General features: G+C 38.1%; 3 protein-coding genes across 5 annotated transcripts; 1 reads left to right on the forward strand and 2 right to left on the reverse strand.

Annotated features, from left to right (window-relative positions):
• Positions 1-26,357: 26,357 nt before the first annotated feature.
• TNFSF13B (TNF superfamily member 13b) lies at positions 26,358-37,810 on the reverse strand (the record flags this gene model as incomplete). The annotated part of the gene is made up of 6 exons (XM_080349379.1): positions 26,358-26,470; positions 28,167-28,317; positions 28,415-28,527; positions 28,809-28,865; positions 37,295-37,400; positions 37,484-37,810. The coding sequence occupies 6 exons, from the start codon at positions 37,808-37,810 to the stop codon at positions 26,358-26,360; spliced, it is 867 nt and encodes a 288-aa protein (XP_080205505.1).
• An 8,093-nt stretch (positions 37,811-45,903) lies between these two features.
• ABHD13 (abhydrolase domain containing 13) lies at positions 45,904-57,705 on the reverse strand. 2 transcript variants are annotated; one of them, XM_080359073.1, is made up of 3 exons: positions 57,517-57,705; positions 55,779-55,814; positions 45,904-51,035 (listed from the first exon to the last, which is right to left on the reverse strand). In XM_080359073.1, exon 3 carries the CDS (start codon positions 50,998-51,000, stop codon positions 49,987-49,989), a length of 1,014 nt encoding a protein of 337 aa, XP_080215199.1. In that variant the 5' UTR covers positions 51,001-51,035; positions 55,779-55,814; positions 57,517-57,705; the 3' UTR covers positions 45,904-49,986. The 2 variants fall into 2 exon arrangements, with proteins under 2 accessions (XP_080215199.1, XP_080215198.1); XM_080359072.1 differs by lacking the exon at positions 55,779-55,814.
• A 171-nt stretch (positions 57,706-57,876) lies between these two features.
• LIG4 (DNA ligase 4) lies at positions 57,877-62,573 on the forward strand. 2 transcript variants are annotated; one of them, XM_080362893.1, is made up of 2 exons: positions 57,877-58,161; positions 58,727-62,573. In XM_080362893.1, the coding sequence occupies exon 2, from the start codon at positions 58,743-58,745 to the stop codon at positions 61,479-61,481; it is 2,739 nt and encodes a 912-aa protein (XP_080219019.1). In that variant the 5' UTR covers positions 57,877-58,161; positions 58,727-58,742; the 3' UTR covers positions 61,482-62,573. The 2 variants fall into 2 exon arrangements, with proteins under 2 accessions (XP_080219019.1, XP_080219020.1); XM_080362894.1 differs by having other exon boundaries at positions 58,810-62,573.
• Positions 62,574-144,179: the final 81,606 nt, after the last annotated feature.

The following is a 144,179-nucleotide window of genomic DNA, read 5'->3' on the forward strand; positions in this document are numbered from 1 at the left end:
AACTAGCATTATGTCTAGGTCAGTCTTGCTATGTCTCTGCTATTAGTCCTCCAATGAACTGCAAGGCTGTCTGGGTTTAGCTGTACTGCGATCTTAGTAACCCTTCCTAGTGAAGTTGAGGTGTTTTTAAACACAACATTGAAAAACCTGCCACAAAAATATCTTTATTTTAACAAGTTCAAAATAGCAATTTTTGGCTTGAACCTCAGTGTCCGTAGCCAATGGGAAATGTTATCTTATTTTGCATTTTGAGATAAACAAATATCTGAAACAAACAAACAAAACAACAGCAACCCCCGCCCCACACAATCCCTTTCCTTACAGCCTATTCAGCTAGATAGCTGTGTAGTTCTTCATAGTACCTCAGTCAGTGCTTCCCTGCTCAGCATACATGCCCCAGCAGCCTTGAAATTACAAGCAAAACTAAGTGAGAAACTTCCATGCTCCGCAACCAAGTCAAGTTTCTACAGACGGCAAAGCACATGTTGCCAACAAAGCTTTTTCTTTGTTGATACTACCACATCATCCATGTGCTATTTGTGTATGGAGTTTCCAATGAGTAAAAGCCAGGAAATGCCAATACTCATTCTGCTGTTGTCTCATTCTAAAGATGTAAACATGAGTTGAATGTTATAAAATCTTTAAAGACATAAGAAGGTCTACTTCAACTCATCAGCCACTCACACCCAGAAGTAAGAGTCTTCATAATGCTGCCTCTTACACTTCACTTCCCAACTCAAGGGCTTAAGAATAAGATATATAAATATAAATTGTAAGCTAGGCCATTTATAAAACCAGCATGCTTTAAGAACTTTAAGGAAGTCATTAGAAAGGCCTAAAAAGGAAAGTTTTTTTTCTTACTCATTGTTAGTCTATGAACAAACCCACACACATAGTTAACTACACAGGAAAAACAAAACAGCAAAATTGAGTTTAAAATCCCTGCATACCATGCAGGTGAATGTACTGTGATGGTGTAGTTCTACTAGGTTTGTAAGTTTTTTTTCTGTTTGAAAACTGTGGCATTTTACTAACATCTGGAACATCCTAGATTAAAACATTTCTATTTCAGTTTACAGTTTTACACAGAAATCAAGTATTTTCACATTTTCTAGAATAAATTGTTTAACACCGAAGACATCTTTAATATAAAATTTTCAGCAAAGTCTACATAAAGGAATAGAGAACCAAATAAAAGACATTTATGTGCAAAAATTTCAAACACTTGAACAATATTTCAGATACTAAAAGACATGCAAGTATTTTAAATCTTGATTGCTCATTTTTCAGTTAAAGGCATGATCTTCTCCTAATGATAATTTTTTTTTAAAGTATTATTTTATAAACTTATTTTGATAAAAAGAATACGCCTGAAAATATAGTGATGTGTGCATTCACTAAGTATGAACTATTATTTTTTGCCACAAACTCCTTTAGATTTTGTCATAACTATTGCTTGCCTACATCATGAGGAAAGATGCTTTTACACAGGAGGCACAATCCCCTACTCAAGCTGGCTGTGGCATGATGTGGTGGAAGCACACCATCTTCTGGTAGTAAAAGATCACTTTTCAAAAGTATGTGAAGAAAGACTTTGTGTCAAGATAGATCAACCAGGCTGAGGGAAACATTTTGAAAGCAGGGCACAAAACAGCTTCAGGATCCAATGATTTCCTTCCCATATTCATGAGAACACCTCTCCCAATATTTAGTACAGAGTGCTAAAGCTGAGCTAACCACAGCTGCATTTAACAGATGCAATCTGCTCTAGCTCACAGAGGTTAAATCAACAAAGATACTCTGACATTAGCAGAAGGGAAAACCTCTTCCACATGATGAGTTTCCCTGCCCATGAGAGGCAGAGCTGTCCTTCAAAACAGGGAGAGAAGGAAGGGATAACCTTAATCTCAACCAACTCTATCTCTTTTCTTCTGCCCTGTGTGCAAAGCTTTGCAAGTGGTTCTGCACGGTGTAGTGCTGTGCTGTTACAGAGATACTCCAGCTTGTTCAAAATGTTCTCCTTCTACGGAGAGCTGCTCAGCCATGTTAACATTTGGCTAATTTGCTCATTGAAGAAATAGAGGTACTGAGATGGTCCAAGCACCTTGTCAAAAGAGATCTCCTGCTTGTTCAGAGGTGGCTTGTGTGTCTATGCCCAGCAGGGCATTTCCAGGCACAGACCTGCCATTAAGATACACAACAGCCTTGCTGTACATACTCTTGGACCTACATGCTGAATGTTTTAAACAGTCACAGCTTCTACAGATATTACTGTAGTCTCAAATATACCGCCTCTAAAGAAATCAGAGTCAATTTAGGCACCTAATAGTGGGATGTCTGTGAGTGAACTGGTTTTGAATTAATCGAGTAAAACAAGGCAGTGAAAAAACAGGTATCACGTTGGTCTGGAAACTGCTGCAGCCCTGGAGATGGAGCAACAATGCATGTATTATACTGTGAATTTTTCATTAAAGGTTGGTTTTTATGTTTTGTTCTTGAATATGAATATTTTACATATTCCAGTTCAGAACAATGTGTTTGTTTGTTTGTTTGTTTGCCTGCATCTGCACTTTTAATGGTAGTGTACCCTTGTATTGCATAACTGATAGAGATCCATTTACAGATGGGGGAAAAGGGACTAACAAATCTCAGCAAAATTAATTTTACTCTATGTAAAAGCAAGCACTCAAGTTTTCAAAATTAAAATAAAAAATATATACATATATATATAATACTTGCGTGGAATGGCGTATTAAAATCAGTGTGTGTGTGCTCACATGTGTGTGTATGTGTGTGGGTGCAAATGTTTGTGTGGGTATATGTATAATGACTACAGAGCCACTCTCAGCCACAGCTACATCTTAGTCCATGTAGCAACATCTCCACTCAGAAAAGCTCTAGAACATTCTTACCTCCTTTGCATCACATCCTTCTTATTCAGCTACTCACCTGGATGTTTCCAAAGCTGGAGAAATGGAGGTTGGACTGCCAGTTGCTTGGTAAATGAACTGACAGAGCTGCCAATACTCAGCTGCAGGACTGGTACTTATCTGCCTTTGGTAATGCCATTACCCTTTCTGGACACTTCTAAACATCTGCAGAGTTTGTTTTTTCACCTGCCTCTGCAGGACGCTCTTGGAAAGTCTTTCAGCTGCACACCCTTAGCCTTACCTCTCCTTCTTAGGCATTCCCGGCTGTGCTGGGTCTCTGCAGGTCTTTGAGACAGCTACTGCTCTCTATGGCCACATTGCCAAACGTCTACGCCGTGCTCCTATAGGCAGATGTTGTTTTTGTTGGTCACAGGCTACACGTAGTGGCCTGCTGGCATTGCTTCATTCTGATCATGGATGGTCCCCTGTGTGCCACTTTTGAAGAGATGTACTTGGCACAGTCTATCCAGCTGCTTTCAGAACAAGATATCCACAACCATTCTCCTCTAGACCTGTGATCTGCAAGGCCGGGATGAGGGTACCTTCTACAGCAGTGTGATCATTCAGCTTACTGTGGATGAAGGCAGGGGATGGGAGATTTGTATAATAAAGGTAACAATTTTTTGTCTAGTGTATATTCTAATGCAGCCTTTTTATTGTGCATAGGATAACAGGGAAGAGAGAAAGAAAGCAAGAGCTATTGTACAGTTCTCAAGAGCTCACAATCAATGTGAGCAGGGTGATGAGTTTTGGGTAATCAATGTTCATTGTCCCAGGCTGACATTACTGCATACCAATAAAACCTATAAATTCATAGGGAATGGAGAAAGTGCAAAATGATAACTTGTTTGACATTTAAAAGAAAAAAAAAGAGCTGGTGAATCTTAAATGAGACTTGAGGAGAGGGGGAAAAATTACTAGGAGCACAGAATCACAGAACGTTAGGGATTGGAAGCGACCTCGAAAGATCATCTAGTCCAATCCTGTGCTGGAGCAGGAACACCTAGATGAGGTTACACAGGAAGGTATCCAGGCAGGTTTTGAATGTCTCTAGAGCAGGAGACTCCACAACCCCCCTGGGCAGCTTGTTCCAGTATCTGTCACCCTCACTGTGAAGAAGTTTCTTCTCATATTTAAGTGGAATCTCCTGTGCTCCAGTTTGTACCAATTCCCCCTTGTTCTATCGTTGTTTATCATCAAGAAGAGCCTGGCTCCATCCTCATGACACCCTTTACATATTTATAAACATTAATGAGACTGAGACTTTTATGTAATTCCAGCACAAACTTCTCAAATTATTTTGTGTTCCTGATCCTGTCGCCTCAAAGTCCCATATCTTTGCACCAATACATGCTCTTAAAGCCAGAGACAGCACTTACCCCAAATACCTTGAAGAACAAGTAAACGATGGAACAAAAGAAGAGTGTTTATAAGTGGGAACCACTAGGCCCAAGATTAAACTTTTAATTCCACAACATATCACCAGTAAATCTAGGAATTAAGTCAAGCCCTTTTAATCCCTTCAACCAGTCCCATATTCACCAGACTAGTGTTGCTTTCCTGAGGCTAGAATCTCAGGCATTTACAATTTTAGTCCTCTGTGTATCCAGAGGACACATAGGTGGTAATACATCAGAGAAAGTATTCCTGCAATTGATTTTCTATGACGTTAGGGCCAAGTGAAAAAGGTCCAAAATTATTAAGATCTCAGACTCCTTCAAAGGAAAAATGAAACATAAATGAAGCCATGAATTTCCAGTGATGGAAGCACCAGGTGATCAAGAGATCGAAGAGGCTGATATAAAGTTTAGAGTCATGGAACCTGTGCTAACTTCTGCTGTCTTCTTGTGTGCCCTTGAGAAAAGTCGTGTCTAAGACGTAAATGGAAATAGCCAGGCCAAACCAGCACTGTGGGTGTTGCATACCTGTAACAATAGCTTGTTCAATGATTTTCACCCTGGAGGAGTTGAACCAGGTCTCCTAATATAAAACAAGTTTGGTATTGATGAAGTAATCCTGGATTACATCAGGCAATATCTTGTTCTGCAAGAGTGAAACCTCATTGAAAGCACACACAGAGCTCTGCTAGGTGTCACTCCACAAGCATGTTTTGTGTCTGCATCTGAGTTTACAGAGTTGTCATGCTCTTTACTTTTCTCCTTCCTGACCACAACCTTGGGTTGCACTGTTTGCTCAAGTTCCCTCTACTTTCCAGTACGCTTTTTTTTTTTTTCCATTTTTTATTTGCATTAGATTATTGGAGCAGGAGTCTAAACAGTTAAGTTACTGCAGATATCTCCTCATATACAAGTCAGTGAGCTGTAAAATATTTACACTGTTTACAGCCGTACCTCACTTCTTTACACATTTCCAGTGGGCTGCTAAAAGGTAACATACTGTAATAAAGATCCAAGATTGCTCGTACTGATTTCATAACAGCTCTGAAAGTGCTCTGAACTCTTGCATTGACCTGATGGAGTAATATATATCTCAACTTTCTAAAGCCCTAGGGCTGAAGTGGACCAGGAAAGCTACATGTTTTACTCCAGAGTCTTTGCTTTATGCTTTCACTCTGATGATTGGGGAAAACGAAGTTAGGCAGGTCTTGTAGTTACTCCTGGAGCCATCAACAAGTCACTCTCCACTCTGCTGCCCACATCCTTCACAGCTGGGTCTTTCAGCCCTTTGTATTTTCCCACTTGCCTTGCTGAGGAAGTGCTCCAGGGCTCGAACAGCTGAGCACCAAGTTAAATGTATCTCCCTTCAGAGCAATGCAAATATCTTGTAGAAAAAGAGAAGAGTGTTGTGATTCTTCAAAGGGAAGCAAGAGGAGGTGACAGATGATGAATCAGTCCCAAGGCCACAGGAGGAATCAATGAGTTTGAAGATTCATCTCCAGAGTTGAATGAAAATAGCCAGACACTGTATTGAATAATTACAAGCCAAATTTCAGCTCTTTTCCTATTTTCATGTTGATCTGGAACAAATTCAGGAAATTCTCAGGTATATCTTAAGGGTTTTCTTCAAGTAATTTTTGAACAATATATAAATCACAGTGCTAATTAGTTTCACAAATTATTATGAGATTTCTATTGCCTGTCAGGATGTAGTGCTTGAATTCGCAGGTGTGGATAGAGGCGATCACTGTAAATGCCTAATTTTCAAGTTATTTATTTGAACGCAAATTTCATTAAAGAAAATTCACACCTTTGTTATGAATTTCATAGTTCGCTTTGGAAATCCAATAAGTTAGTCTTGATATTTACCCTAGCTAAACTTATTTGAGGGAATTATTTGTAAAATTTGAGCTCAGCAAGGCAGATTTGCTTAGTAATTCAAGCAAATATTTGCAGGATTATTTTGTCACTTTCTCTGGCTATTGGTGATGAGATAGAGGAATAACACTTTCTCTTAACGTATTCAGCTTTTCCCCAAAAAAAGAATCAGTGTCAGCTAGAGACCAATACCTCCACTTTCTCTTAGATGCCTGACACCAAAACATTCGTTCAGGAGTCCTCTAAGAAAAAATCCAAACTAGCCACCTTTCACCTTGTGCTCTCTGATAAATTTACAAATTTTAATTAGCATTATATTAAGTTATCACATAGTCCTTGTGCTAGAATATTAGTGAAATCTCACCAATGGACAAAGAGAGGCAACGTTTTAAATGATGTGACATAGCAAATCACATGTCAAGGCCGCTGATAGCACAGAGATTTTCGAGGTCCGAGAGCTCTGCTTTAACAGCCAGATCAACTTGTTTTCATTTTGTGAGAAAAAAAAATAAATTAGAAATTTATTGCCCTCTGAGCTCCTCCAGGGCTGCTACAGGAGATCTGCAGTGCTATGGTGAAGGGTCAGCAATACCCCTGAGACCTCTGTTTCTCCATCAGAGGTCACCTCCACCCTTTGGAATTTTATGGCAAATGACAAGGAGCCATCTCCCATGGGCATGGGATGGAGATCCCTTGTTCTCAGGTGTTTAAGAGTCTGACAAAGTGTTTTCAGTTCTAGCAGGGATCAACACATTTCTAGAATTAAAACAAACATCTTGGATAGCAAAAATGCTCTGAACAAGGAGTGTTTCTTCAACCCAATGCACAAGGAACCTTTCTTTAGTAAGCTATAAAATCACTTACTATAAATCAAATATTTTTTCACTGGCTTTGATTCTCAGCTCATACTCATAGATGTGTCTCTAGATCCTTTCCATATCACCATGGCAGGCAACTATGCTCACAGTCAATTGGATAATTCAAAGACATGATCTCTCTTTCAGACTGAGTTTCTTCTCCAGTGTGACATTCTTTGTGTCCAGTTCTCAGCATTGTAGGTTTGACTTTTGAGTGACCAACAATTTCTGTAAGAACAGATATTGGACCACTGTCACCTGTGACACCTGCTTTCAATAACCGAGACCTGTTGTCAAATATCATAGCTGGAACAACCAAAATATTGGGGTCAAACCTTCTTCACAGAGTTGATGGCTCCCCAGAGCAGCTCCTCGGCACTGTTTGCCTTTTCCCCTTTTATAGGCTGGTCACCACTGCTCAGGCAGTCATTTCAGGCATGTAGAGCTTGCCATTTCCAACACGTCTGCCCCCAGCTACCTCACAGTGGCCAGTGATATAATAATACATTTTTCCAGTAAGTGACCTTATGCGTGGTGCTTTCTTGGATATGACCAGTGTAGCTTCTCCTTAACTGAGGACTATCAATTTACGGAGTCTGATCCACAGGTCATGGGCCATGAGTGTGTCCCTGTAAAGAGACCAAGAGCATTTATTCCCTCAGAAAAAAAACAAAAACCAAAACAAAAACGAAACATGTACTGCAAAATACATGCATGACAATAATTACAAATATCTCCAAGACTGGTGAAGATTAGGACAATTTTACCTCCCTGTTAGTATTAACTGAATTATCAGTTTGTTTTTCTAAATAACAGATGCGTTGGAAGCAGATCTTTTTCAGCTGAATCTTTTCTGATCTCTTATAGGAAACTCCTAAAAATATTTATAAATAGGTAGAATGATGTTTGGCACCAATTATGGTATTCTAGTAAAATCACAAAAGTGAAATCATAATTTGTGCATCTTGCTGGTCTGAAAAACCCTGACAGCTTTAAACAACACTTATAGTACCTTTTAGTGCAAAGAAATTCCTTCCCCTAATGAATCTATATCCTAGGCTGCTGATGAGCTGACCTGCCAGCAAATAAATAGATATGCAGGTGTCTTCCTTTCATGCTTCAATTTTCCGTTCAGCACTTTGCTGAGAAGAACAAACTCTTTTTCTGGAAGTTGGTTCAGAAGGATTGAAAATATCCTAAATGTTCAATATTTATCTTCATTTCAGGGGAAACTCCATTTGTCTTTTTTTAAATTTTGCTTCAAGAGATGATTTCTCAAAGAAGGAAATTTCTATAGCTTTGAATCCAATCAGATCTGACAGTCCAAATCCATTTACAGAGAAAATTTCCTTTAACAAAAAAAAAATCACTGTATAACTTCAGTTTGAATTCTTGGCTGCCAGACTTTAATTTCTTCTCCTTGTGGCTCTAAATCCAGGGCAGCTACAAAGCAAGGGTGCTGTCTAGTGAATTTCATTACTTTTCCCTGCATGAAAATGGTTATGAATTAGAAGCAGATCCCAAACAAAGGTATATATTGAACAGAAATTTTAAATGTCAGCAAATGACCTCCTTGTATAGAGACATTTATACTGAAAAAAAGCTGTCTAAGGAATCAGCTCTGTGTATGTTATGTCCATTCTGCTTAGCTTCTAGACAAGTTTGTGTTAAATGCCACTCTATCTATTTGAGCATTTTTTATAATCCTCTGTATATCTGTGTACATATATACAAATGTGGCACACTTGTTTCCATGCATGCTTCTATATTAATATCAACAGGTGTCCTAACCATTTAAGAGGTTGTTATATGTATCACACTAGAAGCCTCATTTAATCCTGCATGGTCTGCATGTGGCTTACAGCAAAGCACTCTGTTTTGAACGTGATGTGGAGTATTAAAACAAGGGTATACTGACTGTGATTATTAGATGGCAGTGGAACCTAGAGGCAGGATGCTCATCTGTTCCCTCATATTGTTCTGTCATAAATCACTTTTGAAAGGACATGTGGGAATCAACATTGTTACTGTAGGGTTTGTAATAAGGGAGGTTACTGTTTGTGTTTAGCTGAAGTACTGTAAATTGAAGTAATAGAAGAGACAATATGAGACATCAAATATTTCTCATGCTTACCTGGTGGTATAGCTTGCACTGATATGACAAGATCTTATTCAGGAATGGAAAGATATCTCATTTTCTGAGTACCAGTCTGTGTTTGGCCTTTGACATTTGCCAGAGGCTGCCAGCTGTGAAGATAGGTGAAGGACGGGACTGAGACGAGCAATCTCATTCCATGTGAGCTGCTAACATCTTGACTAGATGGTATCCACTCTTTGTCACTTCTTAGTGGAGTGGAATATGAACTCAAAGCTGAAAAGCACATTGGAAATCCAGTAATAATGTAATTCCCACAACATACCAAATATAAATGAACTATGCCCCACAGACATTATATTGTAAAAATTCATAGAGAGTTAAAGATATTGTTTACAGGCCAGTCTTGCTTGTTTTATCTGTCAGTGCTGACCACATATTTTCACTTACTGGCTTAGGCATATCTTTTCGCTTCATTGACTATGTCACCTGCACAAAATTGATCCCCGCAGGCAAGCCAGGGCTTATCCCTTCTCCACAGCCATCCTCTCTCCAAATACTTCTGAAGACAAACATCTAACTCAGGGCAGATTCTGAGTGAATCAGACCAGACTGGAAAGTACCTAGAAAAGTGTGATGAGCTTTGGAAGGTCTGAGTTTACCTGGGGTAAAACCAGAGGGGAAAAGATCAGCTAGCTGTGGACCCATGTGAACCCCAAGGGCCTGACTAATGTGTAACACCTGTAGCAGCAGGTGTATGGGAATATATCAGAAGATTTGGCAAGGAGGTTAGTTAAATGTAAATACACTCAAGTGACTTGTACCTGCCTAGAGAAAAAGCACATAGATCACACTAATTGTTTTACAGACCTTGTGTGCTCGATGAGTGGAACCTCTGTGTTAGATAACATAGGCCTGTGAGAAACTCTAAGCACCTTGTCACTGTGTCTGAGATTCCTGCTTTGTTTGGAGAAAGAGCAGGAGGCTGTGCCTGCCTGAAGCCTTGAAATGCAGGTGAGCTCAGCGGGCTTGGTGATCTTCCAGCAGGGCTGAACTTATCAGCGCCTGCATCCCCATTGGTGTCACCACTGCCTGGGAGCTTAGGTGCTACTTTGGAGATCCCCTAGTAGAGAGGTAACTAAAATAAAAGTTGCTCTTTGCATATGCATTTGTGGCCTCTGGCTCTTCTTGCAACGTGCCTGCGTATGTACACACAGCAGGGATAAATATATTTCCACATCTAGAAAGTGTTACCAAAAAGAGAAACAAGTAGAAGCAGTAACTGAGATGCTTCTCTCCATGCCTTTCTACACCACATTATTTCGATATTTTTCCCTGTTCTTCCTTTGCATTTATGTGGGTCTTGTAATCCTCAACTGTTTTCTGGATGTAACCTCATTCTGAGCAGGCACAATACAGGGCAGCATTTGAGGCAATGTGATTATAATACACTAAATACAGGTGAAACTCCAGAAATAATAATGCTTCATTAGATAATTCATTTATGAAACCCATAGAGTCGTGGTTTTTTCTGTTTCACAGAAAAAGGGGACCTTTACAATGAATTTGTTAATTCCCACAAACTCATTCCACGTTGACTTTCTCATTTTCCTACAGGAACTGATTTTTCTGGCTAACACAACTATTAGAAAATCTCAGACATATGGCTCCAGGAAGACCTGTCTTATCCTTCATAAATCTGACAGGGACTTGAGGAAATGTCATTAATTTCTCTATAAAGTAACTTATATCTCTTAGTCAAGATATATCTGCCACCCTAATCTCTTGTTCATCTTTGTTTGCAATCCTCCTGATAAATGCTCATTTCCTTTTTGTCTTACAGTTTCCTTATTACCTTCTTTGGATGGGTAGGACAGACGTTGGGCTATTGCCTAAGAGAGAGGTCTGTGACAGTGCATCTGTCAATGAGATGACCAGTGTAGCTTTCCAAGTGGGTTTTAAGATGGAACTTTTGATTGCTGTGAAGCAATGCATTAAATACACTAAAAAAACCCCATGAAAATAAGAAAAAAACAGGAGACTGGCATGTGGTGGGGTTGCTCAGACTGGAGGAAAGGAGGCTGAGGGGAGACCTTATCGCTCTCTGCAACCACCTGAAAGGAGGTTGTAGCATGGAGGGGGTTGGTCTCGTCTCTCAAATAGCAGCTGATAGGACAAGAGGAAACAGCCTCAAGTTGCACCAGGGGACATTTTCGTTCAATATTAGGAAAAAATTGTTCACCAAAAGGGTTGTGAAGCAGTGGAACATGCTGCCAAGAGAAGTGGTTGAGTCATGAACCCTGAAGGTGTTTGAAAGACATGTAGATGTGGTGCTTAGGGACATGATTTAGTGGTGGACTTGGCAGTGTCAAGTTTACAGTTGGACTCAAAGATTTTAAGGGTCTTTCCAACCTAAATGATTCTATGATTCTATGTCTGAATGTGAATATGTGGATATCTATGCTAAACAGAGCAATAAAAATACAGTTACAGTGAAAAGGATTTCTGGAATTTACATGAAACTGATTTTACTGGAAAATATTCTTTCTCTGATGGTTTACTATCCAAAGACAAAGAGATCAGTTTTTGAAAGAAGTCAAGCCCATCACAAGTGCAACTTAGTTAAGAATTAGAGATTCCCAATGATAACCAAATGTCTCCACTATCAGATAAGAGTTATTTCTTATATATAGAATGCAAATATTCTCTCTTCATTTCTTCTCCTTAGTTTAGCTGCTAGCCAGTGGTAGCTTTACCAGTTCAAGCATTTGGACATCGAGAAGTCTGTGAATTTCCTTGAAATAATCATCTCCCTGAATTTTACTTTGACTGAATTAAGAAACTATATGAAATATTTTTAGTCTAATGTTGAAAGATAAAGCAAATCATACTGAAAGTATCTTACAACCTTACTAACTGCACCTAAAAGAAATTCAGCATCTCCACAAAACAGATAGACACAGGTAGGCACAGAGCAGTGGGGTTCACAGCAGCCAGCAGTAAAAGTTAATCTTGCCCATAGGCATTACCATAAAATTGGGAAGTATCAACCAGGACCTCACCATGTCTCTATATCATTGACTTAGCTGTTCAAATAAGACTGAGTTTCACCATCCCAGCCTCTGTCCGCACATCCACAGCTAAAGCCTTCCTTCAGCCCTGAGGGACTGTCTTGCTCCTTCCATGCAGAACAGGTATGATGAGAGAGGAGAGCTGAGGTACACATCTGATTCCCCTCCCAGGCATCAGAGCACTGAACTCCAGGTGCCCTACTTCTTCAGCAAGTGCACTAACCATCAAGCTATTGTATATAAGGTCAGGCCACCACTTCCTCCTCTTGTGGCCAGGTTTTGGAATGAAACTGTGTCATGCTCTGGGCTTTCATCAATATGGGTGACTAGTTTATGAATGTCAAACAGATTTAAGCTTGAGATAAGTATTGAACATGCCATTTAGCTGCTCTGGGGTATGTGCATTGGCAGAACGTTTTATATGAAAGAGCTTTACCCATGGGGATTTGAAAGCCTACAGACACAGCTACTGTTTAGGCTGCCTAAATATTTATGTGGAGTTAAGATAAATCATTGACTGTGACTGAAATTGCTTGCGTTTCATCTGAATCGTACTTTTGGTGGCTTTCTGTACCTTGGCCTCATGTTCAGTTTTCGTAATGCTTGTGGACCTCTGTACACAGGAGTTCATGAAAAGAGTTCAGTGCTTTTTGGGGTAACACAGCCAGTTCAGAGAGCATGCAGGTCATGCAGGTGCAGTTCCTAATGGCCTATGGAGGCACTGATCCTAGTCTGATCCCAGGGAAGTTCTTTGTAACTGGGCGAGGGAGTAGTTGAAGTTAGATTTGAGTCTGTGGTTTGAATAAATGCATGACAGCCCAACTAAGTGGGATGCAGCTGGAGTCTTTATTTGGCAGGTGAAAGGATTCTGTAGCAGGACTGAAGAAGAGGGTGTTACCTTCTATGGCAGATTCGACTAGGCAGTCACAGGGGCAGAACTCACCAGTGCCACTGCTGAGCATATCACCAAGCTATACTTGAGACCTGTACTTTTCTTGTTAAGAAGAAGAAAAGGCCCTGTTCATCTGCAAAGTCACAGTAAAGCAATACTGTAATTATCCTTGCATGTCTGACATGACTGGGATTTGTGAGTTTGTCCAGAAAAAATACATGAATAAAATGAACTAAAACCAAAACAACAAAACAAAACAAAACAAAACAAAACAAATCAAAACAAAACAAAACAAAAAGATAAAGAAAAGAAGCTATTGCACCAGTCAAACTAGTCCAGTATTTAAAATTATGGAGAGACTCAAACTAATTTTCATATGTAAACTACTGTACAAGTAGTTGAGAGTTCTTGCATGCTTCCCCTCTTTGTAAAATGGCCTGGGTAACAGCAGCTGATACAACAAGAGAGTAAATGTCAATCATGGGGAGGTGGGGGGACAGGGAGAAGTGAAACAACACCCAAATCTGTCCAGTTGTGTTAAAGAGGAAAACAGTCATCAGCCAAATCAAAAAGCAACCAGCAACCTCCAGAGATTTTTGACGCAGCAGCAGCCAGCTTGCAAAATGGTATATATAGAAGAACCATGAAAATTTGTATGGGAGGTGGGAAAGTTGGGGGTGGGGGGTGGCTGAGCTAGAGAGGGGTGGCAGGTCAACCCTCCCACTGGGGCGTAGGGGGCCTCACATCAGCTCTGTCACTGATGGGTGGGTCAGAGGTGCAGGGTGAAGCATGGGGAACTGCACAACACCAGGGCACCCACCTGCACCACCAAATGGGTGTGGGCAAGGGGGAGCCACTCCTGGGGTGTGGGGTGACCTTGTGGCCCCCATGGTTGGTGGGGACTGTCACTGAGAGGAGTATTAGAACTCCTTGGGATGAGTTGTAAATGGTATCTAGAAATTTGAAGGTAAGAGCTGACATTTTGTAAGTGTCTGCTACTGCGAGTTGTGTGCTGCATTGTTAATATTAATCCAGAAAGAAAAAAAAAAAGTTGTCTATTTTATTATAGGGTTTTAATAAACCACTAAATTGCTCTGATCTTGACTTTAAATAAAGTACCTGAGTTGAACAGCTTTTTCCCTGGAGCATCTGAGTATTTTTGTTGGGAAAACAACCCTTAGAGTTGTGGTATTTTTGGAAACTTGTTTTAGAGGAGTATTCTACTTCCAGTATAATTGATGTATATGCTTTAATTTCAGGAACTGTCTATAGAACTGAATATTATAGTGTCTCCTGTGATTTATTCCTCCTAGGATGGTCTGTTGCACCATAGTCAGAGACAACAGACATTCTGGATCACCTTTGGATGAGTAACTGTAGAATTCACAGTAAGATACAGTGGAAAGATTCAGTGTCTGGCTTTAATAAAACATTAACCTTCTAGAACTGTGTATATACAGAAGTTTATTAATCAGTTACCTTCGTGCAGCCTGAAACAAAGACACAGAGATGGAGGGAGGCTCTTGGCCTCTTGTTATATATGGCATGATATAGAATAGAAAATGCAATTAAGTTTAGTAATGTGCAGTAGATGCTATCTGATTTTTAAATATTGCTAGGCACAGAGTACAGATGTTAAGGCACACCATTCATATATTAAGCATCAAGCTTAGGCATGTGCATCAAGCACAGGAGAAATCCTCTCTCCATGGATTTTACAAGCCAAGTCACTTCATGCTCACCTGGCTGACAGAAGACTGCCCCAACAACAGAACAAAATAGCAACAACAAAAAAGAGAAAGCAATTTGCTATTTTGTGTTAGTGATGAGAGATGGTCTGAGCAGCACCAAACACAGCACCAGAGCCACAGCAGCTGACTGTGAGGTTCTTTCAGGCTGCCAAGATCCAGCCTTAGCATCTTCCATTTCCTGACCTGCAATTAAGTAGCCACTCAAAGTAGCTTAATGCAGAAGGTGCAAACACCCTGCAAAAGACCCATGAACAGAGTAAATGCACTTAGTTCAGTTCAAAGTCAATGCATGTATAGTCTTTCTCCATCCAAATTAACATCCAAATAACAGTCATTGTTGGGTGTATGCATTTAGGTGTGAATTTTAAGAGTCAGACATGAAAACAATCACATCACACAAGCAAAACCAGCTACTCAGACGAAAACCTTGAGTTAATCTTTTGTATTTCTGTTGACCTTCTCCTTAAACAGATCTTCTTTCAGCTCTTCCTAATATGTGTACCTGCACCTGATTCTAGCAGTTCTTCATTAATTTATTTGGCACAAGTGTAACAGTGTAGCACTTGGTAGGCTGTGGAAAATGATATTAATGTCTCAATACTTCAGATTTTATATAGAACCATATTTAATTCATTATTATATCAGCATCATTACAAAAGGCAGATAGTAAAGAAGTGCTCTTCACTGAGTTTACAAGTGGCTCTCCTATGTACTAATTCACAGGCATAAACGACTACTTCATTGGCATCAGTGCTCCAGGAGCTTTTTCTTTCTTTTTATCTTTTCCTTTTTCTTTTTACCCTTTTCTTTTTCTATTTTTTGACTTGCAGTGCCAGAAGCGATACAGTGAGTTTAAACGGGAAAGGATTTTTACTACCAGCTCGTTTCGTTCCCAGGTGACGGTGTCCAGGACACGCAGCCGTTCGGCGTCTGTGCGCTGCTGCCCTCTGGCGGGGACAGGCCGGCGGTACCATCAGGCTCCCTAAAAACCGGGAAGATGATGATGATTGTCTGCGGTTGTCCACCAAAAATGAACAACGAAGATAATACAAATTAGCTACTTTTCTTTAAAAACTCTTGGTTACTCTATTTATTTATTTATTTACTTTTGTTGTTGTTGTGACTGTGGTGGTGATGAATGTGAGACCAAGGCCAAAGAAAGCTATTAAAAAGGGATTTTGGATAGAACAAGTAAAGATAGAAAGGAAAGAAGTGATGGAAAAAGTAACAGACTATGTACTTCTCTTGTTTCCACTGTTTGCTGCTTCCACTGATGGTGGAAGAGATGTTTCTGGCAGCCTAACAGATAGGAAGATTGTCCTGGTTTTGTTAAAAACAAGTTTACCTTTTAGTAAATTTGCCTGATAGCTAAAGCCTTCATATTAGCTGCATTTTCTTGGAGAACCAGATACATGTTTTGGTAAACATAGCAATGGAATGTGGAGTTATTGATAAGCATGGATGGACATCTCACAAGAGGGGTAACAAGAAACAGGTGACCAAGAAACTGACCAACTGTGTATAAAATTCCATTCACGTGAATACTTCATATAAAAGTGGGAGATCACGAGGATCTCATCCCTTTTCCCTTTTCCTTATGGCCGACATTAGGACAGGACCTTGCTAGTTGTCCCTGCGAACTGAGGCCTAGTGACAGACTGAATCCAGCTCTGGGCTGGCTCTGCAGTTGTTGAGACTTTCAAGATTGGTTTTGTATATTTTGTGTTATTTTCTCTATTCTTATTAGTAGCATTAGTAAAACATTTTTAATATTTCCAACTCTCTTCTCTCTGCCCTTCTTTCCCTCCCGATCGCCTGTCCCGAGTGGGAAGGGTGGAGAGGGAGGGGCTGAAAGGGGAAGGGTGACAGAGGAGGTTAACAATACATCTGCCATGGTTTTATTGTCACCCCGCAATCAAAACCCTCGACAAAGATATACCATCGTTGTTTTACAGATGAAGAATGCTGGCCTCAACCTCATTTCTCATCAACCTGCTCAGCTTTTCTGCATCAGCTCTGCCTCACACTTCCAGTGTAATATCTCAAGAGAGCATCGACAGTATTCTTCTACAGGTTGAGCACTGGCATTTTGGCTGGTAATCGTAACTTGTCGTGGTTTAAAGCCAGATGGCAACCAGGCACCAGACAGCCTCTTGGTCACTCCCCCTGCCAAGCGGGGTGTGAAAGAGCATCAAAAGGGAAGGGAGAAACTTGTGGGTTGAGACAAGAGCAGTTTAATAAGACAGCAAATAAAGAGGAAAATGATAGTAATAGTAACAACAATAATAATATAATACTACTAATAGCAACAACATATATATGTATGCATATAAAAGAAGTGATGCACAAGGCAATTGCTCATGAACACTGGTCCTGTACAGCCCGTCCTTGAGGAGTAGAGATCTGGACAGCGGTTTGCACTCAGACAAGATCATGTCAAACAGCCAGTCCTGGAAAACAGAGCATCTCAGTCCCAAATAGCTGATCTCAGAAAGAGAGTGAAAAGGCCAAAAACTAATGAGCTGGAAAAGGTGATTCTAGCTATATACCAAGCATAGTTCTAATGGTAGGGGAAATCTCATTGGCCAGTCTGGATGCCAAACTAGATGCTGTCCTATCTGTGCCTCCACCCAGCTGCTATGTGTACCTGCACTGGAAAGCTGAGAAAGTCCTTGGTAACTGCCAAACCATCAATGAGTTCCCACATTCTTTTCATAACAACTCCAAAACAGCCTAGCTACTGGAAAGAAAACATTAACTCTGTCCCAGGGAAGTTCAATGTGTTATTATGAGAGACCTGGGTCTGTTCAGCCTGGAGAACAGAAGGCTGAGAGGGGATCTCATCAATATTTATGAATATCTCAAGGGTGGATGTCAAGAGGATGGGACCAGACTCCTTGCAGTGGTGCCCAACAATAGGATGAGGGGCCACGGGCACAAATTGAAACATAGGAGGTTCCATCTGAATATGAGAAGAAACTTCTTTACTTTGTGGGTGCCAGAGCACTGGAACAGGCTGCCCAGAGAGGCTGTGAAGTCTCCTTCTCTGGAGACATTCAAAACCCACCTGGACACATTCTTGTGTGATCTGCTCTAGGTGAACCTGCCTTAGTAGGTGGGTGGGATTACATGATCTCTAACCATTTTGTGAACCTGTGATCACACTAAATCCAAACCAAAAGACTGTGCTAGCTACTAAAAAGAAAATATTCTAACAACTATGAAGAAAATTATCTTGATCCAAACAAAACCAGCAGACAACTGATAATTGAACAGAGACGTAAGTATGACCCATCGTAAACTTGCTCTCAAAAAAATTGCCAGTTGTGATTAAGTGCTAGACTAGCACAGGGCTGAAAGGTGTCATGGAGCTACTGAGACATCAGGAGAAGACAAGCAGCAGCACAGCAGTGTTGCTGTTGCCTTGGTTTTATTCCCCCCTCCCACACAGCTACTTCTCAGCTACCTCTCCCACCTGCCACATCACCCGATGTGCTACTTCACCCCATTCACTCTCTTTGTTCTTAGTGTCCTCTTGTTTGAGCAGGAGGAGGTGGCGAATTCCTCTTTGAGGAAAAAAAAAAAATCAATAGTGATTATGGTGAAACAGAGTTGTACATCTTTTCAAATCTCTGTCATCCTTGTGACTTTCTCATTCAGAGGACAATAAAAGAAAATATGTAAAAAACCCTGAGCCATCAGTCTGCCACCAGATGCTGCTTATCTGCTGTCCTCTGGCAAAACTTTCCCCTTACTCTTCCTCCTTTAAAAGTGCAAGGTTTGCTCTTCAGTGGTATCAGGAGCTATGAAGCCGTTGCCCTCTATTTCCTTTAATGGGGAGGCAAATGATGTCTAAGCACAGGTAGAAGTGTTACCACCCTTTCCACAGCTACATGTAGCAGTTTCTATGAAGTCTGTGGGGAGTGGAACTTCTCTTCTACCAGGGGAAATAGAAACAGGCCCCTGGAGGTCCTTTGTCCCTAACCCCCACCAAGTCTTTCAGTGCAAAGTTAAATGCTCACAGTGAAGACAGGCCAAAATTTTCTTCGTAATCTCAGTCCTACTTCCTTGCACCTGTAACAGAAGTTACTTAATATAACCTCACATGGCCCTCCCCATTAAGATTCCTATCATACCGAGCATACACAGCGTCCAGCACAGATTCAATAAATTTTCCTCCTGCTTTTTCCAAAGCACAGTTCTTGGCTGACTGCACCCTCCTAAGTAAGTTTGCCTACAGATCAGAATTTATTTCTCCAAAGGCTTTTCCAGAATACTTGTTGCTGTAATATTTCTAAGCAGAATTATACAGCCCTCCATATTTCAAAGCACAGCTCCTGCTAATTTCAGTTGCAGCTGTGAGTTTCAGCACTTCTGCAAACGACACCACAAGGACATCAGTCAGTCAGCCAGAAAATGAGGAACATTCAATCAGTGACCACCTGTGAAAAATACAGTTTAAGGAACTATACAGTAAAGACTTGGGCAGCTTGGAAATTTTCAGACAAAATAGAGCTCTGCCAAAACCACCAATTTGTGGAGTCCAGTATGTGCTGTTTAAAATATTTCAGACTGAAGGACCTGTTAACAAACTGAAAGTGGTGTCTGGAGGGAACTCAGCTTAGAATTCTGAAAGGGCTGTTGGGTACTGAGCCAGGGAAACTGAAAATGGCAGTCTCCAAATACAAAGGAGCTCATCAAGATGAAAGATTGGTGGTTGAAAGATTTAGCATGAGCTGGCAGTGTGCAATTACAGCCCAGGCTAATTGTATCTTGGGCTACATCAAAAGGAACGTGGCCAGCAGGTCAAGGGAGGTGATTCTGCCCCTCTGCTCCACTCTGGTGAGACCCCACCTGGAGTCCTGTGTCCAGCTCTGGAGCCCTCAGTGCAGGAAAGACATGGGCCTGTTGGAGAGGGGCCGGAGGAGACCACATAAACGATCAGAGGGATGGAACAGCTCTGCTGTGAGGACAGGCTGAGGGAGTTGGGGTTGTTCAGCCTGGAGAAGAGAGGGCTCCGGGGAGACCTTATTGCAGCCTTTCTGTACTTAAAAAGGGCCTGTAAGATGGGGACAGACTTTTTAGCAGGGGCTGTTATGATAGGACAAAAGAGGGGAGATTTAGACAAGATGTAAGGAAGATTTTTTTACAATGAGGGTGGTGAAACACTGGCCCAGGTTGCCCAGAGGGGTGGTAGATGCCCCATCCCTGGAGACATTCCAGGCCAGGCTGGACGGGGTTCTGTGCAACCTGATCTAGTTGAAGATGTCCCTTCTTATTGCAGAGGGGTTGGACTAGATGAACTTTGAAGGTCCCTTCCAACCCAAACTATTATATCATTATATCACTCTTTCCTATGCCAAGAAGCTCTGGAAGGTGAGTACCCTGAGCTCAGTCTGGAAGGAGAACTCACCTGCATGTTGATATCAGGATCAGAGATAAGATCTGAAGAAGTTATGTCCGCCAAAAAAGTTTTGGGAGAAATGGTTTTATGTCAAAATTGAAACAACTCAGATTTAAAGAAAGAAAAAAAATATAAAAATATCGGGAAAGTAAACATAGCCTTTCAGCCAGCTCTCACAGACAGAAAAGCAATACAATTCTGATTTAAATAGGACATAATAATCTCTCTTCTTGCATGTTTTGCCTCAATACTACTTCCTTCCAATATTTCTGAAAATCAGTTTGAGTCCCAGCTGAAAACACTTTCCATCAATATCCCATTTTCCATAGGATGAACTAAGTGTCTCTCCCATCACTGAATGAAGGGGGCTAAAAAAGCAAAAGGAAACCTTCATGGGAGCAAATGAAAATGATTACTTGGTCGCATGGTTTGATTCAATTTACACTCTTGAGTTTTGGATTATGCAGTACCTGATAACTGCTAGCAGCTTGCTGTGCTTAACTGGAACCTGTGCATTATTTAAATGTTTGTTGATACTGTTGAAGCACAGACTGGGGAACCCATGTTTCCTTTGCATTCATGAAATGAGCACCCTTCCTTCCCCAGCAGAAGCCTTTCTGAACTGTTTCCAGCAGTCTCAGTCCTTTTGCTGCCCCCCACATATCCTGGTTTCTTACCATAGAATCAGCCAGGAGAAAGGGATCATTTAGGAGGTCTGTACTCCAGACAGCTCAATGCTGAATTCAGATCATATTGCTCAGGGCATTATGCATTGAGTTGTAAATCTGTAGGAACACATTTTTCACGGCCATCTGGGCAACCTACTTCACTGGTTGACTGTCCCCACGGTGTGGTTCTTCAATTCCTGCTTAGATTTTGGCTAAAACACAGCTCATGCTAAGGCTTGATGTATGCTGGGATCAGCACCATTAGGTCAAAGTGAAAGCAACACATAGGTAAGACATGGTGGTCAGAAAGGGCTAAAACTCATTATGCAGCCAGTATCGCCTGCAGCTTGCTGTTTCCTGCAGCCATCATCCTTCCGTATCTGCTGGCTGTAACTTTCTTCATAAACTGCTAATTCCCGGGAACGGTATAGAGCCAGCTTCCAAGATGAAAGGGTAGAAATATGTCCACTTAGCCCAAAAGTTTCAGAAACAGGTTCAACAGCAGCTAGACTGCTGAAGCTTTCACACTTCCCAGTATGATACAGGGGACACCTGCACCATGATGGAGAAGGAAGATTGATCAGTGCTCTCTCCATCATCTAGGTAACTCTTTTGCCCGTAGGTGCATGAATTACAAATTATGAACTGCAAGTTATGAATTAACTTCTGAGTTATAAACCTCATGACTTAAGTTACGAATTAGTGAATTCATGTTAGACATGTCTGGACAAAGGGGATTGAACCCTTGTTTCTCATGTTTGTTTTCTTTCCTAATGAGCTGATAAAATGAAGTTTAATTTAAAGAGTACGTTGACCTGTAAATTTGAGAGATCCAAATGGACCATGACACCATGTTAATATATTTTTTCCTTATGTCGAATATGAACTTCCCAGCTTGATTTGTGCCCATTTTCTCTTCCTACACTTCAAAGGGTATGATTCTGTTTTCTTGACAATCTCCTACCTGATATTGGAAGGCTGCTATTAGGACCCCTCACTGAGTCTCTTCACCAGGCTAGACAAAACCATTTCCCTCAGGCTTTCCTTGAAGGGAAGGTGTGTGCTCCATCCTTACCATCCCTTTGTATGACAAATGGACTCCCTCAAATTTCTCACTTTCCCTCTCATATTTGAGGTGTAGTGCATCCAAACATGGATGCTAGATCCCAAATATGCTCTGAAAGGTGTCAAGAAAAGGGGAGTAACCCCTTACGTTAAGCTACTGGTGACACTCCTGTTAATACAGAGCAGTGTGCTGTTCGCCTTTGTCTCTGACAGGGCTCACTACAGACTTGTGTTTAGCTTGATTTTCCCCAGGAACCCTTGGCTCTTTTCCCCAAGCTGCTGTCTTTGTCTAATCTCACTTATTCCCTAGGCTTTTCACAGCCAGTCCATTTCATGCCTTTGCATTTCTGCCCAACTCACAAACAAACAAATTCTAATAAGGGTCTCTCCAATGTCTGCAGTCCAGCTCCAAATCTGGTTTATTTTCCCCATCACCTCTAAGCTTTACACAACCTGCAAACTCCATGAGATCCCTTCTACATCAAACATTTACCTTCCCTCTTCCCTATGTTTGCATCAACTTCCTTCTCACTGCTCCTTGGACTGACCTTGGAAAACAAGCTTAGATCTTACTAATGGTGGTAGTCCATGGACTCAGACAAGAGACAGAACTGCTGGGAACATTCTCCTCTCCCTTCTGAAAGTTCCATAGAGATAGAATATGCTTAACATGAGGAAAAAGAAAATATTATTCAAAAACATACACTTTGTCAAAGTATGTGTGCACAGGAGAAAGAAGGGAAAGGGAAAGGGAAAGATAAAAGGAAAAGAAAAGGTAAAGGGAAGAGGAAAGGGAAAGAGAAAAAGAAAGGGAAAAGGAAAAGTAGCCCTGATTAAAACAGAGCAACCTCCACTTTATACACATTTCTTCGTTCAAAGTATACACTCTCTACTCCTTTCCAAATACAAAGTAGCCAAGTCATTAAAATAAAATCCAAACAATGCATTTTCCCTACCCTCATCTTTAGAAGAGTAGAACTTTGAGGGCTGCAGTTATCCAACACCATTCAAACTAAGACATAAACCAGAGATACAGACAATCTCAACTCCAGCAGTGTAAGCTTGGCAAAACTATGGGACAATGGAAATCAAGGTCTTACAACGGCAAATGCAATCTGAGAAACAGTCAGAGGCAGTAGAGCCATATAGTGAGTCTACTCTGTAGTCTATAAGGGTGTGTGACTGCACGTTGTATAACAGGCATATATTAATTCTTAAGATACAAATTACATGTTTCAAAGCAGCTATATATCTGCCAACTGCACATTATTAAAAAAGGAAAAAAATCATACAAGCTCACACTTTCTGTGAAAATGTACTGGAAATAAAATGTTCAACTCCCTTATGTTTGCTGTGATGCTGTTTAAGAAACACCACATGAAAAGGAACCAAAGTATTCACACAGTTTGATGCATTTGCAGAAACCTACCTTAAATGCTAGATGTTCTTGATAAGAATGTAAAATATGGTATGAACCAACTAGATAATACTTGTTATCTATCGCACTTATCTATCTACATAATGTCTATCAAATGCAGAAAGGCTCAGAAGCTCCCACTAACTGAGGCATAAGTATGATTGTGGTCTGGATGCACTTTGCTCCCTCACGTATCACCAGTTTGTTAGCAGAACCATTAGGAATGAGGTATTTTCCTTTTCTTCCTGCTTTGGTCAGAAAATGCTGATTTGTTAAAACTCAACTTTGTGCAGAAGCAGATTGAGTTCAAGCAGACAAGTTTTCTCATGAAGGCAGAAGAAAACTAACCCAATAACAACAAAATTCCCAGCTTTGTCAGTAGAAATACCTGAAGAGCCTGTTGACGTGCAGTCTCTGAACACACGTGGGAGTTGTCATAGTTCACATTTTTTGTGAAGAAACTTGAGGTTCAGTTTCATCCTAATACAGGAAGGGAATACTTCTGAAATCTTTTCACTGAGAAGAGGAAATATTTCCTCCAAGCCACACCATATCCCAAACACTTTCCGAAGTTCTGCACTGTCCACATTTGCCAGCAGCAGAAGGAAGAAATAGGGCAAGGAGAAGGGACAGCGATGACAAGTGATCTAGCTTCACAGAATTTTTGCTACGTGCTATGTGTTCGAAATATTACACTGTGTCTATTTATGTCAATGCTACACATTCTAAGGTGCCAAGTACCTTCAGAATTAGCTTAAGCTAAGCACACACGAGCCCACTGAAACCACTGGGGAAACCTATGTACCAAAAGTTAAATTTGCAAGTTAGGCCATCAAGTCTCTGGGAAAGTAACAGTAACAACACATTTTTCCATAACCAGACAACACTAAAATCAACAAGCTTCTAATTAGAGATTCTAGGCATCTCTTTAATATATGTCAGTAATAACAGACATCTCACTGCATGCTAATAACTGTTTTATCTACATGCAGCTTCTACATGTGTACTTTTGGCTAAACCTTTGATTCCTGTACAGGATTTAAAATGCCCTTTTGGTAAACTTACCACATCAAAGTTAAATAATAATAGAGTAATAATGATAATAATGATGATAATAATAATAATAATGAGAAGCAGCAGCAGTGGCAGCTTCAGATCCAGGACACATAAATAAATAAATTTGTACAAGGAGGACTTCCAGACAATTTGAAACTGTAGTTAAACCTCATAAACATCTCAGTGTGGTAATCCAACACACATATGCTTGTTGATGAAGTATCTTCTTGTGGCCCAGAGAAGCTGGATTAATTATTTAATTATTTTACCATAGTCCATAACTCCTAGCTTCAAATTTCTTTTATTTATTGTCTATCACCATGAGAACATAATCAAGTCAGCACGATTTATAAAAATAGACAAGGAGACTGCAATACACAAAATGTTGTTGCTTTACTAAATCAGCTTATATGACACAATTCTTAACTCCTAAAAATATTTTCAAATTAAATACAGTTCATTACTGCGGGTTTTCTTATTTTATCTATTCCAATAGCAGTTCGATACTTCTTTGAAGATCATTGGAATAAGTATTCAATGTTTGAATTACAATAGCTCCTCGAAGTCGCAGCCACATGCCTACCACACTATTTCTTTGACTACACAATACACATGGATTCTTGGAGTAAAAAAGACACAGATCTTATCTACTGAACTAAGCACACAGACAACATAAAAGAAAAAAGACATCTGTCTAGTCTTTCTACAGGTTTGATTTTTTTGTAAAACAGAGTTCAAAACTGCAGAAAAAGTCTATAGTTAACCTATGGGTTGAGCCCAGATGTCTGGAATACAAAGAGTTTGTTAGTTGTATGGCTGGTTCCAGGCTTACTGACTTTTTCTTTTTTACTACATTGCATAGAATAGAAAAAAGCAAGACAAATAAAAAAATATATGAAATATTTCCATTGGATACACTATTCAGAAGAAGATAAAATTCTATGCCCAAAAGTCAAAGGCTTATACATGTGTTTCCATATTTTCATATCTATACATACATACACAATATCTTTATTTGACTACAGAAATTATGAAACCAGAAAACCAATTCCACCCACTGTATTTTGTTGAATCTCACCATGTTTCTTTCTATCCCTGCCTTGCTTACACAGAAGCATACATGTTCCATGATGAATAGCAATACTTTGAAATCAAGCTGTTGATGCATCTTGTATATTCTTTTTCTATTGAAATTACTCCTAATTAGTAAATACTAATAGATTTTAGTAATTAATACACCTTTTGTTCACAGGGAAGAAGCAAGCCGGTGGCTACTATTCTGTTTATTTATGAAAAGTTTGTTTTCATTATCCCATGGATTTACATGTTTTTCTTTCCTCAAAATCTTGCTGTCAAAGAATAAAAACTGAAAAAAAAAGGCCGAAAACACCTGACATCTCCATTTTGTGATGGGGAATCTCCTGTTCGATGTTTCTTCTCCGTACTTTATACTTAAAATATATTATTGATTAAACAAAGCAAATCTAAGATGTGTTTTAGTTTTCCTTTTCAATTATGGATAATAATTTGATAGTCAATGGTCCTGTTTATGCTATACTTTAGAGGCAACTCCTTCTTCGATTTGCCTTATGGGCAAGGAATAATTTCAAAGCCAATAAACCATTACTTTACAGTTGTTATTTAGAGTCTCCCTTTGTCTAAAATAATTTTGCTTTCTGGTAATCACATGATGGTTATATCTCTGGTATGTTTCCTGTTTTGGGTTCCCTTATTAAACTGAAAAGAAGTTCTCAGAAGCTGGTAGTGGATGGGGAGAGAGAGGATTGGCAGCTTCATTACAATTCAATATTTTTTCTGACAAAAGCATAGGAAAAGAATAAAAAGACATTACACACAAAACCAGAAATGAATGGCTTCAGAGGAGTCTAACTGCACCAAAAAAAGTACCATCTCCATCCAAGGATATTTTGGCCCTTCTCCGTGGTATTGTAAGTTGAAGTTCATCCCCTTCTTCTAACTTTGCAATGCCTGGCAAAAGATTTGGAATAATTTTAAGTTAATATTTCAAGTACATTATTTTCATAAATTGTATGCAAAAAGTCATTACACATCATCTTATGAATATAAGTATGGCTTTTTCTTGTGACTTTTTTTGTCTTTATGCACAGTCTTACAACTTGCAGCCTACCCAAAGCTGACACTTAACCTCCTCTGTGGAGCTGGACCCACTTTCCCCTCTGCACTCAGCACATCACAGTTCACTCGAGCAAACACTGCAAAAAATCATAACAGCGGTGTACCCAAATTCCTCATGTTATGATGACGAGACAGTCAAGGTCAGCATATTGCTGGTCCTACACCACTGTGTTCCCATGTTTCTGGACGAGGTCTCATGAGCTTTACCAACCCAATAAAGCTACCAGACATCAGCTGATCCATTGCAACTGCAGAGCACAAAAGTGCTTCCTGCTAGCCGCGCATCAGCTGACATGACAACCGAAAGCACCTCGCCTTCAAGTTGCAGTCACTGAGCTGAGAGCACATCTAACATCTGCTGTGACACATGCTCAACAGCATGAGGCATTGCAGTGAGATTTGGGTTTCCAGGCGAAAGCAGGAAAGTGGGAATCTGGGAAGCAGGAACCATGAAGTGGCAGGATGGAGTAGAGATCCTTGTTAGGAAAGGGAGTAATATAAGAGTAAAATAAGAGGACAGACAAAACGGAAGGTTGTTACGATGCCAGAATGTGTGGCAGGGGTGGCAGAAAGTTAAAGAAAATGTTTGGACTGCCACAGCTGACAGAAGGAAGTAAATAATTTATTTTTATTTAGAAAAAATCTTAGCTTCCTTCCCCATCCCATTTGTTTAATGCCATTACTTGCCAACAGTCAACTCCATCACTCAGTGTCACCCACTTTTTGTAAGGCATTGATCACACAACCTGTGAGTCCTATTCACACAGATCTTACTGGAAAATAACAAAAGAGAAAACTCTCAAATCCACCATTAAGGGGGAAAGACACACAGATAAGAGCTACCGAATAAGGTTTAATAGGCCTTGACAATAATTCCTCAAATGCTGCTGCAGGAATACACATATATATTGAGCATTGAGGCTGCTAGAATAGCACTAAGTATTTCAATTGGTCTTTCTTGTGGTGCTTCTAATTTTTGCAGTTAGAAAGATCTACTTATAGGAATCAATGATTTTCATCTAACCAAAGAGTAAAACTGCAGTAGCCATAATAAAGAGCAGAGAATTAAGCTGTTAAGAAACACCTTTGGAAATCCCACAGTAAGGTATTCAAAAGCTGGGTTGCTAAAATTAATATGTGACCTTTTAAAGCAGAACATAGCTCCTAAATATTTTATTGGGTTAACTAAATGTAAAATTCAGTCCCTAAGTTCTTCAGTGAGGACAGTACGTGCTGCTTTCTTCTGCTTCAGGCATTTGACTGAAAGCAAAGTATCCATCCCTGTTATGTAGTCAGTGGAGAGAGAGGAATTGTTCAGATGACCTAAGCTAGATGAATGTCCTCCAACTGCCAATACCTTCTATAAAACCATGTTTTTTTAAAGTATTCTGTAATTTTGCAATTAATTAGATCCATTAATGTAGGCCATTTTCTTTACAACTGCCACAATACTTCATCACCCAACACTAGACATTCTATTTGATACAGTGTATTTGCAAACAAAGAAAAGAAAAACTTAGATGTTTACCAGCCGTGTAGCAAGAATTATTCGGATAAGACTGTGGCATATTTTGGATGCAACGAAACAATGTCACCAAGCTGAGATCATCACCAAACACGTGGGCCTTCTTCCTCTGTATTAGGTGTCCCATAGCAAATGTTGTATCGGTATATAAAACCTACCGAATGAAGAGGTGCAGACTTCAAAGATACTGTATTGGAGACATTAAAAATCCTTTAACACATCAGATGCTGAAGTAAATTGAGCATTCTCACCTGGCCATATATGAAGAAATAGCCTGTTTCTTTGATCACTATTTTATTTCCTTGTTCTTCCAGAGCCGTTCCACGTTTAAAGCTCAGAAGCCAAGGGACAATGCTTGAATCATCTAAAAGAAACAATATTCGTTGGGTAATCAGAAAAGTAACTTGCTTCATTTTCATCTGCCAAAGTTTAATAAAGCTGACTTTGAGTCAAGACTTCCAGTCTCACTAGCTGGATTTCCCCACTGAAAAGAGGATATTTGCAAGAACTGTCCAGCTGGTGGGTTTTGTTTGTTTGTTCTAAATACAATATCATAACTCAATTACTGCTTTGAAGTTAGATAAAATTGGATGGAAGAGCTAATACGTGGACATGTTAGCTATAAATTGTGGAACATATTCTTACCTTTCTGTTGGATATCACTTTTGCTGTCAGCAATCAGTTGCAAGCAGGCCTGCAGCACTGCAAGGTGAAAGAGTTTTGAAACCAAAGAAATAGGAATCAGCAATAGAATAAGCTTTTGAAACAACTTTAAAAAAAGAAGATATGAAAAAAAAAAATTCCTCTCAATCTCTTATTTGGAAATGTAATCTATTGATTTTAACACAGATCTTACTCAAATGTGTCCAAACAAAATTCATACCACAACATGTACTAGATAAATTTCAGAGATCATGCAGCTAAGCAGGATGCCCCAGATAACCACACCGGTAATGCTTGTTGTAATTTCTGGCCCTAATATAATTGAAAAATGTAGCAGTAAGTCAAATAAGCTAGGAATCATAAGATCAATTAGCTTTTTCATTTTCTAAGCAAAAGGTCAAAAAATACCCCAACCCTGCCAGGTATGACAGATTTCAGATTTTCTAGTGATGTTTACTGTATCATTTAAAGAAATTAGTTTCCAGGCATAGTTGCTGTGAAATATTAGTCATATATACTGGTTACACGGTACTTTCAAAATAAATTATCGAAATCCATATATATGCACTTTCAATATGTTTTCAGATACCCACACTCAATCAACCTATACCGAGATTAAGAAGGAAGTTACAGAGATGACTGTTAGCAAACTAATGCACACATAACAAATAGTTTAGTGTTTGTCAAAACCGATGGGTTACTCAAAACTGTAAAGACTGGCAACACTAATGAGAAACTAGGAGTTTGATCAGCAAAAAATATTGCGGTATGCTAAAATATAGGCTCACAAGTGAAACAAATACCTTAAAAAAAATCTGCTAAGCCTAAATGGCAGGGAACAGGATAAAAAGAAAAGAAAAGGAGAAAGAAAAAGAACAGTTGCATTTGCTGAGATAGAGTTTAATGGAAACATCTGGTTCTTATGCTACTTTGAAGGTCAGAAAACAGAGCAGTAACATCTACTGCACTTGAAAGAAATGAATTTACTAAGAGTCAGGAGAAGAAAATTCTGCCTTGGATTTCTGAATCTCCATTTTTGTTTATCTCTTTTCAGGTAAGAAGGTTGTATGCCAGATTTGACCACTCTCACTATAATGAGCAGTGCCTGGCTCCATGGGATCCTGTTTCTACACCTGCCAGTGGTATCCGCATGTGTAACCAAGTGCCCAGCAGCACAAACCTCTTGCTGCATGGCAGGTAGTGAGAGGATTTGAGTAGAAAGCAGCTGCTGTCAGTATCTAAGTCTCTTTTCCAAGGGTGTCTGCCTGAAAATGCCAGAAGGGGGCTGGATGCTCACCAGCACTTAGCGGTGCCAACTGGCAGCAGCCAGAGATTCAAGCACACGTCGGGGAACGCTTCAATATCACAGTGATCACACAGCCTGTGAGCCCTACTTACGTTAATGGGAATGCTATCCTGCAAGCTCCTGTCTCCTTCGCTGTTCTTGAGTTCTATTAACACCAATCAATAATGTGCCAAAATCTATAGATTCTCAAACCAAGAATTTAAAGGCACCTGAATTCCCTATCTTCTGATAAGAAATAGAAAAACCAAGCCATCACAAAATCAGTCATTCAGTGATTTTTCTCTCATGGAGAGACATTCAGTCATTTTCTCTCATGGACAGAGTTTTCTGAAAAAGAAGATTCCAAATAAAATAAAACTGTGATTTTCTGAAATCTCACAACAAAACACATCAGGCAATTTATTTCATAAGAGATTCTATTCATTCGGTCTCCTTTGGAGCTAAGTGCTTTCCTAGTGAATAGAATTTGCTGGTTCCCTAGTATTTTAGTAAGCTAAACCAATATTTTAATTCCTGCTTTTAAAAGAACTCACTGGTGTGACCACTGGATTTTCCACTATCCAAACAAGAGAGAATTTGTCATGATTCACACTAACCAGCTGCTATCCAGCTGCGTACCAACAAGCAGTGCCCACAAGCAGTGAGAGTTACAGCTACTTCAGCAACTCTTGTTTAACCTGCTCTGCAAACCTGATTGACATTCTTAAAACTATCTCGATTCACAGTTTGCAAGTCTGGATTTATACTTCAGTTGTTTGCAGCACTGGAATACTAGTCATCATTGCTGATAACTGCCACACAGTAATTGAACTCAACAAGTTCAGCACAGACCTTTTCCATCTCTTTAAAACACAAACCAACTCTCCGTTATTCTACAGATATCAAATCTACATATATTCTCTATAAAATCTCACTATTTGTTTTTTTTAGTGTATGCAGATAGAATTAAGGCTCCACAGAAGACAGCAAGCTTGTTCTTCACGGAAAATTATGGACACGGCAGTGTCATTCATGACAATAAAGAGAACAGAAATTAGCACTGTGGCCATTTTACTGAAAGCCACAAAGGACAAATAGTATCTAAAAAAGTATTTGAGGAATTGAACAGCATGCTTCAAAAAATGTCCAGAAGCCAAGACTGACACATAACTATTTCCAGCATATACAAGCACTTCACTTTGACCACAGTGGAACTACATTCATGCTGAAAATTAAATAATTCATTGAAACAAATTCAGACTAAACAACTCTACTATTGAGGAGAATATATGGATATACAGAGTATGTTTTCTGGATAAATTAATAGAGATTTTCAGTAAAAAGTTAATATTACTAAGAAATGTTAGGAATTCTATTCTAAGGACCCAAATCTTACCTGAAGTACAACATCAAGAATATATGCACTACAAAATGTGGGTTGAATAATTACTATCAGTACAGAGTAGAATAAATCAAAAGCTCTACCTGAATGCCCTTCAGCTCAGCGGAAATGAAACCTGAGCATCAGGTTTGTAGTCTAAAGTATTTTTGAATAATTCATGTATGCAGAATGCAGGATTCCTAAAGTATATCTTAAAAATATGTAAAAATATCTAGACTGAGTGTCACCATGAGGTCTAGTTGTACAAACCAGAAGGTATCTAGAACAAGAAAGCATTTCTCATCCTCTTCTGACTTTGTATAATGGCTTTAATTTGACAAGAGGCTTTTTTTTTTTTTTTTCTGATTTTAACCACTCTGCAGGGTGTGTGGGGGAGAAGAACATTTCAGAATCTCTCTTCTTCCATGAACAGAACAGCCAGTTCTGAAGAAATTAGTGACTCCAGATGCCTTTATAAACCACAGTGAGAACACGAAGGGATGTGTTCTCCACTGGTTGAGCAATGCAACCACAATTAAAAAAAAAATAGCACTAGCTTTTACAGCGGGATATGAATGCAGCCTTCTGCATATCTGTATGATTTAAGACCTGATACTGGTAAAATCGAATTTGCCCTCCCATGCAAGCTTTTGTATTATTTAACTTGCATAATAACTTCAATATTTTGCAATTTAACTGCCATCCAAATGAATTTTTAAGTTTGTTATCTGTGAACTCATGCACAATTTTTTAAGTTTCGGTATCTGAGGCCTGAGATATTTATCTCAATTTTTGCTGAAATAAAAAGAAGCAAAAAACCTGAACTTTAAAAAACAGATCTGCTTGTTTAGGTTCCTTCTTTGGTCTAGATCTGTTCTCTGTAGACTTCCTGAAACATACTTAAACACTATAGATAATTACGTTTATAAATGATATTCATGCTCTTGAACAATTTGCAGTTCTTCCCTTAACTTCTTCATTTCTCATCAGAAGAGATCTTATTTTACTTTTTGTTTGTGTATTTTTATAGACGGGTTATTTTGGTGCTTTTCAATTAAGAAATCTTTATATGGCATTAATAATGAATTAAATAAGTCCCTGCATTAAAGTGGCTTGGTCAAAGTTACAGATATGGCTCAGATCTAACAAACCTCTTCAAAGTATTGCTAGCATTATTTTGACCTTAACAGAATTATCAGTAACAAGGTACACTCAGAATAATAAGGAAATAATTTACTAAGATTTAAGAATACTTTATGTAGATTTCTATTATACAGTATAAAGCAGAATATTGTTTTTTAAAACTAGAGCCTATTTTGTGTATCTTCGATTGCAGAGAGTTCTGCATAACACACAACAGTGATTCATTCATTAAATAAGTGGAATTCCTCATGTAAAATTGGAAGTATTGCATCAAGTAATTTTCTATCCTTTCGCATAGAAAGGCCTACTTCCTTTTGAGCTGTCCTGTTGTCAGCAAAACCAAAAAAGAATAACATCTCTTTTCAAGAAGTAGGCCTTAAAAAAATACATAAGAGAACTCTTATATTTCCCCTCTTCAAATAATAAAATAAGAAGTACTTTGAACACTTGGTGAGGGAATTTTATATGTGGTATTTGTTTAGACTAGTAACAAAAGGTTAGGTTTCTTCATTCAAATGTTGCCACAGTCAAGTTCCACTTGTAAAAGTTCTTGCTATCCCTCTGTCACAGAGATCTAAAACTGCAACATCAAAAATGCTTCTAACCAACAAATAAATCAATTTGCCAGCAAGCCGAATACCAAGAACAATGGCAAAATTCTCACAGCCTATCATAGAATCATGGAATCATAGAATGCTAGGGATTGGAAGGGACCTCAAAAGATCATCTAGTCCAATCCCCTTGCCGGAGCAGGAACACCCAGATGAGGCTACAGAGGAACGTGTCCAGGGGGGTTTTGAATGTCTCCAGAGCAGGAGACTCCATACCCGCCCTGGGCAGCCTGTTCCAGTGTTCTGTCACCCTCACCATGAAGAAGTTTCTTCTCAAGTTTAAGTGGAAGCTCTTATGTTCCAGTTTAAACCCATTACCCCTTGTCCTACCATTGTTTGTCACCAAGAAGAGCCTGGCTCCATCCTTGTGACACTCACCCTTTGTATATTTATAAACTTTAATAAGGTCACCCCTCAGTCTCCTCTTCTCCAAACTAAAGAGACCCAGCTCCCTCAGTCTTTCCTCGTAAGGGAGGTGCTCCACTCCCTTAATCATCTTGGTTGCCCTATACATCATACTTGCATGACAATAGTTTTGTCCTATGGACACAACGGATATTGGGCTAGAAATTGGAAAGTGATACCAAAAAAAATTGCCTAGTCACAAGCCACGTTAACCTGTTTCACTGCTTTGTGGAATTACTTAGAATTTCTCTTCAGTTCCCTCCATACACACAATAAGGCTGGTTGAGATGGATAACCTCAGTACACCAAAGTAAATATAGTCCATGGGTGCTTCAATCCGATCACAGCAGGACATCGCCTGAATCTGAGTTTCTAGAAGGCCAGATGCTCACCTCCCTAGTCAGCCATGGGAATAAAAATCCCACAATAATGACCAGAATGAGGCACAGAGACCGTGCAAATGAAACATGACAGTTGTATGCTGAACTGGCTTAGGTAATGGATCCTCTTGTTCCTGGACTCAAGCACACATACATCTTCAAGAGAAACAAGCAAGGAAGGCAATCAATAATTCTAACCAGGGTGTAAACTTCAGGAGAGGTTTTTTGCTGTGTAGTAACTTTCCCCTACAGGCAAAATTTATAAAAAGAAAGACAAATAAGAAAAATCATATCTGTTCTTATATGTCCTGATATGATATTTACCATAAATGGTTAGATGATCAGTCTGCCTACATATTAATGATACATGCCTTTCAAAATCACCCATTAACTCCTACTCATTGTATCAAGAACTCTGGTTCTGACTGCTAACTGTACAGCTTTATTTGGAACAGATACTTGAAAGCCATCTCTTCAACCTACTTGAGCTGGAAATTTTCTCAAGACACAAAATGTACATGCGACTACTGATGACTAACAGTTTTAGCCATGAACACAGACAAACGTTTAGCCCCTAAAAGTATGAAATAATGATATTGTATTAGATCCATATTCCTCTAATTGTCATTTAAATTACAATTGCTATTTCTGGCCACTTTTATGCATGCAACATCAAGCAAATAGAAAAAAAAAAAAAAGGGAATTCCACATATTCAAGAAGATCTGTGCTGGGCCTAAAAGAAATCATGGAGCATCCATTTCTGGAAATTATTAACAGAAGTTTAAAAAGAAAACAGAAATGAACCATAGCTTTATTTATAAACAAAATAATGGTTTTATATTTTACTTCTATTCTCTGATGAGAAACAGTTGTATATCAGTGACATTTTCAAGTATTCACTTTCTAAGGAATTAGTCCTTGTTAAAGTGAAATTATAAGTGAGCAATTAATTGTGTGATTGGACTCTAATTTGAGACCTTGTTGAGGCAAATAGAAATAGGACAAGAACAAGACAACTCACTCAATATCGTAATTAATCTGCCATCACACCCAAATAAGTGCAGTGCATCTGCAGGGCAATTTGGAGGCTACTGGGATTCTGGTACCCAGAAATGTGTGAGAGAAGATAAAAATGCAGAGCTAGTGATTGTGTGAGCATGACCAAGTAACATAGGATTCAGCACCATGAACTACACCATGTTCTCTTATTTCACTCACTTTCCTAAAACAAAATTCTACCCTGATTAGTGGGTTCATGATAATCAGTGAAGTCTAATCTGAGGAAATGTAGCATCTTACTGAACTTTCACAAGTTTAATTTGTTGTAATTAAAGCAAGCAGAAAGGTAACCCTGTCTAACAGATGACCTTTTATATTAATGCAAAAATTGTAATTTACTTTTTTTTCTTTTTTTATATACAAAAATATGGTAGACGTGTTATAACACATTATTTTTAGTAAGTTATGTAGCTTTTCCATTTTAAATGAATGCTTTCTGTTATCCATCCTAAAAAATTTCAAAGCCAACTTTGAAAACTTAAAAAAACCTCGACTTTAAAAAATCTTTAAAAGCTTAGAGAAATGAGAAATTAGTATCTTAGTTAGAATTTTATGTGAGGAAAGATAAATAGTTATAATCAGAGGTGGCTACCCCATGAGAAGAATCTTACATCTGCCAGAAGCACAGCTGAGGAGCCTAAAATCCTCCTCTCCCCCATATACCCTCAAACAGCAATAAGAATAAACATGAAAGCCACTGTGAATGAAAGTGAATAACTTGCAGAGTATTGATGCTATAACATTAACAAGAAAAAACCCCAAACAACAAAAACCACACACACACACAAAAAGCCTCATTTTTAAAGATACTTGTGCTTTAGGTGTAGAAGATGACTAGTTTTTATTTGGGAGATGCTGGGGAGGGGAGAGCAGGGAAGCTCTGCGGCTCCCATGGTAGGACACAGGCTACAAGAAATATGATTTAAGCAATCTTCTCTTTAGATCTGTTTGTGAAATCCCTCTTAGCCAAGACCCTGAACTAAAGATAACTAATGAAGTAGAATAACACCCATTTAAATGTATGGATTTTGGGTGATATCCTAAATGAATATTCTCTTTTGAGAGACTTGGAGGTAGGTATAGTACTTGAACTTATACTCAAGAACTCCAGAGCTTAATTTTCATTTAGCTTGCTGAAGCTTAAGTGAAATACATTTCACATTAATTAGTCAATCAAAACACATTTTAAGCAAAACCTGATTTAGCCTTTACCTACAAATTACTCTATTTTAACTTCATATATTCATAACTTAAGATATTAGCTTTCATCAGTTGAAACAATATAAAAGTATCTGTAAGGTGACTGAATTGATTTAGCAACTCAGGAATGTTTTTAGTTACTTGGTGCAGTTAGAGCATGTACCCAAATTGTTATTATAAAATTTTGCATTGCATCCTTTCAGGCAGCATTGTGTTTCAGAAAAGAAAATAAGATGTAGGTATTTTATCCCCAGAGGAAACAATTATATTCCATTTATGCTCCAACATTATAATACACACCAGATGTCTTTTATTGAGTACAGTCTTCAGTGTTCTCACCTTTTAGAAAGGTCATGATAAAAAAATCTTAGTGGATAGGCATTCCTTCATTAATTTTCCTAATTATATTAATATATTGTTTTAATACAGAAATGATGCCAAACTTCTGAATTCCTTATAGCCTGCCTTTTTTGACAGGTACAGGTCAGCATTTCTCTTTGAAAGCTCTTACTTCGCTGAAGTTGAGTTTTCTTGTTTCTTCTCTCTTTTAGGATGGACATATTTTCTCAGAAAAATGACCTGGCATTTTTAATAATAGCATTCCCTCTCTAATATTAATCAGAAAGCAACAAGTTAGTCATTACGCTGAACCGAGAACAATGGATTTAGAATTCAGCACTTTACAATTTGAGTAATTTAAAGTTGCCTTACTCAACTCTACCACATCATGGAGAAACATCTCTGTTACAAGTAGATTTGGGATCTAATGTTCCAAGTTCAACCTGCAGATACCACGAATGTCTGGCACTTTAGACAGTATGGTAACCATTAAGAGAATATACCTATAATTAACACCATTCTTTCAGCAACAATTGTAAAAAGCTTAACAGGCTCTGGTAGCATGGATCGGCTGACAGGAGAAGATAAGAGTCAAACATCACTGCTTTTCTCAAGCTGGTATCCAACTGGCACATCCCAACCTGCTCCACCAGCTGCTATTTACCTGTTTCTTCTGTGTGGACAACAGACTTTCTCACCCTGTTTCTGCTCCCATTCCAGGTTTCATTTTGGAAGCTCTCAGCTGGGCCATGACCAGGAAGCCTGTTCTCCTAATGGGGAGAAGCATCAATAAGTGAAAGCAGCCTCATGTTTGCTCATCCTCTGCAAGCTGAAAATCACCCCTCCCGCTTACCTGCCTGGCGCCAGCTGCAGACACTTGCAGGAAGGAAGAAACAGAGGTACCCACTTTATTTTTGTCAGGGGACACGGGTGGCTGGTCTAGCGGAGACCTTGCCTGGACCCTGTAGATCAGCTCGCTGCGCAGAGCTTCTAGTTCTGTTTTCAGGGTGATAACATGGTAAAGAGACACTGCTGCAAGACAAGAGGACAGGAGCATTGCAAGCCACAGGAATGTGACAGAAAAAGGTCCCGTGGTGCCCGAGGCAGCACCAGGGGGGGCAGAGGGAGAGGAGGCGGTATCCTTCTGTTGGATGACGTGCAAACAGTCCACGGATTTCATCGCTGCTCTTTCCTCACTAAAGCCAGAGGGAGAGTTCAGCTGTCCCCCTCCGAGGTGCAATCCATCTTACCCGTTGCTCTCTGAAACTAAGGGCATCCAGAATAAGTGAACAAAACGCTCAGATCATTTCCTGTCATATGAAGCTGTTGATAGAACCATTAAACTTAATGTACAGAGTGAACGTCTAAGATTCAGTCTCCTTTTAGTTTTCTTCTTTCTGTGCAGCATTTTGGCAATGAATGACTTCTCATGAACCGCTTGCTCAATCTACCTTCCTCCTTTCACTTTCAACTATTTATTTTTGCGGCAGCTTGCTATTACTGTTTCCCATTATCTTTCCATTTAGGCACAGCTGGTACCACCAGTAAGTCTTATCTAGAAATGCAGAAATGATGTAAAGTTTCCTGGCAGCCTATCATCCAGTGCTCCTTAAGGGACATACATATATGAATGACAATGTGTGGGCCTCTGTATGTGTGTGTAGGTATATAGATGTACTGTGTATATACACTATATCATATATATTTATATATATATACTAGTATCTAAAATGCCTATATGCCTATAGAGGGGACAACCTGTTAAAAAAAAGATGTTTGTGGTTTCCTAAACATAAGAGTGAAATATATTCCAAGGTATGTGTAACAAATTACTGGTCTCTCAACTGTCTGAAGTTGCGGATTCAGTTCATCACACTAACTTGAAAAAGTATGACATTTTATTAAACTTATTTAATAAATATAGTTTCTCTAGAGAATTCCAGAACCTGGACTAGTGCAAAAGGGGAGGGTAGAGGGGTGTAGAAGGAAAACAACATTTAGAGAATTTAAAAAAACAAAACAAAACAAAAAAACCCCACAACAAACCCCAAACAACAACAACAAAAACCCACCACAAAACAAAAACAACCCCCTGAACTTTAAATATGTATGCTTAAGTTTTTCAGGTGAATCCTGAGTGTCTGACTTAAGCTCATATTTTTAAGATTTTACTAGTCCTTTCATCTTTAAACTCTGCATTATGAATTAATTTCCTCTTTGCAGTGGCAAATATCCTAAATATCCTAGATGTGTTCCTATACTTTTTGTAGTGTCTTCTTACACAAAATTAAAGTCTTACACGTTTGTTAAAAGTTTCGGTGGCCCAGAACAGAAAAAAAAAAAAAAGATCAAAAAGCATCAGAAATAGGGTTAAAATCAACAGGTCAACCCTCCACACTGGAATCTTTTTTCTTTTTTTTTTTTTTTGTTTTTTTACCATGTAAATAAACTTTATCTTTGCAGGACAGAGAACTTCTACAGGTCTGTCTGAATATTGTGTAATGAATCCTGATGGCAACACCCATCAGAGTAGTTCAAATCAAGTTGATTCTGATGGGAAGGAGAAGGTAGAAGGAGCAACAACAGAGTAACAACTTCTGTAGCCTCTTCCTCTCCTATTTCTTAAGTCTATGAGAAACTGAGGGCCGTTATAAGCTTTATCTTCTGTTGTGATGCAAGATAGTCCTTTCCTGACTTTGCCATCTCTAGCAACTACCCAATATCCGGCACAGGCAAGTAATTATTTTCCTAAATGCAGAAGAAAAATAGTGATACCACGTATCTTAGCATGCCCCTAGAAGGCACGTATATACTGCGACAAATGATACAGAAATCAGTGCAGTGTGGAATAAGAGCAGAATACCATACAGTTTCTGCATATTTTCAAGGTCTTTGTTCCTGTACGTTTTTAAAGTGAAGTTAAGGTGTAAATGGGGCTGCATTTTGAAAGACATTTAAGATGCACTAAGATAGTTTTTTTGGAACAGAATAAGCAATTATTAAAACTAAGCAGACATGCCTTGAAGCATCACTAGACATCAGAACATTATCAGACTAGTACTGACTGTTCCAAAAATAAAATGATACGACAGTTGGAAATGAAGTGCTATTTAAGAAAATGAAACCAAGTGAGCGAATGAAAGTTATAACTAGCTATCCAGGAACACTGAGAAACAATTGGCCACTGAGGTCTCTGCTGTCTTTAACACATAAGAAAATGACAGGTATATAATTAGCATCACTGTAGTTGCTTCTAGAGAAAATAGGCTGTTCCCAGACTCCACACCTTCTTTAAATGCGGTCATTATTTGGGCTGACAAAATAACTGTGGCACAGAGGACTTCTGTAAGACATCTGGCTTTGTCCTGCTTATCATTCTGATAAGTGAGGATTTCAAAGGGGAGATGCAGAAAATCAGAACAGCCCCACACAGCAAATTGTTAAATTCAACAGATATTTCTAGCTGAGTATCAAAGGGATTGCTCTGTTTGCAACCTTGTGCTGTTCTGTAGTTCCGTGACCAGTTAAATGATTCGAAGAAAAAAATATTTTTAGATAACTTTTATGATGACAAAAACACAGTGGAACACTAAATATTGACAGTGAGAGATCAATCATGAAAAACAACATGAACTACCTAGAAATTTACTTAGTTGAAAAGCTTCCATTTTAACACAATCAAATGAAGCTTCAGGAAATTGCAGACTACTAATTGCATTAAAGCAAAAATTCAGAAAAATTACTTTAAAAAACCCAAACAAAGAAAGAAACAAACAAAAAATTAGTTGCAGAGCCCAGAGCATGGAGTCAGTGCCTCGATGCTTGCCACTATGTCTTGTCATAACATACTGTTCTTGCGATTCCTCTTGTTGGCAGAGCTGCAAAGTTGTCCTTAACCTGCTTAAAGCAAAGTCAATAAGATTAACACACGTGCAGTTCTTTCTGTGTTTCTAAGTAAGGTACAACTGAAATGGACTAAGGAGTGCTCAGATTAGCCTTCCATTAGCAGACAGGGGAGGGTGTTGACTCCAGCTGAACATGAGCTGTCAGTGGAACATTCTTGTAGAAACAGAAGTACAACATTTGGATATATATACGGGAGCAAAATATTAAGTGAAAATAAAAGGTAGCAGTAATTCTGCTATATCGACAAAACTATTTGCATATAATCATGACTGCCAAAATCGAACAGTGAAAAGGTTCAGAACAAAAATCTAGAATGAATATAAGAGGACTAAAGAACTCGTCATGGAAAGGGCATTCAGTTTGTGGTTAGCAGCCTGCCTCTACTGGCCAGCTTCCCTGAAAAACGTTTTGCAAAAGTTTATACTATATTAACTGCTTTTGGCTCAAGATGCTATGCTACACATGCATGCAGTAAAAATGTGGGGCAACAAGGAATCACTGCAAGTCCAGTTCAAAGCAATGTTTTCCAAAGTATTTCTAGAAAAGAAAATGCTACTGCATTAAACTGCAGAAACCTAGTCCTGGCCATCTCATTCTAGAAGCAAATAAGAATAAATGCTTATAATAAAATATTCTGAAAATATGATCTTATTTTGCGTGCACAGTACAGTTGATGCATGCACACAATGAATCCAACCATTTAGTGCCTCCTTAACCCAAAGAATGAACTACGTTGAACTCTCAGGTTAACTGACTAACAGATCTCGTTAATTTAGCCACAGGAAACTATTGAGAAATGCCTTGGATAGTCCAAAGTTTTTTATTCAACCAAGTCTTCTACTTTTGGGAAAAAGAGCAAACTTCTAGGTAAAACTCAAAATAAGAAGAAACCAAACCAAACCAAACCCAGTACCACTGAAGACTCTCAACAGTGAGAATGTTTTCATGAAGGGAAATGGATTCCTGAACAAAATCAAGGCTGGCTACACCTTCCAAGATGTTACAGCAGAAACAAACCCTATAATTTCTGCAAATTTTTAATTTCCGTTATGCAGTATGTCAGATTAAATGATCAGGATGGGCGCTGCTAAACTGCAAATTTATAACACATCATCACTACATCTGCGGGGAACCAAGGCAGAGATAGTAAGCAATCACACAGGAAATTTGTGGTTGAACCAGAAACTGAACTCTTGATTTCCTGAAATCCAGTACTGTACTTTAACCACAAAAGCATCCTCTTTGAGGGGGAGGAAAATCCCATAATGAAGTTTAACGTACAAAAGAGAAGCAGATTATTTGAATATGAAGACTTGGGTAAAAACCCAATTTACCGAAGAAATTTAAAAGTTTACTTAAAAACAAAGGTTGTGCAGATGCTGCAGCCCAGAGATCCAGACAAATATCGATGGCCACACTAAAAGTATGCTTCCAGTGGCAAAGGTCCAACTTCGCATAACTTCTGAAGTAACCACAAAATGTAACTGGTCCCTGTGGTTATCACAAAAAGAAAGAGGCCACAACAGCTTGCCTTACTACACTGGACAGTGTAGAACTGATAGAGGAGCAAAGAATAAGCAAAGATTCAATTTTAAACACATTTAGTTTCAAGTCCTTTCTGAAGATGGACAACATGGATGGACTATTTTGGAAGATATAAAGGAATAAATCCTGTATGACAGTTTTCTGCTGTTACAGGTATCTGTATTAAGAGTATTCACAGATAGCTCTCTGAAACAGTACACATTCCTTTCAAGGACATTTAATTAGTTCTTTTAGCCATTAACTGCAATTTATGAAGTAGCAAAAGCAGGTACGTTCCTGCCTCACATATAGATAAAAAAAATCATTCTCTTGTGGATACTGTGTTCCTATCATCTTAAATTTTAGGGAGCTGTTGAATCCCTTGCAAGTAAAGGATGTATTTTACAAACAGTTAAAGACATATTTGATATATTACCTTGTTAAAAGGAAAGAAAAATAAAGATTCTATGAGATTTTTCTGAAGCGAAATAGATATTAGTTTCTCTTTGCCTCTCAGTTTCTAAATTGCCAGGATAACATGAATGTCCCTGCGCATTTTAGATATTTAGATTTCCCATGCTTGATTTATTCCTTGCCAAAGACTTTATTTCTCTAGACATCTAGACAATTCAGGTCCAAATCTGGCAAACATATCACAGACAGTAAACATGCAGCTGACTTATAGTCATCATTACTTTTTATGTATTTACCACAGTGCTTTCAAAAAGAACAGGAAAAAGCACAGGAAGAAAAAGCAATTATTATAGGTGTATTTCAAAGTATGCAGCAGAACCAACAAGAAATATAAAATAATTTTTAAAATATATAAAAGATACAAAGAAAACATAAGATTTATGTACCACAGCAACATAATGCCAGTCTCCTCCCTCCCCCGACCCCCGGCCCCATTCTCCACCATGACGTTATAGCAATTCCCTCTTACTGCACAGGGGAAAAGGAGCTCTGTCATCCAGCTGTAGCTCACTTCTCTTACAGTCTCACTGGCCTCGCTATCCAGCAACATGGAGTATCGCACTTCTTCACCTCTTTGACACCGTACAACTTGACAAATTTTGCACAGATGGGCTAAAAAAGCATTTGTATGGGAACAAAATAAACAAGGAGCCATGGTCCTTCATGTGGGAGTGGCCGCTCTTCTGCTGCTGCAGCCGGTGGACCTTTTAATAGAGGGCACAGGCCTGGGATCCAAGTATTTTCAAATAATTGCGTTATTTCTTCATAGCTGTATCTAATTGCTACACTCCCCCTGAGCCGTCAACGACAGAAAGGGAATGGTTCTCTGCCTGACCTTTTCCTTTGATTTTTTGTAAATAATTAGCCCATACCAGATGTAAGCATCATGCAAAACAGCTGTAGAATTTCCTTTCTTTGCATCTGTAAGGAGCAAAATCCGTTCCTTAGTTGCGCATCAAAACTAGTGACAACATCCCTTCAAACTTGGTATGTGAACATACATTTTATGTCAGGAGCCTTCCAGTTGTGCATTATTTAGCTCATTGCCTAACATTATTAAAAGTGTATCTCCACTTATTACGAGTGGCACCATGTTCTGTAATACATTTAAACTAGGTCTGCTCTTCAGCTGTATTGCCTTTCAGAGAAAGAAAAATTACTGTTTTTCAAGACACAGGAGAGTTATTCTGTCGCCACACAAGCTGAAGCATAACAAATTAATCACATCAAGATTTTCAAAACATGTCCAGAAGTATTTTCCTTATCTGTTTACAGAGAAAGAACTCTGCAAAAATTCTAAAATGAAGACCCTGAATAGGGTCCAACAAAAGTTTTAAAGCTCAGGCATGTTTCAGATCTTCAGACCAAACAATTTTTGTTTAGCTGATGGTTCAGTATTTTCTCAAAACCTTACCTACCTCTACTTGATCTTTTTAACTGACAGCAAGTTCTCTGCCTCTGGTTTAGGTTTCATTTCTAGCATTTTAGTTCAGATGTTCATATATCATTATGAATGTTTACTGTGATCTAAGCAGTACTTAAAAATTGTGAGAGAAATGAAACCACTATATTTTACCTATCTGATATGAAGGCCTATATAGAATCTCAGAATAGTTGGGGTTGGAAAGGACCCCTGGAGATCATCTAGTCCAATTCACCTGCTAAAGCAGGTTCACCTAGAGCAGATCACACAGGAATGTGTCCAGGCAGATTTTGAATGTCTCCAAAGAAGGAGACTCCACAACATCTCTGGGCAGCCTGTTCCAGTGCTCTGGCACCCTCAAAGAAGTTTCTTCCTCATGCTTAGATGGAACCTCCTGTGTTTCAGTCTGTGCCTGTGGCCCCTCATCCTATTGTTGGACACCACTGCAAGGAGTCTGGTCCCATCCTCTTGACACCCACCCTTGAGATATATATAAACATTGATGAGATTGCCTCTCAGCCTTCTGTTCTCCTGGCTGAACAGACCCAGCTCTCTCAGCCTTTCCTTGTAAGAAAGATGCTCCTGACCCCTGATCATCTTTGTAGCTCTCCACTGGATTTCCTCCAGTAAATCCTTGTTTTTCTTAAACTGGGGAGCACAGAACTGGCTGCAGTTCTCCAGATGCAGCCTCACCAGGGCACAGTAGAGGGCGAGGAGAACCTCCCTCCACCTGCTGGTCACACTCTTCTTAATGCATCCCAGGATATTACTGGCCTTCTTGGCCACAAGGGCATATTGTTGACTCATGGTCAACATGTTGTTGATTAGAACTCCCAAGTTCTTCTCTGCAAAGCTGCTTTCCAGCATATCTACTAAGGAAATTATTATAACATCATGAGACACTTCAGGACACAGGTTATGTCGCACATTGTAGCCCAGCTGCTTTATCGATGTTCAAATAAGAAAAAGCAAATGCAGGATTTGCATTTTTTAGAGTAATGCTGTGCAAGTAAAGTTTAGTGATGTGCTTCCCAAAACAGCAAAGTGCTTTTCATTCAAGGGCAGTATTCACATGAAGTACCTGGATCTGAGTTGCTCCTTAACTTTAATTGCTTCCTTTTCAAGAATTAAAAATACTTTTTTCAATTAAAAATTAATAGTTATCTTGAATAAAGTGTCAAAAATATACCACTTACTTCCCTACCTGTTTCCTAGTTATTGGATTAAAACTGAACTATAAGCCTTGCAGTAATCCAAGAGAGGACACACATTTTGCAGCTTTAGAAAAGACAGCAGTAAATCTTTATTTTCTACGCATTTCACATTAACCATGCAGGATGGGAGCAGAGGTGATATAAGCTCAGTTATGCATTTCTCTGTAAGAAAGTAGAAATTGCTTCAGCTTGAGTATCCTTCTGCAGCTACATGGAGTATAAACCTACAACAGTGGCATTATAGCATTTAAAATTGACATTTAAAATATTACCAGCAAAAGGTGTCAAAACTAGTTAGACACACTTAAAAAATATTTCCCAAGTGACATAATATGTAGATCACCCCTCAGTCCCCCAGATAATAGAGGAACTTTGAAATGCAGAATGTGTTAAAAGTGATGGAAAGCTACCACATTATCATTTTACTTATTAACACTTCCTGAAAGTGAGGATACGTGACAGAGCTTAGAAAGAGATTCTTGTAATATAGTTTTTTCCCGCTGTAATAGCTTTCCACAAACACTGTACCTAATGATGCAGATGTCTATTGCATGTGCTCTGGTTTTAGTAAGTAACTGAAAATGGTATCTCGAGGTTGATGAGTTACCATGCATACAAAAATACCCCTGGACATACTGAAGACAGGCCACAAACTAGAACAAGACATTAACAGCACTTTTAATGTATCAATTTATTGCATATGTCAGTACATAAAAATAGAAAAGTGTTTTTCGTAAAATAATTTTATTTTAAAAACCAGACTAGAATGAGAATGTAAAACTTTGCCACAATTAGCACATATACAGTAACGTTTACGCTTTGTCTACAAAACTTAAGAATACTTTATAAGACATTTTTGCTTTAACTATAAATAAAAGAAAAAACAAATTATAAGCTTGCATCATATATTCAATGACTGTTTCTGAATTCAAAACACAAGTGTTATTTAGAATTTCAATATGCTATCTGTATTTACACTTCTGCAGGGTTCAACTCTACATTATACAAGCAGGATGGCACTGTAAATTATTCGTAACGGGATACATCAGGCTGATCCCACTACATGCAAGAGGCACCAATTTTATATTTGGCAGAAGTGCCCCTAGCGAAATCACTTGTCATTAACAAAAATAAAAATGTACTTCTCAAGTATTGAATTATGAAATATGAATGGAGGTATGTCTGCATCTTTCTACTAATAGAAGAGACCATACCTTGAACTCTCAATTCGGCCTTGCAGTCTTCACTGTGAACACCCCACGTGATGCAAATGATTAGCTCAGAGATGCTGAGATGCATATTTTTTATTAATAGTTAATCCACCTGCCCTTCAACTGAGAGATTGTCTGTAGCTTACCAAATCTATTTGTGCTCTATCTCTAATTTTACCTGAGAAATGGACATGAGGGCAGCTACACAAAGTTTTTTTCAGAGGAAAACTTATCTTCTCTCTCCACATTTCACAGTTCAAAAACAAATATTGGGAATGTAAACTTGCATTAAGCAGGAAGCCTCAAGTATTTCCACTAATTAAAACCACACACACATGTGCACACACAAGGTCTTACACTGGACGCTTCCTTAGAAGGACTCTGGTGCTAAAACTGTTCCAGTTCAACTCCTGACCCTCTCCATGCCTTTTTTTTGTTGTTGTTTAAAGTTCCTCTTGTAAAAGAGACAATTCCTTTAACAAGCAAATTTAAACTATGAGGCTTTCTTACAAACCCATGAAAGTAACTCAACTTCCTCTTCCCAAACTAGAGATTTATATATGCAGGACAAATACTTAGGAAACATCTATTACATAGGCAAATGAAGAACTGTTAAGGGAAAACATAAAATGGTATTAAGTGAAATAAATGCAACAGTATCATAATACACCTTTTGGCAATTTGAAGTTATTACTATTGTGTTGCTTGCAGTTCACTTTTTAGCAGCAGACAACCGAGTTTCCATCACACGGACCATAAAACTAAAAGAATTCCTGACTTGTCAGAACAAGCTTCTTTCCTCTTCTCCTTCCCTTAAAAGATCATGCATACAGCAGTGGAATATTTGCATTAAAAATAATTTCCTTCCTATTTTCTTTCCATGTATTTCATAGCCAATGCTATGAAAGAGAGCAAGATGGACATTCATTCACAAGTGTACGTGGTCAGCCCATTACAGGAGAAGCAAAAATGTGCATTTGTGGAAGGTGGAAAAAAAAACACATTAAGTGGAAAGAATGCATATATTACAATTGTATCTTCTCATATCAAATACTCAGAAAATTAGACAAAGTTTAATCTTTATGTCATGCAACCAATATAGTGAAAAGATCTGGCTTGACAATTAAAAGCAATGTTTAGATACAGTCCACTTTGAACAGCTCCAGATTGCCATAAACTAATGCCACACATTTGACTCTGACTTCGCAACTGTGTGCCCAAACAAAAATACTTCTTTTGTATGGAGGTGTCACATAGCGGAGGGAATTCTGTTACTTTAGGAATCAACATTTTATTAAAAAGAAAAAAAAAAAAGTATTTAATGGTAAGTTATGACAACTTCTAAAACATTTAGTTTCTCTTCATTCTGTCTCCAGCAATCAACCTTTTGGCCTTATCAACATATATTTAGAAAAAACAGTATTTGCCCTCTTATTTTCCTTCTCTCCCTCAATTCTAAAATAATGTGAACCAGCTGAAAAACTATGCAAGCAGCTCACATTGTTATTTTAGAACACATCAGGGAAAGGGAATGCTATGCCTATTAACACCCTTCTGTTATATAAACACCCCACCTCAGCCAAACTTTACCAATATACCTTCCCTACCTGTCTGTCCCCCAAAAAATACCACCACTGGAAGGCTGATGAGATAGTTTTGGCTTAATTCAGATTTGAAACTACGCTACGTCTATAATGATTTTAGGACTACAGATCCAAAAAAGGTTATAGCTTTTCCAATCACCCCTAAGAAAACCTTAATAATGGTGTGACAAAAGATAGTTACCAGAGAAAGCAACTTCTGGTAGGTATGCTTACTTAAAAAAAAAAGTAAAGATGTATCACCCTATCTGTAAATTGCTGACAACTATTACTGACGTGTACATAAGACTTGTAATTCTAAGTAATAAATTTTAGGAGGCATAACCATTAAGGCACCAGTTCAAGAAAGCAGTTTTATTCAACCAGAGAATTTAAACACAAGCTTAAAATACCACTGCCCACCAGGAAACAGATTATGTGTGCTGAGATGCTTTTCTGAATCAGGACAATGTGGCAGAAAAGTTTATTTCAAAAATTCAATCCAAAGGACAATTGTATGGATTGTGTGGGAAATCTTCCACAGTTTGTTCTTTCCATAAAAAAAATATTTTGAAGAGGCAAACTATCATCTGCAGCAAATGAGAAATTAAACCTGCAGAAGAGATTCAAACAGCCCCACATTCTAATATGGACTATGCTAACAGCATTCAACTTCGATATGACTATCTAGGACAGGGACCCCTAACGACAAACAAAAAAGAATGCTAAAATTCAGTCAGTATCAAACTCTCTCAATTTAAGTACTGGCAGCTCTGAAATGGTGACACTAGCTTAAAAAATCTCAGCAAAGCTAGAGAAAACTGCTGATGGTTAGGCTACTTCGTCAAGGTACAACAGAACTGTAGAATACTGTAAAATACTTTTTGCAAGCAAATAGGTATGACTAACTAAGCTCAGGTCTACTAAATTTAATGCACTGCTCATTTTTATTATCCTTACTGTAACAACTGTATACATTGATCTCTATAATCATGTGACCAGTGGAAATTATTTGGATTTTTGGCAGTATAAATAAAGGGCACAGACATTTAACTACACCAACCTAAAAAAAAAAAAAAAAAAAAAAAGAAAAAAGAAAATTGAGGACAAATACATAGTTTCATCTTGTATTGACATTCCTTTCTATCACACCCACCCACTCTGCCTTAGGAAATCCCACCTCAAATGCACAAGCAGATCAATATCAACAAATAGTTTGCCTGTATGTTAGTGAGGAGAGCTTGGTGCAGACAGTAGCTTAAATGACACCGCTCCCTTTTGAAGGTTACTTCCTATTTTTTATGAAGAAATTGTCTGGGCAGAATCCTGAAGCCATGATGTTTAGGCACATACAACTTTCTGGGCACTATTATAATACAAACAGTAAAATGAAAACAGAGAAGGTGTCTTTTCCACATCAGTTGCAGTTTGAAATCTATACGTATGCAGAATCATAAAAAAACAGTTAATAACCCAGGATGGCATGCCTGCATGTATACTCAACCATTAGTGTTATTTTATATTATTTAGCACATTAAAGACTTCCCATCTTGGATAATATAAAATTTCAAGGAATAAAGCACTAATCTCATGCATGGCACACTTCAAATAAAAGAATTCCAAGAGAAGCAAGAAATCATTGTGCTAACCATGACTGTCCAAAAAGTTCACTCATTCAGCAGTGAATACTGAAAATGCTCCCATTGTTTTAAACTAATACATTCTGTACTACTTCTGTAGCAAGTTCCTTTAATAGTATCAGTTGTACATATCAAACAAATGGAATATATGGACAGAGATACCAAAAAAAGTATAAGAAAGACATAAAATGGTTCATTTACAATGCTGCAAGTGTAAAAGTTATCTGAACATCTTAATAAAGCATCAGACCTTTCCAAGTTTAATTTCACTCTTTAGTCAAGTACAGACATGACATACGGTTAAAAAATGGACATTCTTTTACCACTTTTCACAAATCAAGGTAGAGTGCAGGTACATCCTCCACCCCATAGAAGAATATCAATTTATATTATTGTTACATTAGAGGAGGTTTTCGCCATTTCTTCAGGGGAGTGACTCTTTATTACTTCTTTGATGAACTGTTCAAGTGCAGTGAAATAACCCTGGCACTGCCAAGTGTCATTATGAGTTCCATCAGGAAATATCGCCAATCTCTTAGTCCGAGCTGGGGATAATTCATAAAGTTGCTTCATCATAACTGGTGGAATTAACTGGTCAGACAACCCCGAGATGAAGAGAGAAGGCATTCTGCACTGAGAGATTTTTCTGTAGGACAGAAATTTATTTTTGTAGCACCATAAAGGAAGATATCTCATTGGAAAGAAGGAAAACAAAGTGCTGGCCATGTACGGGATGCTAAGAAAGGTGTTCTCCACCACGATGGCAGAAATCCTATGGGAATTTTCAGAAGCTAAATGAATAGCTACTGCTCCCCCCAAGGAACGGCCAAAAAGAATAATTTTTGTTTTATCAAGGTCAGACCGAGTCATCACATAGTCTAACACAGCCTCAGAATCTAAGTACAAACCTTCTTCACTTGCTTCTCCTTCACTTTTCCCATACCCTCTATAATCGACAAGAATTAAGTTGACTTTCAAGTTTACCAGCATTAACAAAGCATTTGGCAACCTGTGGCCAATGTTGCCTGCATTCCCATGAAAGTAAATGATGGTTGGAGAATATGCTGCATTGTCCCCTGTGTATCTCAGCAGAATAAGATTGAGAAGAACTCCATCTTTGGTTTTGATGAAGATGTTTTCATGTGGTATACCAGTAGGCATAGGAACATAAAGGCGTGATGAAGAGGGCTGTTCAGGAAAGTAAAGCAGTACATCCTGGAATTTATACAATATACCTGCTATCGATACACATATTAATATAAGTAGTATAATGCCGCCGTACAAGTGAAAAGTTACTATCAAGGGTAAAAGACAAATACGGCAGAGACTCCAAGACCAGGAAGCCAAAGCGAGTAGCCATCTTTTAACAAAGGTCCAAAGCATCCATGACTTTTCCATTGTAGAAGTCAGTGGTCTTTTACTCCAAGTAAACCCTGTAAAAAAATCCCAAACATAAATATATCAATAGAGGGGAAAGAAAAAGGAAGTGATTTAAGCATTCATACGTGCAGAAGATTAATGGCAAGTCAATATATCAAAGAATAAATATCAAACTTGGTGGCAAACTCTAAGCAAAAGGCTTTTGAACTCTTCAAAATATCATTATTTCAGCTGGCAAGGTCCATCAGCAGCACCAGAAATTTGTTTGACTGTGACCGTAATAACTTATATTTTCCCTCAGCTTTCCCTACCGATCAAGAGAACAACCATACAGACCATATCACCAGTTAAAGGTTCTCATATAAGTAATTCTAGAATCCAGTGAACACAAACAAAAATAGTCCTTATTTCCAAGTTGCTACTGATTAAGTCCAAGAGGAGCACCCAACAAGCCTATGAACTTTGCTTTGCAACCAGTGGCTGCTCAAAATGCACACAGGGCCTGCTATTGTTTAGTAGCTGTCTTTCAGAGTCTTGATCAACTGTGGTTACAGAGCAACAAGGTCAGAAGAGACTCCTCTATAGTAAGATTCTGCATTGTCGTTACATTTATGACAGCTGTTTTGCTATATTTGCATTGGTTCTGATATATAATGATAGATCTCCACTACCAGAGCAGTAATCTGTATTAAGTCTTCGGCTGAATGAAAGATCATATCATCATACAAGACCACTGAAAATGGTCAGCTAACTACATTATTCTCTGATCAATGAAAATCACAACTGCTGGAAAGTACAGACATGAAAACAGACTCATGACAAAAACACACACAGAGCATAAAATAAGGAGAGTGATGGTAATGATAATAGATTAAATCTTCTTTCCAAACCTAAGACATAGTTATGTCTCCAAGCATAAACAGAATCTCTCACATTATTCACTACTGGGTTCTAGTGTAATAAGGAAGTAGGCAAAACCTGCAACACCTACATCAGAACTACAGTAACCAGCCAGTTGCCACTGAGTCGATTAACCTGCCTGGGAGGGACAACAGGAGCACACTTGTTTACAAACACTGTAAATTATGTAGCAGATAATAATTACAGTTTAGACACAAAGTTATGCTGTAGTGCAGTAAGAAGCTGAATTAACTCCAAAGGAGTTGGACACACAGAGATGCATCCAAGCATTCAGTTAAGTCACAGGACCCACACTGAAATAAACTGTATGTCCCAGTACTGCTGGAAAGGGCTGCAACTACACCAGTCACCTTAGTAGGTTCCAGTGATAAAAGGTGACCTCTGCAGCCACAGTCCGATAAGCCCCCAATATGACCAGGAAAAACTGCCACCTGTAATCACTTCATGCAACAACTAGATATAAATCAGAAATAAAAATCTGTTACATCTTAAGATTCACATATTAACCAAAGGCAACATGAAATTAAGATTTTATATAGTGTATCTACTCCAAACATGTAAAACTGGCAAACTATGAAGTAGTTTAGAGAGCATTTATCCCAACTTGGTTCTCTTACATTACTTATGAGCTTGTGTTCAATACCCACATCCAAGTATGCACAAATATTGTCTATATGAAAAATTAATTATTGTGATCAATTTCTCTAGTAAATAAGTTGCAGTAATTAGGAGACACAAAGTAGATACCTTAATTTGTAAGAGAACTTCCTAATTCAGTTGACAAACATATCCTGCATTACATTTTAAGACTATAACACTGACAATGACACAGTAAAAGCACTTTCCTTATCTATGCTGTTCAAACTTTTGCTGACTTTCTTATGAAACAAGAGAGACTCCAAAGACACTTTCTCAACAAGACATTCACAAAAGAGTAAGAGACCTATCATTAAAAACAATGACTAAAAACCAAGGAAGTAATAAAAATCTTACTTAAGGTGATTAAGTTTGCAGATAACTATCCCATATACACTAAGGATTGCTGTTCAAAGACAGATACAGCTGATTTTCTAAGCCACGTTAGTTTCATTTTTGCACTGCTTCTATTTTCGTTTCAGTAGGACAGTATGATCAAAATGCTATACTAGTGAGACACTGTTGCTGTGTGATTACTTCATATATATATATATATATATATATATATATATATATATAAAGAGAGAGAGAGAGAGAGAGAGAGATAACAGGGTATATATAAAACCTGGTACTGGAATTGCAAAACTAATGCATCCTACAAATAAAACTCAGCATCTGCTAGTTATCAGGAAGAGCAAACTATACAGCCACAAATGTTTCATACTCACCTACATGTTTAAGTAAAGCTGACTACTCTGCACTAATGAACAACTACATGACTATCATACTTTTCTTCCCATCTGCGTGAAACTTTCAGCTCTGTCCATTTCCAGGCTTGAATCAGACCACATCTATTTCACATCTTACTGCATGGTTTGTTAGCTAGAGAACTAAAATATAAGTTTCCCCCAGGTTCTTCCCTGCCTCCTTTCAATACCAACTGAGAGATCACTAGAAAGGAAAATGATGGTTTCTCAAACAAGTGCACAGGCCTAGAAGAGACTATAAACCAAGTCAATATATGCTCATTCTCAATAAAGCTACAAACTATGCTTTCTATGGAGTCCGAAGCAGCAGGCCTTCCAAGCACTACCTTGTTTGATCTGAACAGTAGAAGATGACACAAGCAGAACCAAATTTCCAGGTAAAGGACATAAATAAAAAGAGTAAGCCGATATACTAATTTTCAGTGAGAGATAAAGTGTTTGTTAACACTTTTTGAAGTGCACGAGATTTAAGACTGCTCAGCATACTGCAAGATTACATACACACACAAACAAACAAAAAATTACATCTCTTCTAGGTCTTTACTCCCCACTACTGTTGTGCTGGATAGGAAGATATAAACCTTTCAAACAGTTTACAATATAACATCTTACGATGCAAACAAACACTTTATGTTGAATTATGAAGAGCATATGTTTTGATTCCCCTGTATCTCTAACTTTTGTGACTAATAGGATGCCAGGTCAATCAGGAAAAAGGGGGGAACAGGGAAGCAAATGGAGCTACCTGAAACTTATTTAGACTTCGAGGTGTTCAACTGAGAAACAGCATGGACCCATCACCTCAACAAGCCCCTCACCTAAACAAGCCTACTTCAGTATTAGACTACAAGAACCGCTTACTGACTTGCTCCACAACTGCCTGACAGCCCAGTTAAAGAAAGAAGTGTGCACCCTTTTATGTCTTCTAAAAGACAACATTTTAATCAATTTCTGTCACCTGCAAATATGCCTAGTTAAGATTTTTTAACAGATGACTGTTTAGCACGATTACTTCTGTTATACTGCCTTCTACTGTTAGAAGTATCACAGCTCTACACAGAATTGGCATGAAAGATCACCCTTGTATTACAGATGGAGATGCTGCAACCAAAGTGAGCAAGTTGGCCAGAGGAAAGTCTTCTATTACAGCCAGAGAAATAAAGTTTCTCTACAGATTTCCTTTTCAGATCTCCTAGATAAAACATTAACCGCTTAGAAATAATTCTTACTTCACTAAAAAAACACTATTGTTTTTGAAGGAACATTATATTCCAGCACTAAAGTAATTGTCATAACTTCTGCCAATGACAAGGCTTTCCTGTAACAGGAAGTCACATCCCATTTTACAGCATATACAGCAACAGTATTTTATAACCGATCATTATTTAAACTAAGTTACAGACTATGAAAACAAGCATAAGGGAGATTTTTTGTTCTTTAAACTTGTCATGAAGTCAATGGCTATGACAAGTACACAGTCATCAAGAGCAGACCATCCAGCTCTATCTGGTAGACGTTTCCCTAGGTAACTCTCACATTAATGAAAATTCCTACAGAAGCTGCTCTTGTTCTTAGCTACTCTCATTGCCAGAAAGTATATCCCAATACTTAAAAGGAAGAAAGACTAACTTAAATTTGCTACTTCCAGTTTAATGTTTATTAACCTCCAAATATGTAACCCACCCTCAGTTTCTTCAGACTATATAAACTCAGCTCCGCTGCTCTCTCCTCACAGATGATGTTTTTTTCAGTCACATATATGATCAGAGCTCTTTCCTCTAGCGTTTATCTGCTTCACGCTACCTTCTGTCCCTCTGATAATGCTGCATTAGAAAGGCTAGCCTTTGTGAATTCAGGTGGTTCCTACAAGGTGGTGTGTTTGTTTTTTTGGGGGGGTATATGTTTTTGTTTTGTTGTTTGTTTTTGTTATTTTGTTTTTTTATGATTGCATAGTTAAAGAGAGAAGTCACAGAACGGGATTGTCTCTCAAAACAGAAATGGAATTTGGAAGTGATGAGCTTCAATTTTATGCCACAGAGAATGGATAGAAACACACTGATCTGTATCTATACATCTCCACTGCTGAATCCACAGTCCAGGAATTATTGCAGACCTCTGTGTTCTATCAGATGAGCTACAAATCCCATAATTAAGTAGCTAATGAAAAATAAAAATCACTCATAATAAAATTCTGAACAAAAAAAATAAAGTCTTTAATGATCAAGACGTTTGAATAATATTCTGCTCTGCCTTAGTGTTATTCTTAAATGGTTAATGCCATTATCAACTGTAGATCATAAAAGCTTAAGTGCAGACTTAATGTACTTGGCAAAATTTTTTCATACATTGTGAATGGTAACTGAAATTACTCTTGTATTTGTCACAAATGCTGTTGAATTATTTGTCTTTGTCTATGTTCTTAATATTAAAAGGTGCTATTTTTACACAATAACCATATTACAAAACGTTTACCTTTGGATCTGATGAGTTCCCAGGGTTCATCTCTGCCTGAAATACAGTTCCATTTATGAACTTTGAGTAAAATTGCTTCTGAATTACACACACAATTACTGTTCGTCTAGAGTTATTTGAAGCCAATAGCCCTAGAAGTTAAATCTGCTTTACTAACGAAACCGTGCAATCATGTTCATACTCCTATCAAGCTTAGCTTTTCTTTGAAATATCTGATAAACGTGAAAACATCCTGAAGTTCAAAAATCACCTCAAAATGTCTTGTGTACAACACTCAATATAAAACATACATAGTGCATAATTACAAAGTTGTAATAGATTTACATTGCCTCATTAAAGCTATCTTTTCGTGTATGCGCAGCCTTGAAGTCAGGATTAAGAAGAGCACTCAGGTGTTTAATGGCTTCTTTCTCATTAAAGAGCTTTAAAAAGCAAAGTTAGTTTTAAGACTCATGGCAGCCCTTCAGATTTCATGGTTTCAAATTGAACAAATAAACAAAATGAGGTAACTCTTAAGAAAAAAAGGGAGATATCTGAGGACATCAGTTTATCTTTGCTGCACTTCCTTCCACTGTACTCCTCCAGACACAGGTAAGCGTTACATTTATTCTTATTTGTTCAGAAGACTTCTGTAAGTAAAAACACTAAGTTCTCGACTGTCTAAAATTAGTTTCAGAGAGGGAACTAATCTGGAAGAAAACCTACAAGTTCAGTAAGAAAAGGATAAATACACTTTCTTAGTGCTAAAAACTTACAGAAATACTCTTGTGTTTTTAAAAATAACAACAACAAAAGTTAACACAGTAAAGTAGCTACTTCTGGCCAAGAAAAAGCAGAGTAAGAACAACTGAATGCCAGACATTTAAGAGCTCTGGCTTTTAAAGTCAGCGAGGCACCTCTCCTATTTATTTCAAACAACAAACTTCCACAGCTCTGCATCAAGTGGTATGTATTTGTAATTGAACATGGAAGTGTTTTCACCTTAACTCTTATCGTTCCCCTCCCAGCTGACATATCTTAATGAACCCTACAAGCATGCACGGTATGATGACAGTACTGTGTAAAAACAAAGCAAACAAAAGAAAACAACAACAAACCAAGGACAGTTTTCATATCAGATCCTTAGCTTTCTAGTGACCATGAGCTCCCAAACCATATTACAAGTCTTTTATTTCCTTTTTTACCTAAAATAAACGTCCTGCTCAGCATTCTCAAGATATTCATTCGGCACATTAAGCAACATTAAAGTTTATCATCTGCCCCATGTTCACCGGGCATCCTCACTTGTAAGAACTGTTCCATATGGCAACAGAAACAAACGAAACACTAGAGCAAGATCTTGCTGCGAAGACGCAAAAGCTCCCCCGGGACCTCGCAGCAAGGCACCTGAAGGAACTTTTGCCGGCGCTGTCAAGGCAGCAGTCCCTCGGGAGACACGTCCCGCACGGCAGGCGCCGGAGCCACGCACGCCCACGGGACAGCACCCGCCCGCCAGCCGCTCCGCCCAGGGAAGAGCCGCGTTCAAGTCACGGCGAGACCCCAAAACCGAATCAAAGCCAAACGTTCCGGCCACCCCACGCCGCCTCCAGCCCGGCCTGCCCGCTCCGCTGTCCCCCCGCAGGCAACACCCGTCTCCCACCCGCCCCGCCGCGGCCTTGCGGGGACGGGACCGGCCCGCCACCTGCCTCAGCTTCCTCCGCCGCGGGGCGCAGCCAGCCCGAGCAGAGGCGACACCCACCCGCCGCATCCTCCCGCGCAGCCGCGGCCGCCGGCGCTGCCTCGGGCCAGCGCGGACCCCGCCGCGCAACTTCAACCACCGCTCCGTCCCAGGCAGGAACTCACGCCCGCCACGGCTTCCGCTTCCGGATCAGGGTCCGTCCGCCCTGTTTTTTTTCCTTTTACCCCGCCCCGGGCGCAGCCGCCCCGGGTTCCGCCAGCGCTTCTCCGCCGCGGCGGCAACTGCGCAGGCGCGGACGGTTCCGCCGCCGCGATAGCCGGGGCCTCCCCGTGCGGCCGGAACCATTGCGCCTGGGGGAGGAGCAACGAGTAGCGGCGTCAACGGGGCGCTCCTCCCCTTCCGGGGCGGCCGGTGTGACCCTGGGTCCGCGGGTTGCCCTGCTTCCGCGTAGGTCGGGGTCCCCGTTCAGCCACCGTCTCCACCCGCCTGTCTCCCTCCATCTGCCCGCTAGTCCGCTCCGGGGAGGGAGCGGCCGGCGCAGAGCGGAAGGTGCCCCCTGGGTGGTGTCCGTTCACCCCCGACCCGTGTCCATGGCAACGCCGTCGCGGCGCGGAGTGGGGATTCGGAGTCTGCCCGCGGGAGCAGCACCGGCTACGTAGGACCCCGCTCTCTCAGCGCTTCCACGCAGCCCCTGCGGCGGGCCTGGTGGGTCTCCTCAGCGGCAGGAGCCGGGGGGGAGCGGGGCGGCGTTGCGGGCGGCCTGTACTTCGAGGGAAAACGGTCTCTGAGCAGCGGGAGGCGTGGGCACTGCCTTGTCCTGTCCTCCAGTCCTGTCCTCCAGGAGATGCTTGTGTGGGAGCAGGGGTGTCAAACTCATTTTCACTGGAGGCCACATCAGCCTCGCCGTTGCCTTCGAAGGACTGAATGTAATTTTAGGACTGTATAAATATAACTACTCCTGCATTTATACACCCTTAAAATTACATTCAGCCCTTCGAAGGCAACGGCGAGGCTGATGTGGCCCCCGGGGAAGATGAGTTTCACACCTCTGTGTTATAGTATCACAGTCTGGCTGCTGAGTTTCACCCATAACTAAGGACTGTGGTACCAGCTAGTGACCTTTAGGTAAAGATAACAGTTAAATCCTAATTAGAAAAATGAGGAAATCAGTAAATCCTAATTAGAGATTTTTTTTTTTTGAGACAGAACAGCATTCTGGTGGTTTTTTTTATTTCTCTACAAGTATATATATGTATTTTTTACTTCTTAGCGAGAAACGGACTCTGATGGCTTCCACACCTGCATTGCAGCCTTCTTCTAAAAGGACAGTGGCCTCTCGTGTGCCTTTTGCAGATCTGTGTTCTACTCTGGAGCGAATACAGAAGAGTAAATCTCGTCCGGATAAAACCAAGTACTTCAAGGATTTCCTGGATTCCTGGAGAAAGTTCCATGATGCTCTTCACCAAAAAGAGAAAGACGTCACAGATTCTTTTTATCCAGCAATGCGACTCATTCTTCCACAGTTGGAAAGAGAAAGGATGGCATATGGAATTAAAGAAACGATGCTTGCGAAGTTGTATATTGAACTGCTTAATTTACCAAGGGATGGAAAAGATGCTGCAAAGCTTTTAAATTACAGGACACCTGCTGGCTCACGTGGAGATGCTGGAGATTTTGCAATGATCGCATACTTTGTGTTAAAACCTAGGAGCCCAAAACAAGGCAGACTGACAATAGAACAAGTCAATGAACACTTAGATGCAATAGCTAATAACAATGCTGCTAAAAACAAGGGTCTGTTAAAGAAAAGTCTTCTTCAGTTAATTACCCAGAGCACAGCACTGGAACAAAAATGGCTTATCCGGATGATTATAAAGGATCTGAAGCTTGGTATTAGTCAACAAACTATATTTTCAATTTTTCATCCTGATGCTCTTGAATTACACAACGTCACAACTGATTTGGAAAAAGTTTGCAGGCAACTGCATGATCCCTCTGTCTCTCTTAGTGATGTTTCTATCACGTTATTTTCTGCCTTTAAACCAATGCTTGCTGCTATTGCTGATGTCCAGCAAATTGAGAAACAAATGAATAACCAGGTATTCTACATAGAAACTAAGCTGGATGGTGAACGTATGCAGCTGCACAAAGATGGAGATGTGTATAAATATTTTTCCCGAAATGGGTTTGACTATACTCAGCAGTTCGGCGCTTCCCCCCTTGATGGTTCGTTAACACCATTTATTCATAATGTATTTAAGAGCAATATACAAAACTGCATTCTTGATGGTGAAATGATGGCTTACAATCCTGAGACGCAAACCTTTATGCAAAAAGGAAACAGATTTGACATAAAAAGAATGGTGGAGGACTCTGATCTGCAGACCTGCTTCTGTGTGTTTGACGTATTGATGGTTAATGATCAGAAGTTGGCTCGTGAAATACTGACCAAAAGGTATGAAATCTTAAGTAGCGTATTTACTCCCCTAGCAGGCAGGATACATGTTGTACACAAAAAGAGCGCCAGAACAAGAAAAGAAGTAATTGATGCTTTAAATGAAGCAATAGATAACAGAGAGGAAGGGATTATGGTGAAAGATCCCATGTCCACCTACAAGCCTGACAAACGTGGGGAAGGCTGGTTGAAAATCAAGCCAGAATACGTTAATGGGCTGATGGATGAACTAGACCTTTTAATTGTTGGTGGTTACTGGGGGAAAGGCTCTCGTGGTGGAATGATGTCTCATTTTCTGTGTGCTATTGCAGAGACGCCTCCTCCAAATGAAAAACCTACCATTTTCCACTCTATTTGTCGTGTTGGCTCTGGCTATACTATGAAGGAATTATATGATCTAGGTTTGAAACTGGCTAAACATTGGAAGCCCTACCATAGGAGGGACCCTCCTGGTAATATTTTGTGTGGAACTGAAAAACCTGAAATGTACATTGAACCTTGCAACTCTGTCATAGTTCAGATCAAGGCAGCCGAGATTGTTAACAGTGATATGTACAAAACTGACTGTACTTTGAGATTCCCCCGAATTGAGAAGATAAGAGAGGACAAAGAATGGTATGAGTGCATGACTTCAACCATGTTAGAAGATCTCAGAAGCAAAGCAGAAGGGAAGCTGGCATCTAAACACCTTCATATAGAGCAGTATGATGAGCCACAAGAGAAAAAAAGGAAAACTGTATCAAAGGTGAGGAAGATAATTGGAATAGCTGAGCAGTTCAAAGCTCCTGATCTTTCTAATGTAAGCAAGGTTTCAAATATGTTTGAAGATGTTGAGTTTTGTGTTATGACAGGAATGGGAAAATACACAAAGTCTGAACTGGAAAGCAGGATAGCTGAATGTGGTGGCAGCGTTGTACAGAACCCAGGACCAGAGACTTACTGTGTCATTGTAGGAGCTGAGAATGTCAGAGTGAAAAACATTATTGCTTCCAACAAATACGATGTGGTGAGAGCAGAGTGGCTCCTTCAGTGTTTTCAAACCAAAATGCTGGTGCCTTGGCAGCCAGCCTTTATGATTCACATGTCTCCTGACACCAAAGAACATTTTGCTCGTGAGTATGATTGTTACGGAGACAGCTACACGGCAGACACAGATGTTGCACAACTCAAGGAAGTGTTCTCAAGAATGAAAGACAATAAGGTGATGCCTTCTGACATGATCGCAGAGTTAGAAGAACGTTATTCGTGGAACAGCTGTCGGCTCAGTATATTCAGAGGAAACACTATTTATGTGGACTGTTACGCTGTTGTTAATGAGCCCAGAACCAAAATCCATGGAACGACACTGTCAATTAGAGCTTTGGAGCTCCGTTTTTATGGTGCAATAGTAGTCTCTCACCTTGAAGAGGGCATCTCCCATGTTGTTGTAGGAGATGATCATTCCCGGGTAAAAGAGATGAAATCACTCAGAAGAACATTTGCGCTAAAATTTAAAATCGTATCTGAGCTGTGGGTAACTGAGTCAGTGGAGGAAGGAGTCCTAAAGAATGAAAATCAGTACTTAATCTAAAATAGTTTTTAAGCTTGGAGTGAAAGCATTCTTGTTGGCATGACTGAACTTTGATATTATGAGGTTGCCTTAAGTTGTGTGTGTTCATGCCTTTTTAAAGCTGACTCAGGCTAAAGAGAAACAATCTATTGTTAAAATTAGAGGAAGGCTTTTAATTACACTGGTGTGGAAGGAAGAAGATGCTAAGCTATTTGGATGAGAAAAAACCACCACCAGATAAGTAATAAAAGCCTTTTACTTCACAAACAGGTCTCAGGAGAGATCTAATATTTTATGTAAGAGAATTTCTAGCTATTAATGGTGCTTGCCTCTGTTGTTCAAAGTGGAGACAATAATTTACTATTTTATGGAGATTCTACTATTTAACATATTATTTATTACTTTATAATGACATTCATGTTTTTGTAGAATTTTGTGTATATTCCGTATGCTGCAGAATTCATTAATTTATAAAATTTAGCTATACCATTTTAATTTGTTTACATTGCTTTTAGCAGAGCCCCACAAGCCGCAGAAGCACTTTGGTTTTAGGGTATTGCATTGATACCATGTTTCTTTGTATAAATAACCATTGTAAAGGAGAACCTAAACTTCTGATTGAGGTGCTAATGAATTAATAATGACCTATATATCTGTAAAATACAAATCAATTACTTAAAAACTGTAATGACCTCCTGTGCTCATTGCAGTTAAACCATGAAGTGCGACAGAGCTGGGCTTTTACACTTAACTATCAGTTTTATCTCAAAAAATGTTTCATAAGCTATTTCAGTGATGTAATATTAATTTCCACATATCCAGTTCAATGGATATTTTTTTCAATTATTAAATAAAATCTATTTTTAAAGTCTGCCTGGTATCTTTTTTTTTTTTTTTTTTTTGGTGAGAAGTAACTTTTAGATGATTTATGCATTAACTTTGAGGAGACAAAGGTTCAGGCCTCTGTTCCTGTTATGTCACTACTGGTATCAAACAGAACCAGGTTTTGGCTGACTTATTTCTTCAGTGCTCTCTGTGGTCATGCTCATATAAAAAATTACTGTAGAAAGAATTAGGAAATGTTATACGAAAGGCTAACTGTTGGAAGTTTATTCTTATAGTTGGTGTAAGCATTAGGAACTCCTTTATTATTTGACATGTACTATATAGGTAAAATGTAATAACCACTTTTCTTACCATATAAAATGTTAGAAGGCACAATATTTTTTATGCATAAAATAGTATATACTGAAAGACAGTGCATTATTTTCCTTCTAATAATTCAAATATTAGATTGGTTTATGTGATGTCATAAATTCAAATTTATAAATTGAAAATGAAGAGTGTTTGGCTTTCTACTCGCACAGATTTCTCTTAAATGGATTTTAATCAAATATATGTTTTAGGTGATCCTGGTTAGGAAAGTTAAAAGCAAAAACAAAAAGGCAAATATGCATTACAGCTGACTCTTGAGACATTGTCAAATATCTTACTTTGAGATCTAAATGTTATTTAAATAGATGTATTTAAGAAGCATTAATTCCACATTGTCTTTTTGTCCTCTCAAAGCTATGCAATGCTGGGGAAACTAGAACTAGTAACTTATCGGCAAAATTGTTACTCTTTTTACTGACTCCTCAGTACGTAGTGCACTGAAGGTTTATTTTTATATTTATTTAAGCTGAAGGTTTATTTTATCACAGAAAGACACCTCATGGACTTGGTATGCTGTTTTAGCTTGTTTTATTTTGTATTTTGCCTCAGTTCTAGTTAGAACTAGTAATTAATTGTTAATCATGCATATTTGGGACATGATAATTAGCATACTGGATAATGTCAAGTAACTAAGCTGGCGTGTATTTTTTTATTTTGGTTGCTGTTTGAAAATTTACATTTACTTTAAAATGCTGAATAAGAAATGCCACACAGCACGTGTCAGTGTAAAAAAGGAATCTTTAGTTACTATTACACTGTAAAAATAACAGGCATTCAAGGTCAGGGGTTTTTTTGGGATGTTTCTTTGCATGGCAGCTGCATGGATCTGTGGATGAAATTGCTCTTATTGGACTATGTGTCTAGAATATAACAAACACCGTCACTCTGAATGTCCCCTGCTTCCTTTTTCTTCCCTCAGCTTTATATGCTGAGAATGACATCTTATGGTGTGGAATATCCCTTTGGTCAGTTGGGGTCAGCTGTCCTGGCTTTGTTCCCTCTCAAATTCTTGTGCACCGGCAGCCTACTCACCGGTGGGGTGGTGTGAGGAGCAGAAAAGGCCTTGACTCTGTGTGAGCACTGCTCAGCAGTAACTAAAACATCCTTGTGTTATGATTACTGTTTCAGCACGAATCCAGAACATAGGCTCATACCAGCTACTATGAACAAAATTAACTCTATCCCAGCAAAACCAGCACAGGAGGTATACAGAAAATTTCATGCATGATGTCTAAGGGTCAATATAAGACAAGTAAGAGCTGATGTGGACCAACAGTGTACCAAAAAAAGTCTTTATTTTGTTTTGTCTAATAAAAAAATGTTCTGACATATAAAACTAGCCTTACTATTAGGTAATCGTAGTCCATTAAAAACAGTGTTCAAGATGGAGGAAAAACTGAACTCAAAATGCTGAAACATTAGCCTGATATTTAAGTTCCAGAAAACCCCCTCTGATAACAAAACATCAGCCTATTGTGTTTTTTACTGCAATGAATACTCTAATTTTCTTGATTACATGTAGATTTTGAAAATAGAGCTTTTGTAGGTGAAGGTTTCTTAGCTTATTTACATGTTGTGTAAAGCTAATTTTTTTTTTTTTTTAATAGACACTTGTCTTAAGAGGAAACCTTCCAGTTTGCTTAGTAATATTAAGTTTTTAGTTTGTTTTAAGTTTATTTTATGATAATGTTCCTGAGGAAGTGGAGAAAGAAAGGAGAGAAAAAGAGCCTGCAGACCTTGCAGTCTGGGGGAAATAGAGAAAAGTTTGGTCTTCTTTACATTCACTGTCTTTTAACTGGCACTTTTCAAAAATGCTGCCAGAGATGGAGAAAGCAGAGAGCAACTTTCAGGACCTGGTGTAGCAGAACATCTCGTACGTACCCATCCTGTCTGCAGGTGTATGATGGGGAATGATGGTCTGATTTCTTGGCCAGTTACAAAGGCCATTCTGCACAGGCAATAAACTGTGTGATGCCTGGGAAAATGTTCCACGGTTCACTATGTTTGTTGAAGAGTTTAATAAAATAGGCTCGTGTCAAGCTTTTTTTCTGCTCTGAAAGGCATAAACTCAAACTTGTGTAATGCAATTGGGGAATTAAAAGCCTGTGGGCAGCTTGCACACAATATCACATGTATCTTGCCAGGGAGCAATATTTTTTTATTCAAATGATTTCCCTGACTTGTCAGTGGGAACACAGTGTGTATTGATCATACAGAGCTGGTTGTTGAGGTTTTGATTGCGGGGTGACAATAAAACTGGCAGATGTATTGCTAATCTCCTCTCCCATCCCCTTCCCCCTTTCAGCCCCTCCCTCTCCCCCCTTCCCACTAAGGACAGGTGATCAGGAGGGAAAGGAGGACAGAGAAAAGAGAGTTGGAAAAATTAAAAATGTTTTACTAATGCTACTAATAAGAATAGAGAAAATAATACAAAATATACAAAACCAATCTTGGAAGTCTCAGCAACTGCGGAGCTGGCACCCGAAGTCCTGGATTGGACTCTGCAGCCAACTGGAGCTGGATTCAATCTGTCACTAGGCCTCAGTTCGCAGGGATGACTAGCAAGGTCCTCTCCTAATGTCGGCCATAAGGATAAAGAAACGAGATCCTCCTGATCTCACACTTTTATATGAAGTATTCACGTGAATGAGATGTTATACTTTGTTGGTCAGTTTCTTGGTCACCTGTTTCTTGTTGCCCTCTCGTGAGAGGTGCATTCATGCTTATCAATAACTTCACATTCCATTACTATGTTTACCAAAACATGTATCTGGTTTTCCAGGAAAATGCAGCTAACATGAAGGCTTTAGCTGACAGGCAAATTCACTAAAAGAGAAACTTGTTTTTAACAAAACCAGGACACTGGTGAAGTCTCAGATGTGCTCATACATTAGAATATACACGTCAGCTTCACATCTAATGATGTAAAATGAAAGTGTATAACTTGCTAATACTGTAGACATTTATGCCAGGTGTGAAGTAAGTGCCAAGTGCTGTCATTGCTTTTTTATATGCAGATGGATGAAAATATGTCATTATATGAGAATATAAGAAGCCAAAATCATAAGTAGTTGACATTCAGAAGGCACTGGAATATGTTATTTGCAAGGGCTGTTTATTCCTAGGATAACTTACCAAATTCTTCTAATTCCACTTGGAATGTACCCGTCTTAAGCAAACCACTAGTATGTGAATAAGCTGAAACCTAAACATAGAAGAAAAATTATTCACTGAGGAGTGGAAGGGTAGGGTTGTTTTCTAGAAAGTGAGTAGTTTGTGCACCAATGGGAGAGACAGAAAAACGTGATGAGTTGTTAGGCATTTGCACGTCAGCACAACCTGAATCAGCCCTCTTGCTTTATTTCACATGGCCTCTGCTTTTGCCTGTACATTGAAAATAATTAATTGACAGTCTTGCTATTTTAAGGGGCCTAAAAAGATCTTATTCTTGACTCTGCATATAGGATTTAAACTACTGAGTCTTGCAAAATAGCGTACTATTAACTGTTTAGTTATACTTTGAAGACCTGAAAGCTAATAACACTGAAGGTAACTGTGCATATACAATAGATTGCAACCTGCTGGCTCTGTGCTGAAGATGTATTATCGTAGCAATTTCACATTTAAAATATTGTGAATAGTAACACTGAGGAAAGTCAATTGCGTGGATGAATAAAAGCTTCCCTCTCTTTTCCTGCAACTTAACTGTGGTATCATGGTAGCTTTGGGTCTCTTTATGCAGCTCTATTGTGAATGTAGTGAATATCAGAATCAAATTCTTACATTTCTCTCCTGCTTTTAGGAAGATAAATCAATGGAGAAAGAAAAGGCAGGAAGCTGCAGTGAGTCAACAGAAAACACTATCTACTTATACACTGGTCTTTATACAAACTGCATGAAATGATCATTAACTGTTTAAATGAATGCTTTAATTAGACAGGAGACTATAAATAGTGTTTTGCATAAAATATGATGAAAAATCATTATTATTTAAAAAATTACTGAAAACCATCCCCTCTTAGTTAATCAACTTATATTTTCTTTGCTTTTTGAAGAATGAGGGTAATTCACATATTTAGCCCATCTAGCTAAATTATATTATCAATTTATTTTTATATTTGGCATACACCAACAACGACAACTTCCAAACTATTTCAACCACAAATGGGAATAGGATTTCTAGTGTACAAGAACTTCATATATGGGAAGGAGCTCTCAAAACCCTCAGTACACCCACCTCCTCCTGGGGTATGACTGCCTGTGCTCAGGGCCACCTCTTTGGTGGTGTAGCTGTGTTACCTTGCTCAGATAGTTATTAAAATTGCTGTGTGCAAAAGAAGCTGCGACAAGCCTTGCTAGGGCCCTCCTTCTGTCAACTTGGAAGCTGCATTTAAGTTCAGGCCCTGGTCTTAGTCCTCACCACAACTATCTTGCAGCTGTGCTTGGCTGTGTACCTCCCTGGTCCCAGTCCTCACCCACTGACTTGACGTTGGACCTGCTTCATCACTAGGAGCTTACTTAGCCATCACTAGCTGACCAAGCTTACCATCACCAGGTCTGCTTTGCTCATCCTCTTGGATGGGACTTGTATGGTGGAGCTGTGCCATTTGTTGGTGAGGACACTGTCCCATGCCCACCTTATTGTCCCTTTGGCTTGCACCATGCTTCCCCTTGTGGAGCAGCCTGCTTGCATCTCTTTATACTACAGGGAATTGAATGAAGGAAACCTAGCTTCCTCACTTCTCTCCTTTATGGAAATCTTCACCCCTCACAGAACCTTCTTTCCTTGTCCCCCTGATAGTCACCTCATGTTTAGTTTGGATGTGATTTTCTTTCCAGGACCGAATTCAAAAATTGTGGGAGTCTTATAAATTTTTACCGTAGTACATTTGTTTGGTGAAACACTTAAAGACTGTGTAGTCCCGGTTGCTCAATTTCCAGTTACTCTTCCCTGAAATAGTACATCTGTATGTTTTGAGAGAGTCTGCATGAATATATTCACAAAGCAGAAGGCCCATTTATTCAGGTGAAAAGAAATCAGTCAAAATCTGTGTCAGCTATGGTAAATGACAGGTAAGGTGTATTATTCTGCTTATGGTGCCCTGATTTAATGATCTGTTGACAGATTTTATAAAGCTCATTAGTTTGCAAGTGAGGCTGATGCACTGTTTTTTATAACGTTCAGTTTTAGTCTTTCTGGTTAAAAAAAACCCCAGCAGTCATTCAGTCTTTCCAATCCATATGAAATTTCAGTTTGAATTATTTCAAAAGAAGGTCTTGAAGTTGTAAATAATAAAATTTCTTTTAAAGGAGAAAAAAAAAATGTTTGTTTGAAAGTGACTAGCAAAATGCCTTTTGACGTAGTCAGTTCAACCAAGCATACAGCATCTCCAGCTGATAACAGCTGTTGTACCACAAAACAGTAGATGGGCCTATAAAATTTTACTGTACTATTTTTTGTGATGAGTGGATAGGAATGAGGAAACAGTATGTAAGTTTGAATTATTGTACAAACCTAACAGTGAAGGTGGAGTTCGTATGTATAATTAAAATGTTTCTCCATGTTACTTTTGAGAAGCAAGGAATATAAAAAGGCATCTCTCTTGAAATTATTTTCTTTTAAATAAAATATATGTAGCATTTTATTGGGATGTTTTCAACAGATGTAACTTTTTCTTTCTTTGTAATTTTGGGGAAGGTTAGTTTGAAATAACATATAAGAGATAATTTCAAGTTCAAATTGCAAGCACTAATGTTCTTCATTTTTTCTTAAAAGAATGTAAAAAGACGTAGGATACCTAAGCATGTGATTGTATCTGAAAACTGATATAATGAGTATTTCAACACATTTGTTTGTCACTATGTTAGTAACAAAACACATTTAAATTCATTCTTCTGTTAATACTGCAGATAGAGGCACTGTGTAAAACTATGAAACCAGAGTTCAGTTTTCTCCTGTGTCATGTGTCATACATGAAGTAAAATGCAATTTTCAGGACTTCTCAAGAAGTTACCAGAAATGAGAGACCAAGGGAAAAAGAAGGATTGTTACACACAACATGAATTCATATGGTGTGAGGGGTTATATATTCCACACTCTTGTCCTCAGTCTTTCCCAGAATAGAACCAATTTACACTGTCTGGTTCTGTGTAGAATTGTACTAGTCAGTTAGAAAAGGTTAACTACGATATTACTGTCACTTTACTGAAGTTTAAATTAGTCTTTTTGGATGGATTCAGATACAAGGGATTTTATTTCATAGAACTATTCTGATTTAAATGTTTTTTAATTTGTGTAGCATTAGGGGGTTTGTTGTAGTATAAGACTAGCTTGAAGGACAAGGGGAAGGCACTAGATGTCTTTCTCAACTTTAGGAAGGCTTTTGAAACTCTCATATGTAATATTCTCATACACAGCTGATGAAGTAAGGGCTAGATAAATGGACAGGGAGGTGGACTGAAAACTGGTTTAATTGCCAGGCTTGAAGAGTTGTCATCAGCAGGCCAGGTACAGGACAAGACACAATGGGCACAAAATGAAAAAGGGGGAATTTTGTTTAAAACTAGGAAAACACTTCCTTACTGTGAGGGTGACAAACACAGGAACACTTTGCCCAGGAAGGTTGTAGAGTCTCCATCCTTGGAGACATTCAAAACCCAACTGGATACAGTCCTGAGCAAGATGTTCTACCTGACCCTTTGAGAGCAGAGGAGTTGGACTACATGATCTCCAGAGGTGCCATCCAGCCTCATTTGTTGTGCGATTCTCTGAGTCAGGTCTGAACTGAACTTCTCAGTCTAATTTCTGGTATCTCATGAATCGGCAAACTGTCAAATGGTGGCATGTTATACATTGCAAACTTAATGCCTTTTTTTTTTTACGTTTGCAGTACGAGAGGTATTAGTATAGCTAACACTTCTATCAGTGTGATAGTAACAGCTACCCATTAAGCTGAAGGAAAACCATAGAATTTATTTAATCCTGTACTGTAAAACTGGTAATAAACTAATGAGTCCATAGGCAAAACAACAACCTGAAGAACCCAAACAACCCGCCCTCAAACAAAAAAAAACAACCCAGAGCATACATCAAATCAAATTATATTGCACATGAACACCAATGTTGTTCAAAGTCTCATGATTAGTGGAAAGAACTCTCTAAGCACTGTGTGTAAATGTTTAAATAGTAGCCATATCTGAGAGAAAAGAAGGGCTTGCTTTCAATTTGAGGTGATACATAGTTGTATGAGTTTTGGAAGTGAAAACAGGTTCCAGTAACCGCTTTCATCTGATTGCCCAGCCTCGATGCAGAGGTGCTTAAGTTACAGCTTCTTTCTTGTGATAGTAGACTTTACAAACATAAACACTACTCCAAATCATAGTTTGAGTCCCTGTGGGCAAGCAGGGGTTGAAGGAAGACATACTCTTGCACATGGCAGCTTCCTCCTGCAACCGATACCCCACAGCCCACCTTCCCTTAGCCAGCTTTGCCACACCAGCAAACAGAGGCAACGTGTTTGTTCAAATCTGTATTTTCAACCTTTGTGTCTTACACCTGCAGTTAATGAACTAACCGTCTGATCAACAGCAGGTGGATAAATGGGTCATGTGTGCTTATATGTGGATAGACAGGTGCATTAAAGTAAAAGGCAGCAATAAACATGTAACATAACTGGTCTCGTTTAAGGTTTTGTGGTTGCTCTTTCTTGTGTTCTTCTGCCTACACACTGAACAGGAGGAGTGGTTTTCAGTTAGAGCTCTGTAATATGTAACATCAGCAGCCAGCTAAGTGTGCTCTGCCCTCAGAGTGCCCCGGTGTGACTGGAACATAGAGAAACTGCTCTTTCAAACCTGAATGCTAGATGGAAAGTTACCAAGCAAGCTACCAAACAAGGGATGAAGACCTGGTGAGAACAAAGGCTAGGGGATATTTATAGGACCAGGTCTGCTTGTAGTTGTTGTCTCCTCTAAGTTACATCTGCTCTAGTAATTAAAAAGTGCCAGGAACTGTCCCCTGGTCCTGGTGACCCTACTATTTCTCATTCATACAGTAAACATTCTCATCTCTCAGCTCAGGCTGATCATGTAAAAGCTGCACCCTTAGCCCTGGCCAGGCCATTCTAGCTGGTGCTTCATCACTATTTTGGAAAATGCTGTTTGGTCCAAGCCAAACAGACAGCATTAACATGGTAGTGGCAGGTCTGTGCCATGGCCCTGTCTATCCAGGATGAAGAATTGAGCCTGGGCTCTGTGAGTGACATGGAGCGGAGCCCTAGGACCATGGAAAATCCATGCTAAGTCCCGGGTTATGCTCAAGAGCAGAGAGGAAACATGGGGAGGTGGCAGGGTTTCACGGGCCCTCAGTATGGGCAGAGCCCTATTATGGGAATTTAGGCTCATAGGAAGAGTTGTAAGTGTTCATTCTTGTCTGTGCAATTATAGGTAACATCAAAACAGAATGAGTGCCCAGGGCCAAGAAAAAAAGACCATAGCTGCCTCTTATGTCAGTTGAGGAGAGATGAAGAACACTATGTTGACGCAACCAAAGCAATTGGTGTGAACGTCCAGCAAGGGCAGTGGCAGGGCTTTGCTGCTGTTCAATAAACCTTCACCCACAGCTGTCTGCCCTTTGACTAAATTCCAGGATTCCCATAGGGAATTTTAATATTAATTTATTATCTCACAAAGGTTTTAGCAATCAGACAATGCACAAATCACAAATTATCTTTTACAATTACATTAAAAGCTAACAAGAATTAAAATAATGATTAAAATCATTTAGCAACATTTGTAAAATAGCAGTTCCCCAAAGATCAGCACAAGCAATGAAATACTGGCAGGAACCAAATAGGCATGTGGCCAGCACAGATAACTTGGCTCATCAGTATTCAAGCAGAAAGAGTCTTTGCATTGCTAGTCAGCCTAGCCTGGTTTTGTTTGCTTGTTTGTGGTTTGGGGTTGTCTTTTTTTTCCTTTTTTTTCTTCCCCCCCTCCCCCCTCTCTTTTATCCTCTACTTATGTTCTTTAGGTGGGGTTGTACCCTGTAGAATCCTATTCTAGGTCTGGTTTTAAATGCTGTTGAAAAGGGAGACAGGCTGTTTCGATTAACAGATATTTGTCAGGATGACTTGGAAGCTACCTAAATGCAAAAAAGGAGTTCGCTCACTGGCATTAAGCAATATGTGCTGAAAATGATGTGAAAGAATTTCTGTGTACAAGGATAACAGAGTAGATTGCCTGTGTTACATCCATGAATGTACTGTGAGCAGCTTCAAGAGCATCTCAAGGAAGAAATAATTTCTGCCAATATATCCTTATAGCTGAAATGTTGACCTGTCAATATTACATGTATCTAGCTCCAAATGGTGGTCAGGCTCCTTAGCAGAACTGCTTTAAGTTCACTCGGCAGCCTCTGGAAAGCTGCAGAGAGAAAACAGGTCCACCTGTTTCCTGTTACTTGTACAGAAAATTTAAGCGCTTCCATGGTACCTTGCAGTTTGCTGGAGCTGTAAACTTAGCACTCTATGAATATTTTCTAGGATCAAATGGGTCCTCTTCCCAGAACTGCTTCCTAGTAAAAAGGTCAACATATACCCCAGGAATCCAGAAGTAGAAACCCTGTTTTATCTGTCCCAAAAAAAGTTGATCAAAGTGTAATCTGATTCCCTTTGGATTTTTGCATCTCTTTTCCCGTGACTTTTATAATCCTGCATGGATCCATTCTTTGGGAGAACAGTTAATAGAGCTTTAACCCTTCTCTTATTTAATCCACTTTGTTTACAGTCTGTTACCTGAGTGTCCCATGGGAACAAGAGGGCCATTCTAGTGTTGTGTTGTATTGAGCCCTTCTTACAGCTGGGCCTTCTTGCCCTTTAAGCCAGATCATTCCTTGGTCACAGATTAGAACTACTGAGCAGTTAAAATTAGAATTTCTCTTTCAACAGCAATATTTCAAAGGCTGGACAATGCAATGCATAGTACAAATCATTTAACACCTTTTGTCTTAGAAACTATACCTCAAAAGTCTCTCCCTCTTCGAGATCTGCAACTGATTGCTTTGGCCTCTTTTGTTTTTGATGTCACCCACAGAAACTCAGCATGACTAAGTTAATACCTGTTGATACCAATTGATATAACTTTTTTGATCACTTTGGACACCTTGAGCTGCTCGCAAAGATACTATGACAGCACAATATATACAGCTTTAAATTATATAGCAATTATTCATTGTTTGGCACATAAAAAAGCTACATAATAAAGAATTAGGCTACACATTAGTATGCCCATTCTTTACATGCAGCCACCTTCAGAAAAACACACTTACTTAGAAGAACCTAGCTGAAAGAGAAAATTACTAAAAGAGAATTGGTCTTGTTTTAACCAAAACCAGGACGCCTCTTCACATATGACACTTGGAGACTCCTTACTAGCTAGGCAGGAGTCAGTAATGAGGTTTTGCCAGGATGATGCTGAGTCAGGTAAAGTCACAAAGGTTGGTCACTGCTGCTCTCTGGTCTCAGCTCTTCCTGAGTTGTTCACTTCCACCTCCCTGTTCTTCCTTGAGAGTTTTTTTTCTTTTCCATGTTGGTGGTTTTCCGTATGAAACCTTGAGCTAACTAATAGTACCAGTTCCCATATTCCTACCTCCACTGGTGATGTTATCTTTCTTATCTCACACAGCTCCACTTTAAAGATGTCACATTCCTTTCTTATAACTTAGCAATTTCCTCAGAAGTCTGAGGCAGGTTTCCATACCAGAGCTAAGCCTTGGATTTTTGAATCACAGCAGAAATCCTACAAGGAGGGAAAAAAAGTTGAAAGAAGGAGATAAAAAAGGGCTACATTCATAAAACATGTATATATTTAATGGAATATGAAAAGCAACCACTTTTTTGGAATAAATTCAGAAAAAAACCTGTGTGTAGTAAAATCAGCTTTCCAGCAACTGGTTTCTTTCTTCCCTCAATAGGAGATTTTTACGTTAACCATAAAGCGAGAAATCAGAGTCAAATTGAAGGAAGCTGCAACTTGTTAAGAGTCAGACCTCTTCACACAGAAAGCAGATGATTTTCTTGTTGCCTCTGCATCCCTTAACATTTTAAATCAAGTTGCCTGAAAAGAAAGAGCATTGAGCAACGGAAGTGTGAATGTCTGTGTCCATGTCTATTTGTATCTAATAACTTCTGAACTAAGCAGCCAGTTCTAACTAAATTTCACAAAGGAGTAGTGATATCCCTCTCTCTGCCAACTATTCTGCGTAAGGTACAATACTGTAGGTGCTTGAGTAGAAGAGAGAGAGAGCATTAATGGTCTCTATGAAGGAAAGGCTCTGTGAATCCATCCTGGAAAGAAGAAATTATAAAAACATTTCAGGTGCTGAAAGAATTCCCTCCAGTTTTCTCATCTTGTCATCAAGTCAGTCAACCCATGGCACAGCAATATGGAAACAAATCTCTTTGTTTGTGACACTACATCCCCTGCTCCAGCCTGCTGCTTTGTGCTCATGTGAAGAGGGAACTACGCATGCCCAGCCACAGGAAGGTTTCATACTTCATTAGGCATCAATGTATCTAATCAGTAAGCCATAAAACTCTTTGAAACCACTCTCATCTGGTTCTGTTGCTTAGAGAAGTACATGTGCTCAGCATCGCTGCCGTGCAATGCTCTGGCTGCGTGATGTATCCTGATGTGCGCCACTCTTGCAAATGCGATCATTTTTGTTTGCTATATTTATGCAGACTCGAAGAACCTATCAGACTCCAGCTATGGTACGGTCTGCTGTAACTTGTTGCAGTTTGTCATTTTTATTTAGTAAGAAAGATACTGAAAATGCAAGGCTATCACATCTTTTTTATGAATATTCAGTGAATCCAAACCCTGTGGAAATAAAAGATTACACATATCAGAAAGCAATTTCTACATGGACAGAAAGAGCCAAAGCTGAGGAAAACAGATTGATAGATCAAAAACTGTGCCACAGATTGTTCCTTTTAGTTATATAAACCAAATAATTTCCAGGACCACAGCATACAAAGATCATCAGCATTTCCATCAAAATCACATGATTCAATTGCAGTTTGGTTTAGGTGGCTTTCCAGTGCTTTACAGGAGTACTGAGCATTGTGCAGGATGGAGGGGTGCTGCACTGTTGGTGATGCAGTTTCAGAGTATTCATTTTTCTCAGGACAATACAGTTTCTTCCTTAGAAGCTTTAGCTCTTGGGTTCAGCTCAAATCTTTGGCACTGCTGTGCTTTTCCTGAAACGGTCACAACAATATGCCACTGAGGAACATTTTTTTTAGAAAAATTGTTCACTGGGATCCAAAATTAAGATAAGAACAGGTATGATAATATCAGTCCTCCTTTACCATGTTCCTGCATGATCTGGTAATGTCACAGTGCTGTGCTGAAGAGGTATATCTGTTTTCTCTGTGGTTCACAGCATAATGTTATGTACATTAATAATGGCATCTTTCATTTAAGGAGAAGTTAAAAGATCTATAGATCATAGATTCAAGAATTTTAAAAGTAAAAATAAAAATGTGTATTTCTATGGATAAATGGGGAGTTCTAAAAACTCTTCTTCCAAATAAAAAATGCCACCTTTACTCTGCAAAACTTAGTATTGTGATTCAAAGGATAAACTAAAATTAATGGATGGTATTGGAAGCAGATGTAGTGGCTAATATAAAAATAAATTGTCCTAGGAAAAGCAAACTCAAGAAGGAAAGAAACATCCTTGTGCTGTGAATGATTTAGACATTAATGAGTCCATGTTCATCAACAGTGATGATTGTTAGCACTTAAAACAGCATAAAACATCAATGTCTCCTTTTAAAGATACTCATAAAGCAGGCAAATTCTACAGCAATCAGAGCTGAATGAAAGTACTTAAAAATGAAAAACAATCGAATCAAGCAATGACTTTGGGGTTTTTTTGGTTTTGTTTTTTTTTTTTTGGCTGGCTGTTCTTGTGCTCTGTAACCCAATATCACTGTCTGCAGCCGGCTCTTAATGCAGACAAAAGATTCCTTATGAATACTGAGTTGACATTTAAAGTCTTCTGATAAATCAACTTATGGGATACATTTGTACATGAAAATTCATCTGACATATAACTGCACAAAATCTGCCAGAGCAACATAACTTTAACTTTCTGAGCACAAAAAATAAAGCAAAGCTACTACTCTTGAAGTTTTTGAAATTATAAAGATAACTTAGGATCTATAAGAATTAAATGGATGAAACATTGATCCTCAGTTCTTGAGTCATCAATCAGCATTCCCAAGTGCAGTAGTGAACAAGACTAGGGTATGAACTACAGCACTACAAGAGTGAAACATTTAATAAGAAAATCCATGTTTGAAAGGCATCCATCAGCCTGTACAGGCTGGCCTTTAACTCCTAATTTGTAGTAGCTCTAATGATGTGGGAATTTGTGCTTTATATTGGTCAGGTTTTCTTCAGCATATAAGCACATTGTTATCCTCATTTTGTTAAAGTTACAAAATAGGATTTAGCTATTACAAGCTCACTTCAGGCAGAGTTTGGTGACTTCTAATTAGCACTGCAATCCTGTAAGACCTGCTTAATTGCTGCCAAAAGCTACTAAAGCTTTGTGCGTTCCTTGTCACCCTATCTTAAAAAGCTTTTTGTCTTCTGCTGCTGAATATGGAGAGCAGCATTTCAGTTTTCACAGCACTGGGCATTGTTCGTGACAAAGGCTGATAATAATCCAGAGCTACTCCATCTATCTCTCCACAAGGACTCAAACCAGTTAGTACTTCACAACAAGCCTACTAGTGTGGGTCCAGCCTGACTTGAAATGAAATTTACTGTTTCTTTAAAATGACGCTGGTTGGTGTTATAATAAACGTTATCATGCAGGATGTGGTGACCTGTCTTGAACATCCTGTGGTTGAGAGGCTACAGGCTCCCTTGTGCTGGTTTTCCAGGGGAAACCCAGGTGGGTGGACTGGAGGCCATGGGCTACTGTGGGCCTTCCTCACCTTGCCTGTGGAAGCTCTGCAGGAGTGCTGTGTTGCTGATTCTACTTCAAGAGCTTTTTAAACATTTTATCCGATGAGAGCTTAACGCAGAGTGAATAAACAGTCCTTCACAAATGGACTTGAGTTTAGAGCTTCTGCATCCTAAAGAATAACAAAGCTAATGGATTAAATTGTCACTGTGAATATATACATATATACATATATATATATAGAGAGAGAGAGAGCTTGGTGTATAGATATTAGCTTTATATATATGTATATACACACACATATATAAAACAGATTGTGCTACAGAAGAGGTACTGGCTGTAGATTTAAGCTAATTGGAGATGCCTCTAGATAGCCTAAGTCCTGTGTCTAAGCCCAGGAGGTAGGTGACCTCTCAGACACACCCACATTCTTGCTTACTAGGTCATGGCTCCTTAGTAGTCAAAACAGAAAAAGCAATCATTTTTCTATATTCATCTATGTATAATTTTGTGTTCTTCTGACTGTATAAATACTAAGAAGAATTAGAGATACTAAGAAAAGAATTAGAGATACTCAAAGTTTCCAAGAGATGTTCAAAGGTAAGCCACATCTGACTATTACTAATGTGTACAAAGAATTACAGAATATCTGTGATATAAATCAAGAGTTAAAATTTAAATTGACCTTAATGTCATGCAGTAAATCAAATTACTGTGTTTATAGAAATGACATTTTAATAAAAGGAAAACCAAAAATGCAAAAGAAACATATCTAGATACTCATAATCTCTATGGTTTTGTATATCTGTAGAAGTATTCATTTTAAATTAGAAGGACATTGATTTTTATCAAAATGCTGACTTTTGAGAAGAGCATCACTTATATTCTGATGGTATCATCAGTGCAGAAGCATTGCAGCTGCAGTAATAATTGACCTTTTCTGTTTTCCGCATTTCAGAGAGCCTGAAGATACATTGCTCTTTCATTGCTGAAAATGCATTTGGAGTTTATGCTAAATCAAATCAACACAAGCAAAAACCCCCACGTTGGTTAGTGCATCAAGAGCAAACTATTTCATTCCTGTGTCATCCTTGTAGCAGATGAAAGATCAGAGGTTATCAAAAAAGGCAAAGGAATTCAGTGCTTTATTCTTGTAGCATTTTTGTTGCTCTCATCCTGCCAACTGCTTAAGCGTGTGGTTAATTTTAAACATGAGAGCAGTTCTACAGATTCATGTATTTTAAAATTCATTTTTAAAAGACGTATTTAAGTGTGTGTAGGATTGGATTCAAATTTAAAGTCTAGTTTTTACATCTGATACATGTAGATTATTCTGGACATCTTTACACACAAAAAACATTTTGAGTCAAGCCTTTTACTTACAAAAGTCAACCTGGTACAGCCACTGTCTTTGATTGCATGGCACTGTTTGACACTAGCTGTGATCAAACTATTTTGTTTAGTCTAGAGCACAGTCAATTTTTGGTGGATTTGGTTGGCAGATTCTTGTGGGTGAAAGCACAAAAGTGCAGAAACGATTTCCTTGTCAGACAGTATTTTTGGAGACAACCTGAAGAGTTCAGCAGAACAGAAACAGCAGTAATAAAACTGAAATACAGGTAATCCATTCTGCACTGTGTATTGACTAAATAAAAGAAAAAAAAAGGAAAAATAAAAAGATTTGGACAGAAAGAATGTTACTAAGAGAGACTCTCTTGACTAGTCTTGCACAAGTATTTGTCTGAAGCTATACTTGCTTTAAAAGAAGATGTATGGCTGCTGAGTTGTTGTCAAACACCTGTACCCATAAATATTAAAATCTCCCCCCCCTTCTCTTCCCTGCCCTCCCCTTTTTTTCATGCTCAAAACCCAAGAATATTTAACTGTCCTATTTATTCCTAGTACAGTGCAGTTTCTAGCATTGTGCATCCTGAAACAATATGTGGTCTGTTCACAGCTTAAGGCAATCAAAATATGGGACAGGTGGTAAGCGGACAGATATTGTTAGGATTCATGTTTAAGATAAAAGAAGGATCATTGGACAACATGTATTTTCAAGATGGATATGAGGGATGGAGGGGACAAAAGGAAGGAAATTAATTTAGGGACAAAAACAGTATAACCAACAGATTAGGAAGAGACAGATCAATAATGAAATGGTGAAAGAGTGCACAGAAAGGAGATAAGAAAGTTGAGGTATTGAGAATATTTGACATTAATGGCTAGGGAAGGGAGGCATGGCCAGCAGCTCCATTACATCTTACACTGCCAAAGGACTTCCTTTAGCTCAGTCAGGTAGCCTAAAGTTTTCAGGCATAATTTGTTCTCTCACAGGAAAGACTTAACAACAGAATTATCTCAGAAGGTGATAAGGTGCACAAATCGCCTGGAGTCCTCCCGCAGCCTCTTTGCACATAGTCTTTCTTGAATTTTTCCTTTAGGTTATTACGTTAATTCTGACTCAAGGGTGACTCACTGTGACATGGAACAAATGCTGGTGAATGAGGATATGCAAGTAAAGCCAATCAAAATAGCCTTCGCCCATTCACCAACAGACAGAAGGACACAGTTCTGGATTTCCTGATGCAGTGGCTTCCAGGCATCACCTGAAGTTTTCTGCACTGTTCAGGGTAGACACTTCCCAAGTGAAGTGTTTTCCAACATCTTTTCAGGGATGACACCTACTGGTACTACTGCTGGTGGTGGTGGTGCTCAGGCAAAAAGGCTTGGGAAGCTCTGCTGTAAGAAGGAAGGCAATGAGATGTTTGAAAGTGATGCATGAACATATGGCAAAATGTTTTGACATTGTAACAGGTTGAAAAGAGGAGCTTTGAGAGTTACTAAAGTGTGAGGAAATCAATCAACTCTAGCAAGATAATGGTTATGACTGAAGGATTTTAAGTCTATAAATATAGTGGGAGAAAAAAAAAAAAATAAAAAAAAGAAAACCAGAACAGAGATATTAGGAAACAAAATAAAAGGCATTCAGTTTTGGAGAACAAATGGCACCTGAAATCTCTAAGAAAAATGTATCCAGAGGCTGCCTTAAATGTTGACCTGGACAAAGGGAGAAAAGATTGAGAGGAGTAATTTTGGTGGTGTTAGTCAGTAAAACAGTGGGAGGAAATGGAGTTGGTAAGGAAAAGGTAAAGCAATAAGATAGGTGATAATAAAAACTAACTCAATAACAAGCAAAATGAATAATTTGTTACTTTTCTTGTTATTGCTATTAATAATAACACTTGGAACTAAACATATCGTTCCTGCCATTAGCGTGGATAGGTAGTGAAAAAGTACTCAACAGCCTGAGCAACAGGTTGCGCTAGGGTGGACAAACCTTTCCGTGGTTTTGGCCAAGTCCTAGTTGTGTCTTAGTTACATTTCAACAGGAGTAACACCTTAACAGGGCACCCATGTGGGCTTATGAGGGAACTGGTGTCCTAGTTCCTGTCATGTGAGGCTGCCCAGGTCACAAGATGAGGGGGTAGGGAAGTGCCCAGCTGTAGTAATGTTGTTAAAACCAAATTTCCCTTCTGCATGTGCTCACTCAACCCTTAGAGCAGGAGAATCATTTCTCCACTGTGTGGCCTGAATCAGCCTCAGTGAGACACACTGCAAGGCCAGCAGCATGGGAGACAGTTGCTGGACCTGCTTTGCAGAGAGTCCTCTGTTCCAACCAGTCTCCAGATGTGGTTAAGTCAGCAAACACATCAGCTGTTAGGAAAGAGTTTTCCTTGCTGGGCTTGACTCTTGGAGGGCTGCTGCTGCCATGGGCAGGAAGAGAAGGGAGTCTAGGGAGAGCTGCCGTTGCCTCCTGTTGTCCTTATGGCTCTGGTAGCTCCTGCAGCACCACAGGCTACATTATAGGAAGCACCAGAAGGCTGTTTCTTCAGTTCCAGACAGCAGAGAAGAAAGAGCCTTCAGCCAAGTTCAGCTCAGCAAGGGGATGACTCTACTCTGCATCACTACCTGGTGCAGAGTTAGGGTCCCTGTGTGGAAGGAGAAAAGAGAAAGTTCTACACCCTGCAAGATAGCCATGTGCTGGACAGACTGGCAGGAGGGACAAAGTGACTGGGATTATTTCTTGATGAAAAGCAGCCTGTAGAAGCTAGAACAGAAACTGGATTGGCTTTTCTCATTAGCTTCTTTTGTACTTGTACTTTCTAATGTAGTGGTATTATACTACATATATACATGCACACTTATTGAAAAAACATAAACGTCTTTCTGCCTTCTTTCTTGTCTCCCCTAGACCTAATCCCCTCCTATTTTTTTTTTTCTCCAAAATGTTGAGTAGACATAAGAAACCATTTTCCAGACTGTGACAAACAAACAACCGAAGTCACTGACTCGGTAGCACTTACATGGATTTATGCCTGCTGAGGATCTGGCAAAACAGTTGTTTATACATAATTCAACTTCTTAATTGAAGACAGACAAACATACCAGGAAGGAAACAGGCACGCATTAAAATAGGCACATAGAATGTGTTCCTTCTCCCTAGAATATTCTTGTTCTAACAAGTCATGAAGAGATGCCTTGATTTACTGAACATATCTTAGCTTTCCTTTGAGACAAATGGGCAACTGGGTCAAACAATAAATATTTTGATAAGTTATATTCTGGATTTTTGATCCCTCATGGCTTAAAATACTTCTGCACACCTTGGAGTAATTGTTAATTTCTTAACTGAAATGTCTGTATTTGGAAATGGTTAATCTTCATAATTATTATTGAAATAATGTGCTATCAATTTCATAACTACAAGAGAACTGTTTCATAAATTTCTATGCATCTTGGAGACAGTCAAGCTCCAGCTATTATAAATCATATATAATTAAGAGACTCCTATGGTCAGAAAATATTTGGATGAATAGATAATTAAATTAGCATCAGAGAGAGATGTCAACAGTCTAGTTGTACTTTAAATTTAAGGCTTGCTGCCTTATGCAGCTTTAAAAGCTCTAAAATTGCAAAGGCACTTTCAGTTGCTTACAGCAGGTGGTAGTATGTGCTATTAAAATAAAATATTTACTTCCAAGAAAGACTTTTGCTTAGTTAATAAGAGCAGGAGTAGAATGGGCAAGAAAATGACTGCTATAAATGTGTTGAAAGCTTGTAGATTAGAAAATTGAGTATTTATTACTTGTTTATTATTAAAGCTTCCTGTTTCTCTGCTACTAACATCTTGGAGGACAGCTATGGACAAGCCACAGACATGTTACCAAAACTAATTCAAACAGCTTAACCCTTACAGAGTGCCTTTTATCCATAAATCCCACAGTCTTTTAATCTCACAGCCTTTTATAAAAGACAGACAGTGGGTAAATGCAAAATGGCAATTCTGATGATCCCCTTTCAGTTCTGCCTGAGACTGGGGTGAGCTGAATCTTCTGAGTCTCTGCTGTGGAGTCCACTAGAAGCTGCAGAGTCCTGTTTCTGCATATGTGGAGCTACACCTTAACCTTGCCCAAAGCATGCTTGGGTCTAATCTAAAATTGCTGGATCTGGAGACTAGATGTTCCTGCAGCAATATTCTGGAACCAATATGTGTGTACACATAATACATACAGCCAACACAATGAGGCTACTCACAAAGGAAACTGCATGTATTGTGAGTAGAAAAGTTACCTTCTTGTGGTGTTTAGGGATGGACTCATCATATATCTCCATTTTCATGTATTCTGCATCCAGAATATGACAACTTCACACAGATTCAGGTCTTTCTGTCTCTATGTTCTCAGGAGGGAACCTCTATAGGACCGTAAATTCTTGTCATAGGGACCACATGTCAAAAACAGGGACTAAGACACCCCCTTCCATTGTCAGGCATAGTTTTGTATGGGTATGAACATGAGTTTCCCACATGCAGTATGAGATGCTGTGATCAACAGCAGCATCCCCTGCACAGCTGCTCTGTATTTTCTGTTGGGTAGGTAAGTTCTGACAGCATCTTCCAGACTGGAGCCCAGCAGTAAGATGCGGAGCAGTATGATAAATGAGTAATTAGAATCAGTGACATGTCTACCAGCTACCAGTTGGTTCAGGGTGCAGCTAGCAGCAGATATTTAGGGTAAGTTTATCCATAAAATTATAGTTACCATGACATTTCAGATGCCTACAAGAATCATAAAGCAGTAAAGATAGCTGTCAAGTAGCTCAGAGACACAGCTGCAAACCTGAGTCCTTCTGTGAATTTTTGTAGGCTAGTTTTCCATCTCTAAAAGCCTTTTGCCCTAATTTACTACATTAATATAATATGTCTAAAGGTTATTCCCTCTGTGATATTACTTTAGCACAGCATGGCCTTTAACTGAGCCATCTTCTTGGAGTCCATATAATCATTTGCAAACACATAAAACCAGTATTTAATTTAAGAAAGTAATTTTTCTTCTCACAGAAACATCTAATTAATATTTTGATAATACTCAATATTTTGGCTACAGGTTCTGCTGAAACATGGCAAAAGTAGGACCCATAGAACCTATAGCTGAGTTAATATCAAGGAACTGAATAGTAACAGTTTCAAGGACACCCAAGAGCAAAGGTTTTTTATAAGCCATCTCCATTCTTAATGTGCTATTGGTTTTGTACAACTGAAATGTTTTTCCTTGGATGATGCACTTCCATTGCAAAGCAGAAAAGCATTTTTGCCTTCTTCCGCCTTTGAGACCCATTTTTTAAACACAAATGAATCCAAAACAAACTTCCGTAAATTACAGTCAGCAAAAGTGCAAGATTTCCCTTCACTGAACAGCATTTTAAGAACTTCAGTATCAGTTTTTGTTGAAGCTGGGCTGTTACTCTGACAACCTTTCATTTCATACTGACCTACAATAATCCCATCATTCCCATACTACCTTGAACAGAACTTAACATTTGTATCAAGCTTAGTCGCTGCATCTTGATTGCAAATACCCCCCAGCAATTTATCTGAAACACTCTTGGCTTGTGCATTACATCAAATTTCAATCCTGGAGCACAGTCAGATAAAAGAAACTATAATAAACTATGGGTGTTTTATCCGGTTGCTGATTAATCATTCCATTAATCGCTGCAAAGACAGTGAGCTAACTCAGTGCAGAGCCAATTTCTGAGATGGTCTTCTAAACTCAAGTGCAGTGCCATATGAATCTGTCCGTATGTGCCCGGAAGTAGTCACTTTTGCACAGTTTGGATCTTGAGTCAGTCAATGTAGTGCCATTCAGAAGCTCCTGAAGTGCTGTATGCAAACCATGCCCAGACTCCCCTCCACTCATTCCCATTTCTGGCAGCTCTGGGAAGAGTGGCACTGAGCCACCAGAGTGATGCTGCATAAAGCCAGGGCAGATCTAGCATGGCCAGGACAGGGGGAAAGTGAATAAGGTCACAGGTATCTGAGAGAAATTCTGCAGAATAACTTTCCAACAACCTTGGTAAAAGGATTTTCCATTTTTTGTGCAGAGTGAGGAAAATAGATGGAGCCAACATAGCTGTAGTGCTGTATCTGAACTAGTAAACCTGTGTGAAACCAGAAACCACTGTGAAAGTAATTTCAGGTCCAGCCAGTGATTTGGTGATTATTGTGAACTGAGTCCACAGAGTTATTTGGAAGCCTCTATACAGTGCTGCTTAGCATCCTTCTGATCTGGGATGGTTCACCTGCTTGCTTACCCATCTGTCCCAATCTACTCCATTAGCCTGGATGGAAGAGAGCTGGCTGTTCTCAGATGCATCATCTATTCATCCAAATGCAATGTGAGTTTCACGTACAGCAGTATGATACCAAGTCTCCTAAAGAGCTGTGAAGGCTGCAAACTGAAACGAGGAAAATTGAAAAAAAAAAAAGTATTACAAAAAGTAAACAGCAAAAGTGAGTAAGCTTATACTTCAGCTATACCACAGTTTTTGAAGCTTTAACATCAAGATGAATGACTTCCTGACAGATGTGTCTCATTCCAGCTGAAGGCACAGGCCTGAAGGAAACAGAAGTCTAAGGACAAACTAGATTATTACATTTTTTTCTTTTCAGTTTGAAAAGTCGACATGGTGATGCCAGCAGTAGAGGTAAAGCATAGAGTAGGTTCTGCAAGTCAGATCTATTGATTTACAGGACTGATGAGTCTCAGATTTAAGGTTTAAACTTCTGATTTTTCTGTCTAGCTTCCACACAGCTATTTGTTATGAAGAAATAATTGTAAGGAAGGTGAAAAGCTTTCCAAGCTCTCCCTTCCCAGCCAAAACACTCTGGTATGACAAAGGCAGGTAGGTGGCAGTAACAAGTGACTAATACCCTGCTGGATAATTACATCAGCCACAGACTTATCTCAGCACTGAGTGCCTCAAAATTAAAGCAGGGAGTATAACACAAATGCTAGAGATACTGAATTAAGCAGAAGGAAAAAAAAAATATGCACAGAATCAAAGAAACTGTAGGAGTTCAGATGGGCAATGAAGACTGTAATGCTGACAGAGACAGAAACATCAGTGTGGTAGCTGTCTGAGGAAAAATGTTCAAGACCAGAATCTGTAGGGACATATTTAGGGCCCCTAAAATAGGTGTGGCAATGTACTGAAGGTTAGCTTCTTTGATATAAGTCAAAGTGAGGTGCCTAGGCTTTCAAAGCAAGGGGAGAGAGAGAAGTGCTTTCAGATATCTGAGCAAGGCACTTGTCCTTCACTATGTAAAGAGCCAAGGAGTTCTGTAAAAGCATTCGATACTTCTGACACAAAAAACTATGTATGTGCCTGATTCAGAGCTTCACAGAAGGTTTCCCAATTTCATCAAGCTGAGTCTTTGTCTAAATGTAGACAAAAGGGAGAGGAAATCTCCTTTTTGGCACAATTCATGTAGTTGCAGCATGTGAATATGCAAGTGAGAAATTCGAGATCCAGGCTCTCCATAGCTTGATACCTTTTGTAGTACCTACTCTCTCTTTTTTTTTTAAGTGTTTGAACCACAAGACTATGTGGTATTCCAGGAGGGAGTTCACTACACATCTCTCCTGCTGAAAGACGACCATTTTGCTATGCTGAATGCAAAATTTAGGGCCCGCTTTTGTAACCATGGCTATTCTCTCAAAATAGATACCCACTTTCAAAAGGGCATTCCCCACACTAGATATCAAGTGGGTGAAGATATAGCACTGTATCCCAAGAAAAACAAGCTGAGGGTGGGACTGATCTCCAAAAGTTTTAGCACATTTTTTGATCTTTAGTCCTCTATTCATGAATAACAAATGCATCTTGTAAGAAATGCAATAACAGCTTCTCCTCATCTTGGACAAAAATAATGGAAGGGTACACCAAATTCCTACCAAGCTCCCAAATGCCTATTCTTATCAGTCCTTTCTACCCCAGAAGATACAGCTAATAAGTGCAAAGCACAGCCTCGCCTGGAGGATGCTGATTTAAACATGTTTCTAAATAAAACTATCCTGGAAAGTTCTAAAGCTGAAGGAAAATAACTTGCTGAAGTCTGAATATTTTATTGTTTAAACTGGGGGCTCTAACTTACATGTCTTTGCTGACCACAGCTGCAGCAACAAGGTACATAGAAAACTGTTGCCTTGGGACAGGTACTCCCAATACAGTTGTGTCTTACTAAATCAAACCTAACTCTTAAACTCCATTTGGGAAGTGATAAACAACAAATCTTGTGGAATTAGTTTCACTTGCTCCTATGGGATTTAGTACTCAATATTCCACATCAGCACTAACAGGGTTGATTTAAGAAACCAGCTTTCCATCTCAGCTGAACCTGTTTGGCATATTAAGAAGGTTTCCTTTGCTGATGAGGATTTAAACCTATACAACTGGTAAGAACAAGCATACGTATCTGGGACCTTCAGACCATACCTTCACATTTGGATTTCCTGATTTTTTTATTTTTTTTTTCTCTATATAAAGGCCTGTCTTGTTAAAAAAAAAAAAAAAAAGAAATCACTGGTGATTTCAGGCATATTAAGGTTGGCATCATCTGAAACACAATTAATTAGGACAAAGTGGTTTATGACTGCAGCTCGATTCAACCTGGCACAGAGTAGAGAACACACTTGAACTGTAGCAAGTAGCTTTACAGACAACAAGCCACAAAAGTACAGCAATTTACAGAGGAATTTCAGCTATGGACTTCAACTCAGGAGCCTTTCAGAGTCAGGAGCTGGTGGAGAAATAAGGCAAGCTTGACTGACAGTGATAACCGAGATGTCTTACAGGCTTCTCTCCTGTACCAGAACGGCATACATAAATGATCCCTGAGGAAATTATATTTGTGCATGCTTACATTCAAATCCTGTCCAAAACTCCTAAGATTCAGTACTGGAACAGTGTTGTCCATTCGTGCAATTCACACATGGAAAAGAGCAATGGTGCTGTTCTGCCTTTGAAAGGTTGTGGGCAGTTTACAAAAGTCAAAAGGCAAGACATAGAACTGAAAAGAGTAATATAGGGGGTGATCACAGGTGTTGTAAAGAGAGCTGAACTTCTCTCAATGCAAAGGGGATGGAGAATGGCCTTTGTTTTGGATAAAGGTCTGTGTCAGTTGGGTGGATCAACTGGTTGTGTAAATTTCCTTTCCTGAGTATTAAAGGTATGAATGCTGTCCTGAGCCAGCCAGACCAGCAGTGCCTCCACTTTGATTCAAACACATAAGGAATCAGTGTAAAGAAACATCGTTTTCACAAGGATATTTCATTTGTGCTTGCATTTAATATTTTTCTTTCAGGTTCATATTGAAATGCTCAAAAGTTTTCATTTGCTGTTCAGCCATTAGTCTAATTTATTTCTTCTCCCCAGCTTGCTATCAAAGTTTCTTGTATGTATACTGTAGTGTGGGAGGTAAATTAGACATTAATCACACATAGTAAGACTGTGTTCTTTCCAAGAAGTAAACAAGATATATTGATCACAATTTAACTGTGCATAGTCATATATATATTGAAATTTCTGCAGTTATTATTCTGTCGGCATTGTCCTACTTTAGTCACCAAGCTATCCATCACATAAAATGCAACACAAGAAGTCATTTTGAATCAGCCAATCTCTCAATCATTTCCAATCAAGTGAAGAATGTTCATAACATAATTTCAAAAATCTTGCTACCATTCCTGCCCTGGCAGAAATAATAATTCATCTTTCACCTTTGGGTGCAATGACAATTGTGAAGAAGCATTGTTTATAGGTTATCAAGGGTGCTTGAAAGACTGATCTGGTTCTAAGCCTGTATGACAATGAAGAAGGCTGAGCTGTTGCCCTTGTACTATGTCTTAATATTTGTGTAAGATTAGTCTGTAGTATTCAAGACAAGTACAAGTGTCAAATTCAGTTTAACTTGTACAGATATATACTGTTTTAATAGCTTAGTTTCAGAGATGGCTAACCAAGCATATTGGTTTAACATAATGTAAAGGACTACCTTAACTCAGTGGGCATCTTATTTGTAAGAATAACAGTTAATAACTTTTAATAAATCCAGAAGAATAGGAACCAGGAACACACACATTTTTTGACAAGTTTCTGACCTTATTTCCTTTCCTTTAAAGCAAACATTGTTTTGTTTGTCAGCTTAATATAATAAACTGCTTTAAAGATTAACATGCCCTTCAGGTGAACACTGAAGATAAAAGAAATGTCTCTTTCAGTTGAAAACTGGACGTGATGTATATTACACAATTGCTTTGATATATATTACTGTCGAGGGTTTAGATTGCGAGGTGACAATAAAACCATGTCAGATGTATTGTTAACCTTCTCTCCTCCCCTCCTTCCCCCTTTTGCCCCTCCCTCTCCACCCTTCCCACTAAGCACAGGTGATTGGGAGGGAAAGAAGGACAGAGAGAAGAGAGTTGGAAAAATTAAAAATGTTCTACTAATGCTACTAATAAGAATAGAGAAAATAATACAAAATATACAAAACCAATCTTGAAAATCTCAGCAACTGCAGAGCCGGCACCCGAAGTCCTGGATTGGACTCTGTAGCCAACCGGAGCTGGATTCAGTCTGTCACTAGGCCTCAGTTCACAGGGATGACTAGCAAGGTCCTCTCCTAATGTCAGCCATAATGAAAAGGGAAAAAAAAATGGACGAGATCCTCGTGATCTCCCACTTTTATATGAAGTATTCACATGAATGGAATGTTATACACAGCTGGCCAGTTTCTTGGTCACCTGTTTCTCATTGCCCCTCTCACGAGATGTCCATTCATGCACGAGATGTCCATCAATAACTTCACATTCCATTACTATGTTTACCAAAACATGTGTCTGGTTCTCCAGGAAAATGCAGCTAATATGAAGGCTTTAGCTGACAGGCAAATTCACTAAAAGATAAAGTTGTTTTTAACAAAACCAGGACAATTACACAATTGCTTACACAGCCAGCTGTTATAATAGATAATGGTTTAGTATTAGTAAAATCTGTATCTATGTAAATATAAGTAAAAAGAACAAGAACACTTACTATTAAATCAAAATCACCTTTAGCCTAGGATAGAATTTACCCTAGTTGTGTGCAAAATTAATAAACTGTATTAAAGCAAATAAACATATACTTTTAAAATGCAAAATTAAAAGTTAGATTTTAAAATAGACAGATTCTTAATTTTCTAATATTATAACTTCTAAAATACTAATAGTTTTACCACATAAGTTCAGCCCTGTAAAATTCTTTTACAGCCCTTTATTCCCTTATACCAGCAATTTTTAAACAGTCTCATGGAAAAATGCCTTAAGGTATGAAATCTGTTACAGAGAAATAAATATGGCTTTTATATATATATATATATATGTATATTTTTTTTTTTTTCCTAATGGGAATGTTTATATTCCTGTATTCTTTATAATGTTGCATGCTCAGGACATGTTTTAAATTGATACTCATAGACAAAAGTAAACAACTCTTCCAGGACAAAGGTGATGAGAGAGAATTTCAAATATTCTAGAGGTGCCAACTCAGATTCAGTAATTTATAGCCTTGGTGCCCACAGTACAAAGTGGACAAATTGTAACAGCTGGACTCTGGCAACTGAAGTTCTGACACTTAAGAAAAGTCAGTAGACCTTGATTTCAAGGTCTCACGTATTCTCAGTCCAGCAGAAACCTTCTTATTCAGAGGGGGAAAGACAGTGCCAATAAGATGATGCTAACACATGTCTGATGCCTCTGAGCCAGTTTAGGCTCTAGTTTGAAGGAATAAATGCAGGTTTTTATACAGCATACAGCAGGCTGATGACCTCTAGTGCTTTCGTTGAGTGCCCACAAACTTTCCCAAGAGAATTTCTGTACCAGAAACTTCTTTAGCCACTGAGTTACATTTCTAAAGGTTTGGCTATCCAAAGTGGGAATAAACGGGCAGAACACAATGCTGGTCTTTCATTGACCTTCAAGTAAACAGATCTTGTGTTTTCATGTCCAAGTGGAAAAAGAGTTTGGTCTACAGTGACCAAAACTGGCTGTAGTAGTCTCATAGCACCTAGAAAGAGTTCACAAAAACCAGTATGTTGATAAAAATTGTCTAACAAATATGAAAAGCATGCACCTTTTCAAAAATTATTAACTGTAAGACACTTTTCAAACAAAATCCCTGCAATAATAACAGAAAAACAATTTTGTTTGGCTCTAACTTGATGCTTTCTATCTTCCCTTTTGATCCAACATTAGAGCTAATTCTATATTGACACAGTCTTTTCTTTTTTTTTTTTTTTTTTTTTTTTAATACTGTCTCTTTAGTTCTGTAGAAGATAGTATTTCAGAAGGACATTAGCACACTTTTGTTTGTTCCATTAATTGAATGGAGTTGATCTGAACCCACCTTTATCTGCCTTGGGTTATTCTACCTAAAAGAAATATGAATGTTTTAAACATGCTACATTTAACACTTTTCTTATATGTTCATTTTGAGATACTTTAATTAGCTTAGTGACTGTACATGCATGAGTTAAAACAAGTCTAAGTTTATGCTGAACCATGTTGTTTTTAAGATTTGAAAAGATGGATGTACTTTTCCCTTCCTTTTGCATTCCAAAATGGCCTTAATGCCCTCACAATTATTTTTTTCTCTTGGATACTTGTCTGCAGTTGCTGAGTTTTGCTCCTGCAGGAGGGCAGCCAGGCACCTTTATCACTTTGGCCTTCTGCTTTTTGCTCCTCTCTGGGTTTAGAATTCTTCAGGAAACATTTGAAATCCTACTGCTTTTCCCACTGATTTACCACTTCAACATTTGTGTTGCTCTCTAGAGCTTTTACAGTTACTTGGAGTTGTTCTGAAATCTTACTATTGAAGAGATTCCTCCTTTGGTAGGAGTCCATTACCAGCAACAAAAGCCTTGGCAAGGAGTAGTGGAAGGGGAGAGACCTCGATTCAGCAATACATTTTGACATGTCGACCTAAAGTCCCTTCACGTTCTAAAGTGAGATTTTTGAGTTAATTTTGCACCTCCCTCTGGCAGCCAAACAACTCAATGCTAAGTAATTTTTCATTACAACAGCTAAGGTCAAGATGATAATCCTGAATTCTAAATGGTAATTAGATGAAAATGCCTGTTGTTCACATTTTGAATAGGAAGTGAAGACAACATTCTGATTTTCTAAAATATCATGACAGTGCACAAGGTTCATTGTGGCTGAAAGTTCTAGTGAACTGTAATTCACTTTCTATATTGATTTTGGTCTGAAGAGCTCTATTCAGGTAGAGCTTGTCAGAAGTTTTGTTTTGGGGAGATTTTTATGTCAGAAAATGAATATTCCTCAAAGCCAAAATATATTTTGCTGGAATGTTCTATTTTTCTCAAGAAAAAATCAAATTCAGAGGCAGAAATGCAATTACTAACAGGAAGTTAGTTATTTCATGGCCATGGAACACCTCTAGGGATTCAATAAAAAGTCACAAGTCTCTGTATTTTACACAAATTATTGGGCCAATGGCTGTTTTGATGTCGGAGTCAATTTTTTCCTTGTCTCATTTATACTACAGGAGCATCTTGAAATCTAGGATTTTTATCGTTATATAATGGGAAATATTTTTTGAAAGATGTGTCAAAATATATCACAGGGTAGAAAAGCTATTTTCTGCTTTATTCTTTTCTCTGGTGATTCAAACAGTGAGTAATTTGGATTCTCCTTGGCATGCATGGCACTATATGTGTAAGCCTGGGTTCTAGGGCAAGTAACAGTGGTATAAATCAAATATATTTGCTGACAGTCTTTATTGAAATTCATTGGGTTTTAAAGAGGTGCAACGGGGTTTGAGGTGGTTCTTCTTCTCATGATCCAAAGATATTGTCTCCATTCACAGGCACAGAGAAGGCTGCAGATTTGTTACTCAGCTTAGCTGTGTGACATATTGCCAAGAGATTTGGACCAGACACTTCTCTTAGAAGAGTTATAAAGTAATTTATTTTATTTTTGTAGGGAGTCAGTTCTTCACATTTGAGAAAAATATGTTCTTGTTATAGAGGACAGCATGAAAGGCAGCATTTTTGGTCACTTTTTGCTATGTCAAATCCTAGAAGACAATATATAAACAAAAAAAAATATGTACATTAGTAGATACAGCTCTTGAAGGTTCCTTTCAGTCTTCTGCAGAAAGAGGAAATGAGTAATTTACATGCCACTGTTTGGTAGAAGAGCAAGCTTTGATCAACAGGCAGAATCTCTGAGGATCTGTGTTTGCAACAGATTACTTGGGAGCCACACTAAATCAGTTCATCTCCCGTATGCCATATGCACATATGCCTTCATAAATTTTTCCAACAGCCAGCAGTTTCCTCTTCTGGGGAATGTACTTTGGGCCCTCTGGCTGAATGAAGAAAGCAATAATGGAGTGTCACAGTTTGGATGCAGGTCTCTGCCTGACATTTTCTGGCAGAATGAAGCTGAGGAGTGGGCCACAGGTGACACAGCTCCACACCAGCCTGGCAGCTCTGCTCAGGAGTAAGGGAGATGAACCTTTGTGAGGAGCGTAGCCATAGATACTGCTTTGCTTTTCTGTCGAGGTTTGATGTGAATGCATGCCACATATTGTCTTTCACCTATTATTTCTCTGAGGTTGAGTGCTACTGCTAACAATAAAATTTCACAGGCCTACTTTAGCAGAATATTAATGAAAATTTTCTAAATCTTTGCACATACACATGCAAGGCAGCAGCTGCTTTTGGTACTCTGAGAGAGATTTCAAACATTTACTCACTGTCGAGCTTTATGCATATACGTGCATGTGAAAGGTCAGAGATGCTCGTTCTATCATTTGGGATGAACACAGCTGAATTGAAATGTCACAGCAGTTGTACCTAGCAATTTGAAAGCTATGGAGTGTTGCAAGACTGTGGATTCTCCTGCCAAGCAAATGAAAATCAACTCTCTGTACAAATTTACATGATTACAGATAATATATTTTACACCATGCTTGCAGAGTTTCTGAGCAGTGGTAGCGCACAGGCAGCTTTTGGAGTTGATTGCAGTTGAGAAGCTTGCTGTGCAGCCCAGGAGCAGGGAAGAAGGCTGTTCATAGCATACCATGGAAGGCATCACTGAATCTGATGAGCAGCTGATGTTATAATTAATTGAAGAAAAAACAGTGTCTCTGTAAAGAGGGCTATACTGAAAAGAGATCATAATCCCTTTGTCAAATGTTTGTACCTGGTAGTTTCAGCACTTTTCTCACTGATAATGAGCATTGTGTAAGTTGAGTGCAGGAACTTGCTGACTCAGGGGAAGAAGGACTGTTGGAGCATGTATACGTGCTCCTTCCCTCAGGAAGCTCTTTGCCGAAGAATGTGGTGAGTGGTTCAAATGGGGACGGGGAAGGTGGAGGTGGACACCTTATCGATGGAAAGTGCCTCTTAAAAAAATAAATCCAAATGTATGAACACTCCACAAGACAAAGTATGTGGTAATTTTGTGATTGTGTAAGGAAAATGAAATCAAAAGGGCAAGAAGAAGCAACTTAGATTCCACCTTTTCATCTGAGATTTATCCTAAGCAGAAAGGAAATTGAGGTTAACCTAGCATATGGAGTGAGGACAAACCAAAATGAAACTCATCTCCATGTGGAATTACAAACTGTACTCCTGAATGTTTGTATAATCACTAGACATTTCTCTCAAAGAATATCCAGAAAGGATGATATCAGTAAGAGTATGCGTAAGTTCTTTAGAGATTGTTTTGAAACCTACACAATTTAATAACAAGTTGGATAATGCCTGTAAGATTTTAAAAGAAGATACAGGTTTACAAGGCAGAAAAGTTTATCTAATTTAATATAGTTAAAATAAGATCTTTTATGACTGTCTAATTAAATCCTACAAATATTTTTAAGAATTTCGTATATTTTTCTTCTCTAGTGAAGGCAGATATTATTTGATTAGGGAAAAACAGCTATTATTCAAAAATAGTCTGTTGTCCACCTGCCCACTCTTAGCATACACTCTGCTTAGGAAGGATAAAATTAGGTTATGTCATGTACATCATCCACTAAGTGGGTGCTTCATGGCATCAGTGAATCTCAACATATGTTGTTTAATGACCTGTAGCTGTCCCAATTGCCAGTGTAACTGTCTTTTATATTTATATTTGAAAACAGTATCTAGTTGAGAACAAGCATACGTTGTCCATAGAAACTCAAAAGTAAGGGTGGTAAAAGAGACCTAATATCCCTTTCTTCAACCATTCCTCTGTCTTATTTGTTTGTGTAATTTTTTTTTAGGACAAGAACTGACTTCAGCTGAAGACACTGATGTGGTAATGTTGTTTCCCATAAATAAATAATGCTTCTGGAAGAAGAGAGTTTCTATTCACCATGGCTGCTTTCAGAGGCAGGGGACATAATCTTCCAGCACATAGATTAAAGGTCCTGCTAGGAAACAGATATCGAGCAATTCACTCTGAGTAACTCTCTCGAGCAGAGAAATGCCATTTTGGAGCTCTCAGCCATTGTCAAAATCCCGGCAACCTGGCTGCTGCTTTTATTGTTAGCACTCATCAAAGCTTCAGAAAAGATGGAAAGGATGTTGATGTTGCTAATTTCATGAGAAAATGAGGGGAATAAATTTATAGATCATTTGAAAAGACTAATAAGGACAGCTGGCTGAGGAAAGTTTGGGATAAAAATGTGAAGAGTTTGATATTACGTTTGTCCTTCAATGATAGTCAGGAAATAATAGGAAAAAAAAAAAAGCCTTGCTGGTAAGGTCCACTTAGAGGCTAGAGGCAGCTTGGGGTAGGATTTGGACAATCTAAGAAAAGTCACCCTTGACTGAAGAACTCTGGCTGCAGCATTCATGTTCCTGTGGCTGTGGATAACAGAAAATAGGGAAAAACAAAAATAAAAGCTTTTGCAGGGTAACCCACTAAATGCAGTCTGGTTTATGGATGGGGAGGGATGGGCAACTCTGACAGCCAGTCTGCTCTTGGTGTGTTTGCTACTGCTGACAGCACGAGTATCCATGTTACAGCTGACGCCTGTACAGATGAGGGAATGGAGGTATGGCAAAGCATGTCAGTATTTGGCCCATTACTGTTATATATATGAACCACTCTCTCCTATCAAAGAAAACACAAGAAATGACATCCCTCTTACCTGCCCCAGCAAACCCAAACTAAACATGGAGGAAGAAAATGTGGTTTGGAATCACAGAAGAATAAGGGTAAATGATGTTCTGGGGCAGCAGAGCTCACTCTTATAGGAAAATGAGAAGTCTAGATGCTCTCAGTTTGAAAAGGAGCCATGAACATACAAACCATAAAATGGTTATATGTCTGTGTTTACTTGTAAGGAAAAGAGGGTTAAGGGAAGAGTTAACCTCTAAATTTGGTAAGGAAAACTAAGAGGATTTTTGCTGCTCAGATTCCTCCTTTGAGAAGAGATGGTATAACCTTAGCTTTGGATGTAATTTTTACAAAGTCTGCTGTAGACCCCAGTATTAAAAAGGATGACTGGTTGCCTTATTAAGCTTCAGAAAGCAGAAAGACACAGGGTGGCTGATGGGCAGTCAGACACCTGCCAGGTAGTGTGGGGGAACTGAACCAGTGGGTGCTTTCTTCTCTCCTTCACTTTGAGAGTACTGTGACAGATGGCATTTAGAATTGATTGGCATATCTTATAGGGTCTGTGCCAATTTAAATTATCTTTCAGATTTATCGTATAAAACACTGAGGTGAACTGGGTGATATGGTGAATCAACTCACTGAGAAAGAAAGAGAAAGAAAAAGAGAGAGAGAAAGCAAGCAAGCAAGAAGGCAAGAAGGCAAGAAAGAAAGAAAGAATGAAAGAAGAAAACGCACTTTGAAAAAATTCCTAAATCTGACAGCATACAGTCTAAATGAGGTGGGAAAAAAGAGACTTGTCTGAAGACAAGTGCACTACAGCTTGTGGTTGAGTTGCATAGCATTGTTAGTTTGCTGCCTTGCAAGGTGACTGCATCAAAAATCTTTCAGAGTGTTATGAAAGACAAACAGTCTATTTAAGCAGAGCTATTCTTCTTCAGAAAGGCTGCTTTAAAATAGAGGATAGTTAAATGAAGCTGTTTCTTTGTGATCAAAATGTTTTGTATGCCTGAAATGAATTGGCTTAAATAAACAACATATGATGGAGAAGTTTGGGTAGCATTCCCATAATCTATTTGTATTAAATCTTAATTTTTCTGGGATAATATTTTGCTTAACATTCTGCACTTCTATTTTACTCTCAGTCAGTTTGGTTCATGTTGAAACAGGCACTGTAGATTCGTTCTTGCTGCTATCTCATCAGAAAGAATAGCCCATTCACCCAGGAGGCCATAACACCATTTTAAAAGTCAGGGAGAAGGCATCAGGATGAAGCCTTATTAGAGCTGGTAATTAGAAGCAGTGACAACAGCACAAAGCTGCTTTACTCTATCAGCTCCCAAACTCTGTCAAGGACTACACTCGAGAGAATAAAATGTAAGTACTTGTCAGGGATATCAGTGAAGCTGCCCCATTCCTGCTGAGGTCTCGCAATGCGGAGCCAGAGCCATCCCAGCAAGGCTCCTGGCAGCGTCCCAGCCCTGCTGCTGGCATCCGTCCCCTGCTGTCACTACTGCAAGGCAGGTCACCGCCTCTTCTCCTCCTGCTCTCGGCTGCCAGCAGCAAAGGGACAATATTGCTCGGCCCGGTGCCAGTTGCCTGGTGTGATGGTGTTGGATCAGCTCCTCACCTGACATAAGCCAGGCAGAAGGAAAGTAGACAATGTTCTGAAAGGTGAGAAGAAGCAAGAAGAAGATGACAGCAGCCTGGTGAAGTGTCCAGGAAGGGAGAGAGTGAGAGAAAGGTAAATCTAGGAGGGTCACCTTGACACAAAGCACCCACAGCACAGTGAGAGGTGGTTGTTTGTCTTTTGTGAGAACTGGACTTGGCTCGGAGAAAGGAAGACAGAGATTAGTTTTTAAAATATGTAACTTTCTGGTGATTAAACATTGCACAACGTAAATACTACCACTTTGAAGTAGATTCCTCATTCACAGGAAAACAAGGTATATGATTTTATCATCACTCTGCTACAATATCTGTGTTGCAAACATATTCCTAAAGCCTCTGAGATGACCCTGAACTGAACTTCCTACTAAACACTTTCATCTTTTAGGATCTTCATGACAGACAGACTGCCAGTTGTCAGAGTGTCTATCAACTGTGAAAGCTAGCAGCATATGCTAAGACAAGCTGGGAAGGGCAGGGTAAGAGAGATGAGTTCTCTGTTTATATAGCAGGAGCTCAGTACAGTGACTACAGCAGCCCTCGAGAGGAGCAGACACATCTGAAGGTATGAAAACCAGGCAGTCTGAAATACTGCAGGGAAATTTGTTTAATATGCAAAGTAGATTGTCCTAACTCATCTCTAGAACTAAATAGTGCTCTGTTTTCTTTCTGATGATTCACTGTTATTTTATACATTATTGTTTACTGCTGATTATTGCCTAGCCTAGCACTTTGTCAGGTCTCTACTGTGCAGGTGATATTATCAATGCTTAATTAGCATTGCTGCTTGGGAGGGGGAATTACCATTTAAGTATTTGCAGCCTGTTATTTTAGAAAGCAAGCTGAAGCTGCCTTGATGTTACTGAAGAAACCTGTACATTTAAGGAGCCACAGAATACATTCTGGAACAGGCAATTTTGAAGTTAGAAACAGTCTGTCTGAACCTTTGAAGTCTTTCACTGTGGTCATTCCTGCACACCCCACTTCAGCCCACTGAGGTTTTCAACAGATACTTTATCTACATTGTCTTCTTAAAAGTGGGAAGGATCAAAAGCGTTAAGACCTGTGGCTTGTACTCCCCATCAACCACCTTTAGCAAACAGGTTATCTCTGTCGTCTGCAACATTTGGATGCTACCTTGTGTTCCAGGACTAATTTAGGCCACATCCAGACTGACCGACAGCCTTGTGCCATTCAGGACACAGGGTCCTGATACTCCCTCCTTGCAGTCACTCATCAGGTTTTTTTTTTTTCCCATGGACTGAGAACATTGAGGTCTTTCTCTGAAAAGTGAAAAAAAAAAAACCATAAGAGTGGCCAGAGCTGTAATATAATGGCAAAGGTCATGTAGAACCAACCTGAGACAGCATCTGAGCTCGATATAGAACATTGCTGGTTGCTGCTGCTAAGGACATCACTATCTTGATTGAATGAGTAAATGCGTGCCAGGTGTCTCCTTCATTTGTGCATTAAGGTTAGAAGAACAAGCTTGGTACCAAATATGGTACCAAAAAGTGTTCTATCAGGCAGTGTCTACCTTTCAGTGGCAAAGCTACCATGGAGACTTTGAAACAATGACATGAAACAATGCCTGCTCAGGGTAGTAAAATTCTCCTGAGAAGAGGAAAATTCTGCCTCCCTTCCTGGTTTAAAAGTTCAGGAATCATTGTATAACTCCTTATTACCTGGCAGCATATAACCAGGCAGGGGTTACAGAGCTAATGACATCAAAAGACAGTTTACAACTACACACTTGAGGAGACTTATCAAGGCATACTTAAAAGGAATTTTTAAAATCTACTGCATTTGGGAATTTATCATTAGACAGCAGTGTCAGGTTTTAAAAGTGAAATTAGTTAATGCATGTACAGTGCTTTGAAGATATGAAATGCTATTTAAATTATGGTAAGTCAAATCAAGGTAAGGAATACAGGCTGAGCAATGGAGCAAGAAATATTTTTATGTAATGATACAGTGGCTTCATGTGCAACAAAACATTATGTACTCCTTCATCAGAGTAGAGTCCTCTGTCGCCATTTGGGTGGGAATCTTTTCATTTTGCTGCTGTTACCTTGGACTGAAAACCAAAGCATTAGCTATTTTTTTAATAGACCATCTTATCAAGAGAAACAGCTTCTCCTGCTTTCTCTTTTGCAACGCATGTTTCACTTAGGGAAATGTAGCACAATGATGTGACATGAGAAAGTCAGCTAGGCTTTGAAGTGATTTTTATCTTAGTTGTAACACTGATTTCTGCAGCATTTTTTGATTAGTCAGTTTAGGGAAACATGTATTTGGGGAATAATGATGCCTGGAATAAAACAGTGAATGTGCCATTACAGATAACTGAAAAATCTTAAGAACAAAGTGGGTTAAAAATTTGTGGGATTTTTAATAAAAAATGTGACAAATGTTTGTGTTCTTGGTTGAATTTTCACATTTAAAAAAAACTTGACAACACAATAAGCTAGTAAAAATATGAAAAATGTCTTATTAAAATTTTTCAGAACATATTTGCACAAATGAATTAAGCAGAAATTTTATCCAATACATTTCCATTTTCTAAAAGCAAATGTATTTTACTGATATTAAACTGTTTGCTTCATAAAACTTCTTTTCTGCTATTTATAATGGAAATTCTTAGTCATCACAGCTGACCTGTGATGTAGTGCTCATCACAGCTGGTGTAGTGCTTATGATAAAGCTGCTTCAAATGGGAGGCTGAACTAGAGGACTGTCAGAGCTCCCTTCCAGTCAACATTTCTATGATTTTAAGATACTCGGTCTCTGGCTTAAAAACACAAATAGATACAAATCTTTGCCAGATATCATGCAAGATGTCTGAACCAATATAGCCTAAGAATGCTCCCTAGTGCTGCAAATAAGGTTTCCTATCTATTGATCTTGCTAAAAGTAGCAATGCATTAATGCCCTCAAAGACAATGGTAGATTTGTGCTCTGCCTCATGGAAAAAGCATATATGTATATTTATCAGGCTACTTTGCCTTTTTTTTTTGCTTCTTTTTAGGCTCTCAACCACTTTCTTACATAGAGAGGCATGAAGTCCACTAAAGAAAACAGAGGCCTTCTAACAATCACTTTTTTATTCAGTTATTTTTCTTTGACCCTTTATTGTCTCTAGATTTTTAAGTTAAAGGAAATTATAGGTACTTAGTTCTGCTATTGTTATCTAAGAGAAAGAAAGTGCATTGTGTACAAGCCATAATATCTCTAATGTACCTTCATTGTAAGTCTGTACATCTTTCAGCAAAATGCTTGTATTGTGTTAATGGAAGTTTCTGTGTCTAAATGAAAGGTGAAAACATGCCCTTTATAATGGGTTAGGTAAGACCAGAACTAGAAGCCAGTGTTATCTTTATCAATCCCAGCAAATTCTACTCTAATGGAGAAAAAAATATAAACATGAGCAAATTATGTAGGGGCTACATGGGCTACAACTATGCCAGAGAGGATATTGAGACAGTAAAGAATGCAACTCATAAAACTGTGCCCCAAGACACTAGTAGGTTCTGCTGTGCTATGACTTACTCTATGTAATTTACAGAAGGTCAGATCCTGGAGGGCTATTTGGAGTCCTGTGCAGGGCACCTGCAGAACATGGAGAGAGTTTGGCAGTGCGAAATACTCACTTCTTGGTGCCATCCAGAGCTGTGATCCCCACTCAAGGTTGCAGGGAGATGACTCATTTCTCTTCGGCTCCACACTTTAAATCATATCTTGGTAACAGAGCAGAAATCACCTCTTGCTTTTTCAGACCTTAGTGCCAGAAAGGCTATGGTTGCCACTTTTTTATAGTAGCCTAATAGGTAAATCACTCATCCAGCAGGATGCTCATTTGTTGCCTTTGAAATCTTCTTTTCCTATAGATATACAAAGTCTCCAGGCTAAAAGGGTAGAGGCAGGGGGTACTCTCTACACATTAGGTTGAAGCTATTCCGCTTGACAGTAACACTGCTCCACAGAAAAGCATCCAGTATGAGCCTATGGACTAACAGCCAATGCAGCCACCTCCCACCTGGAGGCAGAGAAGCTCTGGAAGCTCTTGTCAAGACTTATAGTTTACATTGAAACTCATACTTAATACAGTGCATAAACAATTATTCTCATGCTGAAGATGCTGGGGCCAAAATAAGGCTTGTTACATGATTTGAAAGATATTGGCAAAGTTGTCAAGGGAAGCTAGTATAATGCCTCTCTGCAGTACCTCTGCTTCTGCTGTGCACAAGAGCCACAGCCATTACTTTTTTCTTACATGAGCACCACAACATTTCTTTTTAAAACAGAGATATTGATCTTACCCCTGGGAGTGGCAGAGAAAGCACAGTAAGGGAGCTGTATTGCTTGCAAAAACTGATAACTTGTCTCTTAGGCTTATGCTGTAAAATGAGGTGAAGTGAAGCCTACTGCAGGATGCTCTAGAGAAGCTTACCGGCACAAGGGTCACAGAGGCAGTAATGTTTCCTGTCTGATTTTTCATATTAAAGGGCAAAAAAGCTGAAATCTAACAGAATGAGGCACATGTGAGTATAGTGTACACTGCAACATCTGCACAACACTAAGACTCACTGAATAATAAAAAACGTCGAGCTGGTCTTTTAGCAGGTGACAATGTCTGATCCTTTCTAAACTGCTTCAGTTATTGCAGGTATTGTCCACCCTGTGCCTTGCATTTTATGTGGGCTTGGTGGAGGATAGAGAAGAAAACTAGTGTGTCCCTAAATCCTGTCCAGCTCCTCTCTTATGTCGATGATGTCAGGAAGTGGTTTTGGTTATTTAATCTATTGCATGTCCTGTCTGGAAAAAAAATTTAAAAAAGAAAAAAAAAAAATTTAAAATGGCTAGACATTCAGTTGGTAGATGTAAGTAAAGTCTGTTATTGCATGTATAATCCAGGTTAGCAAGATGTGGAGCAGAGCACCAGAGATAGAGTTCAGCTAAGAATTGTCTTCCAGTATAAGTATGGCTCTAGTAGTCTTGTACTAGCCATTCCACCACTGAGATGCAGAAGACCCAAATCCTCATGTGTGCTGACCTGAAGGAGTCCTTCTGGAAATGAGATGATGAGGAGGAAAGCTCTGAGTGAGGTGTCAAGAAAGAAAGTTAATTGTCACCCAGCGCTACAAATAACCTGATCCTCATGAAGAAAATCTGCCTAGCTAAGAACAAAAGTAGATGAGTAGGACATAAGAAGAAAGGCTCAAATGAACCAATTTTTACTTTCAGTGAAATTACTTCTTACAATGCTCTTCACGAGTGGCTGTTCACTCAACCCTTCCCAATTAGAACATTAAGATTCAATATTACACTATAAATGTGACAGCAAAGGAAAAAAAAATGCATGCATATAGTATGCTAGAGCTTATGAAGTTCTCCAAAATGGAGATGAAGGTCTGTACACTGTTTTTGTGAGAAAGCAACCAAACTGGCTGCAAACCTTATGGAAAAAAAAAACTCTATCCCTTACACCCTCAGAAGCTGATCCATAATACAGACATAGAAAGCTCTTCCTTATTCCACCTAAAAAGCCAGCTTGAAACGTGTTCAATCAAGAGTCACGAGCTTTAATCCTACATTTTATTAGCAGGTCAGTCAGGGTGGGGAGCCACTATCAACAGTGACTGCATCAGGCTGGGTCATGCTAGGCAGTATTCTGTAAATTTAATTTGAAGCCCAGTTTATGACAAAGATCTGATTGAAATTTTCTCTGACACGTTGACTCTTCTCTGAATTAATTTATTACACAGATCATATCTAAAAAATATACAAAATGAGGCTGCTCTGAAATTCAGAGATCTTTTTAAAAACTGGTTTTAAGTTAGTTTGTAATGCTGGTAGGTTAGCTATCCTCATTAAAGACTTGAAGAAATGAGTCACATAATTAAGAGCATATTCAAATGCACATCCTACCTTCTACAGAATGAAAGAAGAGAGGGAAAATGAGGATATAGTAATATTAATTAATTAGACAATCGATGTTAATTAGGTGACTACATAATGAGATTTGGGACAATGAGGTTTCACTTGCTGTATTTGTTAATATTTGCTTCCTTCAGACCCAAGTCTGTGTTAAGTAAATGATTTCAGCCTAATTGCTACCTGTTTTTCAGGGAACCTGTTAGGAAATGTCAGATTTTCCAGTGTAACAGAAAAGGATATTCTCTGAGATACTTATGTAAATACCATAATAAAATTTTCCTTGACCTATTGGCTTTTTCTAGAAATGTTTCCCTACAGCACTGCAGGGTATCTAAAAGAACACAGGAGTGCCTGAATAATTAATTATATGTTTGATATAATTAGCATGAGGATGATTGTTTTAAATTTTGAATATATAGTAATATAAGGTTTTGCCAATTGTATTCCAAAACTACAAAGATTTTTTAAAGCATTAACAGTAATAACCTAATGAAGTTGGTAATTACTTCTTAATTATTATAATATGCCTCTGTTCACAGGAAATTAGTTTTTATTAGATAACTGCATAAAGGTGTTCAGAAATGTCAACAAGCTAGTGATTCAGATTGTTGAAATTAGTTTGTGTTGTTAAGTTGATAACTTTTGTCTGTCTTGTTTTCATTCTGTCTTCATCTTTGTACTTCGTTAGTTCCTCTTCTCTTTTCTTTTGCATTCACCTTTTTTCTTTAGTGCCTAAATCTCACTATAGAGAATTGTAGGTGCTTACATCCAAAGTTGATAGTAACATTGCTGTAATGATCTTTAAAAGACAGTTAGGAATGCAAGTGTTAGTCCACTTAGTTCCTCATGAGGACAGCATCTCTTTCCTGTTCTTATTGTGTCACGTATCCATCTCTACCTATATTAAGCTTTTTCATGCTGTTGTCATTTCCTGGACATCTGGCAGCAACCATTTTCCTGGCATGCCTATTTTCTCAGTTGGGTTTTACTCCAAAATCATCGCATTTCTACTCTTTGAAGAGCTTTACTTCTGCTGTATTTTCTTGCTCCTGTCTAGGAGCCAGGAAGCATATTAATATTTCATGACTCAGGGAACAAATGACTCTATTTCTGCAATCTTCCTCAGAAGTAATTTTACTTTTCAAGATATCCATTCTTTCTTGGAAAAGAAAAAAACTTCTCATCATGTTTGATGAGCATTTAAGTGAAACCCTCTGAACCAGCCCAGGGTACTTACTGTTGATATAACAGAAGCATCCAGGAAGAAGAACAGGGAAGAGTCACTTGAATTTTTCTGTGGTCACTTCTTCTGTGATTGCTCCCTACTTGAGCTGGCAGAAAGAGGAAAGCTGAATGTATTGCCTGTGTTTAGAGTGCATGTTCCAGAGGTTTGATGGCCTGGTAGCAAGGGTCAAGGATTTTGGTCTCCTACCATTGAGTGGAGTGGTTTAGCTAACTATACAAGTGGGTCTTATTTGTGTTAGGTAATATACAGTATATGGAAACTAATGCAGGCTGTTTCTTAAGGTTTTTCTTAAAATAGAAACAGAGTATTTTAAATAGGTAGAAAAATGAATTAATCATTAATATGAAAAGGTCATTGAGTTTTGAAAATAAGTGGTCTCTTAGTTTGTAATTTGGCTGATGACAAGCTGACAGTTGAAAACCAGGAGAGATGAAGTAGCATAACTCTTCAAAACGGCAAAAGCTGCACCAGTTAGCACCTGTTATCAGTGGATATCCCCTTCTGTCACACTGGAACATCCTGGTTATGACCTCGTCTTCTGTCCACACACTATATATGCTCATTCTCACTTTGACTCTATTATGAAGAAGACCAGTTTAGAAGCAGATATGACGTAGCGCAAACTCTTGATCCTAGATATAGTGTCACCTGATGGTAGCTACAGGACATCAGCAAACCACCTAACTCTCCAGCTCTCATCTTTCAGTGATATCCACAATATCTGCTTGCCTTACAGGTGATCACTACAAAAAAATGCCTCTGCTGAGCTCCAGAGCAGCTGTGTCATTTTGTGCATAACTGTACAAAATAACACATTTGCAGAGGGAAGCAACTTGTTTGTCCAGAAGATAATGGGACACTTGTCAATACATGCCAGGACCATTCTTTCAGAGATAGCTTTGCAGCTGGAGAATTGCCCAGCATCTGTATGATGGAAAAGACTGACACTGGCTCAGTCAATTAAACCAGCAAACAGCACTTAAACCAGCTTCTGTGTGTAGCTCAGCATAGTTGCATTTTCTTTTACAGAACTGCACGAGACCTTGGGGTAGCAGGTTGTCAGAGACCTGAGGGCACTAACGGGCATTTCAGTCCCTGCTCAGTCTTCCCTGGGGTTTCCCCTCTGCCCCAACCCATGGGTCCCATTTCAGCTCAGCTTTAATTCCCTTCCTGAGCTGTGTTGTAGTCATTCTTGTCTCTGGTCCTGTCTCCCAGATGGACCTCAGACTGATCTTGTAGATGGCCTACCTCCTAGATGGGATGGGCCCTGTGGTTCATATGGCTCAGTCTCCCTGACAGATTTTGGACTGAGGTTGCTGCCTTCTCTTCAGTCCTGTTTCTGTCCCAGTCTCTTTTCGCTCCTGACAGGACTGCCTGAATGGACCCTGGACCTGGTTCATTGCTGGCCTTGTCAGGGGCTGCTGATGCACCCTGTGATCAGCAGATAGTCCTACCTTCAGAAAAAGAATAGGCACACTTTGAGACATGCTTGGTGTTTCTGGTTGTTGTTCTTTGTTGTTGCTGGTGGTGGTTTCGTTTTTGTTGTTGGTTTTGTCTTTGTTTGTTTGCACAGGAGAAGCTCTGCTCTTCTGACCTAGGGTTTAAAGGAGAAAATGAGCTCTCTGATCAGGTTCTTTGAAGGATCACTCAGTCATCTGCCCAGCAGGTATGGATCCACTGGAGATGTGGGCAAACTCATAGAGTGGGTTTGATTTTACTACTGACTGTCAAAGGTGAAGTTGACAATGCAACCTTGTGAAGTGTGCTGCTGATATTTTCTCTTTTTTAAATCTATGACTTTGTCAGCAACTTCACCATACTAGACCATTAGCTGAGTGGAGGTTCAAGGAAGCAAAAGAATAGCCCCTCTTTGGCTTCAAAGTCTAGAGAACTGAAATCCCAAGATCAGCCTTTCTGAGTTTGCATCACTTTCCTGGTGTGTTAGTCCAAGGAGTCAAAGGATCGTCCATTCCCTACAGTTCAAGTGTTAGTAATCTCACTGGCAGCACCTACATAATATATACCTACTAAAAAATATGAAAATCTTAAGTTTTAGGTAGTTTAATGTTTGCAGGTATAGTAGTTAATTACCAAGTTACTCAGCTATAATTAGACATGTAAGCTGAAAGGAAAATTACCTAAGCCTTTGACATTTCTGTGCCTTGATTTGTACTTAAAATGTAATGTAGACACATCCACCAAACTTAATGTTGTAAAATATTCGAGTTACAATGATGTGTTTAATTTCTAATGAATGATTAAAAAATTCCTATGTTGAAATAATGCATTAATGTCACTGAAAGATTCATTCTAGCACTGGGAGATTTTGATCTCTAGATACTTGAATGTTGTATAATACACATTATAATATCATCAGTCTTAAAATAATTTCCTAATACATCTTTTTGATATTCTATCTAGTGCAATATACACTGTTTGGCTAGTTAAAACACGTGTTGGTGAGTCAGTCAACATACATTTAGATTCAAACTGCCACATTCAGTGTTCTCTCTTGCTCTGCGGGTGTTAGGGAGCTGTGCTTATTGTGGCAAGAAAGGCAGCAGGATGAAAGTCATAAATCAGTAGGAAATTGTCATTAGTGTCTGTAACAATTTGTCTTTATTAGCATTGGACAACATATTCAGAAAAAAGGAACTACCGTATAAATTCTACAAACTGTGTTCCTTGTAATTGCTCTAGTTTGCTGTAACAAAGTCCTGGAAAGTTTTTGGCTTGTGATAAATAGAGACTGTCCTATTAAGTCTGTTTTTGCTATCAAATGACCTCACATTGCCTATATAGCTCATTTTTTTCTCACATAAAATTGCAAGACCTTCAAGGTAGATTTTGTACAATTTAAACTCTGCCTGCCAAATCTTCGCTCCTGTGCAACAGAGGGTAAAAGATGCTTGAGACCAGGGAGAACAAACAAGTCAAGCATGACCTGCTTAAGAAACCAAAATACTTTTAGGAATCTAGCCTTTTAAATTTAACAAAATTCTATGGAAATAAGTATTCAAAGACTAAAAGGGGATATTTCTCTTTGCTAAGGAGAAAACTGATTAGGGAACTCACCTTTCAAGAGATAAAAAAGATGCTAAGAATGATAATGAAAAAGTCTGTGGCTTTATCAGAAGAAGTTCCACAATCAGTCCCACAAAATCTTCCCTACAGTTTGAACGTAAAATGAGATATTGAGGCTTGAGTTCATAATGTTGTTTTCTATTTTATTCTATTTAATGAATTACCAAATTCAGATTAGAATGGATAGCAGATGTGCACTAAGTAGCAGAAACCGTTTCTAACCATTAAAAAGCATTAGACTAGGTCTGGTTACATTTTAGCAATCATTTTTGTAGTTAACTTTGATTCAAACATGAAACAGACTCGTCTTCTACAACTGATTTGCATTAGTAATCAAGTTGTCTTCTAATATTTAAATCTCAAATTAAATAAACAGAAACTAGCACTAAAATTAATTAATCTTAATATTATGCCAAACAGTCTGGCTTTAGAAGTGAAAAATTGCTTGGCTTATTGTAATGCTGTAGCAACTAATAGGTTTAGTAACAATCACTTTGTAAATAATGTCATACTACTAAAAGAAGACAAAAAATCCACACCACATAATTTTTGACATCCTTACAATAGTGTTTACTAATTTTTAATATCATAACAAAATCAAAAAAAAAAAAAAAGCACACTCCACCAAAATCAGAAGTGTTTAAAATATACATGATCTTTTAATTATGTGGGGGTCAGACTCTGATACTGTTATTCAGTTGAACCTCATTCATGTTTCACAGCAGCCCAAGATTTCAAAGCAGTTATTTTGAGAGGTGAAAGATGCCAAATCTATAAATCATTAAACACACTTCAGGGTGAATAATAAAGTAACATTTAGAATTGTTTATCAATATTGTATACTGATCACAAATTTCAATAGATTGATATATGCCCGATAATCAACACAAATATTTTAACTTATTTATGAATAGTGTTGTTTGGTGTCAACATTAATTTCCCTTCCCTTTTGAATTTAAGTTCTCAGTCCTTTATCTAGTGACTGTTTACTGTAAAATATATACTTACTCTCTTTCCAGAGATCACTGAGTAAAACCCCAAAATGAGTTGAGTGCCTAACTGCTTTATTTAGCTCCTTCTTGTACCTACATTACTTTATCTTATAAAATGCTTTCATTTGTTGCAATCTCGTAGGTCTTTTACTAGGAAAAGTCAGGAATATTTTCTCACCATCCTGAATGTAACTCCAAGGATTATGAAACTCTTCTGGAAGTTTAGAGATGTAGGACTGGACACTCCTCAGGTAAGGAAGAGGCAAAAAAAATCTCTGGGTTTTTTTTGAAAGATTACTACTGCTTTATTGCAACTGTCCTTAAGAGATCCCCTCATCCTAGATCACTATGCAGCTATTGAACTTAAGCTCTAGAAGGAAGAGATTCAAGTGAAATATATCTTTTTTTGGTGTTGCCTGTTGTGTCCTTACTATAAATTTCAGTTAGTTGTCAGAGGTGCTTTATTATCTCTTTTGGCAGTAGAATTCTCTAGCTGTGGTGCTTGGAGTCATCATAATGAAGTCAGGTATATGAATTTTAAGTGTTCATCCCCCAAATGTGGAGATATGTAGTTAAGAAAGTGATCAATATAATTCAGCACAGGACTGCTGTTCAGAGAGATTTTACCAGGCTGGAGAAATGGGCTGGCAGGACTCATGAGGTTCAGAAAAAGCAAATGCAAAGTCTTGCACCTGGGGAGGAATAAGCCTGTAGACCAGTAAAGGCTGGGGATGGACTGACCGTAAAGCAGCTTTTCGGGAGAGGCTTTGGGGGTCCTAGTGGAAACCAAGATGAGCATGAGTAGACAGGGTGCCCTTGCACCAAAGAAAACTGACTGCGTACTATGCTGTGTGGGAAGGAATGTAGGCAGAAGGTTGGTGGAAGTGATTACTTCTTGGTTATTCAGTGTTTGTCTGCTTCATCTGGAGTGCTGCGTCCAGTTTAGGGTTCCCCAGGAAACAACCACTGAGATGATTAAATTGTTTGAAAGTATGTGACGTCCAAGCAGAAGCTGAGAGAGAAGGATTTATTCATACTTAGGAAGAGGTGGCAAAAGGGAGATGTTGCTGCCTCAAGGTCCTTCATAGAAGGAAATGCTCAAGGACAAAACTTGGAACATGGGAAATTTTGAATAGGTATTAGGGAAAAAAAAATCACAACAGGGCAGTGAAACTCTGAAAAAGGCTGTTGAGAGAGGCTGTGGATTTTTCATCCTTGGGGATGTTAAAAACTTGACAAGGTTCTGAGTAGCCTATTCTAAGCTGAGCAGTGGGTTGTAGCAGACAGATCATCTCCAGATGTCCCTTCCAACCCAATTTACTCTTTGTCTCTATGACTCTGTAATCTCTCAGTTTGTAGATTTAGGTCTAAATAGGTCACATGCTAAAATACACTTTGTTTATCTGAAATAAGAATCACAGAATCATAGAATGATAGAATCGATCTTTTGAGGTCCCTTCCAAGAAGTGAGATGCCTTAGTCATTCTTAAAAATTCCTGTGACTATTTGTATGTTTAGGCTTCTAAGTAGTTTGAAAGCATATTTCCAACCCTTTTTTCCCATCAAACTAGATTAATATGATTTCCTTTCTCGAAATAGTTTCCAGTAGGAATGCTAATCCCCTATGTTTAAATGCAGAGTAGCCAAAACCAAGGAGGTCCTATCTGTGAGTGTTATAGGTAACAAACCATTGCTTTTTCCATGCTTATCTATCCAGAAGACAAGTGGAAATTCATATCTGGGTGCTTCTAGATATGAATCTTCAAGGAATTTATTAAATTCTTATACACAAAAACCCTAATATTTCTGATTGGGCTGCCTGGGATCCAGTGTTGAACATGATCTGGAAAAAGAATGGATACTGAAAAGTTACTTGGCTGATGCTGTTGTGTTCATAAGTAAGTAAAGAAAAATAAAAGATGTAAGTGATGCTGCTTTGTACACTACAGTAAAGGATCTGCAGTTTCAAACCCTGTATTGTCGTAAACATACACCAAATTACTGGTCAGAATCATAATGCATTTAATAAAGAAATAAATAAAATAGATTCTTAATGTTAGTCCAGATTGCTGGAGTTAACATTGTTTTGTCTTATTTCTGGACATCACTGGTTTTATTTGACCCCTAATAGAGTTATTCAGAAGGTTAAGAAAGCATGGGATATCTAAATATTTAAAATCTGGTTCTTCCAAGAAAGTTTAGATGACAATTCCTAGACCAGCACACTTGTTTGCTGTTCCAGTATATGGAGAAACCTGCTTGTGATATTGATAGTAAATTGCTGAAGTAAAGTTTTAATTTTGATGTCATGTCCTCACATGTCACTCCTAATAAAACCTGCTTGCTAAATGAAATTAAGCTCCATAGAGAGTGTTTTAAAGAAGGGTTCCGAAGGTTTAAAAATTATTTCTGTTTCATAAATAAATTTACTTGCTTTCCTTAGTTGTAGTGCAGGAGACTTAGAAGATAAGAATCTGATACCTCAACAAAATCTCAGTCTGGGGATGTTTCAAAGAGGTAGTTCTTTGAATCTAAAGCCTATGAATATGTAATTATTGCCATGTCCCTGGGATATTTCCAAGCCCCTTGATAGAGAAAAGATACACAATTCATCTGACTAACTGTAACTGTATACAGTATTGATGTGTATATCTTAGCTAGTCCCCCTTTGTTCCTCTTTACAATCAGTGCAGAGAAACAGACACTTTTAGGTCACTGTTCTTCTTATCTTAGAGACAACATGTAAAATGTGAGAGATGTCTGTGCTGTAACCATCAAAAATTGGGAGACACAAATAATACTGAAGATGACAACTCTCATTTTTAAGAGTCTTTTACAGCCATATCCCCCAAAGCCACCTATAAGTAAGGAAATTAAAGGGCTACACAGGAGTAACCTCTCCTTTTGTACTTAGAATATATTAATGGGAGTTAAAAGGCTTTCATGACATCTAATTTGCTCTACAAAAGCTGCTTATTTTATAACATAGGAAAATACAAAATGTTTTTGTCAAGTCCTTCTGATCTGACTCAAATACACCTAACTGGTGCCACGGAGCAATATTTTTCTGTTCAACTTTATTTATATTTAATTTACCTCGTTAAAACAGAAGCAAGGTATTGGTTCAAAGACAAACATACTTGGCTGTAGTAGAGCATGTGGGCCACTTGATGGAGCCATGAGCAGGAAGGTAGCTGGCCTGCTTCTTGCTGTGTCGCTGTGATTTGTTCCATTAAAATGTGAGTGTAGCAGCATCTAAAACATACATATAAAACATAGCAATGCCCTTAAGGAGGGGAAACAGAGCTCCTATTGCCTCTTCTACAAATTTATTTCCAACCTCTACCAGCCCCACTAGACCTTGCTATAGTGAAGTGACCGGTTGTGTCTAATTGTCAAGCACACAGACATTTTCCAAACTTCCCCTAAAATCAAAAGGTACTCCTGCAGGTGTTCACCAATGGTAAATAATAATAATAAGAATGGACATTGCTGGATGAAGTCCCCTATTGTAATTTGCATGATTGCATGATATAGATTGTTTCTAACATGCTTGACAAAATCTTGACAGGAATATGCAGCTGACCTACACAAAAACATTTTTTAATTCAATGAAATGGATATAAATTAAAACAAAACATATGGAACAAGGGATATGTCTTATAAAAAGGAGATATAATCTTAAATGATTGCAAATGGTATTAAATACAGCTATTAAAACAATATATTTTTAAATAAAACCAATTTGAATAATATTTACTGCAATATTGTTCAGACATAATTTCTTTTTGATTTTCTGGTTTGTGTTTGGGCTTCAATTTGAGTTTAAGTAGTCAGATTACACTGAGAAACAGTAGTGAAATACATGAGCTGATGAACAGTCCAACTTCTTTGTTACCAAAGAATCTGAGTAAAGGAAAACTGCTATTTCTCTATGTCTACAACGAAATATTGCAAGGACTACCATTTTTGCTTTAGAGTGCTTTAGCGTATCTTGAAAAACAAATGCTGATCCCTAACGCTGGCTTATTCTGTAATAATTATTTCTTAGTACTGCACTGTATTTTAAATTCATCATAAAATATTTATAATCATAATCACTCAACATATTAATATATAAAATGTAATTGTTTCATAGTTCATGTAGTATCATTTGACAATTCATGCTGAAAGCAAAGATTCATCTATTAAGGGAAAACAAGCAAAATGTAAACAAAACCATGGGCAAAAACGTTGCCTACATGACAGTATTCCATACTGAGAAAGTAAACTTGCTTTTCCTCAAAGGTTGTCTTATGCATCACAGTCAAGAGATACATAATGAAATTAAGTATACGTATGCATAAAAGAATATATAAAGGGAAAGAACTTTGTGTCAATGCAGAAATCTCAGTGAAATGAATTGAAAGGACCAGTGCCATTGTCGTTTTATCTTATTTTCCAGCCCTTCATCTATTTTTTGTTGTTTTTATTTCCCTCGAAATTCATAATCCTGCCCACAAGCACAGTATTAGTGGAGATTATTAGACAAATACACTCTCTACTGAGTTCTTTGCAAAACTTCTGGTGTTAACCTGATTCGTAAGAGTATATTTGCTTGAGAGGCAACTCTGTATTCTTAATAAAGAATATCCTGTGACATTCCATACATCCATGATAGGGGTTTACAGTTATGATTTATGCTATATTTTAAAAGCATACAGACAAATCCCATAAAAAGTATTTCATGACAATTTGCTTTCATAACATTGGTATTTCTGACTATTCTATGACTACAAAATCAAAATGATGAATGGTAATATTAAGCAGCTATAGCAATTAAGTAAATATGTGATAGAATTGCTTACACTGGAGGATCAAGTTTATTAAAGTTTAACATAATAATGAGGTAGTTTAATTTTTATCCTCACAGAATTCTCAACCCTACACTTAAGTAAGAACATACAAGTAGTATCACAGCAGTAGCCATGAAAGTTGTTTAAAAATATTCCATAGTGTCAGTATGGCATTATTTTTTGTGTTTCTGTTGTTTTTAAAAAAACTTGTTAGAATATTTTTCTTTTCATTTCCTGGTTTTAGGATCCTTTCTTGCCACTTCTTGAGAATATGAAAACATTTAGTTTACCTAGCTTCTGTTTCATTTGAAAAACACTTACTCTTTCCTTTGTGTTGATAGAACCCGAATTAGCAGAAAACTGTTTTAGCTTTGCTGCCTTTTAAGTTCATTTTGTGTGTAAAACTGTAATGCAAGAAACCCTTATGTGAGATCTGTTTAATCTCTGAAGAGAACTGTGCAGAAGGTACTTTCGATCCCATGTGCTACAAGCAAAGGACACTGAGAGCACAAAGGATTTTCAGTATTCTGGACATAGCAATAAAGCCAGTTGGGCTAAATAAACAGAAGCAGAAAATTGTTTACATTACAATCGAAGTTTTATTTGTATCTATAACTCGCAAGATGTGTTGTGCTTGTTTGCGTGGTAACAACCAGAATGAACTTCCAGCTCAAAAGCTCTTTGAAGCTCTTTCATAGAAGTATTATGGTCTATCTGGAAGCTCATTAGAGCTCCAGTAGTGTCCCTAATTCTGTGCACTGAAGTTAATTTCAAAAGTTTACCCTCCTTATATAATTGCATAAAGACTTTTTCAATCTTTAAATAGCAGAGGGTATTGTTGAGCTAAATATTATATATATCTATATCTATCTATCTATCTATATATCTATATCCCCATCCTATTACTAGTATGTTTTATAGGACACAAAATATTTCCTTTCCACTGCTTTTGCTGACACCAGACCAAGAAAAATCCCTCTCACAGGTATGAGGAAGAAGCAGATTTTTCTGCAAACTTATGAACAATTTCAGAATTCTTCATGATGGGAATACTGGTCAGTTGTAAATTACCTTTTTTAAAAAGCCACTTTGTTTTTCAAAGAATTTAACTTTTCACTTCAATTGGTTGAAGCTGTTTTTCTGAGCATCCTTCTTTTTACTGTGACTACCCTTTGACATCTTTCTTTTCCATTCACTATCCTGTCAATGGCTCCCACTTTTACTGTTGCTTCTACCTACTCTGAAGCCTCTGTTTTCCTGATCTTCAGACTATAGCACATGATACAGCACACATTTGCTTTCCTCAGATGCAAAAGCTCAAGAACTTTATGTATTTCTCCCAGTAGTCCTCCTCACTACCTTCGCTCCCAAAGTTCAGTTTTGACTGTTGTTTCAGAAAGGATGAGTGGTTCCAGTCTGTGCTACTTCTCCTCTCTTTGGTGCCTTGCTGTCCCCTAGACTGTGTGAAGCAACAATTTATTTTAACATGGTAATTAGTGCAAAAGATGATGTCTATTTTCTCTAACCCTTCAGTGTAATTTCTGGATATGAGCATAGCAGCTATTTCCTTCTCCTGGCTAATTACTTTTAAGATCAAATACCCGAAGAACACCAGAAAATTGTTTTCAGAGATCATAGTGATTTTCCTTTAAGTAAAACTCCTGATTAAGGTTAGATTGTATAAAACCTAATTATTTTGAGACATAGCAAGGTGAGATAAATAGCCAATAAAAGATTCCTTCTTAAAACTGAGTAGCTCTACTGGTGTCAAAACTTAATGCATGTTTTGGTGGAATCTTGAAAGACTTCTTAGATGTGAAGCTGGAGACTAAAATGTACAATGTTTCAATTAGCTTTACTCACATTATCTTTCCCCCTGACAAAACAGCCTGGCATAGTTTACTGCTTCATTCTCTACTCAAGGAATTTATTCAAGATGTCAGATGGTCAGTATTCAAGAGGATGAATAGTCGTCTCTTCACTTGGATATAGTCGATCACTGTTTGATAGGGTTTTGGAGTAAATAAATGCCAACGCTTTATTCCTGGTGGGAATTAAGGGAACTTAGAAGGGAACCGGCAGCAGAAAAATGGGAGGAGACTTGGGTTTCAAACTAAATAGGGGCAGACCAGTGAGCAATTCCAGTGAGAAAAAGTGTATTTCCTGCTTATTGGATTGACTTCAACTAATGTACTCTATCATGCTGTAGCATGATGGACATGTTAGCATTCTCGTTTGGTGCCTTTTGAAAAAGTAATGAGTTATCAGACTTTTCAATTTGTGCTTTATACTGCACAAATAGAGGTTTGTGACAGCCTGGCAAACACGTAAGTGATCTGGTCATTTGCCTGGCCATATGGCATGATGGATTTAGGATGATGTCCCAGCTCAGTGAGAGGTTGTGGCAAATGAATTGTTCGATATTAATTGCAATTATCATTAGTGTTTTGCAACACTGTATTTGAAGTAAAAGAAAATACCTGGAAATTGTACAGAAAGGTCTATTTCTTTCTTGTTTCTGAGGATATTTTCCCTTGCTTTGCCAGCTACATTGAAACTTTTAGAATACTCTCCCTAAAATAGATGCTCAAAATTTGTAAGTACCTAGTTCTTTTATTTATTTCTCCCAATGTAGTTTATGCCTAAAATGACAATTCAGTGATTCTTTTAAGCAATTAAATGTTCTTCCGTTATGCCATAATTTTCTTTCATTATCCTTGCAGCAACATTGCTATCATTATTTTACTAAAATCTGAAAGACAAAACTGGCATTGACTGCAGTGTGACAATGTGACAAGAAATAATGGTAGTTTAAAATATATGCATGCCATAAAACTGAGTATCATGAACTAGGACTTTAATGAAAACTGATTTCTTAAAATTCAGTACAAGAGTAAGTCTTAAGGAAGGCACTGTAAAAATAAATACTGTGTTGTGAACACAACTTTCTCTAGTATTCAGCTGACCCTCTCAAAATATAATACTTTACTGTAATTAATTACATTTTCAGATAATTTTCTATAAACTACTTACATGAGGCCAAGTATGTGGTATGCAAATGTTAATTTCTCTATGATTTTACAGGGAGAATTTGTACAGCTAACATTAACAATTCACACTTACTAACTTAATTTCTTATTAGAAGGAGACCGTTTAATCAGGGAAGCAATAGCTAACACTCTGATATCAAGGAAATGAAATGTCATCCTTTGGTATAACTAAACTGCAGGTTTCTGAACACAGGACAAGTGACCCCTGAAACAGTATAATTGGATGCTGCTGCTTCTCTTGTTTCAGAATGTTAACATATGCTCCAGGTTATGACGGACTTTCCTTCTATTAGTGCCTCTACATGCGATAGTTTGGAAAGGAAATAAGTGTACAAGCATTAGTTTTGAACTTTCCCTAATTTTTTGTTACTCTCTGGGAAATCTCTTTGCTCAGCTTCTGATCACTGTCACAAAGCTGTAAAAATGAAAATTTTCAGATTACAGAATTCTTGTTCATTCATTCATCATGGCTGAGTAGAACTGAACCAAGCATCGATCAGTCTAAAGCCAATAGTTAATAAATGGCTACAGATTGCCTATTCACAAGGTAGAATTATGAAGTAAAATGACAGAACAAACATAAAACCTTCTTAATTGAATCTAGTAGGGTGGACACATTAGCAATGAAACAAAAAGGGGTGTGATAAATGAAGAACAACAAAAGAACTAAAAAAATAAGACATTTTAACATGAGTTGAAAAAGGCATTTTTTTCTGTTTGTTTGTTTGTTTGTTTGTTTTTGACAACTAAGATTAGAGATGTATCTTGAAGACCAACTAAAAGAAAGAAGAAATCACTGCAAATGAAAGGAAATCTCATCAGAAAGTTTATTCTAAACTCTTTAAACTCCTAGTGATTCTCTTTTATGCTCGGTGTAGAGCCTCTTTATCTCTGTATGATCTTAGTGATGCAGTTCTTAAAAACTTGGTGAGTTTTGGAGGTGTGGTTGGAGGAGTGGGTAGAAACTGAGGAGTTCAGACTGGAGACTGGCAGCTGAAATAATGACTTCAGCTTTTAAGGCAGGGCATATGAAGGAGAGCTTTCACGTTTCAAATGCATTTGTGTACTCCAAAGCAAAGTCAGAATATTAATCTGGTTAGTGAACAAAATCTCAAAACGTTTTGAGAATTCAGCAGGTGCAGTTCCTTATAGCAATCTGTGCAATGGCCATGAAGGAGCAAAGAACAAAACCCATCACATGGGGAAAAACTTTGACTATGTAGTGTAAAAGACAAAATGTCAAGTATATGCACTGAGAGTATAGTAAAAGCAAGATGTAAAAACATGTATTATGAAATCCAGAAAATTTGCAATTTGTCACACAAAACAATGCAGAGGTGCAAAACCTTAGAACTGTTAAAATGACAGGATAGTTTTAAAGCTTTTGACACAATCCTGAGGTAAAGAAAAAAAAAAAAAAAGAAGGAAGCTGTGTTCTGAAAACAGAAAAAATAATGTTGATTTTGAGGTGGTAGTTTTTCTTCTATTCCAGATTTTTCATAATAATGTCTATAGGCATGATAGGGAAACATAAGAAAGGGTGCTTCAGATTGTGTTATAGGAAATGTAAAATGCCAGCTTGGTTTGTGTTATGTGCGGTGTTTATATGATTCTCTGAATTATGATGGGCTGTTAACAGGGCTGAGGTATGGGCTCACAGGGCTAGCCCTATGTAATGAGCATTGACATGCCTTTAAAGAATCTCTGGCTGTGTGGTAGCTTGAGCATCACAATATGGTGTTTTCATTAACATAATATTCATGTTTATATACCACATGTTTATGTACTTTGTCACAAAAACAAACAAACAACCAACATTTAAATGGTTTCTGAAATGATTTTTTTTTTAATAAACTGATTTCCTATTTGCCACTGGAAAGGATTGCACATTTTAAGTAAAAAGAAGCAAATATGGATATTCAAGAGGATTAGGAAACAGAAGAAACCAAGAAAATAAAGCTCCCAAGATTGTAACTACTAAAAGGCATTACTGATAAATTTCTGAGTATACTAGTTTGGCATTTTTGCTGATATTTTATATATGTCTCAAGAAACAAATTTGTGTAGTTATTGTTTAGATACACTAAGGTAAAATTAACAAGGGGCTGTCAAAGACCTGAAGCTCTAAGTCTAACTGATTACACTAATTATATGTATTCATACATGTTTTTTCAAGACAATGGGCATAGGAATTTTATTTTAAATATATGAAGGTGACATATTATTTAATGAGTCCTGTGAATACTAAGTACTCTTTAAACTACTGTGTTATGCTCCTGCAACAGCTGAAGAAAGCCAGTGCTCTGACAGCTGAAAGTTTGAACTTCATGTACAATGAACAGAGTGAAAATGTTTGTAGACTTACACTAGTGAGAATCACTTATGTGAAGTGATGTTTCTGATAGCACAGTGGAGATAAGGTGGAAAACCCCCTTCTTCAAACTTCACATCAAATAAGTAAATTTATTGTCCATTGTTCAAGATCAAAGATATTTTGAGAGTAGACAAATGTAGAAATCATGTTAATATTGGATTGTTTTAGTAAGAGTATAATCAGTGGACAGAGTATAGTGGAGATAATCCAGAGAAGACATGATGAACCCCAGGACCACCCCTGAAGTTCTGGGAAATGTCTCCTATTGTAGTCAGACACTGCTCTGATTGTTTGCAACTTAGGAAGAAACATATATTTATATATGATCATAAAAAAATTTCAGACGTAACCAATCATCAGCTTTCCATTAGTTCTGGAATGAAGACAAGTTGAAAGGAAAAAGAAGAAAAAGAAAGAAAAGAAACGTGGTTCATGCAACTATTATGTTTCCACAAATTGACTGCTACCTGTAAACGGATAGCTGTGTAGTACTAATTCTTTTTTCCTCCTCACTTTAGAAAATAAAAGGAAAAGGCCAAAAAGGCCAATATAGAAAAAGCTACAATAAGTTCTCAATATAAGAGGTTCATTCAAAAGATCTCAACCAAAAACTATAAAGGACTAGAAACATTGCAAAATGAAGTTAAGCCACTGTGAAATAAAGGAAAGGGAAGCAAAGGCAGAGAATGACAGGAAGATTGCACCAGAGGTTAAGATAAATGATAAGAAATGTTTCAAGTAAATAGAGAACAAAAGGTCAGCAAAGGAGACCACAGGAAGTCTAACAGATAAGGATAATTTATTGACATAAGGGTAGACAATGCCGGGAAAAAATAGATGAATCCTCATTGCAGTGTTCCTTGAGGAGGACAGGGAGCAGAAGCTGGCAGAGATAATAGACATGCTTCCACCTGTCTCCTGCTGGGAAAGAAGAAATGCGAAAAGAAATCAGGATCCCTTCAGAACAGGTCACCAAATTACAGCTGCCAACCCCCTGGCTGCTATATCTCCAGCATTTGCGTAAGGGTATTCTTTGTACCTCCTGCCATGCGATAGACTCTCCCAGTGTTCTTCTTATCTCTGTTGGCACAAGTCAGCTCCAGCACACACTAAGAATTCGCCACAGAGACTACAGTTGCTTTCCCCATCTGCCTGCATTTCACTTCTGTAGTACAGAATAGTGACTATTTCCACAAAGTATAATGTCTTCATAGTAGCCATGGTCTGTTTTCAATGAATTTGGCAGACCACATTAAAATACACTGTTTGAAGAAATATGTCATAGAGAAAAGATGTTAAAAACTGGCAAAGATTAAAGACTAGATGAGGTCTATGCTGTTATTTAGGGGGAAGATTGAAGAAGCCCCTGAAGCCAATGGTGATGATATCAAATACACTTCAGTACATGTCTAAGGATTTGTTTATAGTGGATTTCAATTTAGAAAGGTGTAGAGAAAATATCTACGTTTCTTCTAGTATCAGGTGCAGATCAGAATTTTGAATATTTGGAAAACTCTCATAGCAACCTTCCTCAAGTCATAGAAATGCTACTGAAACAGATGTAATGTAATTGCATTAAATAATATAGCTTTCTCACTAAGCATTCCAGAGCATATTCTACTCTATTGTCAAAAAAAGAGGATAAGGCAATGGTTTATAACATCAGGCAAATTCATTACCAGGTCAACAAATCTCTGAGGAGAATCTCAACACTCTGATATCAATAAGCATGGTATGGGCACTTCAAGACCAAAAATCAGACAGAAACCAGCTTATTTTAAATATGGCACATTCAGTATGACAATAAGTCACTTGGAGTTTATTTTAGTGAACACAAGATCACATTTTTCTTCCTATATTTTTAATAAGGGAAGTTTTACTATAATATTTAACCTATTTTATTTATAATAGAACATACTGATCAGAATCAGTATAGTATATAAAATTAAGATTTAAAATATTTATTTCATTTTTTCTTTTAGTTTAATGATGCTGATAAGTCAAATAATTCTTTAAACTGAAAAGTTATAAATTATTTGCTAAGTTAATTCCAGGAATTTAGTTTTGAAAAATAATAAAAAATAGCTTGTGAAAAGAATGGAGGATACATAAATCGTTCAACTATTTCAAAGCCATTGAGTACTTAATTTTTCAGTGGCTATATACACATTTATTTTCCCTTTTTTCTGTTCAGTTCTGACCTCATTTCTACCATCTATCCTTCCTTTTCTGATTTATTATGTCACCAATGTTTGCTGTACCATCTAGGCTTTCTATTAGATCTTAGAAGTATTTCATTTGACTTGTGGGTAAATTTTATTTTCACTGTGAAGTAACTTTTGGGCTTTGTTTTCTTCTGAACTTTTCTGTTTTTTGTTGTACAGGATTACTGAAAACCTGTTGTAAAAACACAGAAAACAAAATGTGATACTGATACAACTGACAAAAGCTAACGGATGCTAAAAATCAATCTTTCTAAACTTTATTTTAAATTATAAAAGACATCTTTAAAACAGCAGATGCATGTTGATCAACATGGAATGATATCTTTTGGTTATTTTCTTTATCCTGGATACCCTCAGAAACAGTGAACCTTGCAACTGTCTTCAGCATAACTAGGAATTCTGGAAGCTCTGTCTGTAGCTCAGTGTTTCCCTAGTATTTTATAAACGAAAATGTGTAAGTATCAGTGATCATAGATTTAGCCTTCCAAAGACAGTCCCTTGTGCCTTCAAACTGATTATGTTTCTAGATATAGGACACATAGCAAAATTTTGTCTACATATTAACTTGAGTCAGTGCTCAATGTTTTAAATGGCAAAAATATCAGAGCATTTACTTCTAGATGTTAAAATAAAAACTACAAAGAGATTCAGAAAAAAATAATAATTTTGTGTAAATATTTTCCAATGTATACTTAATACATTACTTGTGGGCATCATGGGAAAAGTGACTGCTGATGTGACTTCCTGCTAAAAGCCTGTCTTACATAGGTTAGTGGTTGTCTTCTGCATTGTGGTTGATCATGCTGTCCTTACGCTGTGGAGAATGACAGAAAAGACTGCAGCCCAGCAGAAGGAGGGTTTTAGTAGGTTCCATACTGAATGCCAGTCAAAGAAGCCAAGCTGTTGCAAAAATGCATACTGGGACATAACACTATCTCTGATTTCTTTAGGATACATGAAATAACATTTTTTCCTCTCCTGTATTGGATCTCAGCTGAAGTGCCTGTTCTGGTTTAAGGCACCCCATTGCAGGAAAGTTGTGGACTAATGAAAAAGCTCAGTAGAGAGAAATGAGATTGATCGGATTCTTAACGTAAAATAAAAATATGCACTGGGGTTTTTTAGTGTTGAGATGAGAAAACTGTGGCAAGACACAGAGTCACAATGAGGAGGAGAACAATAGTAGTTTTAAACACTGGGCTCAGAGCTAAGCTACAGAAGAGCTATGACACCTGTAAATGACTCATAAAGGAGCCAAGGTCTCAAGCATCAATGTGTGGCACCCTACATACTTGGAAACTGGTGGACTCTGGAGGGCATGGGGGTTAGAGACAAGATGTATACTACTGAGGACCATGAAGGTGGGAGCAAAAGCTTCACTGGGTTAACCAGTGAACTATAGGCAAAATCTCTCATAATCTAATGTCCTGCAAAGTCTGTAGAAACATTTTACATGCTGTAAGGAATGAAATTGTTCTCCAAATACACCAGATAAGATACAAAAATGGGTTAAAATTGCCAAAAAGTTTGACTCAACATTAAAAAGTAGCACTATTTATGTGTAGACTAGCAGATGTCCAGCTAGAGAGAAACAAAGAGAAACAAATGTTTTCTAAGAAAAAGATTGTACTGCTTAGTAGGAATCATGGAATTTCCTTCTAAGAACTTTTTGGTTTTCTATTTGTTTGTTTTGTTTTTTTGTTTAGGAATAACTCAGGGAAAACTCTGTTTTGATTAATGTGGAATTAGTAATTGATGTTGCTTTGGGACAGGGAGATAGATTTAATGGACTACTTTGATTAGAGTAGGTATTCTATTGTATATACCCTGGGAATTACTCTATCAATCTGCAAGGTAAGTGGGAAGAATTGATCCACCATTCTTTCAAAGTATTCCTCATTAAACATATCATTGTATGCTCAAGAAATGACAAGCTTTTTATGAACTACTTAGACATAGGTTTTGTGTTTTGGTTACTTTCATAGCATTTAAATTTTTAAATTGGGCTAGGTGATACCATTTATAGAAAACAAACAGGGGTATGTATTTAAAAAAAAAAACCAAAACGTATTCATTCTGGTGGTAAACACGATCAACTCTTGTTACTGAGTGGGAGCAGTGTTGATGTAATGTCAATCCAGAACACAAAAAACATCCAGAAAAGTACTGTCTGATTACTTGTCCTACACATTTTAAAGCATGGAATTTTTATATGTATGCTTACACAAGAATTATCACCCATAATTTTTAATAATACTTTTTTAATAGTGCACTTACATGTACACTTACCTTCTGAGCCAAATTGTAACATATTGTCTATGTGTGATTTCATAGTCCATCCTTCCATTAGTATGCTTAGTTTGAAGGCACAGCTACCAGAGCTATACACATGAATCAGCTGTATGGTCAGATATAACATTGTTGCAGTCATTTATTAGGCTTGCATGGCCCATGAACTTTTGATGTAAAGTTGAGGTACCACTGCAGAAATTGCACATCTGCTTCTGTTAATAATCTACTCTGATTTCAACCACAGGAAACCTATATTTGTATTTAACTAAAAGCAACAGGGACCTGCATGCTACAGAACTTTTTAAACTAAACTAACTCTTAGAAGGCAAATGTGACAGCAAATTGCTGTCAACCAGTCTTTCCCATCCACTTACGGTGAGTAGGCATGCTGCCTCTTTCAGGATGTAGGTGGTGACCTCAGTGCACTTGGGTGCCTGAATCTCCCTTCCAGCTCTACCTTTGCGCATCAGGAAGCTGCCTGGCCCAAGTTCTGGAATCATAAGTAAGGCCACCTAATAAAATGAATTTTATACCTAGTTGAGGACCTTGAAGTATAAGGTTTCACACATCAGTTAACAATTTTCCTGCTATTATGCAGTAATGATATTATAACTCTTGCTCTGCTATTTTCATCTAGAGATTACAAGCGCTGCCCATATATGAGCAAACAAATGTTCAGCCATGACAGCATTTATGAAAACAATTATATTCATATTTCACAGATGGGTAAGTGGGAAAAATTAAACTTCTTTTTAGTATTATTCATGATGTTTGTTGCAGAATTGCAAAAGGAATCTGATTTTTTTCCAGTCTTTAGCCTTGCACAATATTCTCTGGTAAAATTTTTGGCATATTTAGTGAAAAACGTTGTCATCATATGAATGGATAGAAATTTCCAAGGAACAAGTAATTTATGTCACTATTACATAGGGGTAAATAATTACAAAGATGAGCAGCTTTACATGGTTACAGCCTCACTTTTCTTGGTTTTTTTTTTTTGCTGTACTCAATTATTTATTTTCAAATGTGTTACTAGACCTAAAGGACAAAATCAAATATATAGAGTAAAAAGGTGAATTTACTTTATGAAAACTTCTTATTTTCTGTGTTGCTATGCTCTGACAGGTATTTCTCCCAAAGAAAAAAAAAGTAAAATGCAAACTAATAAAAAGGTCTTCCCAGTTTGAGTAAATCATATACAGAGGAAATGCTGTTTCTCAAAGACATAATCTTGGATGCCAATATTCATAAATGGAGAAAGACCAAGGTACAGTTTTAACTTAATATTCCCAGGAATGGAGAGCTTACTGCTTCTGGATGTTCCTCTCCAGAAACTTAAAAGCTTCATCTATTAATTTGTCTTCTGGATTATCTCAGCAAACTCTGCTGCCATCATCCTGTAACACCACAACTTTTGAAAGTGTCTATGCAGAAGCTGAGGGTGAACTGAGTTGACTGGGTGATTCTGTGTGTGCATGGCAAGCAGGTTGTTCATTTCTTTACTGTAGAAACTCTATCCTACAAGCAAAGCTGTCTGTAGTTAGCCATGTCCTCATTTTCACTCCTATTTACTGTATGTATTTAGAAGGCATTAGCTATTGTAAAAGCCATATACTGCCAATAATAATTAACTTAAGTGGCTATTTGAGTTCTAGCATGGCAATTAATGACAAGCATTGCAGGAGAAACAAGGTATTCTGGCTGAAATAGGTTGAGGCTGTAGCATGGAGCGTGTTGGTCTCTTCACTCAAGTAGCAAGTGATAAGACAAGAGGAAATGGTTTCAAGTTGTACCAGGGGAGGTTTAGATTGGATATTAGAAAAAAATTATTCACGGAAAGGGTTGTCGGGTGCTGGAACAGGCTGCCCAAGGAAGTGGTGGAGTCACCATCCCTGGAGCTGGTTAAAAGGTGTTTACATGAGGTCGTTAGGGACATGGTTTAGTGCTAGAGTTAGGTTATGGTTGGACTCAATGATTCCGAGGGTCTTTTCCAACTGAAACGATTTTGTGATTCTGTGATTCTAAATGCCAACCACATTTCTTTGCTTGAGTGCAGTCTTTATGAAAGCTTTGCCCCAAGTTGTCAGTGTACTCATCCCACATAAATGTTAAAAGATAACAAGTAAGTGGTGGTACATACATTGCCAGATGTGTCTGAAGCCTGCATTTGCAGTATTTGTACAGCAGTATTTTAATGTTAGCTATACAAGAGACATAGTAAAGTATCTCCTCCACTTTCAAAATAAGGAGAGAGCAAACACCGATTTGATTTTTCAAAGGAGTAGCACAGAATCTACTTGATGGGACACCTATTTTTGAAATAGAACTGCTATGCTCAATTACATATTTACTTTCAAAATTAAATTCAGGTATGAAGTTTGCATTGGAGTAGATCTTAAATTTCCAATCAGAAAATGCTGAAATTGTTATTTTTGATTGATTTTCCATGGATTTCTGTTTTGTGCTTGGTTGACTTCACGTTATGTCATGTTCCTTTCATGAGACATTTATAAATCACATGTTGATGCCAGGTATGCCATCACATTTGAAGGGTCATATTTTAGCTTTTCTTTTAGGAAAAAGACTAATGATCTCTTCTACTTTCTTCCCTGTTTCCTTAAACACAGTGTCTTACCTTTGAGATAATTATTTTTGTATGAATTAACATGGAAGTCAGTCAACAGGCTCAAAAGTTACTGGGGAGAAGGGAGTGTTTGGAGATGGACATGCCTGCAAATAGAATGACCACAAATATCTTATTTCCATAGCTAGCTGGACTGAAAGTTGCTTAAATTTCAATGACAAACTAGAATTAGCCTCCTCGTATTTGTTGTAGAGAGATGTATTTGGGAGAAATATTGATTTTTTTATTTATTGCACACTCCTGCCAGGACATAACTTCTACTGACAGCAACGCAGAAGCAGATCTAAGGATACGCTGAGTTAGATGTTAAATCAATATTGAATAGAACACTGCAGAAGTCAGACACAGGTATTTACTGCAACTTAGATCCTCCAAATTACATGGGGTTTTAAATCCCTGTGAAACTGATGGAAATTTTGAAAATCGTACACACTACTTGAATGAGGACCTGAATCCCTGTGGCTTTCTTCCTACTTATACAACTATCTGGTCATACACTCTCTATGCTAAATTCAGGGAAGTTTACACATTTGAGTCTTTGCATATGTACATCTTATTCTCAAACTCTCTTTTGCTGAAGTTACGGTCAATGCTTTATTTTGCAATGACCTTTTGTCATTCAGGCCTCTACCACAAAGTGATGGATGCAGCTGGTCAGTCACCATTAGGTCTCAACTCATGGGCTGAACGTAATAAAAAAGATACCTTTCTCAAGCATTTTTGAAGGATATGTTTCTCCTGTGTATCACACTTCCTGAAACAGTTGGTTTTTATTTTAAGATTTTTTACAGCATAAGGGCACACGAAAAACCTATTTCTGTAGCTGATCTCTTTGTGTTGCATTGGTAACTAAATTGCTCAATATTCCAATTGCCAAACTACTGTTTTTTGTAGACATAATAGCACTATACATCAGTGCTATTTTCACAGAACGGGATTTACTTGGGAATGTATTATATCTGGTAATGTAGTCTATCTTTAGATGTATATACCAATTGGATGTACAATATGTGATAAAGTGAAAGGAGCCTCTAAATGAGACATCTTTGAGTATCACAAAGGAATCCAAAATCTCAGATTGGGTGCCTAAGCTCCTTCTGCAATGCCTGAGGAGAGCCACATGCCTGAGAAGACATTAAGAGATGCTGAGTGAGTACCCTCCTAGAAACAAGGCAAAGGGGAAACATTAAGCCTGAAGCATTTCTGAAAGTCCATCTTCTCTGGAAATGAGTTAATGGAGACGAGACTGCAGATAGATTTCTCTCTTCCCTGGGGCTTGAAACTGGAAGGTACGTAGCTAGAACTATTAATTTAGAGAGCAAACTGGAGTTGCTTCTTTCTTTTAAAATGCAGTTATTGATGTTTACAGCCTTTGAACACCAAATGGGAGACCTAGATTTAATATGTCCTCAGACCTAGATCTAATGTATCCTCAGCCTTGTAAGTATTCCAAGTTGTATCTTCTGGTACTAACTGCTTTGCAAGGCTTGGACTGTTGCCAGTGGTCCTAACAAAGTGTTTTAACCAAGTAGCACAGAATAAGATGTTTAGTATGCTGAGAAGGAAGACTAGAAGAGGAGAAGTTAAAGGGAACCTAAAAATCAAACTCTCTAATGAGTGATCTTGCCTGTGTGCCAGTGGGAGTCTTGGGGATCAGAGCCCAGAATTCCTCACATCCAACTCAGGATTCGAGGGGCATCTGCTTCACCTGACAGGGTGGAAAGTGCCACTTCACTTATCTCAACAATTAAGGAACTCTCCTGTGAGAAGTAGTTTTGATTTGAATACCTAATTCAAAAAGAGTATTGTGGTAAATCTAGCTATAGTGAGAGGCAGATGCTTAAAGAAAATTGTAGGTCATACCTATTAATTTAGATTGAATGGTAAACTCCTATGTTGGTTCTCTTCTGATTGTCTCAAAGCTTTTTTTTTTTTTTTCTCTTAATATATCCAGCCTTCATTCTATACAAATATCTGACTGTGAGATTTTTTAAAATAGGGATAAAACATAAACCTATTTTGGGATCTTGCTATTTGTCCTGATTTTTTATATTAAAAACTAATAGTGGCTAAAATTGTTGGATTCTTGGTCTACACTCACAAATAAGATGTAATTGATTTCTGCTCTGTATTTCCCATCCTTTTTCTTAGCCATATGTATAATACATTTATGTATTTTCACTTATAAGCCAGGATGTTCCACAATTTGAAGAATGTGTCATTATGCTACAGTTGCTCTATTGTGCTAGAAGCTAGCTTAACCTTTCAGTTGATGTTTATACTATTCATTTTGGTATTCTGAAGTATTTTTATTTGCTTGTTTGTTTTTGTTTTTTCCTTCAGCACAGAACAAACACTGCATTGAAGCCCTCCAATAAGTCTGACAATTAATCTGTTCAATTTTGCTTATCTCCATTATTTTCAGTGCATATTCAGTAAATTTATAAAATGGATTTGAGAAATTTGTATTTTCTCAACTGCTCATGCTCTTCAAGAATGATTTCTTAAATGAACAACTTAAATGAGTCTGTATGTTCTCTTTTGAAAAGCAAGGGAAAATCCTGAAAAAACTTTGACTCATATTAACTAGAGCAGGAAGAATTTGAAACTTAGAAGACTCGATTTTAAAATTTGCTTAGATATCAAGAGATGTAGAGGGGCACCACATTGGCAACTAAGTTCTCAATGTGACTTAGACAATCCAGTTTGTTAGATCATTGTATACTTGTTTTTATTCACAGGTGCATAAACAGCCTGCAGCTTTTCCCATCATGTGAACATGTGAAGATGTCACTGTGAAGTAAGTCTGGGTGTGGGAAGCATCATCTGTCTCACAGGTCCTGTCTGCATGTGTGTATTTTTACCCCATGATATGCAAAGTGGCTTAAGACCTTTTTTACTGAAGGTCATGAGGAAATCTTTAACCCAGATTAGTTTTTTATGGTGGGCTCTGCTGCCCCAGAGATTGTGTAAGTGGTCTCTTTCAGTGGAATACAGGAAACGGTTTGCTAAGAGTCCAAGACCTATTCAGCCTAATAATTGAAACATTCCATTACAGACATTTGAGAGAGCCAGTTTGATCATCTCTCACCATTCTCATTCCTGTTCAGGATTTGCTACCATGTAATGATTCATGAAAGAAGACTTATGTGAGCCTTCTAAGATCAGATAGACCCGGGTTATTGAAATGTAACATGCTGACAGGAAGTGATGAAATCTGTATACCTCATGCAGCATCAAACAATATGATATTTTCTGAAAGTGCACCTGGATATATCTAATGTGATGTGAGAGCAAATATGGAGAAAAAGTTCTAGGAAAATCACCAAAACCACCTGAAATATATCTGTTTCTGGAAATACATGGAAGGTCTCAGTTAATGCTTTCTGGAACCAGAAGTTAGAATAAAAAGATGAGGCAGATGAACATTCTCAGAGCAATTATGTATAACATTGAAGCACAGGCACAGTCAGTAGAAACCATTATCCAAACTAACCACAGAATAATAAACATGAATGGAAGATTAAGCAGTGTGGCAAAACCTACTCGTGTGTCCAGTGATAACGTCATATAGCAAAATGAGTCAGTATTTGTGACGTTTTTTCTTTCCACTTGATTAGTATATTTTATTACTTTTCAATGGAAGCCAAAACAGGTATCATCTTAAACAAAGCTATAGTGTAATTAAATTAGAATAAAAGGGTTATTTTATCAACATGATGTTTTGCCATGAAAGAAAGGAGTCTTGAATCACAGGTGGCATGTTCCAAACTATATCGAACCAAGAGATCTTGACAGCAGAACAATGTTGTTTATGAAAACACAAAACCAAGGGAGGTGTGATTAATTATGCGTGCTCTTGGAAGATGTCAGCATTGATTAGCAGATAAATGGCTGAATGATTCACCTCCTGCAGGTCAAAGTGATTGCACAAAGCTGAAATTAGCATACTTAATACAGGGGCTGCCTCAGCGGTTATCCCACTGCAGAAGAAAGCAAGGGAAGGTGATACCAACTACTATCAACACCCCTATCCTGGCTCATGCTAGTCCATCTCATGCTAGACCTTGATTTAATGGGATATCAGAGTGCAGGGAAAATGATACTGCTCATTCTTCATGCAAAAAGGCACAAATATTTTATGAGTTTCAAGAATAAATATATTTTTGGTGACTCTTCTAACATCTTTATTATTCTTTCTAATCTGTGTCTTTTTCAAAAAGGTAAAAAGCAAATGTTGCTGAAGTTAAAAGACAAATGTGGAAAAGGCTATTGAAATTTAAGTACTGGTGGGATATTTGGGATGTTTAACTGCATACAGGTGAGCATATCTTGCAGCTACTTGTTCTTTTGTATAGTAAATAGTATAGAGTACATGTATAAGAAATAATACATGAATATATTGAATAGTAACAAGCTTTGGAAAAGCCTTGGAGATAAGGAAAGATATACAAAGCTTATAGAAAGATCAAACACTGTACCAATCTTCTAAAAAAAACCCCTCTTTCAGGGAATGTCTTTAAATATTATTAATACATATCATACCTTCTAACTTACGGCATCAGCCATGATATAAAAAGCATAATTGGAAAAATATTGCAATTATTCCTAGCTATTTTCCATTTACAAAAATGAATGTGAGCATTATTCTATTTTCCCTGATATTCCCTGCCCTATACTTCAACACTCCCTCCTGTACATGACTCCTTGCCTCCTGAGGAAGCTGTGAAAAAATGCATCTTGGTAAAATGCTGATACTCCGGTATTGAACACCTTAACAAAATGCAGGATGACAGATAATAATTCTATATTGAGTTCAGTGTTTAATGTATAAAATAGAAGAGCATGTATTTTACGGTAAAGTTTAGAAACACAACATGCAGGTTCTCATTGAAATTAGATTAGCCTGTTGTTATCCATGGAAAGCCTAGCCAATTTCAAACTAGCCAAAATACTTTTAAAATTTACTCATTGTAGACCAGATGAAATCTTCTTTATAGACTGTGGTAACTTCATTACGAACTGTGGTAACTTCATTATGAACTGTGGTCATATAAGTTGTTTTTCACATAGACAAACAAGGATCCTTTCATTGCGTGGAAATAATCCCAAGGCACAATATTCCTGTGTCCTGACATTCTCTGGAGGGCAGCTTTATATTTTACCATTTATCTTTGAAGCAGTAACAAGACTATGTAACTGCTTTAATTTGCTCTGGTGAAGAAGATTCAAAGCTACCAAAAATATGTGTTGCAGGATTTTCTCTCTGTATTTTAGGATGCCTGTACTTTGTGGTGATTTGTGATTTTCTGGGAGGGGTATAAGAATATTAACAGGGCCATACTTGGTGAGCCTATGAATGTATATAACCCAATAACCTTCTGCATTAAAACACAGTGATGTGAGCCATTCTGCCTGATTTTCCTTCCTCATTAGGATAGTGGGCTCAATGTTTGTACAGCATTACTCTGTAGAAGTCCAGCACATTCGGAACTGTCAGACACAGAGGCAATAGAAATGTCAGCTGACAACTAAACATCAAGCCTGTAATTTCCAATTCTGTTAAAAGAAAAGATTGGTAGAGATTTCAGTTGAACACAAAACATTTAGGGACATCACGGTACAGGCACAGTCCGCAGCTCAAACCAGCACAATAAAAAGCTCAGAAGCAGCGTTTCAACAGTTTTTTTGAAATTACTTTAAAATCTTTTTTTCCTATTTGTTTGGCATATATAGCTCTCCTTCCTCATCCTCACAGGTTTGCACATCTTCTTTTACAACTTATTTTTTCCCCTTCAGCTAACATTTATCATGGCAATGCAGAAATCCCAAAAGTTTGCTTAAAGGACAAATCCCTACAGCTGCCTTCATCAGACTGACAGCCCAGCAGAAACCTGTACTGTAAATCAGAGGCCGCCTTCTCTGGTGCCAATCAAGCACTGTTTCTAAACACTTAAAATTCAACAATCAAAATAAAAATACAGTCTTGAAGAAGTGAAAACAAAATACAGGAGATATTATCTGCACATTATTTTGTCTTGCTGCATACGCTGTTACTTCCAATCGGGTCTGCCGAGGTACTTAGCACTGCAGTAAGTGTTCCTGATTCATGAACACTGATTGTCATACAGCACAGGTAACATTCAGAGCTGATTCTACCAGCACATGGACATTCATAAAAGGGTCTGATGGCTCCTTACTTTATGACACCTTGCTAAACGACCTGGAATCCAGTACAGACTTTGTTACTTTCTCAATCTAAGTAACCTGCAGCCATCATTCAGAAATCAAGGTTTCTTCTTAGTGTTAACAGCTGAAGTGCACCCAAAAAGTATTGTCATTTCCACTTTAGTAGCCATGCCACCCTTAGTGACTTTCATCTACCACTTAACATAAGGTTTGAGTCAGGCTTTCTCACCACTTCTATGGGAAGATAATTGTGAAAAAAATCTGGAAGAAACTTTTTCAGAGTGACATGCCAGTTTTTTAGGGTTATTTGTTGTTGTTGTTGTGGGTTTTTTTTTGGTGGTGTTTTTTTGTTTGGTTGGTTGGTTTGTGGTTTTTTTGTTTGTTTGTTTTGGTTTTGGTTTTTGTTTTGATTTGTTTTTTTCCTATGGCTAATATTACCTAATTCTGGGCTGCATACTTTTGCTTCTGAGAAATGCAGTTGTTGACTATATTTGGGTGTTCACCTGTTCTCTTGCCTATTAGGCCTGGCGAAGTTGCTACATGTCTACTGTTACTCTTTTAAAGCCAAGTTTCTAAAATAAACAGGCTATGAAAGCCAGAAATCTTGTATAGTGCAATAAAGCTAAAAGTCTAGTAAAAAAAAAAAGAGTCCCCCATTTTATAATTTCATTCTATTTATCTGACTCATGCTAACTTTGAATGAAACCTATATGTATACACACATATAAATTGTCCCCAACAGTATGAATTACTCTTGCCACATTTTCTTTCCAGATATGACTCCTCCATAAGGTACTATGAGGTACTATGGAGTCGTATTGAGTCCTACTGAGTCCTATTCAGCACTGAATTACTCATTTTCAAAATAATTTCCTTTGGAGAAGGTGTTTCCAGAACAAGCAGTTCAGATAGTAAGGAACATGGGAACCTAAATTCAAAATAATGTATTTTCTTTACCAGTGAGATAACAGGTAGCTAAACAGGATTTTCTTTGGACAAGCTTTATGATGAACATTTACAGCTACAATCCTCAGTTATAGCTTCCATATAGAAACTCAAGCAAAAAGCTAACCAAGGCAAATTTTTCTCTTTTTTTGAGGGGGACAGAGGTGGGGGGAACATTTATTGCTTTCTGTTGTTGTTGCTTATTTGTTTTCCTTGCTGTTTTGTTAATGCTGCTTCCCAGAAATTGTTTTTTAGGATGAAAAATTTCAGTATTTGGTAAGATAATTGTGGGCTCTGTAAATACAGGTTGTTTGCAGAATACAGACCTGTTGGCTGCAGTTATACCTTGTTTAGTTTTTAAATAAAAGTTGAGAAAGTACAGTGCTTGCTAGATAAATTATCTTAAACACAGGGTCTTTGCCTTGTCAGCCTCCTGCAGCGAATGCTGCAGAACAACAGCAGGTTGCAGAACACAGAGAAATGCAGAAATCAAATGCACTTCATACTATTCTGCCCTAGTTCTATTAAGAAAAAACAGCAGGGCGAAAGAACAGTGTAGGTGGCATTATACCAGATGTTTTTGCCTCCTACTGGAAGACTGCAACTTTACAATGGATATTCTATCAATTTAATAAAATATATATTTTTTTCTATGCAGAAATATAACAGTTTTAGTGCTCCAAACCAATGTTTTAACATTCTTACTAAAACTACATTTTTCCAGAATATGAATGGAAAAAAAATCTAATTCTGCCTTTCAGAATAGGTAATGAACTTAGTCATTCCATCAAGTCAACAGGGATCCTCTGAGTCCAGGTATTACGCTTGGCTCAGTGCTGGGACTAACAAGCATTGTACACAAACCCCTTTCTGCTGTGAGATGGTTAGCTAAAATGTCACTAATGATAGGCTTTCTTTGTAAATCCAGAAGGTGGTGAGTAACTGGGAGGTTAAACCTGTTCTAAGCTCTGTGGCTTTGTGTTTCTGCAGCCAAATTACACCATAACACTAGTTACAATATGTCAAAAGAGGTATGTTCAAAGTTAAATATGGCCAAATTTATTAGAGCAATGCACTGTTTTTTCTGGACTTTATTGTTCAAAGTCCTATATCAAGTGATAGCAGGTGGCTGCTGGGAGCCAGCAGAACTAAGAGGACAAAGGTTTGAAAGACAATCAGGGACATGAAGCCAGCAGGAAGTTCTGGCTTCCAAGAAACTGCCCTTAGATCCATACATATCTAAGGGAGTTCCACTATTACACTGAACCTGAGGAGCATATATAGCTCTACCAGCATAGCAACTTTTGTCCCATCTGAGCTCCAGAGGCAGAAGCCTCCAGACAACAGGGTGACGGGCCACCTGCTTTGGGCATCCAGCTGGAAGGGAAAAGGAGATGGTGATCTTGCACCCACTCTCAAGATGTTCCAGTGGCCTCCTGCACAGACAGTGAGCAAAGAAAGGCAGTTTAGTGTGCTGATTAAGTGGCTCAAAACCACTGAAACCATTTTGGTCTGTCTAAAGCTTGACAGATCTCTGTTGCATCTTGTCTCTGAATTTCAGCTGACAGCACTGTGTGCTGAATTTTACATAGCTGGAGCAGGTCTGTCATTTGGAAATTGGCTTGTAATTTAAGATTTACAAGGCAGAGAGGCATCACACAAGACACAGGGTGAGCAGAAATGGAGTGAGCACATTGCACACACCGGCATAATGCAATTATCAAAATCTCAATGACATTTGAAATACTGGTTTTAGGTACTACCTTCTTACATTTAAAGTCTTCAGTCACAGGTATATGTACCCAAGGAAGCAAGAAAAGCCATTGAATAACTCTCATTGAATTAAAACCAAACCAAACCAAAACAAAGTGTAAAGAAAGTTGAATCCCCTTTCAGCAGGGTTATATTGCATCATCACCAGAGATGAGCAACAATTAGGAGCAACAGAAAACTGGCAGATTACTGTGAGAGCACACTGGAAAAGAAAGAGGCAATTCCGTTCGATCACTGACTCAATGTTTAGTGGCTCAAGTTCTTTACCAGTTTAAATCAGTGTGCAAACTTCTCCTGTGTTTGGCATCAGGAAGAAATTTCATGGCAATTTCTTTAGTAGCAAGAAGAAGCTGGACCACCACTGGCTTTTGCAGTGAATCACACAGAAGCAACAAACCAAGTTTATTCAGTGATAGTGTCCAGAATGTGACATTAGCACAATAACAGCAGAAAATTTCAAAAGCTATCAATTTTTGGCTCTCTAGTCTGACTCACCCTTGAAAATGCTGTTTAAACCTGATCACCACATTACAGAGCTCCCCAATTAATATAACTGTTGTTTGTGCTTGATTTCTAAATTACTTTGGTAAACTGACAACTATGGCAAATGCAGAGGTTGACAATAAGATTTGAAAATACACCTTTTGTTGCATACATCACCTTTATAGAGACAAATATTACACATTTCATTTTACTTCTAATTCTTCCAGGGGAGAGGGCCATATCACTAGAGTTCTCAGCCAAAAAGCTTCTCCAAAAGCTGAATTTGTATATCAGGCAGTGAATCCTGCCTGGAAACCTACAGTCTCCTCTGATTATGAAAGTTCGTGAGAGTGGATGAGGAGTTGCAGTTAGGTGCATATTCCTACCATTGGAAAGACTGGAGTTTGACTTGTAAGAAAAGGTCCTGCTTCCTACAGGCATGAAAGTATGCTCTTTACCTACATTTTCTCACATTAGAGAAATCAAGATATTACAGCACTAAAGCTTTCAAAATCTCACTGCTGCCCATAGCGTGTGGTATTATCATACAACCTTTATTAAACATTCTTATACTGTTTTTAAAACTGTGATAACATCAGATAACACTGTACACAGACACACTGATCAATATCTATTTAACTGGCATGTCTTTACCTAAGCGCTGCTGAAAAATTTGGAAACTACATTGATAAATTAGCTGCAAAACAGCAGGATATGCCAGTCTTCAGATTTTTTTGTGGATATCAGAATGTTTATTGTTTTTCTGAAGTATCTAGTCATAGAAGATCTGTGAGTAGAAGAGTAACTTCTTTCCCCTTTAAATTAAACAACAGCAAGTAATTAGATTCATTTGTGAGCAATTCTACTGGTTGAAGAAAATGAATCATCACTAAAGTGTACACCACAGAAATACAGAAAACAAGGAAAACACTTTCAGAACATTTTCCTATTTCAAAGTGAATCTTTCAAGATAGAAGGTGATTTGACCACTGAAAGTTTTCAGCGACAATATTGCACTAGGTTATTTCCCTGAGACTCTTATGGACATATCGATATTGCATGATTACTTCTGGTAAGCTCAAATGTGCCAGCTGGCATCCAGAAACATTTGGGATCAAATTAAAAAACAGCAAAGCTTATTGTGAGTGTTGACAACGGGACTTTAAGCTCAAGCAATCTCACAAAAATAATCTATCCTGCTTTCTGAGCCCAAAAGTGGAACCAGCTTAGACAGTGTTGCACCATATACTCCAGAGCTTCCTGTTCTGGGGTCAAAGGCTGTGCAGCCACAGCAAAGGACAAAGTTGTGTTTAGACTGTATTTTGCATTGTTGAGTAATGTCACATAAATATAAAAATATTTTCTTAAAATATTTTCTTAAAATTTCTGTCTGGTTCTAGATTTGCCTCAAGTCTTTGCCAATGGAATTCTCTTGTTTGGGAATCACAGCTACTTGTATTGAGGAGCCTAACCTGCTATAATAATTTTTTTTTCCCTTCTGTGACTCAGCCTCAATGAGTTTGTTGCCTTGGGTCTTGTGTGGAGCATCAAAGCAGTGGGCCCAAGTAAAGACAGAGCTTAATCTAGATGGAATGGAAGGATCTTTCACTGGTCCATCATATCTGAGCCATGTGAAGCAGAGTCTGATCTGATGTTTTTTTTGGCCTGGCAAAGGCTTTACCACTGCAACAGCAACTTATGACCTACACCTGGGAACCAGTTCACTGTCTCAATAAAGACAGTCATGTTTGTACAAGAACTCTGCACAAATAACTCTACTGTAAGGGACTCCAGGTTTTAGGCCCCTATTTTCCCTGTTGGTTTGCATACCTTTCTCTCTTCTGAAGTGTATGTGTTCCTATCTAAAGCTCCTAACGCACAAATAAAATGGACCTAATTCAAATACTCTTTAACTGACACTGGTTTTTGTTTTGTTTTGTTTTTTGAATCTAGTTCTGTTCAGCTTTTGATTAATTGTGACAGCAAGAAACAAATTGCCAGCTTTGTATGACGTTATCAAAACATCTAGTTTGCATGAAGGAACTAATTAAGCAATGTCAATGACTGCACAACTAAATACCACCGAGCATTTTCCACACTGCTTCTCCTTTACATATAAAAGGATTCATGATCTTTGCTAGTTTTCTTCCCCAGTGCTTGGCTGATTTATGTAGAGAACATGAGCTTACACCAATTTAAAACAGTATTAGTTAAATTAGTACAGATTCTATGTATAGAAGGATTTTTTTTTCCATTTAGAATTTCCTTAATTACATTTGATTCATAGGCAACTTCAGCTAAACTAAAAGAAGTCCAATTTAAAATGCTGAGTTTTCAAGCTTCAATGATTTAGAGAAATGGTTGGAAATCGTGTCAAATTGATCACTATTTTTTTTTCCATAAACAAACACTCAAGCTAGATTTTCATGTGCCCTACATCTAGCATGGATAATTTAGATTGGTACTTGGAGCACTGGCATTCAGTACTGCCAGTAATTTATAAGTGAATCTTCACTTCACGTGCATGCAAATACCTGCTTAAAGTGGAGATCCAGCCCTTTCAACATATGTGGTCAGATTCACAAGCTAACGCTTGGCCTTGCTTACACCATAGGAAGTTCTGCTGAAGTTGGTAAGCAAGGTTCATACAGCACAATAAAAGCAGTTCAGAAAAATTAAAGGCAGACATACTCTATCAATTATAGTGAAAGATGGTTGTATAAGAAGTGGAGTCATTTTGGCAGCAGAAAGCAAGCTAATTTGTCCTTCTTCTTGGTGGCCTCTATGTAAAATGATTTTATCATGTCTATTTGAAGCCAGTGTTGGACCAAATCTTGTATAAACTTATGGAATAATTTGTGTGCATTGCAAATATTTGCTTAGTTCAACATGTAACACAAATAGAAAATAGTAATATTTTCACATATTTGCAGAAACATTTAGGTTGTGGGGGACCTCTTGAGATCATCTAGTCCAAAGCTCCTGCTCCAGCAGGATCAGATAGAGACAACAGTCCATAAGCTTGTCCAGCCAGGTTTTGAATATCTCCAAGACTGGTGACCACACAACCTGTCTGGACAGGCTGTTCCAGTGTTTGACCATCCTCACAGTAAAAAATAGTTTTCTTGTTTTCAGATGGAATTTCTTGTGTTCATTTTCTCTTGTCCTTTCAGTGGGCACCACTGGGAAGAGTCTGGCTGCCTCATCTTCATTCCCTCACGTCAGATATTTACATACCTCAAGATCTCTACTGAGCCTTCTCTAAACTGAAAGGTTCCACCTCTCCAGTTTGTTTAAATGCTTGCTATCCTGGTCCTTCTTCACCAAGGCTGTCTTGTTCCAGAACATCCTTCTGGCCTTAGGGTCCTGGGGTCCCAAAAGGCTAGTTTTAATGGTAAAGGCTTTTTTTTAATTGGGAGGGAATTTTTCTCTCATAGCTAGGTTGATCAAGGCAGAAATATGTGTGGGATCTTCCCTCTCTTCTCACTAGGAATCACTTACATGGTTCAGGAGGTAGGGTCAGTCTGTCTCAGTTTAACAGGGCCTTAGTATAGGCTTAGTTCATGAAAGAACAGAAAGAGGAAGACTCCTACAGGAGCTATGACTATCTAGTATAGATTACACTGGAGACAGGTTATTCACCTCTGCAGATTTCATACAAAGGGCTGATAATGACCAGATCTGAAGCTGATGATAGCTACATGTACAAATAATTAAGTTAGGAGTGATGACCAGTGCAGCATGAATTTTTAGTGGACAGCTTCCACATGAAGCAGGTTAATAAAAACATGGTCTAATTAAGTCATGCTCCCTGTGTCTTATCTCAGCCTGCATGCCCAACACAATGGCTCTCATTTGTCATTCAGGCAATCTGTCTGGAAAGCACAATAGAAAAAAGAGTAGTTTCTTGCCTCTGCTGGAAGTGATTAGGTAGGAAAATGAATTAGAGGAAACTCTACTGGGAATGTTTCTTGTGATTTCTATGGGAAAAAATGAACTCAAACATACTTTGTATTAAAGCTTTTTGGGTGTAGAACTGCTGAAAATATGTGGGGCATTATGCTTTGTGTCCCAGAATATCTGAAGCTTGAATTCCTCCTGCTGTACATGTTCCAACCTGTTAAAAGCTATAATCAACTTCTCAAGAAATGGATCGAGTAACTTTGCTAATGCAAGCTCCTTCCTGAGCCATGGGCTCAGAGCTCTCATTGAAGCAGTAGTCTCCTGAAGATGGCACAAGAAGCCTGTGGAGCTCTTTCTACCATCATTGCTGTTAAAAGGCAAAAAATAATCAGGCAAGTGAGTACTGCTTTTGTAGAGATGGAAGTGCTGAAATAGATATAGACTTTTGGTAGGTAAAGCCTTTTCCTCCATGTAATTACTGTGAATATTACATACAACCTAAAAGAATAATTTAATTTATATCTGTGAGAGAAGTTTTCAATTTTTTAACAGTAATAACAGAATTTATCATTTTTTTAAAATATTTCCACTAGGAAAAATATATATGTGCTTATTTTTTCAGAACTGTTCTTTCTCAGCCATCCAGAAAAATAAGATCTGTTCTTTCATCTTTTCTCTTGCATTTATTTTTACTTATGATCTGTAAGGCAATTCTATTTTTTTTAACAGACTGCAGGCATAGGTTTACCAAGCAGGAAGAGAGAAGCAAAATGGGTATCTCTCAAAGAACATAGTGCATGATCTCCTCTCTCCTTCCATCTCCAAAACATCATCCTCTATGTGGTACTTAATAGAGAAGTATTAAAGGAGTTTTGTTCTACTTTCTCCAAAGCATTAACATTTTTAACTTATGATCCTTCATACCTATTTGTTGCACTGTATCCCTTGTTGAAATACTGTAAAAATTCTGACAAGGAGGGATATTTTTTCTATTCAGAAAGTATATGTTCTGTGAATAAGGTTGCTGAGTGAAGATTTTTTCTTTTCCTTTTCATTATCAAAAAGATGTGGAGAATATAAGAATGCAATGAATATTAAAATATTTTAAGTTTTATCTGCTTCTCTTTTAATTATTCAGAAGAGATTATATTTGTCTTGCTCTGAGATGAGGACTGTTACAGAAACACTTCAGCACTCAGTGTCAATGGATTGACCACATAATTAAAGAAATAATTTGCTACGGAATGTGGAGTTTCTGCCAAACCTTTGCTTTTTGCAGAGAATCCTTAGGAGCACCTGTCCAATAAACTTTCAAGCATAAGATTTGCTTAGAAGAGAAAGTTCAAGAGCTAGCAATAACTTGAAGGGAGTTGAAATCTAGGAGAATAAGAACCGCTTCATGGGTGAAAAGCAAGATAACCTATTACTTTATTATGTGACTGAGAAAAACTTTGCATTGGTGACATGGCCGAAAAAACAACCCTATTTATGGTTCCAGTGCTACCCATGAAATAGTTACATCCTTTTTTTTCGTTTGTTTCCAAAACAGATTTGAGTGTATTTTAGCCAGGAAATTAAACTGTTCTGCAATTTGCCACAGGGCGGTAGGTAAAATACCTGTACAACCTCTATGACAACACATTTATATTTGAAAGGTCTTATCTGCTGACAGATGTTCACTTCTGAGGATCTTTAAGATGTGAATGTAGGAAACTTGTCCCAATGGTTTGCAGACCTAGGTGAGTTTGTCACATTACCTTACAACAGACTTTCCATATTATGTCATCATTGAATGTAAGGCTTGGAGGTTCTGCTGTTCCTTCTTTCATCCAATAATTAAACAATCCACTTAATAGTGGTTTCTCTCTACCCTGTTTGAGTTCGTTTAACTTGAACGTAGTCAAGTGGCTTTTGCACAAATGTATTAGTACCCCACTGATGCATATAAAAGGCTTGAGAATTATACTTTCAGTTGATTTCTTCCTTGACAAGCATTTTTGAATTACCACTTGGCCTGTTTTTAATCAGCTTTGAATTTCTTTCAGGCTGAGATGCATTCTGTGTTTAATGAAGCAAATTGTTGATTAAGGCTTTTGCTATCATTAAAATTATTTACCCCTTATCTTCAATTCTTTCTACCTCTGTTATTAGAGAGTTTTGCTGATTTGAAATGATGAGACTGACAGTGATATTAGCTGCAGTTTTACTCTTTATTGCACTGTTTACATAGCTTTTATTACACTAGTACAATACACTCATTATTACACTATTGCACTTCTTTCTTTTAGGGTGTGACCAGAAGTGATACATATATTCCCTTCATTGTCCTAGCTGTCTAAGCTTTCAGACTCAAAATAATTCTAAAAATGTAAAAAAAAAAAAAAAAAGAAAAAGAAAAAAATATGTGTTTTTTTGCAATTGATGCTCAATCGGTGTCCATAAAGTTGTATTTCATGCTTTGTCATTCTTATGCAAAAGATAAAGTGGGTGCAGTGTTATTTTCACATATTCTACTCTTTTGCTTTTGCCCCTCATTAGATAGGGACATTAATTTAACTGGACGTGACTTTCTGGTGTCCAATCCAGGTCCTGCTGTGGGAAAATGTGAAGTACCATCCATTTTCTAGATTTCTTAAAAAAAGTCTGGACATTGAAAGATTAAAAATTGAAAAACTAACTCCCCCTAAAAAGCAATCTACTGCTACGTTTTCTATTCTGCTTGCCATTGATGTTGACTAACATTTTTCGTTCAGTAGTTTTAAATATTTTCTGGGTATATGGCCAAGCTACACTCCTTCACTTTTTATTTCATATGCTTCCTTAGTTAAACAGTTCTTTTCTCACTGCAGTGATTATCTCCCGCAGTATGCACAGACAGCAGCTGACAATTTCTTTGACTAGGATAAGTAGCTGTTCTTTGCTCTTCATGTGATAGTATCTCCATTCCTTTGCTCTGCTTTCTCTCTGTTTGTTCTAGTGTGATCTTGTATTTTTTGAATACAGGTGATAGGGATTGTATGCACCATTCCACACGAGCTTTGTATGATTACATTAATAGTTCTCTGTCCCACAGGGCTGTATCAACTGATACATTCTGGACTTGTTTTTTATCATTACTCTATGTTGTTGAATCATAGTTACCCCATTATTACCTAATGCCACTGATAAATTCCATTTGAGACCAGAAACTCTCAGTGTTAAGCACATGACCTTCCATCTTATTCTCTTATATAGCATTTTTAGAACACAGGGCCTCAAAGACAAACAGTGTTCTCCTTATTTTGAGGCTTCTGATCCTCTGTAATATGGAGAGTGTCAGTCATGTTCCTCTCATTGACAGACTTCATCAGACTTCCAATCCTTGTGCCAGAACCATTCAGTAGAATTTGTAAGTGGCCTCAGGCTCTAGTCAAGAGCTCTACTGATAAACTCTATCTACTTAGACTGTATATTCAAAGCTACCATTTTTTGTATCCCCAATCTCTTCTTCATCTGACAGGATTTTATTAATCCCTACCCTCTTCAGCTGCACTAATAAAACTTCTCATGTGACATCCTGTCAGATGATTTCCAGTAATCCAGAGAGATTAGATCAATTCCTTCTCATTTGTCTGAAAATTTATATAGCTCTTCATGTGAATAAATAAAAGGAAGATTTGTTTAAACAAATGTCCAAATAATAACAAAGTATTGCATATTAATGCAGCCTCCACAAACCAGAATAGACAACTGTTCATTTCCTTTTAAGCCTTTTATGAAAAAAAAGTTCTTCTGTAAGAATCTGTCATTCTTTAATTTATTGAATACACTGGAGTAGAACTAAAAAGAAAAAAAAAAATCATTCCCTTTTGTGGCTTATTTTCATGTTTGGAAACATAAACATTTCATGTTCTCACTCTGACTTGGATCAAAATCCTGGAATATTCACATTTGCTACAAAATGGTATGGAGTTTTGGCACTAGGGACACCCCCCTCTCTGTCTCTCCTGCAGCCCCTGGAAGACTCAGATCTTGTGGCCATGGTACCCAGCAGGTGCTGTATTGAGGAACCATAGATATGAACTGGCAGAACACCAAGAAAAGTTTCAAAGCTCATCTGGTGGCAGATGTCCAATGGAATTTCATCACAATTGGACTATTTTAGTGAAAAATTTGCATTCCGAGGAAGTAAAAAATTCCAAAAAGAAAATAATTTATCTGAATTTTCAGGACAGCTTTAATGCTAATTATACTTGCTAGGAGAGGAGGCAGATAATCTCTGTGTGGGACACAGGGTGCAAAGTATTTATTGTGTTGGAACTTGCTCTGAACCACACTTCTGGTATGTCCTGTTAGGGTCTTGAGGGCTATAAGGACCTTCTTGTCCTTGCCCAGCTTCCCTGGGCCTTTGCCCCACCCTGCCCATGGCCCAGGAGCCCATTTCAGGCCCCTGGGGCCATCAGTCCCTGCCCCACAATGTTGTAGCAGAGCAGGTCTCCAGCTCCCCACAACCCTGCCCTGCTTGACCATGAAGCCACGATACAAAAGACTTCCACTTCTTTCATGTTAAATTGATAGTGACTTGCCTGATTGATGCTTTGAGGAGACAGGGGTTTAACCAGCCTGGGTCACAGCCCTTTTTGTTGTGGTGGGTATACTGAGATCTCAGAGTTGGCAGCAAGTCTTTCATGGTTGTTAAGGTCTATATTTATCATAACTCTCAGTGTAGGCAAGGAGGAAACGGGTTTGGAGAAGGAAAGTGTCTTGCCAAGGTCTTAAGAAGAAGCCTCAAGGTCCTAATAAAATTTAAACTCTTCTCACAAATAGCAGTCTTACCAATTCTTTTTAGCCCATAGCAGACTCTGGATTGATATGGTTTGACGGAAGCGAATTAATTTGTCTTAGAAGTCTGGTCATAAGGCAAAATTGAAAGTACTTAAACTATAGCTCCTCTAAGATTTTGTGTTTTGATAAACCTAAAATATTGGTCTAGGATTTAACTGTAGCAAGATTATTTCTTATTGTTATTTGTCGTAGAGCAATAGTTGGCAATGAACTAGAAGTATCAACCCCATGTAAATGTCTGGACTAAAGTCTACTTGCAAATTTGAAAAGAGTTATGAAATCTAGCATTTAGTGTTTAGGAAAACTTCATGCTATGAAGCTGATCCACCTAAAAATAGTAACTTAGATGTTTTTCTCTTCAGTTCACATTAATTTCCCGGTTCAAGATAATGTGGGGCCAATTTATGAGCTAGAACACCAGCATGAGGGAAAATACAGAAACTGCAGAGCGTTGGAGAAGAGGCCAGGATGTAATGAGACAGACTGTGAGTATTTAAGATGGTACTGCCTGCAGAAAAAACATAAACTGACTAATAAGTAGGTA

Source organism: Nesoenas mayeri (assembly GCF_963082525.1).
Source record: "Nesoenas mayeri genome assembly, chromosome: 1".
Lineage (NCBI taxonomy): Eukaryota > Metazoa > Chordata > Aves > Columbiformes > Columbidae > Nesoenas > Nesoenas mayeri.

What these genes read in the sequence shown, in the direction of transcription:
- ABHD13 (XM_080359072.1), bottom strand. Translation starts at nt 51,000, where the DNA reads ATGGAAAAGTCATGGATGCTTTGGACCTTTGTTAAAAGATGGCTACTC.
- LIG4 (XM_080362893.1), top strand. Translation starts at nt 58,743, where the DNA reads ATGGCTTCCACACCTGCATTGCAGCCTTCTTCTAAAAGGACAGTGGCC.